The sequence below is a fragment of the Pogona vitticeps genome, chromosome 9 (genome assembly GCF_051106095.1).
Source record: "Pogona vitticeps strain Pit_001003342236 chromosome 9, PviZW2.1, whole genome shotgun sequence".
Lineage (NCBI taxonomy): Eukaryota > Metazoa > Chordata > Lepidosauria > Squamata > Agamidae > Pogona > Pogona vitticeps.
Window position 1 is genome coordinate 18,797,711 of NC_135791.1, and position 107,406 is coordinate 18,905,116.

The 107,406-nt window shown below is 45.0% G+C and overlaps 4 protein-coding genes across 15 annotated transcripts in view; 1 reads left to right on the forward strand and 3 right to left on the reverse strand.

Moving 5' to 3' along the window:
• Positions 1-3,131: 3,131 nt before the first annotated feature.
• On the reverse strand, positions 3,132-42,065 carry LOC110089096 (retroviral integration site protein Fli-1 homolog). 3 transcript variants are annotated; one of them, XM_020811910.3, is made up of 9 exons: positions 41,911-42,065; positions 18,721-18,929; positions 14,291-14,445; positions 13,586-13,789; positions 12,379-12,462; positions 11,599-11,664; positions 9,414-9,473; positions 6,283-6,333; positions 3,132-5,630 (listed from the first exon to the last, which is right to left on the reverse strand). In XM_020811910.3, exons 1-9 carry the CDS (start codon positions 41,926-41,928, stop codon positions 5,116-5,118), a joined length of 1,362 nt encoding a protein of 453 aa, XP_020667569.3. In that variant the 5' UTR covers positions 41,929-42,065; the 3' UTR covers positions 3,132-5,115. The 3 variants fall into 3 exon arrangements, with proteins under 3 accessions (XP_020667569.3, XP_020667568.3, XP_020667567.3); XM_020811909.3 differs by having other exon boundaries at positions 6,283-6,330; positions 14,291-14,448; XM_020811908.3 differs by having other exon boundaries at positions 14,291-14,448.
• A 6,419-nt stretch (positions 42,066-48,484) lies between these two features.
• Positions 48,485-59,892, forward strand: ETV2 (ETS variant transcription factor 2). 2 transcript variants are annotated; one of them, XM_020811897.3, is made up of 9 exons: positions 48,485-48,769; positions 48,918-49,015; positions 50,087-50,171; positions 52,419-52,598; positions 53,978-54,058; positions 54,624-54,797; positions 56,108-56,296; positions 57,312-57,430; positions 58,837-59,892. In XM_020811897.3, the coding sequence occupies exons 2-9, from the start codon at positions 48,998-49,000 to the stop codon at positions 59,011-59,013; spliced, it is 1,023 nt and encodes a 340-aa protein (XP_020667556.3). In that variant the 5' UTR covers positions 48,485-48,769; positions 48,918-48,997; the 3' UTR covers positions 59,014-59,892. The 2 variants fall into 2 exon arrangements, with proteins under 2 accessions (XP_020667556.3, XP_072835573.2); XM_072979472.2 differs by lacking the exons at positions 48,485-48,769; positions 48,918-49,015 and adding an exon at positions 49,097-49,193.
• A 1,310-nt stretch (positions 59,893-61,202) lies between these two features.
• On the reverse strand, positions 61,203-81,719 carry HAUS5 (HAUS augmin like complex subunit 5). The gene is made up of 19 exons (XM_072979471.2): positions 81,544-81,719; positions 80,161-80,223; positions 78,786-78,818; positions 77,830-77,854; positions 76,862-76,994; positions 76,024-76,183; positions 74,194-74,269; positions 73,925-74,004; positions 72,930-72,984; positions 71,872-71,999; positions 71,358-71,436; positions 69,672-69,817; positions 68,074-68,236; positions 67,035-67,115; positions 65,656-65,801; positions 64,882-64,996; positions 63,893-64,031; positions 62,929-63,061; positions 61,203-61,642 (listed from the first exon to the last, which is right to left on the reverse strand). Exons 1-19 carry the CDS (start codon positions 81,645-81,647, stop codon positions 61,510-61,512), a joined length of 1,992 nt encoding a protein of 663 aa, XP_072835572.2. The 5' UTR covers positions 81,648-81,719; the 3' UTR covers positions 61,203-61,509.
• A 9,452-nt stretch (positions 81,720-91,171) lies between these two features.
• Positions 91,172-107,406, reverse strand: part of MAG (myelin associated glycoprotein) — a 69,993-nt gene continuing 53,758 nt past the window's right edge. For 4 of the 9 annotated variants that reach the window (XM_020811888.3, XM_078380261.1, XM_078380260.1 and 1 more), the window contains 7 exons: positions 107,030-107,326; positions 105,330-105,587; positions 103,232-103,492; positions 102,373-102,660; positions 100,933-101,029; positions 97,862-97,961; positions 91,172-92,210 (listed from right to left, as the gene is read on the reverse strand). In XM_020811888.3, coding sequence (XP_020667547.3) covers positions 92,064-92,210; positions 97,862-97,961; positions 100,933-101,029; positions 102,373-102,660; positions 103,232-103,492; positions 105,330-105,587; positions 107,030-107,326 — 1,448 coding nt within the window. In that variant the 3' untranslated portion in view covers positions 91,172-92,063. Of the gene's footprint in view, positions 92,211-94,503; positions 94,528-96,191; positions 96,234-97,861; positions 97,962-100,932; positions 101,030-102,372; positions 102,661-103,231; positions 103,493-105,329; positions 105,588-107,029; positions 107,327-107,406 lie in introns of all 9 variants that reach the window. The other 5 variants (XM_072979598.2, XM_078380263.1, XM_078380265.1 and 2 more) reach the window with 2 other exon arrangements.

Genomic DNA, 107,406 nt, shown 5'->3' on the forward strand with positions numbered 1-107,406 from the left:
TACTTGCTTCTTATCTCTGGTGTAGGCAACATTAAACTCTGTTTCCTAGTTACTTGGTATAAGACAATAGCCTACATCCTGTATGTTTCTTAGAAGTTTAATAGGGTTCCCTAGTGAGAAAAATCAGTCATCGCAGACAGGTTTGAAAGACAAGATGTTTATCTGTTTCTGCAATTCAGTGCTGTACAATCAATCAATCTAGTATTTGATCAGGTATAGATCATTCACGGCACCCCATGGGCTTACATGATTGGCATGCCTCCTTATCAATTTTGATAAATATTTCTCAACATTATCTGCCATGTGTGAGGCAGCCTTCCCCATCTGGCACCCTCCATTTGTTCTTAATTTGTACCCTGCACCCCCACCCCTGAGGTGTACTCATCAACATCAGCCAGTGTGGCTCATTGGCCCATCTTGGCTAAGGTCAAGGAATACAGTACAGTGGTGCCTCGCTTAATGATGTTAATTGGTTCCCCAAAAAATATTGCTATGGGAAAACATCGCTAAGCGAAACATCATTTCCCATAGGAATGCATTGAAAACCGGTTAATCCGTTCCAATGGGGGGAGAAAAAAATTCACCAAAATTAACGAAGACTCAGAACAAAGCCAAATTAAGTTTGCACAGGTTTTGCAAGGTGCATTAACGATCCCAAGCATTTAAAACCGTTTTTGAACATTTTAAGACACACTTAAAATTGCAAAAACGGACATTGTTAAGTGAAACAGGGGGACCTAAACTGTCATCGCTAAGCAAGGCAAGGTCCCGAACATCGCTATGCAAAATTTCCCTATAGGAAACATCGCTAAACGGAGCGCAAAATTGCTCAAAAAAACCCATCGCTAAGCGAATACATCGTTAAACGAGGCAATCGCTAAGTGAGGCATCACTGTAATGGCATTGGGATTCTGCAGAAATGGTTTTGTGGCTGGATAGCTTTAGTGAGCTAGATATCTGGCTGCAGGGCCAGAGGTTAAGAGTGCAGTCCCTCAGTGTGTGTCTCCGAAGAGCAGCATGTGTGGCCTTGGGCACGCTGCACAGCCCCAGGATGTCCCCAGAAGAAGGGAATGGGCAAACACTTCGGAGTGTTTTCCACCTGGAAAACCATGGAAAGAGTTGTCAATTGACAGCACAGAATTATTATTAGAAATGGTTTCAAATAGTAAATATGTGAAGAAATAAGGGATAGGTTTTGCTTATCCGTTGAACCTATCCCTTATACCTGTACTGTGATATCTTAATTTCACCTCTAGCCTCCTTTAAAGGTGTGTTGTAAGGATGAGTGAAGTGATGGATGTGAAGTGCATGCATGACTTCGTCTCCTTCCTTCCAGCTATGACATGGCCCTAACCCTATATCAAATCCAGACAGCTTCGTCTTTTAAACTACAGTTTGAATTTTATTACACAGAAGACTAGTTACAGAACGACCAAATTCTACAAAATAAAAAGTGTGTCCCGTGGAGGAAGGGGTATTCAAAAGAATGGGTAGGGTCCACAATTTGATGTTTAAGTCCATTTTGATCTCTCTGTCCACTTGCCCAGATTGCAGACGGAATTCTGTTTCTGTTCTAGTGGAGATGAGAAAACTGCAGGGAAAAACACACACACGAAACCCTCTGCCCCGATCGACCTTTCTGGGTGTGTGCCATTTCAGTGCAAAGGGCTAGAAGAAACATGTTCTTAAAAAGAAAACAGACCAACAAAAGATAGTATCTACTGTACACATGTTGACCTATTTTGGTCCAACCCCCAGAGCCGGGCAGGTGTGAATGAATCACAGATAAGGATTATACCCCAGCCCCTGGAGGGGTGAAGTGTTGCCTACCCTTGCTTAATGTAGGGGGTAAGGCAACTCCTAGAGGTTGAGATGGGTTGTACCCTCAGTCCCCCATTTAAAAATTTTAATTTCAAGGCCCCTCGATGGAAGTGTAATTTCAGCACATCTCTTCAGCCGCGTTTATAGTCTTCAGAACTACATTTTTGCAAACCCAGGTATGACCAAATAATGGCTTGGAGACATACCTGTTTTTCCCCCTTTTCCCGCTCACCTGGCCTGTTTTCAAACGAATGTAACCTGAAAATTCTTATGGTTTTGAAGGGGGAAAAAGCCGCCCCCCCCGGCCAGCTTAAAAAAGTCCAGTAGGTGGAAATGTAGCAAAGCTGCCCCTCAGAAAGCCAAGGAGCCTTTCAGAAGTAGAAGGGAAAAAATGGGAGGGGGTTATCCTGTCTCCAACCTACTGTAAATGTGGTTCAGGTGCTTACTTAAGTCTCATCTACATCCCAGACTAATGCAAGCTTAACAATCATGTTCAAGGATAACATGGATTCTTTGTGGGTGGTGGGTAGAAAGATGTAGAGCTTAGGGCTAGATGGTTTGGTGCATGACGCTGATGCCCCTCCCTGCGATAACCCCACACGACATCTCTCCAGACAGCTGTGAGAATCCTGGGAAGAAATAATGCAATCGCATGCTAGGATAGCCAAGCATTTCTCCTATCTGCGGACGGTAGGGCCGATTGTATCACTAGACGAGTATGAGAGGGAATGGTTAATTAACTGGAATAGGGGGGAAAATACCCTTTAAGATTTTGTTATGGCCTCCACAAGGAAAAATAATAATGCAATATGTGCACGTCGTCGAAAGAGGCTGGAAAATACCCCATGCTAGAGCCTTGCTGGATAGCTCAGTGAGTTAAATATTTGGCTGCAGAGTTAGAGGTTGCAGGTTCGATTCCCCGCTGTGCCTCCTGAGAGAAAAGTCAGCCTGTGTGCCCTTGGGCAAGCTGCACAATCTCAGGATAGCCCCTGGAGAAGGGAGTGGTGAACCACTTCTGAGTATTGGAAACCCTGAAAAAGGTTGCCATAAAGGCAGAACTGAGTTGAAGCCACATCCTCCTCTTCCTCCTCCTCCTCCTCGCCTTGAACTCTAGTTATTATCTCTAGTAATTGTGCTTAGAGGCTTAGAGTTGCAGGGCTGAAAAACAGATATAACAGCTACTGGTACAGTAACTAGCACTGGAGATAAATCAAACACCCTTCGTAGCCGTTAAGAGTGAATTCTTTATCTCCACTGTGAACCCAGCATCTTTGACTTAGATGTGCACATAGAGGCAACGCAAGTGCTGGTTTGTTTGTTTTTTGGTTCATTTGCTCTCTCTCATCCTTCAGGCCAGGCGAGTGCCTCATACAATTTATTTGTTAAACTGCACATGGGCATTTATAGGTTCTTCTTCATGGCCTCTGTGAAATCACACTAATGGGTTAAATCTGCGCATGCGCAGAGGCCTCGGAATATTCTAGAGCTTAAAGTTACACTTTTGGCTCCGCCCCCTAGGACCTCATGGTCCGCCTGCCCTAAAAGTTAGCTCAGTTTCATTTTTTCGCTGCTGCAGTTAGGTCTAGCTAGAGCTCCGTGAATTCATTGGAAATCATTTGAGAATTTCTCTTCTTTTTGGCTCCGTTTCATGAACATTTTTTCCTTAGGTTTTACAAACCGGACTCCACTAAGGGAGCAAAAGCAATAGTGGTGAATGTGGCATGGATGCTGGCCAATAGGCACTTATCAAATTGTGGCACCCCCCCTTCCTTCCAAAGCACTGCAAATATTCCTTTAAAGATAGCAACCATGCCATTTTGAACCACCCCCATCCCCAGCAAGCCTGAAATTGGTAGGATCCGTCGCTGCACCAAACGCTGTGAAACGCGGTGGAATTTGTTGTTAACAAGATCAACCGGAGCTGCCATTATTTTCTGTGTGCTGTGTCTCTCCCCCCAAGACCGCTTAACACTTAATATTTTTTTTTTACTGCTGGATCAGGAACTGTTAGAGATTGGTCACAATAGTGAAGGACTGCTATATGTGCTGTAAAAAAATGAGGGAGCAGGCCCCTTAATGCACATTTGAAACATACATGGGGATTGGAACTAAAAAAAACTGAGGAAACTGCCCAAAATGCAATGTTTCCAGGAAGGTCAAGGGATGCATAACACCACACGTAGACCTTTTCTGCAGCCTGTGGCAGCCCCCCCTTTCTTCTTCCTCTTTCTATTGGGAAAAAAATGAATTGTTCGTTGGCTGAATGGAGCAAAAAGCACAATTTGTTTTGGTGGGGGATGAGGACAAGTTTAGTTTCTTTCTCCCCTCCCCCACCAGAAATAAGGTTCTGGTCACGTCCATTTTTTGTCAAGAGGGAAAGGGTTAGCAGAGAGTCCGTGAAGGTGCCTCATGACTGGGCCTTCCAAGCTCACTTGCTGTCTTCAGGTACGGCAGTGGACTCTGGACACCTCCACTTCCCCAAAGTTGAAGAAAGCTTCAAAAAGCAAATCAAGCTGCTTATATACCACCCAATGGTGCTTCAAGCACTCTCTGGGCCGTTTACAAGTTAATTACTGCCCCAACAGCGAGCTGACTACTCATTTTACCAACCTCAGAAGGATGGAAGGCTGAGTGAACCTCGAGCCGGCTACCTGGGATTGAACCCCAGGTCGTGAGCACAGTTTTGGCTGCAGCGCAGCAGTTTAACCGCTGCGCAAGAGCTAATTGAGTTGGACCAAGGGAAGGGGTGTGTGGAGGGACTGGAGGTAGAGCCACATTGTCTTTTGCCACACAGAAAGAGAGACTAAACAAGCAACTCCCTGATACTAAGACAGGGGTTCCCAACCTTGAGTCCCCAGATGTTCTTGGATTACCATTCCCAAAAATCCTGGCCAGCACAGCGAGTGGTGAAGGCTTCTGGGAATTGTAGTCTAAGACCATCTTGAGGGCCCAAAGTTGGGAATCCCTGTACTAAAAGATACCAGCACAAGGATACCAAGCATCTCTACATCTCCTGGAATGGCTCGTCCCTCCCATCTTGTGCAAGGAATTAAAGATCTCGTGAAAATAGGGGAGCCGGTTGGCTGAGAGGTTCGAGCTGAATCCAGGGATAAATGAGAACAACAGATGGCTTTATGGAAGAGTGAAAAGGACAGGAAAGGGTTTCCCCTATGACTCGCCACAGTCACGATGGCTATCACCTTCTTGTGTCTTTAAGCTGACTGGATTCTGGGGGGACTTGTGGATGTTTGAGTGAGTAGCAGAAGTTCAGGGGGTCTCCAAAACACCCAGAGACTAATAGAAGGAACTCAAATGGCTGCTGGCCTGTCTTGGCATGTTGGCATTGGGGTAGATGTTCCCACTGCTGGAATTCCAGTAAGGAGAGGGGCTCCCAAAGAAGCCGGCCGAGGAAGCAGGCATCTGCGTGGTGTGGCCCAGGCCGAAGCCCACCTTCTGCTGGTGATAGGGGGGAAGATAAGGCAGGTCCGTGTGGTGGTACTTGTAAAGGGCAGGATCCCCCGGCTGACCCTGCTGGGCTTGGTTGATGCCTTGGAAGTCGAACTTGTAGGCGTAGCGCTTGCCGTGGACTTTGGTCATGATGCTCTTGTCGTAGTAGTAGCGCAGCGCCCGGCTCAGCTTGTCGTAGTTCATGTTGGGCTTACTCTTGCGCTCGCCCCACCGCCGCGCTACTTCGTCGGGATCCGTCATCTTGAACTCGCCGTTCGTCCCCTCCCAGGTGATGCAGTTGGCATTGCTGCTGTCCGACAGCAGCTCCAGGAGGAACTGCCACAGCTGGATCTGGCCACTGCCTGCCAGGGAGACAAGAGATGGGTTAGCAGCCCTTTGCTCCTTGCCAGGCCAATGTATCTGACATTTCCTCCAGACTTGTTTTGCTGCCAGAAAGGAGGTGGGTGGAGAAAGGGGGTGGGTGGGAAGCCTGTTTTTTTATGATGCTCTTCAGCAATTGGATGGACCTGAAAAGGCAGGTCAAACTGTAAATGTGAATGCTTTTTTCCAACTTTGTATTCCAAATGTTTTGAGTCAACAACTCCCAGGATCCTTGACTACTGGCCCTGCTGCCTGGGAACTCTGGGAAATGTAGTCCAACAACATCCTTTGCAAATCAGCCTTTCCAAACCTGGCGCTCCCATATGTGTTGGGCCACAACCCCCGGTGAGCTGAGGACTTCCGGGAGTCACAAATCCAACCCATTGGGTGCCATCAGGTTGGATGGGGTCACTGCAGGTCACAGCTTGACTTGCTACATCAGTTGGAGGGCTTTACCACCGTCTGTTTGCTGCATTCCACTCACCTTCTAGCTTTGAAATAGCAGCAGGTCAGGCAAAAATCCAACAGGTTAAGCTCCCCCTTGCCATCGCTTTGTGAAAAGACGGGGCATACCCTTCCAAATCCTACTATGTCTACCCACAGCTTCCCAGAAGATCAGAAATTTGGACCCACCTGGGTTTGCCAAGCGGCTGCTAGTGGGTCCCAGCACTTGATATGGATCTGCTGCAAACAAAAGGAGAATCAGCAAGAGGGCAGAGTCAAGAAAGGTTCTCTTCCCCATCCGCCTCTCCCCATCACCTGCCATGCCTCAGTGTATTTGGAGCCTGTCTCTTGCCTAAATTGGGCTAAGGTGATACACCTACATTCAGGGCTATACTAGTTCAGAGATTGCTTCTAAGGCTCAATGGATGAATTTGACTCTAAATGGAAACAAATCTCTGCACAAAAGAGACAGATCACAGGTGGAAGGCTAGGTCAGAATCCTGACATTTATCTTCACAGAGAAACATATATGCACACAGAGTACAGTAAGACCTCTATATCCGTGAGACTGGTATCCACATTTCACTTATCCACAATCTGAAAATTGATTGATTGATTGATTGATTGATTGATTGATTGATTGATTGATTGATTGATTGATTGATTGATTTGATTTGATTTGATTTGATTTGATTTGATTTATACCCCGCCTATCTGGACTACCAGACCACTCTAGGCGGCTTCCAATTCAAAATCAGACAATAAAACACAGGTAAGTACATGACAATTCAATAATAGCTACAATGAAAAAAAGAATAGGGAAAAGTAAGAAAAAAAATCAAGGTAAGTCAGAAATACATATTTCCATGGTGTGATTACCAGACTTGGCCAATAGAGGGAACCAGAGACCATGCTATGTACAGGAATCATTATTATCCGAGGTTTTTAGCATCCACAAGGGCAGCTTGGAACCAAGACCTCATGGATGAAGCAGTCCTAGTGTGTGTGTGTGTGTGTGTGTGTGTGTGTGTGTGTGTGTGTGTGTGTGTGTGTGCGCGCGCACACACACACACATTCTAAAAGGAAGAGTATTCAGAAATAAGAATCCAGACTTCCAAACCAAGCACAGGTGGGTACAAAGTAACAAAACACAGCTCGCCATTTTAGAAAGGATAAAACCTAACCACTGGAGAGTCGTCACATTCTTGTAGATATTGTTGTAGATAGGGAGCTGAGTTCAAAACACCATCTTGGTAGGGTTGATTAATTATTTCATTTACTAAATGTATTTTAAATAGCTTTTTCCCCACCAGCACTTTTATAGAAATGTACTTTTGACACTTGCCAAAAATCTTTTCCTGGACACAGTGGCTAAAATCCTGAGCTCAGCGTAGCAAATCACACTAGAGTAGGCCCACTGAATCAATGGTGATTTGGCGAGTCATCTCCTCTGTTCATTCCATTGAATCAAATGGACCTGCTCTAACTATGACTTCCAGCACTAAAGTAAATCACAGAGTAGGTCCCTTTGGAATCAATGGAACTAAGCATCAGGATTTGGGCCGGTGAAATCAAAACTCCTATTCTGGTAGGCCGTGGGTCCTGCTTTACAGGGGAGAAACCTGTCTTTGGACAGCCGTCCAACACCAGTCTTTTGATGGAAGCCATCCCATCCGAGGGCTTTTCCTGTACGAATGGTTTAAATAAAAAGAAACATAAGGGAGCGGAAGCAGCAACCTTGAAGCTGGCTATGCGCATGAAGCAGCACTAGGAGAGAAGATAGAATGGGCACAGAAGCCAGCTGGACAGAGTCGGCCCCTGTCTGAGGAAGTGTGTGGTATTTCTATTTAAATACAGTGGTGCCTCGCTTAATGAGCGACCGTATGGAGGATTTTCACAGAACGGTGAGTTTTAAGCCCATAGGAACGCATTAAACGGGGTTTAATGCACTCCTATGGGCTTTTTCTTTTCACATAGCGACGGATCCGTATAGCGACGATTTTGGCTGCACGGATTATTGTCGCTATGCGGGGCACCACTGTAATAGTAATCTTTTCTAAAGCTGGCTGAAGAGCACAGTGGTTTAGGGATCTGGCTGTGGAGTTGCAAGTTCCCCTGTTCCTCCAGGGAGAAGAGCCAACCTGGGTGGCCTTGGGCAAGCTGCAGCGTCCCAGGGCACCCCAGAAAAAGAGAACGATAAACTGAGTATTCTCTACTTGGAAAACCCTGAAAAAGAGTCATCATTAGTCAGAACTGACTTGACATTATTGACTTGACAAGCCTTTGAGAATACATTGACTTGACATTATTATTATTATTATAAGTCAGCCATGTGCTGAAGCACAAAAGAAGGGGAAAGTCATGGCCAAACAGAGTGTGAGGTTGGGAAAGTTGTTTATTATTATTATTATTATTATTATTATTATTATTATTATTATTATTATTATTATTATTATTATTATTATTATTATTATTATTATTATTATTATTATTATTATTATTATTATTATCATCATCATCATCATCATCATCATCATCATCATCATCATCATCATCATCCCCACCACCACCACCACCACCACCACCATCATTCTTTGAATGTACATCTATCTGTGCATATATATTGACCTCGGAATGTATGCAAACTGATCTCCACTTTTTGATATTGTATTTCTCCTTTTTTGAAAACAGAGCCATCCTAGCCCAGCATCTTCCCACCATCTCCAGAAGCAAAATCTGTTTCTTAAGATTTTCATGTAAATATGTTTACGACCATCATTCCATAAAGCCCATATTTCTTTTTTAAAAAACAGAATGGGAGTCTGATTAGGAGCAAACACATGAAAAACCAAACCCACCGTACAGTCTGCTCTTCTTTCCATAATATGGGAGTGGGCAAAGGGTGGCTTCCAGATGTTCTTGCACTACAATGCCCAGCATTCCTCAACTCTTCTGCTAGCAGCTCATGAGAGCTACAGCCTAGAAGGGACTTTGCCTGTCCTTCTTTAATAACTTGATCTCCCAAAGTTGTGGGTGGAGATGGAGACAGCAGCAACTCCAAAGGTTTAGCATGCAGTTAAAGCAAGGGTGGACATAAAGCAGCCTTCATCTGTTCCAAGACTACAACACCCAGCATTCATCCTTACTGGCTATGCTGGTTAGGTTGGATGGGAGTTGGGACCCAAAAGCTGCATTTATTGAAACGGCATAGGAACAGAGGCTGTTTTCTCATTTTTAATTTTTTTTTTATTTTTAAAAAGCATGCAGCTCTAAGGCATCTCTACTAGAAATGCTAGTTTGTTGCGGGTGTACAATGGTACCTGGTGCAACACGTGTAGAATCTGGAGTCCGCCCCACTCCTGCGTTCTGCGGCAGGGAACCTGAAAGGGGGAAGAGAAGAAATGAGAGCCTTAAAGAAGGCACAACACGAAGATGTTCGTGGAGGAAAACTGGATCCATTCACCGGAAGTGCCACTGTTTCCTTTGACAGATAGGAAGGGTCCATCCAGAAAAGGGGAGCTGTCAAATCTGCTCTGGCCCTGCCCTGCCCTTAGGCAGAAAGGGTCAACGGCGTCAGGCACTGGGAGGCAGCCCCCCAGGTGTTGGGAGAGGGAAGTAGAGGGAACCCCAAAGCTTTCCCTGCACACCCTAAGCCAGCCGCCTGTCTTGGGAAACACAAACCAACAAGTACGTAGTTCTGTAGCATGTGCTTTCTTTGGCTTAAGCTTTTCTGGGTCGTAGACCCACCCCTTCTGATGCAAAAGTGGGCTACGGGCCCTGAAAACTTTCGCCAGGTCAGGCTCCTAAGTCACAAGACACACTGTTTTTTTAAATGCAACAGATTTAATACAGTTATCCAGCTATTTCTGAGATGCTATGACTTGTCAGTCTTTAGCATAAATCAACTGCTAGTCCAGTACAGTTTTGTACATAGAGCAGAAGTGGGTGTCCTCTCGTCCTTCTCCTTATGCGGCAAAATATTTTGTGACAGACTTTGCCTATCGTCTGGTATCTGTTTTCCATGTCAGCCGCAAAGATTTATTTTATTTTATTTAAAATATTGTTACCCTAGCTTTCTCCTGAAAAAAAGGTCTCAAGGCACTTTACCTCGTGAAAAGCCACAATATTTAAAAGCAAAAGCAGCAAGTGTACAAATATTTGAAAAGAATTAAATAAATACTATACTAAAAATGGTAAAATGGAATCGGTACTAAAAGCAACAAGGCACAATTCATTTAAAAACAAAAAACCAAACAGAAAAACTCCTCAGACAGCCAGTTGCCAAGGAAAAAGCCTGCGTGAAAGGGAAGGTCTTTGTCTGCTTGCAGGATAGCCAAGATGGGGCCAGCCTGGCCCTTTGGGTGTGTGTGTATGTGTGAAGTTCCTGAGTCTGGGAGCAGCAGCAGAGAAGGTCCTCTCCACCAAGCACAGCTGTGAAGGCAGTGAGACCAAGAGAAAGGCCTCACCTGATTATCTCAACAACCTAAGTCGTGCTTGAAGGAAATAGCTCTGTCCTCCTTCTGCTTTTCAGCAACTTATGGACTGGTATGAAAGAAAGGAAGGACAAGATTCCCTGGAAAAGACCCTGATGTTGGGAAAGTGTGAAGGCAAGAGGAGAAGGGAATGACAGAGGACGAGATGGTTGGACAGTCTCATCAAAGGGACCAACATGAATTTGGCCCAACTCCGGGAGGCAGTGGAAGACAGGAGGGCCTGCCATGCTCTGGTCCATGGGGTCACGAAGAGTCGGGCACAACTTAACGACTAAACAACAACAGCGAAAGGAAGGACATGTGATACTTTTATTAGACCACTGAAAAATCCACTAAAAAAATGGCTAGTTTCCGACCTATGCTAGTTTTCATCAACCCTATATTGTGGATAGTGCAGGGGAAAAGTCCATGTTTTCCCCCCTGCACTAATGGGAACCTTTTCTGGCCACGTAGAAATCTGTTGCAAAAGAAGGCGATGGGGAAGAGGGAGAAGCTGGATTTCTGGCATCCCTTCGTTCGGTGAGCTGGGAGAGAGAATCGAACAGTCAGGGTGGAAACGGAAACCTTCGGACTGGGGTTCGCAGCCTGCCTTTTGGAACTCACTTTTACGAAACAGGCGTGGCGTGGACATCTGGCATGATTTCGGGGAGGACCCTGGATTGTTGTTTTTTCTTCTTCTTCTGCACTACCCATAATGAATGGGTCCACCACTTGATGAAGACCGGTATAGATTGAAAGCTAGCTTTTTCTTGGAGTGCTCTAATAAAGGTATCACCTGCCCTTGCTCTTGTACTGGGTAAGGACCACGTGGCTTTATTTGTTGGTATCGACGGATATTCTAGCAGTAGCTTGCAGCCATTATTAGTGGCCCCTGATAGATGCCCTCCCTTGCTATTTACAGATCTAGGGACGTGCCTTCAAAGAACACAGAAAAACAGAAACTTTGGCATTTATTCCTGCACAGTTGGCGGTAGAGAAACTCTTCCCCACGGTGCACATCAACAAACGCTACCTTTGGGAGTTGCGCTGATAGGGCTGCCGCCCCAGCTGCTCCGACGGATCTCCTCATATGAAGATTCTGCAAGAAGACGTCCCCGTTAGGCAGAGACACAGGTTTTGGGTCAAAGTATAACAGCTATAGCAAAGATGAGAAGCCCAGTCTTGGAAAATAAAGGGAGGCAGCGGCATATTTTATGAATATTCTTCACAGCTACTTGGGTTGAACGGTACAGAAATGGAAGATCTATTTGCTTCCCCAGGAACTGAATAATTAAAGGCCGTGGAAGGCAGCTGCTGTACCATGCTCAAAAGGAAGCCATTAGAGACAGAAGCTGCCAGGGAGAACATCAAATCTTTTCCATGCACTGTAGAAGTAGATCCACTCCACCCCCAAGAAGAGGAGGACTGATCAAGCCAATAACCAGGCCTTGTAGTTAGCTCTCTGTAGCTTGCTCTCTAGTAACAGTGTCCAGTAGGATCACTGTATCCGCGGATCAGTATCCACGATTTCACATATCCGTGGCCTGAAAATATAAAAAGAATATATATACTGTATATTTCCAAGATGTATTACCTGAACTAGCCACTAGAAGGAACCAGACCCTACAGTGTTTGCTATTATCTGCAGTTTCCGCCATCCACAAGAGAGCTTGGAACCAATCCCCTGCAGACATTGCAGTCTTACTGTATTACAGTTGCAAGACATTGTTCCTATTCCATCCACAACTATCCTATTTGTTGTCATCATTATCTCCTTTGCTTAAAGGGCAATAGATTTCTATGGTTAACTTACCGGATTTGACCTGGACTCTTGGAGGGGGTGGCGGAGGTTGCTGGGTAATGACGGGTGCAGGTGGATAAGTAAAAGTAGGGCTGCCTGTGCAGGACGGGAAACAAGCCAACAAATAACGGTGGTTAGCAGGCTTTCCACTAGACCAAAACGTGCAAACAGAACGTTAACTGAATGCATCAATGTTAAAATCCTTACTTTCACATTAAATGAGGGGACAAGCCAAATGAGCCATCCACACATTTCACACATTTTAGCATCAAGATATTTTTTAAACATTTGTTGCATTCCTCCCATTTAATATGAAAGCAACTGTTGTAACATTAACGTGTAAAACTGAATCCATTATTTTCAAGGCTTGCACAAGCTCCCCCGTAGATCCTTGGGAAAAGGACACGTCAGCAGCAACCTCCTCCAGTTCCACCTTCCGAAGCCCACCAGACTGGCAGCTGGCAATGGGGACTGAACCCGGCAACCTGGCCCCTCCCTAAAGAGTTAAATTGGCAACCTCATCTCATCAACGCTGGTTGACACGCGGTGGCGCTCCAGAGTTTCAGTTAGCAGTTTCTGCAGCCTGGAGATACCAACAACTCAACGTGGGACCTTCTAGAGCAGTGGTTCCCAACCTTGGGTCCCCAAAGGTTCTTGGACTAAAACTCCAAGAAGCTTTCACCACTAGCTGCGCTGAACAGGATTTCTGGGAGTTGCGGTCCAAACCCAAGGTTGGGAACCACTGTTCGAGAAGGAACAGCCTCTGCTGTTCCACTAAGCTACAGCAGGTTGGAGAGTCATCCTTTAAAGCAAACGGGCCACCAGCCCAGCTATGCCACCCTGCCTACCTCTTTACCAAAGGCAGAAAGCCTTTATACGTATGAAAGTCTTCCTGTTCCTGGAGGTGTTTCCATATTCCAGTGTATCTACATGAATATCCATATTTGACCTGGCTTCTCTATGTATCAGTTGCTGTGTCTTCCCTCTCCCCTTTACCCAACCACAATGGCCTCAAGACATCATTTGCTATAGCCCCATCCCATACACATCATACAGCAGAGAAGATGATCACCTCTCTGTGACATCACAGGTGTCCCATATACTAATATGACACCCATATGATACCTATATGCATATACTTTGAGATCGCGACAGTCTACCTTCTCCAGATGTCCCAAGATGGAGCCACCCCGCCCCGCCAGCCTCCTGTTGGACTTACTCTGGCGCAGATAAGAGAGGTGAGACAGCAGGATGTCTGCATTGTAGGACGAGGTGAGCCTCAAGAAACCTTCCTTGCCGAGTTTACACAACTCCTTGCCATCTATATGCTGGAAGAGGCTGGTTTCGACATCAAGGAGGCCATACTCTTTCACCGCCCAGTCCAGCCACTGGCGGACGTGTTCATGGGTCCATACACTGGGATCTGTTGGAAAGATATGGGTAACGAGGGTTGGGACTGAGCCACTCAGAACGGACACTGAACGAAGCATAAGGCACCTGCACCTGGAGAAATCAATGATGGCAGCAATTTCGAAAGCTATAGTAGAACAGGGTCCGGAAAAACTCCCCAAGTGACATGTGGGCTATTGATAAGATGATGCGGAAAGTAAGCCCCCAATAGCAGAAACTGCTGCATTTGCTGGGTGCTTTACCATCCTATTTTTTAACTTTCTGATTTGAGGTTGCCCACTTACCTGGCTAGATAGATTTTTATCTGCATTCCAGGTCGATTTTCCTTCATTACCTTTTCTGTTCTGGGCCCCCTCCCTCCCTTGTGATGTCTGTCACTGTTCAGGTTTTGAACATGAAATCCTGAATAATATGCTGCTGCTGGCCTGCCAACCGTGCACACCCATTTATGGACATTGGTGAGAGCACCCGGAAGAAATGGAAGGAGAGAAGGACCCCACCATCTTCTACTGACCTGCCGGGACTATGACCCTCTTCTCTTCGCTAGGAGGATTGGCAGGCGGGCTGCTGCGTTGGTTGTTGTATCCGCTGGAATAGGATACCTGGGACGGGTCGACTGTTCCTCCCGCTTTGTTCCTCTGGGTGACGCTACAGTCCACAGGGGATTGTCTGCTGGAGGAGAAGACACAGGAGCCTTAGGAGATCCTCAGGTAATGTATTGTCACTCAGGACCAGGAGCTCAATCTGTCTGAACTCCATATCCTCCCAGTATTTCAAAAATAAATACACATTTGCAAGACCATTCGCTACTGGATCACAACACAACGGGCTGCCCTAGGAGACTGTGTCAACACATTTTACCACCTAAGGCGAAGTTGCAAGGAGTTATCCACCCTCAGAAAACAATAGACATGTTGTCCAAAGAATGGACAGAGAAAAGGCTGGTTTGAATAAAATCCAGTGTATGCTAATATATACTTGTTACGTACCGTCAAGTTGAACCCAATTTACAGTGATCCTAATGGCGCTTTCAAGGTAAGTGAGATATATAAGGAGTGGTTTTACCAGTTCCACTCTCAAGGTTCCATGACTGAGTGGGGATTTGAACCCTGTTCTCCCTAATCTTTCATTCTGTCCACTACACTACTCTGGGTATCCAATTTATATTTACAGGTGTAAAATTAGAGATATTTTATATATTTTAAACAGAATTGCAATACAAGGCTGATACCAGGCAATCTGTGTGCTTGCTAAGTCTACTGTCCAGGTTCTCGCCGTGGTTGGACAACTTCAATGACCTTCATTGTTCTCTTGATGGCTCTTTATCAGCCCTACAGGAATTGGACAGCCCTTTCAAAAGATGGCTCTTCTCTCTGAAACAGGCCATGTTGCCGTTCTGCTATTCATCTAGATGTAGGTCCTCAAGGCCAGCCAAGTTGCTTTGGCTGAATAACCTCAAGCACCCTCTTCTGACAGCAAAAAATATAGTAACAACATTAGCAGCTCACAATTTGCCATCCTTTCACTCCAAATCTGCTGGTTGAGTTTGTAGCCATCTCAATCTGCCTAATGGTAAGGCCAGCCCCAGTTGTTTTAAATCATATCATAGTTCATATTACAGTGGAGTCTTGACTTGAGAACTTAATCCGTATTGGAAGGCGGTTCTCAAGTCAAAAAGTCTGTAAGTCAAGTCTCCATTGACCTACAGTGCATTGAAAACCGATTAATCCCGTAACAGGCTGTTTTTGTTCCATTTTTTTCTGGTCTGTAAGTCAAATCTCAGTCTGCAAGTCAAACCTAAATTTTGCGGCCAGAGAAGACTGTAACTCAAAAAGTCTGTAAGTCAAGCTGTCTGTAAGTCAAGGGTCCACTGTAGCTACAGTTGTTTGTGTAGAGAAGGTAAGGCATGTCCTTGTTAATCAGAAACTGAAGCAAAATCTGCCCATCTCCTCCTTTCAGATGTGTTGGAGAGGAGGGTGGAAGGAATGTGTACCTCTGGGGGTGGGGAAGAGAGAGAGAGAGATTAGGTCACAGGGCTTCTTCTGAGCATGATACCTCACAGTTTATAGTGATGTCTGAATTCTGCCACGGATTCTGCCACTGACAGGCTGTGAAGTCACATCTCCCTTGTGGTGACCTAATAAGGCTACACCGATAAGAAAGCTGAGGGGAAAAACCAATTCGTTTGAAATGTGATGCTGCCAGAAAGACAAAAAAGTGAGTCCTAGATCAAATCGAGTTTGACCTTTCTCTGGAAGCACAAATAACAAAACGGAGGCTGTCCTACATAATGAGAAGACAGGATTATCTGGAAAAAAACAATAATGTTGACAAAGGTGGAAGGTAACAGGAAAGAGGAAGACCAAATACAAGGTGGAAGAAATCACAGGTTTGTAAGAGCTGAACAGGGCTGTTGAGGAGAGGATGTTCTGGAGATAGTTCGTTCACGGAGTCACCGTACGTCAGGAGTGACTTGACAGCATACAGCCATCACAACAACAAGGCTTTAAAGATATGTGAGAGTCTTAAGGAGAAAGTACGCAAGGCACTTAAAGAGTACCCCCAGAACACATACACAAGAAATAAACTCCCTCTATAAATATATTTATGGACATTTGTCAAGGGGAAACTTTACTATAAATATACCCCTTATCCAGGTTCTCCATTAATTGATTTCTGTCCATACTCCAGGATCAACTCACACACGAAGGTTTCCCAGTGGATCCCCAATGGTGGATAAAATCAGATCAGATCAAGTTTAATACGGTCATAGACCAATATCCAAACGCACACGTAAATGTAAAATTCATATATAAAAGCATATACTAAGTTAAAAAGCAGTGGCATAGATCCACAATGGTGGATCTATTCTCCCAGTAAATTCATTCCTCCCTATTTTTCTGGATGTTCCCTTCAGGTGTGATGGGCTACACACCCACCCACCCAATAATAGACACGGTTAATACAAAGTTTGGCTTATTCAAGTTTAGGAAGCCTGAAGCACTCTGACCCCTGTGCACTAGGTGCCCGTTCGTTGATGCAAGGATACTCATGCTCTCTGCTGAGTTGAGGGGAAATGAGCAATTTCCTTGCGGGTTTGCAAGATTGGCCACAAACTTGAGCAGAGAATGTGATCTACAACCCATTACAAGCATTAGGTGAAAAAGCAAGAAGGGGGGTTGCCTCTAAACAGCACCAGCTCCAGAGGGGGCCCCCTCCCTATAGCATAATCAGGGAAGGGCTGCATCACGCCTCTGCCTGTCCATCTCTGATGTTCTGGCCATTGCCCTTTAAGAAGGATGCCAACAGGCTGGAGCAAGTCCAGCAGATGGTAGCAAGGATGGTCAGGGGACTGGAAAGCAAGCCCTGGGAGGTAAGACTGAAAGAACTCAGCATGTTTAACCTTGAGAAAAGAAGACCGAGGGGAGATCTGATAGTACTTTTCATATACTTGAAAGGCAGTCCTACAGAGAAGGGACAGGATCTGTTCTCAACTATCTCAGAATGCAGGACACATCATAATAGACTCAAACTATAGGAAGCAAGATTTCGGCTGAATGTCAGGAAAAACATGTGGTGCCTTGCTTAACGGGTGCCCCGTTTAACGACGAATCCGCATAGCGACAAACATTGCGATGTTTCTAATGGGAAAAAATTGCTTTGCGATGATCGGTAAGCTGTTCTGCTTACCAATTTTCGCATAACGATGATTTCCCAACAGCTGATCGGCGGTTCCAAAATGGCCGCTGGGTTAAAAAAATGGCTGCTCGCTGTGTTTTTGCCCGGATTCCTCGCTTACTGGGCAGTGAAAATGGCCGCCGTATGGAGGATTTTCGCATAAAGGTGAGATTTTTGCCCATAGGAACGCATTAAACGGGTTTTAATGCATCCCTATGGGCTTTTTATTTTCGCATAGCGACGAATCCGTATAGCAACGATTTTTGCTGCACGGATTATCGTCTCTATGTGGGGCACCACTGTATTAGGGCAATAAAACAATGGAACCAACTACCCCAAGAGGTGATGAGCACTCCAATGCTGGAGACATTGAAGAGAAAATTGGACAGCCATTTGTCAGATCTGCTTTGATTTGGATTCCTGCATAAAGCAGTAGGTTGGACTCAATGGCCTTAGAGGCCCCTTCCAACTCTAGCCATGATCATCATGGCTAGCCATGATCTCTAGCCATGATCATCATGGCTAACAAGCTTGATGGGCCTGTTTGCTCCAGTTCCCAGGCTGCCAGCCGACCAGGGAAAATAGCCTTCTTTGCTCTCATGTCTTTAGCAAGTGCTTCAGCTGTGGAGTGTTGGGAGGCATAGCTTTTCGCACACTGGAGGGAGAAAGAAGATGGCTGGCTGATGTTTATGCTTGCTCCATGCCTGTGCATCCTGATGCAATTAGAGGTACAGGAGCAAGGGCAGCCAAATCAGTTGGCATCCATAGATAGAAGACAATGAGAAAATTAGAGAGGAATGTTATAGAGACATAGTACAAACTCTTAGATATAATAGATTTCTGCCACAGTGGTCAATCTGTCTTCTCTACATCATCCAGGTTTCCCTTTACATGACGTGACAAAGAAAAAAGAGGTGGCTACCTATATTTCAGTCTCATAAGCTCTGGAGCTCTCAAAGAAGAAGAAATAGAAATCAACCATATATCTTTCAAAGGGGACTAGGAATCATTTTTCTGGTTGCAAAGGTGTCGGCGTTTCCAAAATATGCCCAGATCCACCCATTGCCTTCATCTTGCTTATTCCCTTCACATCTTCTGCAACAGTCGTTGGGTCCCCAGATGTCCTTGGACTAAAATGCCCAGAAGCATTCATCACTAGCTGTACTGGCAAGGGCTACTGGGAGTTGTAGTCCAAGAACATCTGGGCACCCAAGGTTGGAGACAACTGTCCTACAACATCTGCCCAAACCTAGACCATCTGCTGACCTGTTGGAGCAGTTGACTTGTTCATTCTCTTGTTTCACCACGTGGACCCTGTTAGTAGTGGCCTGCGTTGGCCACTGGGGTTCCTCCAGACCGATGTCTTCCTTGCCACCATAGTCATCCACCGAGGGCAGCTCTGTCTTCAGCAGGTGTGGGGTGGTGAAGGATGGGTCAAATATAGACTGGTCTTCGCTCACAACTGACAGCGCTTCCTGGAGGTGGAAGAGGGGAGAAAAAGAAAAGAAAAGCAATTATATTGACTGGTAAGCGAAAAGGGAAGAAAATAAGAAGAGATGAGCTGGACCAGCCTAGAGTGCCATCTAACCTGACTTCCTGTTTTGTACAACATCAGCTTTGAGATTTCCTTGGAGCCCATATACAACACGTGAAGGCAGCAGGCTGCCAAACTGCACGTGTGAAACAGGGAATCGTGTTTGTTTCTACGCCTGAAAAGAGTTATCTGGCCATGTCTACAGAGATTGTTGTTAAAGCCACCAAGCAGAACTTGGAAACATTATTCTCTGAGGCTGAATTTCTCTGAATGTTCCAGCCAGTGTGGCCATTGGACATGGTGGCTGATGGATTCTGATAGATGTAGTCCAAACTTAATTTTTTTAAGTTCTGCCAGCTAGTGCAATGTAGACGTTTGACTACGTCACTGAGATTTGGGAGATCCAGGGTCACTTTAGACTCGGCCATGAAGCTCTCTGGATGACCTCCAGCCAGTCACTCTCTCCCAATCTGACAGAGCTGTTGTGAAGCCAAAATAGGAATGTCCCCAAGTTCTCCCCATCTTTGACAGAACAGGAACATGCTCCATCCTGCCCTAGGACCCCCCATTTTCATGCAAAACAACTCAGAAGGTATATTTGGGATACGCTGTGGAAAACTAAACTGGCCCGTCTGCTTAAATTGCATTCATAAAACATTTTTATTCAGTTTATCAAAGTTGCCAGTTCTTCCATTGGCCACGGTTCCTTTCCGTTTACTGCAGCCTGATACACACAGATCTGCAGGTGAACCTTCTCTCAGGCATGGGGAGAAATGTGATCATCTGCTAATCCTTTCGTTGCTCTTAATGGTCCAGCAACAGAGGCTGACTACAAAAAACGAACCAGAGCGATTTAGGGACCTGGCTGTGGAGTCAAAGGTTGGGAGTTCAGTTCCCCACTGTGTCTCCTGCAAGGACAGCCAACCTGTGTAACCCTGGGCAAGCTGAATCATCCCAGGGTGCCCCGAGAAGAAGGGAATGATCAACCACTTCTTAGTATTTGCTACCTGAAAATCTTTGAAAAGGGCCATCATAATTTAGAATTGACTTGATGGCACGTACGTAGCTATATAGTGTAGTGAGTAAAGAATGTCAGACTAGGAGTGGAAGACCCAGGTTCAAATCTCTGCTCAGCTGTGAAGTTCACTAGGTGACTTTGGACAAGTCACAGAGAACCTAACTTTCAAGACTATTATGGAGTAAAAAATGGAGGTTGATAGGACACCCTGTATTCTTATCCTGTATTCCATGAAAGATGTTTATTTGTTGTCTTAAAGTATAGTAACACTAATAACCCAAGTTCCGCTCACCAACCCAACAATAAAATACAACATTAAAAGAGCACTTAAAGAAGCCAAGAAAAAATAGAAACCTCAGACAAACAACAGAGGAACAAAATGCACACAATCCTCTAGGAAAACAAAGCCATTACAGTAAATTAGTTTTCAATGCTGCCACAGATGAAAGAGTTTTAACAACGTGCCTGGAGTCAAACAATGGGATGACTTAACAGGCCTCCCTTGGGAACCCAGTTGCCATTTCTTGCAGGTTTTCAAACAATTTGCGATTTTCCCACTTTTCTGGGAAAGAACCAACTCTGTTACTCAAAGCAGAAGAAATCCAAGTGGTGTCCGCCAGTGGCAAGGAAATATGATAATAAATTAAAAGATGAGCATGCTGCCATTCAACTCTATTCCAGAATTCGCCGCCTGAGTCCAGTGACGCTCCCACTGCCTTTTGAGTAGGGCCAGTCTCTCGGAAGGAAAAGAAATGGAACATCAAATTCTAAGAAACACAAAGCAATTTTTTTTTAAGTGTACGTTGCAACCAGAACATCCTAGCAAGTTCCAAGGGGGTTCTGTTTAGTTCTTTCAAAGACAGTCACACAGGTCACGCAAGAAGAAACACCACAATGCTTAGGGATGCCATCCCCTTGCCTTGCTCAACAATGGAATTCTTGGGCACTGACGCAAGCCACGCTCCCTCCCTCCAGGTCAGGAAACAGAGGGAGGGGGCTATTCGCAACGGGTGCTGGAGCTAGGAAGTCTGGACGCGGAAGACTTCCAGTCCCCTCCGGATTAGGGATCAAGAGTCCAGGAGGGACATGTCGGAGGCGTCAAAAGCAAATTTGGGGGCAAGGTCTTTGCTACCATACTGGTGAAACTCGAGGTTGGCTCATTGCAGGAAGATGATGGAGGAGGCTCTGAAGGGGCAGTCGGACAGCTGCAAAGGCACACACCGCATCAAATAGGAAAGAGTCACTTAAACAGGAGCCACCTCCCTTCAATCTTGTCAGGGAAGCACGCCATCCTGCCCCCCCCCCAAAAAAAACGTAGAGCCACACCAGTTGGGCCAAAAAGGTCTGGGATCAGGGAGGGCTGGAGTGCATTTCCCAGCATGTTGTGTGATTGCAGGGGAAGAGATCACATTGGACGGGTCCAAAGCAGTTCAAATGACCTTCTGTTTCTCTGTGTGACCACTCCCCTAGTATGCAAAAGCCATAATGGTTCCATGCCGAGCCCACCTGCTTTGTGTTTTCTTCTGCCCCAGAGAAGAGCAATGGAAGGCAATATGTATCCGTGCTCAACGCAAGTGGGTTTGCACCATTCTAGCTGTGATTTTTTTTTTTGCACACTTTAGATATTGGCAGCCTGGATCCAAGACCTGGTTGCCCTGCCTTTGTGATGGCTTTGTACCACATTTGCCACCTATACTTCCTAACTAGACACTGACTACACTTCCCAGTCTACATCTGCCTTTTTGAAGACATTTGCTTGGCCAGAGTCAATGAAACTTGTCTTAAACTTGGCCTAAATAAAGGCAACCACCACCTCCTTAGTACTTGCCCATCAAACTGTCATTAGAGAAATTGTAGGCAGAGTGCGGTCCTCTTGGACCATAACTCCCAGCATTCCTCTCTGTTGATAACACTGAATAGGCTGCTGAGCATTGTAGTCCGGCAACATCTGGAGGAGCACATTCTGACCACAGTAGGATTAAAGATGTAGAATCAGGGGTATCTTCAATGCTGGCTACCCTCTAGCCCCCCAAGCTTGGAGGTCAAGGATGGAAGATGAAGGAAATGTAAGTTTTACAACCCAAACCAGCTGAAATTCCTTCTTCTTCTGCATCTGTGGATCTCAGACTTCATCCTTCCAGAAAGTTTGACTTTGGCTTTCATGAACTCCAACCTGTGTGGCCAACGGTCAGTGATTCTGGGAGATGAAGCCCAGAACAGGAGCTCCACCTATTTCTTCATCTGGCCACCCTGTCCCATCAACCATAGATGGTACCTCAGTCAGCTACTGAAGAGGCAGGACCAACTCTGCTTTTCTCACATGCCTGTACAAAAAAAACTGGGTGAGGGTTACAGGCAGGATTCAAAGTGGATGTGTGCCAGCTGGAACACCAGTTCTTGACTTGGCCAGTATTTGCACATAGGACTGATCCTGTCATTAGACAAAGTGAGGCCTTGGCCACAAGAGTCAGACAACAAATGCTGTGGAGGCTGCAATGGTTGTTAGGTCTCTTATTTATGGTAGGACAGGAGAGATGGAGCATGTCTAGATTCGGTTGCCAGCTCACTGGGCTCCAATGGGTGGAAACTGCCAAAAGTGAGGGGATGCGTCTGGTCTGTCTCAGGTAGCAAAAATAGATCTGGTCAGAGGCTGATAAACCAGTTCTGAGTACTGTACACCTAGAAAACTTTGGAAAGGATTGCCACAAGTCAGGATTGACCTGACAGCACATCATGATCCTTAAGAGGTAAACGAAGAAATCTGTTTGAGATATTGGAAGCAGTAAAACAAAACAGTTTCCTATATTATTACTGTTGTTTTTATTTTATTATATTGTTTTTACTTTTACCTATTACTGTTAGCCGCCCAGAGTAGACTTCGGTCTAGATGGGCAGGGTATAAATAAATAAATAAATAAATAAATAAATAAATAAATAAATAAATAAATAAATAAATAAATTTCCCCCAATTTGTGCTGCCTATGCTCAAAGATGTTGGGGTTTTTTGCAACATCGCATGCTGCCTTTAGTAGGTTTGGCTTGGAGGGACCTTTCCTGGCATGGGTGACTATCAATCTATCCAGCACTAACCAAGTATTTTTTCCCAGCCTCGGAATTGAAAGAGGCCTACCTCTCTGCTCATTGCTTTCCCCATCTCTCTAGGATCTATTGAAGTCTGTTGCTGGAAGCAGTTAAGTCTGTTTGTCCGTTTGCTGTTTGATCTGTCCGGTTGTAAGTCATGAAACCTTTGGATTCTTTCTCATTCTAATATCTCACAGTTAATTATTGAAACTGTAAATGCCAGTTAATGAGAAAAGGGGGTGGTCTACTCTGGGAAACTTGAAGCTATTCTGTTCTGTGAATCCTTGCACTTCTGCTACGCAGGGATTAAAATGGAAATGAAAATTCAAAGACTCTGTAACAAAAGACATCTTGATAAAAGGTGGACCCAAGATATTGTGGAAGTCGAGACAAGAGTAGCAAAATACCACAAACCAAATTTAAGGTGTGTCATACTCCAAGCTATGGGCCAGATATATTAGTACAAGAGGCAGAAAATATTTCAGGGACCTCTTCACTCTGTCTCAAACAGTACAAATACAGCAACAAATAAAAGAAAGGAATGACCTGTTGTTTTTAATTTTACCTAAACTCTGCCTACAATGGCTACCTCACTCTGACGTTGGTAGCACTCCTTCTCCATTCCAATGCTCTGTGGTTTCAAAACCCAATTTCTAACCTCAGATACTGTTTGGCAGCAGAGTCCCAGCATCTGGCGCCTTGTCTCCTTGCCCTCCGATGTAAGGGTGCTGCAAAACCACCTCATGCATCGAAAGCAGAAGTCTCTGGAGCCCTGAGCCGGCATTTCTGCAGCCAGCACGGGTAGAAGATGCTATCATCCACTGCAAAGATTCCCACAGCAGAGGGAAGAGCTGTGGTTTGTTTCTTTTGGGGGGGGGGCATTCTGCACCCAAGCTTGAGTTCCTCTGCTTGAATAAGCAGGGCCTGTAAGGCTGGGAAGATGACAAGATTGAAGCGAATCAGATTGGCAACAAAATGTTGCAGCGCCAGAAGCCAAATCTACTTTGAATCTATTTTATGCTAGTAGCCTTACCCTTCTCATGCATACTGCTGTCTTCAAACTGCTGGAGTTTTAAAAACTTTGCATGCTGCCTGGAGAAGATTTTACATGCCTTTCTGGGCTCAGGAGGATCAATCTCAGGGGATCATTCCTATGAGCCCTGGTTACACTAGTGTCAATCTATCCAGCACTCTTCAGGGCTTCTTCCCTCTCTAGAGTCTGTTTCTGAAAGCAGTTGTGTTTGTCAGTTTGCTGTTTGATCTGTTCAATCGAAAGTAATGAAACCTTTTATTATTTCTCCTACTAATGTCTCAGGGTGAGTTATTGAGACTGTAGTTGCCAGTGGATGAAGAAAAGGGGTGGACTACTCTAGAAAACGTGAAGCTATTCTACCTTGTAAATCCCTGTACTTCTGATTTACAGAATTTAAACAGAAATTCAACACTCTGCAATACAAACGTAACCCTAGTTTTCTGTGTGCCTCTCCCATGCAGCATTGCATGGTCATGGAGCATCCTTAGTCTGTATCATGTTGGAGCAGAGAACAAATGCATACACTAAGTGATCTTCATTAGGACAAGAGAGTCAAATAAGCCAGGTGTTCTCCCTAGTGACTTTTCTGGATCTACAAACAGAGTGCTATTCCTATGGGTCTCTTTCTTCCTCCTCCTTTTCCCCCCACAACCCCTTCCTTCTGTTTCTTTCGCCACCATTTTAGTTAGAAAAATGTTTGCTCGGTCCCGACACAGAGAAATGAGGGACGGTGTTGTCCAGCAAGGTCCGCGGGGCTGCATGCACGCTGCTAAGCCCAGAGATAAAAAGGGTTGGATCCCCTGCATTGCATAAAAGGGTCCATGCGAGGAACGAGCTGCCCGTCGCCTGATGCCCATGTGACCGACACGCAGTTCTGAAGCCAAGTGGGCTCAGGAGGGTGTGGGCCCTTCAAACAGCAAAGGAGAAGTTACTGGGAAATAGAACAACAGGCTGGATGTGAGCCAGATTTCTGTCCGGGATAATCTCTCCAGCAGAAACACAGCCGTTCAAGGGCTAAGAGGCATGTTACATGAGTCACTGGGCTTGCCTTGATGGCCAGATTTCTTCTTTTTATCAGTAGCTGGCCAGCCTGGGAAGCTGATCTACTGTGGGATCCTGGTGTTAGGACTTGAGGGAGGGGGGAATCTAACTCTTTGCCTCTTCCCCAGAGTAACCCGGTTCTCGATCAGGGCCCCTGAGCACCTGCATGTTAAGACCCAAAAAAGTTAAACAGTCTATGTGGAGACAGTGAATATAGAGAAATTTCTCTTCTGGACCAGGAGCATTCTGGGAATATGAGTTAGACCAAAGGAGGAACACATTCTTCCCCATGATGCTGGCAGGATGCAGTGATGTCCACTAGCATCAGCATAAAGCACTCCTTGTTAAAAGCAACAACAACAAAACAACCACTATGGGATTTCTGGAGGGTGTGGCCATTTTTCTAGATATGACTGAAGCCTCCATGGATATAAGCAGTATATCAGATTCTGAGGACTAGGATTTACCTTTCCAGTGAGATGTTAAAGGAGACAAAACAGGAGACCTTTTGTCATTTTTAAAAAACACACACACATCTGAATAGTTTGAAAGGTTGCCTTTTGAAATATGACCTTCAGGGTGGAAGACGAGAGGGTGGCAGAGAATGTTAAAGACCTCAAAAAGTCTGGGTTCTGAGTGCCAGCAATGTGCCAGCATGAGTGCAAAAGTGTCTCAAACCAGATGTGGGGAAAGGGTGGCCCCCCTGGACTGCCGGACTATTATCTATCCGTCTACAGATGTCGCCCACCAGTTGTGTAAAGAGTGGGTCTCACTTCTGAGCAATCATGCCCAAGACTCTTTCTTGGTCTGTTTTAAAGCACTTGTAGTTCAGATACGTCCAGCTGAGACACAGGTTGCTAAATTCATAGCTCCGTCACCTCTTATATGTTTTAATACTTTGATTTCTGGTTCATTTTTAAGTATTAATGATTACATACAAGGCTAGGGTTGCCAGATACACGGGTACCGAAAGGAGGACATAGAAAGACAAAAAGGAGGACAAAGGAGGACATATTGAATGTTTCATTTGAATCGTTCCAGATTAAACCCACAATCAATACAATTTTATTACAATAGCTGCCAATAGATGTCTCTTAGTAAACCGACCAAGAAACAGTCATGTTAAAAATTAAAAATAAATTCAATGGAGGCTTTTATATTTCAAAATACTGGGGGTGGGCAAGCAGGTGGGGGTGGGGAAAGCCAGGGCGAAGGGGGTCCTTCAACCTCTCCCCCTCCCATCCAAAACTATAACATAAAATATACAAAAGCCTGACATTTTAAAGGTTTTTATCTTTGTCTGCCTGACATCCGGCAACCCTATACAAGGCCCTAAACAGTTTAGGCCCTCGATACATGGCGGAACGCTTCCTCCCACCTAGATTTATTTATTTATTTATTTATTTATTTTATTTCTATCCCGCCTATCTGGTCTTATTCGACCACTCTAGGCGGCTAGATCTATTCGTATCGCCCGTTCTAGTCAGGAGGGGCGACTGAGGAGCCTAATGCCGAGGGAGGCCCGGAAAGAAAAAAACAAGACACGGGGCCTTCTCGGTTTTGGCCCCCTAGCTGGGCATTTTAAAAAACTAACTTAAGATCTGGTTATTCAGAAGGCTTTCCCTCCGGGCACTCTTTAATTTTCTTTTTATTCTCTCCATCTTGAATTACTATCTATGTGTTGTTAACTGCTAATTTATTTCTGTTGTTTTACTTTGTGTTCTGTGAGCCGCCCAGAGTAGACTATGTCTAGATGGGCGGCATACAAGTTCAATAAATAAATAAATAAATAAATAAATAAATAAATAAATAAATAAATAAATAAATAAATAAATAAATAAATAAATAAATAAATTTTTTGCCTTCAAAGGTTTATTGCTCGGCAATCACTGATTATTAGCTGCCTTGAACATTCTTACTGACTGGAAAGCAGGGATAGGAAAAAGAAAGATTAAATCAATTTTAGTATTGAACACCTCAGCAGTAATCTGGTGCTGTAGGAACAGCACTTAAGCCATTTCAAATCAGTAGTCTTACATGCACCCATCCCTCCTTCAATTGAGGGCTCTTGGTTTGTTTTTTTAATGATTCTTCCATTTTAAATAGCATCCTTAATTGGGAATTTCTGCAGGAAATTCAGATTTGGAAATTACAGGTGGCAGCTGCAAGGGAAATGGTTCAGAGGTTCCTTCCAGCTAAAAAGACAGAAACTCTGGTGCCAAATGGAGCTTTTTAAATCGTATCTGTTTGGTGTTGAATTACTCAGAAGTCTAAAGTTAGTAATGGTGCTCTTGTTTCTACAGATAAGTGGGTAATTGGTATAAGGTGAAAGACACTAAAGCTGTGGTCCCCAACCTTGGGCCTCCAGATGTTCTTGGACTTCAACTCCCAGAAATCCTAGCCAGCAGAGATGGTGGTGAGGGCTTCTGGGAGTTCTAGTCCAAGAACATCTGGAGGCCCAAGGTTGAGGACCACTGCACTAAAGCACAGGTTCCCATCCTTGGGTCCCCAGATATTCTTGGACTAAACCTTGACCACTACGTAACTGTGCTGGCCAGGATTTCTAGGAGTTGTAGTCCAAGAACATCTGGGGACCCAAGGCTGGGAAGCACTGCTAGAAGCTCATGGATCAAGCCAAAAAAGGGGGACACGTGCTTTCCCACCTCTGCTTAGTCCTTTTTAATCATGAGAACTTAAGAAAGTCAATGTTCTTTTTGAACTACAACTTCCAGCATCTTTCAGCCAGTAAGCTGGGTTTTCTCAGCTGTATATATATATTTAAAAAACCCTGCAATGTTTCTGAGCTTTATGTACACACAAACACAGTTTGTTTTGTTTACTGTTTCATAGATACTGTATGTGTTCTTTTTGGAAAGAAACTTCCAGACCTCTTTAAGCAGGAGGGGTATGTTCTCGCTGAGCTCTTTGGAGGCAATTTTTCTTTTGTTTTGACTACAGGCACTTTGTTAACATGTTTCAAGACTGTGCTGTGTTTGGTTTTCCAGTGTTATAGCTGTATATGTTATTACTTCTAATTGTTTTGTCTTTTGTATCTTGTTTCTTAACCTGCAACTCGAGGAGGAGGAATATGCCACGCCAAAATACAGCAGGTGGTTATAGGAAGCTATTAAATTCATTTCATCCTGCATCCAGTTTATTCTTCCATTGATACCTTTTGGGTTTTTGGTGTGGTCTCCCGGGCCCATCTGTTGCCACTCTGGACTTCAGCTAGCCATTGAATCCTCATCTAGGATACACCATTGATCTCTCTCTTCCTCCCAAAACAGTTAGTGCATTTGAGGTACCCAGTTCCCACTGGGACTGTTCCCCATCCCCTTAGAGATTTGCTTCCTTAAGAGATGGTATAATTCTACCTGAGCACAGGTAGTATTATGGCTTGTAAAGACCAGCACTCAAATAAATCAGTCTGCTATGAATGCATAATATGTGACTGATACTGTATACAAGCAATCAAATAAATAGACGGCTGGATAGCTCAGTGGTTTAAGCATCTGGGAGTTCGAATCCCCCTGTGACTCCTTGGCAGGGGCTAGACTCAACCATCCATGGGGTCCCTTCCAGCTCTGCAGTTCTAAGATCACAGAGTATAGTTGCAAACAGATCCAAACTATGCTTCTCTTTTCCCTTTGCTGCTCCCTTCTCACAAAGCTGCTTCAGAGAAACTCCAGGTTTAGTTTTTAGTAGTGGTGCCTCGCTTAACGACGTATCTTCTTTTCCTTTTCCTTTTCACGAAGCTCCTTCACATTCTGCCCTAATGTAGGGTTGGTAGGAGAGCACACCCAGTGCTCTGGGAACTAGTGCCAGGATGATGTGCTTGATAGAACTGGAACAAGCAACTTGTTACCCTGCACATGTTGTTTGACTACAGGGCCCATCAGCCCCAAGTGATCTAGCCAATGATAAGGCATTAAGGAATTGGCAGACGAAATATATCCAGAAGATTATTGGGATAGCGCATCAGCTCAGGGTTAAAACTCCTCCTCAGTTAAGGAGCTCACGGAGTGATCTTGGGCCAGTCCCTGTCTCTTGACTTATCACTTGTCTGGAGAGTTCAGAGGACAAAAGGAGGAGAGAGGTATCAAACATGCAGCTTTCAGTTCCTGGGAAGATAGCAGGATAGCTCGTAACAAATAGAAAGAGAATTGTCTTTCTGAAATAGCAGTGAGTTTTCCAAGACAGCAAAAATATTAGGTGAGCTATCGCTTAAACCTTCAGTGTTTTATCACCAAATAGTGTTGATTTAAGGATTACCTGGAGGAAAAACTAAATTACGATGACTCTGAGCAGATTATAACAGATTTGGCTATCAGATCTCCTCTTATCAAATTCTGTGATGAGCGTTCAAGATTCTTGAGCACATGAGTCTGTATCTGAATGGAAATTTCCACTTAAATAGATGCTTGATTTTAAACAAAATCCAATTGCTACACTCCTAGCTAAGATCCATGGAGGATAGAGATAATCATAATTAGATTGGAAAGTACATTAATGTTACAGACAGGTGATCGAAGCAGTTGCTGAAATAAGTCTTTAAAGTGACCGTGTCCTGAAGTCCTGGAAACCAATCACCAGAGTAAAGCAGGTTACTTTGCAAATCCCAGAAGGTGAGGAAAACTAGTTAAGGATTTTCTTCTTCTAATGCACGCTCCAGAAGGTAAGAAAAACTCCTGCTGTGACACTCAGATGCTTGTTTTAGTTAAGGATTTTCCTCTTCTAGTGGTGGGACATCTCTAACATCCGTTTTTGATCTTAATCAGTTAGTGATTAAGTCAACACTTGCATAAATCCCATTGATTGAATGAGTCTACTCTAGCTGGGACTAGCAGCTCAGTTCAGGTCATTGTACCCTTAAAAACAAAGGGAAAGGCTATTTTGTTGTCGTAGCTGCTGAGACTGTTAGATAAGATTGAGGAAGTAAAATAGGAGGTGCTTCACAGTTTATCGCCAAAAACTGAAAGTGAAACAAGTTCACCAACTGCTCAGTAGGTACAGTATACTGACTGATGAAAGAGGAATGAGAAATTGAAGAACAGGGGGCATGGGATGCGGACTGTCTTGAACAAAAGCATTCTATGCTGCAACATTTTGTTGCAGCCCCAACGATGAAGTGCCATGCCTTACAATTCAGAGCAACAGACACAACAGTGCAAAGCAACATACTGCTAAGCAAGCCAATGGATCCAGGTTTTTTTTGTGTGCTATGGAAAACTTTGCATGCTTTTTGCCTCCCATCAAAGTTTCTGTCAAAGGGCACAGAAGCAGGCAGGGCGGTGTTGTTGTTTCTGTCCCAGCCATTGGCAAAGTGCCCAGCCCACATGGCAAAAACAGAAGAAGCTGAAAGTGAGGGAATTTGGTGCAACACGTCACCTACAAAATGCCATTTTCTCTGGAATCAGGGCGGTTCCTCTACCTTTAAAACAGAGCATCAGACAGAGATTGAGGGGGTAAAATTGTTTCCAGGCAGTTTATCTCCATGCCAAGAATGGGTTCCCATATTAAGTTTCTGCTTTTCTTCAGATAAAACTTGAGCTGCAGCCATTCTTGTGTGGGTAATCACTGAAGTTTTTTTTTCCTGCCTAAAACATACCTAGCTGACGGAGTAGTTTCTAATCAGAGCAAAAGTGGACAATGATTAGAAGCCAATATTGGAGAAATTTTGAGTGGGGTGGATAAATCCCAGCAGCTCCCAGCCACCAAGAGGTGGCCGAGCTACCTGGAGGCTTCAGCAACTTGTTGGTTAAAAAAGTAGCAACTCCAACCTCTGGTTCAAAGCAGGATGATCACAGAAGGTCTAGTTCTTCCTCCCCTCCCCTTGGCACTCCTATGGACTCTATAGCAGGACTTGGAGTAGCAAAGAAAAGCAGAAAAAGGGGTGGCCCCAGTGTCCCACCTGATGTGGATGTCTCTGTTTGTCTCTGTGCCAGATTCACGGTGCTGGTTCTGACATGCAATCCCCTCAGCCGTTTGGGACCTCGATACCCATCTCTCTCAAAGAACAGCTACCCCTTTCACTTGGTCCTCCCGGGCTCGCGCCGGAGGGTGGCCACACTGAGAGAGGTGAGAAGATCTAGCGGGAAATCGTTCCTCTCGGCAGCGTTGACTCTATCCCTGTCGAATGGACTTCCATTGGGGGTATGCCAGGACCCTTCTCTCTAAACTTTCAGGAAAATGGTCAACGCCGTGCTCTACAGAGCGGCTTTTAACAACATCCTCCCTTGAGGTGAATTTGTGACCTGTAATTCATGTGGGGTTTTTTTTGGGGGGGGTTGTTTGTTTGTTTTGATTCAGTTATATTTTGACTTGATTTGTTGGGGTAGGGGTTGGTGGGATTAATATGCATATATTTTTACATTTCTTCTGAAAACTACCCAGAGCATTTATTTATTTATTTATTTATTTATTTATTTATTTATTTATTTATTTATTTATTTATTTATTTATTTATTTATTTATTTATTTATTTATTTATTTATTTATTTATTTATTTATTTATTTATTTATTGGACTTATATACCGCCCCATAGCGCTACAAGCACTCTCTGGGCTGTTTACAATTTTTAATTACACAGGCTACACATTGCCCGCCCCCCCAGCAAGCTGGGTACTCATTTTACCGACCTCGGAAGGATGGAAGGCTGAGTCAACCTTGAGCCGGCTACCTGGGATTTGAACCCCAGGTCGTGAGCACAGTTTTGGCTGCAGTACAGCGTTTTAACCACTGTGCCACAAGGCTCTAGAGTAGTGGCTTCTGTTATGTCTATTGATAGAGAAGGCTTGTAAATAATATAAATGAATACTGCTGGGTTTCTTTAATCTATAAAGTGCTAAATGGCTTGGGTCCAAGCTATCTCAAGGACTGCATCTCTCTTTATGAGCCTGCTGGGGCATTAAGATCATCAGGCGAGGGCTTTCTCTTGGCCCCACCACCTTCACAAGTGCATCAGATGGGGATACAGGATCAAGCCTTCTCTGTCACTGCACCCAGACTCTGGAACTCCCTCCCACAGGAGGCCACGCTTGCCCCATTTTTGTTGACCATCCTCAATGAGGCAAAGACCTTTGTCTTCAGGCAAACTTTCCCTTAATGACTGGGACAGCTTGAATCCTCTCAAGGTGGTGTGTACAGCTCCCTTTTCCTGCTTTGACTCCTCAGAAAAACCCAGGCTTACTGGCTGTGAGTAGCCCCAGGGCATCCAGTGAGCTTCACGGCTAGATGATCGTTTGAAGAGACAGCCAGATGGGGCTGGACCAGATCAAGTGGCAGCTGGTGTCCACTGTGGTTGGAGAAGCATATGGACCGAATGTTGGGCTCCAGGGATGTGCCATGATGTGCAAGCTACTGCCAATTGAGTGGTGCTGGTGGTGGGCCGTTAACAATTCCCTCCCCGACCCAGGCCTCCATTGCACTCATCCTATCCTGCTTTTCACCTTAAGATGACCAGTATAGGGTGGGTTTCTATTTTTCTTTTGGCCTCGACAACTCCACCTTCCAGGAGAATGCAATCTGCTGTCAGCAGATCTGAAGGAGCCTTGGGACACAGCGGTTAAAACTGTAGGACTGCAGTCAAGACTCTGCTCACCACCTGAGTTCAATCCCTACAGGCTCAAGTAGCCGGCTCAAGGTTGACTCAGCCTTCTAACCTTCCGAGGTCAGTAAACTGAGCATCCGGCTTGCTGGGGTTGGGATGGGGTTGCATAATTAATTACAGTGGTGCCTCACAAGACGATTTTAATTCGTTCCGCGGTTAATGTTGTCTTGCGAAAAGTTCATCTTGTGAAACGCGTTTTCCCATAGGGATGCATTGGAATCTAATTAATGCATTTCTATGGGCAAAAAAATAATAATAATCAGAACAAAGTCAATTTGTTGACTTTGTCAATTTGTAAATTTGGTTTACGAAGGGTTTGTTAAGTGCTCTTTAAAGCCATACATATTGTGTAGATGATTTCAAAAATTTAAATCAGAAACCTTTAACTTTTTAAACATAATAGAAAAACATTTAAAAATCAGCAAACATGAGGCAGGAACAAAAAATGGAAAACATTCGTGTTGCGTAGCACGGCCATAAGAACATTTGTCTTGCGAGTTTTTTGTCCTGCGAGGCATTTGTCTTGCGAGGCGCCCACTGTAAATGGTAAGCCATCCCGCAAGTGTTTCAAGCACTATCGGACAGTATATAAGCAGCAGACTTTTCCCTTCTTTTAGTATTTTTGCTTTCCTTTGCTTTCCATTAACAGATGGCTTCTTTAGCAGTTGCCAAGCCCAAGAAAAAGATCTTAATTCAGAATAACTGTGAGGCTTGGCTAGTGGAAGACAGCCACAAGCAAAAGGAGAGAGAGAGCAGATAAGCTAGCAATTCTGGCCTTTTGTGGAAAACAGAAAGACACCAGTATTTTCAGGCATTCCTGATCTAGTATCTGTTAGGTAGTTTTCACTACAACTCCCAGCAGCCTTAGCCAGTACGGCCAGTGGTCAGGAATTATGGGATATACAGTTCAGATCATCTGGAGGGCATCAGGAAGGGAAGGGCTGTATCATGTTTCAGCCCTTCGATCCTGCGAAGGCATTCTGTGTCTGTTTTTGTCAGTGGGTACTCTATTCGGGGTCTGGCTGGAGCGATTCCTATAGGCATGGAGGGGTGGCTTTAAGGGAGATTGCTCCCAATTAAATGGCTCTTTCCAGAGCGATTGGATCCTTTCTCACTGTTTGATAATGTGCTGAGATGTTGGTTTCAGAAACTAGAGTGGAAGACTTTCAAATGGGTATCGCTAGATCTCCGTTACAGGATCAGCCCTCCCATTAGGCCCTTGGCTGGAGGGTGTGTGTGTGCAGAAATTCTGGGGAGTTGGGCACTACAGGATAGCGTAGCTTTGAATTTTTCATTAAAAAGCCTTAGGTTAAATACATTTCTGCGATAGATCATTAGTAGAATTTAGGATTTCTCAAGAAAAAAATGATTGTGCTTTTAAAATCTAAAATAACTTGAAGTTTTAATGTTTATTTTTCATTTCAGATTGCAAACTGATTTTTTATTTGGTTTGGTCTTGTTACGACGGCTGGATGATGTCAAAGGACAGGTGGGGAGGTGTGTAGCTTCCTCAAAAGTTAAAAAAGCAGGAATGGTGAAAAAAAAGTTTAGGAAATGCTACTTTAGGCCTTGCTCTCAGTCCCACTATCTCTACAGGTGTATATGATGGGGACCCAGGAGAGGGCCTTCTCTGTTACTTCTCTCAGACTCTGGAACTCCCTCCCACTGGAGGCCAGCCTGACCCCATCTTTGTGCATCCATCAGCAAGCAGGCAAAGACCTTTCTCTTCAGGCAAACTTTCCCTCGGTGACTGGCTATCTCTGAGTTGGGTTTTTAAGTGGATTGGTGTGCCTTGTTGCTTTGAACGTGTTTTTTATTTTGTTCACCAATTTTAATATAATATTTGTGTCATTCTTTTAAAATATTTGTATACGTACTATTTTTAGCTTTTAAATATTTTTAATGGCGTACGCTGCCCTGGGTCCTTTTTAAAGAAGAAAGGTGGTTAGAAATATTTTAAACAAACGAAATACACGAGGCACAGCGAGCTAGCTACCTTGGACAACTACTTTGGGACCTCATTGAATTCATGGTTGTTTTATTCCCGCTACCAAGGAAAGGGGAAAGTGTTTGGGGTGGATGGGTTCTGCATCCTATGCCAGATTTATAGTGTGAACGGAATGTCGTTGTTGTTTAGTCGTTTAGTCGTGTCCGACTCTTCATGACCCCATGGACCAGAGCACGCCAGGCCCTCCTGTCTTCCACGGCCTCCCGGAGTTGGGTCAAATTCATGCTGGTTGCTTCGCAGACACTGTCCAGCCATCTCGTCCTCTGTCGTTCCCTTCTCTTCTTGCCTTCACACTTTCCCAGCATCAGGGTCTTTTCCAAGGAGTCTTCTCCTCTCATGAGATGGCCAAAGGATTGGGGCCTCAGCTTCAGGATCTGTCCTTCCAGTGAGCACTCAGGATTGATTTCCTTTAGAATTGATAGGTTTGTTCTCCTTGCAGTCCAGGGGACTCTCAAGAGCTTCCTCCAGCACCACAATTCAAAAGCACCAATTCTTCGGTGGTCAGCTTTCTTTATGGTCCAGCTCTCACTTCCATACATCACGACAGGAAAAACCATAGCTTTGACTATTCGGACTTTTGTTGGCAAGATGATGTCTCTGCTTTTCAAGATGCTGTCAAGATTTGTCATCGCTTTCCTCCCAAGAAGCAGGCGTCTTTTAATTTCGTGGCTGCTGTCTCCATCTGCAGTGATCATGGAGCCCAGGAAAATAAAATGGAATGTACTTCAACTTAAAAGTGGCAGGGCAGGGGAAGGGATTGATAGAATTTGCTAGGAAAGGGGTGGGGGGGATGCACTCTGCTGATTTCTGCAGAAGGAGTAAATTGTTAAGAAACTCCCTGTGCAAGAAAAGCGTTTGAACAGAGAGAATAACTAGGAAGTAAACAGTGATGCTTGGAGTTGCCATTTCTCCAGCTTGCTTTGGTGGGTAGGAATTGGGGGGGGGGGACACACCATTCTAGTTGCCAAGTTGGGGTAAGTCTCATTTTCTGGACTATAATACCCAGAATTGCCACTCAGCACAGGAGCATTCTGGGTATTGTAGTCCTAAAACAAACCTTTCCCCAACTCTGTGACTGGCCTTTCCATTGAATGACACCATGCTTTCTAAGGGCTCCTCCTGCTCCTGGATTTAGGCCAGGAGGAAGTTGGCCTTCGGTTTCGTAGCAACGGTGACATATTTACCAACTTCCCTACAAGTCATATTTTTAGGTGTATTTCAGTTTGAATCTCAGGCTAAGCTTGTTCCAAGGGCTTGGGACCCGTTGTGTGATAGTCTGGAGGCAAGCAAATAGCGTGATGTTGGCGCTGCAGTGGTTTTAAACAATTATGTGAATTTTTATAGAAACCTGTTCATCCACTCTTCACCAACCCAACACTGAAGATCGCAACAAGAGAGGAAAAGAACAGAAAAGTTGTAGAAATGAAGGTTGGGATTCGGGAATGGCAAACTGAGTTCTGTTTCTACACAATTTCATCTCAGGGCTTAAGATGTTACCTTTGAAATGATTTATCTTTGCAGTTTAGATCACTGTACAAAAAAGAGACCACAAAAGATGTCCTGAGAGAGTTGCTGCTGGACTTTTTTTTCTCCCCTCCCTACAAGCATTTCCTACTCTTGGTACATGTGGTACATACAACGCAGGGGCCTCTATTTGTCTAGCATCCAGTTTGGGCTGCTCGCATTGTTCCTGCTTTCGCTACCTGATTTTAAGTTGCAAACCCTTGCAAAGCAAACGGTGTTTGCAACCATTACTTTAAAAGATAGCCCCACAGGAGCAAGAGAGTAAGACACTGAGACTGGACACGGAGTTCAGCTTTGCCAGGAAACTGGGAAGGTTCATGTCTTACAAGCTGTTGTTGCTGTTTCTATTCCCTGCCCTCTGTGTACAAGCAAAGCAACAGAAGAGCATGGGGAAGGCGCCTTGACAGGTAACGTGGATTGGGCCCAGAGAGAATGGTGAGCAGCTAAGTGATAAGGAGGGAGGGAGCAGACGTAGGGGAAAAAGGGATCTGCCTTGGTGAGATCTTCTGACCCAAAACTTGATGCCAAGATCAAAAGTGGAGGTGATTTATGTGAAGTGCTGGTGCATTTTTTTATTTGTTTGCTTGCTTGCTTGCTTGCTTGCTTATTTATTCTTTTTCTCCTTTCTCCTTAAGAAGGACCCAAGGTAGCTTCCATCATTAAAAGACAATATTTAAAGCTAAAAGCAGTAAGGATAGAAATACTAAAAAGGATCAAACTTACAAATACCACACGAGAAGTCAGTAAACAAAAGCAACACCAAAACATATGAAAAGGAGCGAAGCACAACCATCTGTTTACAAACTGCACTCTGGCAGTCAACCATTCAAGGAAAGCTTGCTTGAAGAGCAAGGTCTTCTGCCTGATTGTGGAAGGGGAGAGCAAAGATAGAACCAGCCTGGCCTCCTGTGGGAGGGAGTTCCAAAGTCTGCGGGCATCCACAACCAAGGCCTTCTCCCCTGTCCCCACCAAACGGGCCTGTGAGCTTGGTGAATCTCAGAGAGAGAGAGAGGTGTCTCCAGAGTAGGCACATCATCGGAGACGTGGTCTTTGAGTTAGCTTGGACCCAATTTGTTTATAGAGTTTTATAGGTTATAATTGGCACTTTGAAGCATGCCTAGGAAAGGACCAGAAGATACGCAGAAATGTGAGAAACACTTCCCAAAGTATAGGAAAGTGTGTAGAGGGCTTGGAGCCATGCAACCAACACGAAGGGCAATCTGATTCGTCTTGCTCCAAACATGAGGCAGCCTGGCTGATGTGACATGGGGGGGAGCGGCGAGGTGGGGGGCACGCTAGGCGCTGGCAGCGATTGTTGCAGCTCGAGAGATGCTTGGTGGGACAGCGAACACAGGAAGCTGAGGCAGGAAGTCTGAGGCCACACAGCCGGAAGCCTCTGTTGTTTGCTGATAAGGGCTGCTTGATGGGGAGTTTGAGGCTCAGCCCTAGCCCTGCGAGGGCGGTGGGCTTTAAATAGCTCCCCCAACTTCTGTCATGAAGGACGGGGAGGAGGGGAAGGCTGGAGAGGGCGACTGGTGAAGAATGGGGACATGACTTCCTGTTTGGCCACTTGGAATCCCATGTATTGGGGACGAAGTAATCAGTCCGTTCCAGACCTCCAAGCGTCAGCTATTGTTTCCCTTTTTATCTAGAAAATGTACACACATACAGAGAGATTACAACAATAGCAAGACGAGGGACAGCAGGAAAGACCTGCTGGAGGAATCTCTCTGAAATATAAAATGGGGGCTCAATAAAAACAAGCCTGAAGCATACAATAGGGAGAAGCTATCTAAATTGTACATCTAGGCCAAGGGGCTTGCTCGGTGGCCCTCGCTATGTTTGGACTAAAGGTCCGTAATCATCTTATTTCCTGGCCAAGGGACTGGTCAGGAAAGGGATCTTGTTGTTGTATACCGTTCAGTGAAAAAATATATATATATTGACTCAGGATCTGGCTGCTGTGAAAAGCACAGATTCCATGGTGGGGATCATCAGGAAATGAGAATAAAGCTGCCTGTACAAGACAGGTGAGACTATATAACTGGAATAACGTATGTTTTGGTCATCATCCTTATGAAAGGGTATTATAGAGATGGAACACACAAAGAAGAGGGAAAGCAGAATGATCCGGGGAGAATCCTCTCTAAGGAAAGGTTACAAAGTTGAAGCCTTGTTTAAAAAAAAGACAATAAAGAAGTGGGACATGCATATAAAATGCATGGTGGGTGATTCAGAAGCCATGGCATGAACCTCTTATCTATCGTGCATGACAGGTTTTTGCTTGGATATGCAGAGTCTCTCTTTTACAACTTAGTATTTAAATATTTGTTTTTCAAAGGTCTTCAGAATTCTTCATTCTTCCCTTCCTCCCTTCCCTCTCTTTGATTTTCCTCGAACAGGGATATAATGCAAGAGCATTATCTTCTGAATTCCTGTGCAATTCCCTACAAGATAGCCATTGACTTGGATGGTTTCAAAACATAATAATGGAAATTTGTGGAGTGTAACAGAACCATTGCCAGCCAGTTGGGAGCACCCGGGACAATCTTCTGTGTCTCCCACCAGTTCTGGCCTGATGCATGGGCATTAGCCCTCCCTCTACGCCCCCCCCCCCAAATAAAAACGGAAGAAAAAGAGAAACGTAATGCTAAAGTCATAAAGATTTCAGTGGCCTCAAAATGTTGAGTTGCAAAGTCCCAGTTGCTCCACCTTAAGCCCTGGAAGGTAAAGTTCTCAACAACTAACAATCCTGGGGCCCTGGAAGCACTTACACGAGGGTGTTGCCATGCTTATTTCCTGCTTCTGGGTTTTCCAAAGTGGGAACTGAAAGCTGGACTTGATAAGCCTTTGACCTGACCCAGTAGAGCTCTTCCTATTCTTTGTACAATCATTAACACACAAAGAGTAATATGTTTTAACCACTCAGAGGAAAACTTTAGGCCCATCCTGACACATTAAAAGAGGATTATTATACCTGTCCTTATCAGTACTGCTCTCCCAGAAGCCAACGAAGGGCTAATGATTCCAGATCTAGGAAAGATTACAGTACTCGTTTGGACTACAACTCCCAGAATCCCCTTGCCAGCATGTTTGCAACATTAAAAAAAATCATACTACTGTATTCGATATAAACTCATCTGTCTAATCTACCATTCTAGGCGGTCAAATTTTTACTTTCTGGAATGATTCCTCTTTTTATCAACTGCAGTTAGAGGTTTAACAAGACAAATAAAGTCATCAGTCACCTCACCACATAGGGAGAAAGCTTCTCCTGCTGGACTTCTGCCTGTCACATTCAAGCACACATTAATAACATCAGCAAACTCTTAAACATTGGGTCTCCAGATGTTTTGGTCTGCAGCTCTGATAATATGTTACTATTGGCCAGGATGGGGTGGTGTTGGTGGGAGTTGAAGTAATAAACATCTGGAGGCCCAAAGCTTCCCTACTTTGGGAAAACAACCACCCACCAATCAAGTAGACCAAACAAGAGACTTTTCTTTTTTTGCCAAGAGTATTATTTATGGAATTCACTGTGGAAGTTGCCCAGTCTGCCTGAACACCTTAAAAAGGGGACTGCAAATCGAGGACAGATGTATTGATGGCTATTGGAAAGAGCAAAGCAACATGGACTGGCTACATGTTAGGCATTGCCGTGCCATGTTGAAAGGAATACCAACAAACAGAGAACTATCATGGGGCAGAATTATTGTCTGATGGACCGCCATGAGCTAACAAGAAGCTGGGCTAACCATATGCTCTTTGGTCTAATCCAGAAGGACTGTTCCCCAAAAGTGCTCCATCAAAAACAACGGTATGTTTTCTCGATCACTTTGAAATTAGTTTGTCACATTTAGTTCTTGGCATATATGCTCTGAAGGCTAAGCTTTTCTTCATGGCCTTCTGTCTCTTGCATATTAACACATTCTTCCTGAACCTGGTGTCTCGCAGACCTATTGAATGACATCTCCCATGCTGGCTGAGGATGATGGAAGCTGCAGCCCCATATACTGGAAGGCACATAGCCAGAGAAGTTTGTCTTAGGAGGTGATCTTGCTTAGCAATTTCTGCATACTAAAAATTCATCTATAGGGCTATTAAAGGCACAGCGGTAGTGGGTAAGGCCATTTATCTGATCAGTTGCCAACCGTACAGAAAATTATTTTTAAAAGGCTTCCTAAGTGTTATTTCTTGAAACAAAATAATTGTGTCTGTCCTCAGAGAAATACAAGAACCGATAGCTGTACCTTAGCTAGCTAGAGAGCAGCCTTATCAAACATTGCCAGAAAATTCATCATAAAAATAGAACTTGATGTCACTATTGTGGTAAAGAAGCCAGACTGGACATGCAGAATAACACTGTATCTAAAATTATGCCTGTTCCAGAGGATATAATAGAGCAGACATTAAAAGAAGTGCGATTCAGGATTTTATGGACGGCAGAGGAGAAAGAAGACACTCATTTAACTTGGAAAGATTGTGGAGGAGAATTAAGCGTTTCTTCAAATAGTCCCAAGAACAGTCAAGAAGGCCAAAGGCACTGTGCAGGCTTGCTTGGGACCCCATGGCAGTTTCCTAGGAATGGGGCGGATTTAGCCTCTCCATGGAGCTGGTCTCAACCGAGAACAGCTTTGTACTGTATTATATTTCTAAAAGCTACACTAGGCCAGCTCAAGTTAACACATCACTCCAAGCACTGATTCTGCTTCCCCACTGCCTATGGAGACGGGAACACAAAACCCCAAATGATTATGCATAATGACACAGATCTATTTTTCTCTGTGTGCATTTCTTTACGGTAAGGCTGTGGAGTAGGGCGAGCCAGAAACGTTTATCGCAATCAATCTGAAAGGATTAACACACACAAGCAAAACAAAATCAAAGCAAAACTCCATCCATTTCTCCAAACAAATTCTATATGGTTTAGAGTCGAAGGGGATTTGTTGACTAGCCAAGTTCAAAAAGCCTAGGGCTTCTGTCTACTTCAGTAGCTAGTTGAAAACCCTATTGAGAAACATTGGATGCCAGGAAAATAACAACAACCATAGGAAAAGTCATGCAGGATAAATCACAATTAAAATTGCAACAATAACAGCGGCTAAAACCTGAAAGGGAAAAACGAACTGACCTCTTGTGGCGGAGAATCTCTCCACTTTTTGGGGAGAATTTCCTGTGTCGCCAGTATTTTGCATCCATCTCTGAAATTTGAGGGTGTGGTAAGTCTCTATAGGAACGTTCTGCTCCCTGAGGGAGAGGGGTCTCTGCATCCATCATGGTGGGGATCCTAGTTACTTGTCAGTCCTTTTGGTCGGTCAGACTCTAGTGGAAGGGGCTCTTGACTTCAGATCTGAAGGCGTCTCTTGTGGTGGTTTGGTTTGGGTTTTTTAAGCTGAGAGACATCAACCGCCACGAAAGGGAAGGAAGAGGAAATTTTTTTGTACCAAAAGGAAAGAGCGGAGGGGGGCCCTGTTTCTGGAGCTGGGTGTGTATGAGAGAGAGAGAGAGAGAGGAACTGAACCAGCGACCAACACAGTGCAAGCTTGAGACAGAGAGAGAGAGAATGGGCTGAGCCCACAAAGCTGCAGGAACATCTCCAGAACTTACCTTGATGGAGCAATCCATCGCACGCGTCTACCTGTCGCTTTCCGGACTAGACCTCCATGGGCACTTTGCTGAGTTGCATTAGCAGGGGCTGTTCTTGCACGGGGGGCCGGATGAACGAGGCTTGTGTGTGTGTGCGTGTGTGTGTGTGTGTATGTGTGTCTAATTTTGGGAAGTGAAGTCACACAAACCGCTGAGGCTGGTTTCCTATTGGTGTGACCAAGCCTGCATGCTCCGAAACTTTAAAAAAAAATAGCATCGTTGGTTTGCAAGTGGCTTTTCTCTCCCTCTCTTCATATTGCCAACAGGGATAAGAAGTGAGGAGATCTTTAGATGAAAAGAGACATGGAGATTAATACAGAACTTTAGCAAGACAGTCACAGATTAGCAAGAAAAAATATTACTTGTTTTTTCTCCTAAGGCCATTTCGTATGAGTTTCAAGGCCATTTAGAAAATGTGATTGATAATCTTTACAGCTCTTCATGCAGGATCAAGAATGCTACTCTTGATTGTAAATCACAATCACCCAGAGTTTGGAAAAGTTACTTTTTTTGGAATACAATGTCTAGTGGAAAAGCAATCTGGTGAAATCTGGGAAATACAGTCCAAACACGAAATTTTTATAAGCTCTGAATGCACATCCTAGCCCTCTTCACCTTTAGACGTTGATTCAAACATGGCCATGTCTGTCAGCATGGTGCCTTCTTAATATAAGAGTGTGAACTCCCAGGAGAAGCAGAGCGATGTGCTTCTGGAAATAACTTTTCACCTAAGTAGTTTTGGAGTCCAGTTCCCCTTGACAGGAGCTAAACTTGTTGGTCCATAGGGTTCCTTCCAGCTCTACTGTTTGATGATGATGTTGATGATTGTTTTTAGTGTTTTTATCTTCATTTCTGTTTTTTAATGTATTTATTGTAAACCGCCCAGAGTAGTGGCTCAACACTCATGGGAGCAGCATATAAATTGATTGATTGATTGATTGAATGAATGAATGAATGAATGAATCAATGAATGAATGAATCAATGAATGAATGAATAAATAAATAAATAAATAAATAAATAAATAAATAAATAAATAAATAAATAAATAAGTGTTTTAAATTGCCCACATGTATATCAACAGCAATAATAACTAGCCATTTGTAAACTAATGTTTGTAAACTAATGTTTATAAATAGTTGCAAAAATAATGTATGTTTGTGTTTTTTCCCCTAACACTTAAAAAGCAAACGAACTTCAGCACATGTTTGTATGTTATTTTTAATGTACATTAGAATCTGGAGATGTAGCTGCTTTAAGCAGAATTATCTAATAGCCTGTTATTAGATCTGGCTGTTAGAATGATCTAATAGCTAGATATATCTATGGATAGATCTGGTCTCGGACATACAGATATTATTTGCTGTAGCTCATTGCCTTGCCTACTTCAGAGATGTGGACCTCTCTTCTGAGTAGCATGGCACTAGTCAATCATCAGAAAGACTACAATAGCTCCCAGAAGTCAACAGCCCACATACAGTTGCCATGCTTTAGGTATCAGCCTCCAGACTCAAATTTGGGGTCTGTTCTCCAGGTTTATGTTTTGGACCTGAAATCTCAGGGAATGGAATGCTGACAATCTTCATTCTTGTGGCTTCAGGACACACCATTTAGACATGTAAAGAAGCATCCTTGTCTTCTTCGTTTCCTTTAATGCATTAGAAGTTGCTACAGTGGACCCTCGACTTACAGACGGCTCGACTTACAGACTTTTCGAGTTGCAGACTTCTCTGGCTGCAAAATTTAGATTCGACTTGCAGCCAGAGAATCGACTTACAGACCAGAAAAAAACCAAAATGGAATAAAAATAGAATAAAAACCACTGGTTATGGGATTAATCAGTTTTCAATGCATTGTAGGTCAATGGAGATTCGACCTACAGATTTTTCGACTTGCAGCCACCATTCCAATACGGATTAATTCCTTAAGTAGAGGGTCCACTGTACTACTATAATACCTAGTTGCATTTTCCACACATTGGTCTTTAAAGTAATCAGTGAGCCTCAACCTTGTCTGCCGGTTACACGCTGTTGTGTGATTGTAGTTCTGTGACATCACAAGGACCTTGCCCAGGTCTCAAGCTTTTGTCACAAGATTGGGTGAGGGATTGTGAGTATTGTAGTCCAGAAACGTAACCGTACTAAGAGTGTGATCACACAGGGAAATAGATTGCAATCCGGGTTGCTTGCAGAGGGTCCTGCCTCACTGTGCCTTAGTGGCAGGACTGGCACATTGCACAAAATGCTGCTTGACTCTCAACATGGAACTGCAGCTGATCCAATAGAGGGGGCAATTTGTTGTATTTATTTTAATATTTTCCAAACTGCTATCTTTTTAGAATAGCTTGCCACAACGTTATCAGTGAAAAGCAAAAACGCAGTGCTCAGACAAGCCATCTAAAAATACAAAAGGAAAAAAGCAGACTTCTGCCAGGGCAAATTGGGTGGGTGAAAATGTATTAGAAAAAAAGGATAGATAAAAGTAAAAATGATATAATAAAATAAGTAATAATATAGTTCAAGATGAGAAAAATAATCAGGTGATGACAGGAGGAAAAGCCTGCCTAAAGAGCCAGGTCTTACGTTTGCTCTTAAAAACAGCCAGTGAGGGAGCCAGAGAGATCTCTGGAGGCAGAGTGTTCCGAAGGAAAGGGGCCATTGCCAAGAAGTCCCAGTTTCTTGTTCTTTCTCTCCGGGCCTCCCTCGGCATTAGGCCCCTCAGCCTCCTGTCCTGGCTAGAACGAATGATTCGGGTAGATCTAGCTGGAAGGAGATGTTCCGCTAGATGTTGAGGTTCTAAACCGTTTAGGTCTTTATATGTCAGCATTAACACTTTGAAATCAATGCGGAAAGGAATGGGCAGCCAATGCAAAGCAGCCAGAGTGGGGGAAATATATAATGATATTTTCTCGTCCCACTGAGAAGTCTGGCCACCACATTCTGCACCATTTAAAGCTTCCGCATCAATCTCAAAGGTAGCCCCACATAGCGCGCATTACAGTAGTCTAATCTCGAGACTACAGATACATGGACCAGAGTGGTGAGCGCCCCAACATCAAGATAGGGACACCGCTGGGCAATCCGCCAAAGATGGAAATAGGCGGAATGGACCATTGACGCCACATGGGTTTCCGTGGTAAGCGCTGGATCTAGATGGACCCCCCAAGCTGCAAACCTCACTCTTCGTGGTGAGAGCCACTCCCCCAAAGAGAAAGAGTTCCCCAAACCACCAATGGTGGGGCCACCCATCCTCAGGACCTCCGTCTTGTCCGGGTTCAGCCTCAGTCCATTCTCCTGCATCCATCGCGGTACGGCCTCCAGGCAGTGCATAGATATAAAATGATTAAATCTACGACAGAGATGCAAAATGGAGGCTCTCCCGTGCTAACGAGCTGCTACTCACCATTAACCTCTCCTGGCTAAGGCTGATGAGACATGGAGTTCAGGACACAGATTCTCTAATCATGTAACCTGACGTATTTTAGTCTCAAATTCACTCAGTAAAGAGCAAACTTCATGGAAATCATCATCATCTTAGAACTTCAGACCTGGAAAGGATCCTACGGATCATTGACTCCAGCCCTTGTTAAGGAGGCACAGTGAGGAATTTAACTCTCTCAACCTCTGCCTTCACAGCCAGAGACGTAAACCACTGAGCTATCCAGCAGTCAATGGGACTGCCTAAGTAGCCATGTATTAGATGCTGCTGTAAATTGCTTTCTTATTTCAGTCCAGGTAAAGCGGGACATGACACAGAGGAATAAATGGTATCTCCTGACTCATCCATCCCAAGAAGACACAGAGCCAGGTAAGTTATTTTGGCATGTGAACAACAACAACAACAATAACGTTCCTTTCCTCCATCTTTTCTTTACATATGTGTTGAGTTATTCTTCAGCAGTCAATGCAGTGAGCTTACTCTAGCTGAGATTAGCTGTAGGAGGTTGACCTGCAAAATTAACCATTTGCTTCTTTTCCAAGCTGCCTCAAATCTTTCCCCTAAGGCAGCTGCCACACCTTTCCAACCGGTTGCTGTGCCTGAATGCGCCTTGTGTGTGGAAGTGCATCCACATCACTGCAAAAGGAAGAGAATAGGAATCACCCTTCTGCACGGGAGGGCATATGATGCCCGGAACAGAATTTGGAGAAGCTATTTTGTCTGCAATTCCCGGAATGCCTCTCATCCAAATGGCCAGCAGCTGAGGCTGGCCACGAGACCCTGAGAATTATAGTCCAAAAATCAGGTTCTCTTCTAAGCTGAGTTCACTGCTGATGCAGAACGAAGAGGCTCCTGTCGTTGGAGACCTGCTTCTGGAGAGTGCGTACAAGGAGATTGCTCAGCTTTTCGGCTCAGTCATAGAAAAATATCTGCCTTGCCGCTGAAAGAGTCCTGCTCTTTTCTTTCTACTCAGCTCAGTTGCACCTGGGTTGCGCTTTGCGGAGAAGCTTGGGGCCCTGCGGTTTCCGGGCTGTGTTGTTCATTTCTTGCCTCAGTGCTAGGGCCGTTGCACAATCTCACAATGTTCTTTCAGGCTGATGTACCCAGGCCGAGGGAAGGGGCTGAGCCTGGAAAGAGGGAGTGAGGGCTTTTTAAAGCATTCTGTCTCCTCTCCCTTTTGAGTGGACCTCCAAGACTTCTGTGCTGATCAGTAGGGCAGTTAACAGAAAGATGCTGTGGAGTTGGGAAGGCTGTACATCCACATTTCAACCTGTAAGCATGGGATAAAGGTTTGGAGATGGTGGGAAGCAGGTCTCCAGTGGTCCCATCTAGGGCAGCGGTTCCCAACCCTGGGTCCCCAGATGTTCTTGGCCTACAACTCCCAGAAATTCTGGCCAGCATAGCTAGTGGTGAAGGCTTCTGGGAGTTATAGTCCAAGAACATCTGGAGACCCAAGGTTGGGAACCACTGATCTCGGATGAATCAAGCAGTGGGGCTCCAGCTGAGGAGGGGCAGCAACAGCTCTTGGGACGGGAGATTTTCTTGTGCTTTCTTCCCCAATCTGAAGCCCTTTCAACATCTGTGGGTTTGTGGTTTAAGGCTGTTTAAGTACAAGGGGGCTGGTCTAGAAAGTTGTGAAATGGACCCTACAATTAGTTACACTCCTGGGTCCTTCTTGAGGTGATCTAATTGGCAAGCTCAGGAAAAATCCCGTTCTCTATTATCAACAGAGAGACCTGTGTTGGTTGGTCATACAATAAAAAGAGGTGCAACATCCTAGGTTTGAATCCCGCTTTGCTGCTTCCCGACAATGTTTCCCTTATGTCATTTCTTCTCACAGCTTGGGAAAGTTCCTCTTTTGGGGGGCTAGGGGTTGTGGAATTCCTTAGGCCAGCGTGCCCGTTTCTCAGACGGGCTGAGGGGTGGTGATCTGAGCTTGTAGTCCCCAAAAGTAGCTTTTACAGGTTCTTTTCTTTGGTTGAGAGGGAGACGTTTATTGGTTGGCATTAAGGAGGATTTCCGGATATTTCTCTTGGAATGCAGCCCCCACTGCCAAAAGTTAACATCTTTCATGCTTCTCTAAATGAAAACAGGCAAACCCCTTTTCTGTTAAAAAGATAATTTATTAAAAAGCAGTGAATTGGGTCCCCGCATTTCCCTCTTGTTCGACCCTTCTGCCTTTCCCTTTCTACTGCCTTATCCTCCCTCCATGCTAATGTCTCGATACACCTTTTCCCCCTACATATTAGCATGTTCAACTCTATGCATTACATTTGGGGGGCATGATCCAAGTGGCAAAGCCACATTTAACCACTCTGAGATGAGGAAGCCTGATGTGATCAGGAGCCTTCACCACTGCCAGATTACTGAATCTCCCATCCTGGGGCTGCGCATAACGATGTGCAGTCTATTCCAACTTATAGTCACCCTTTCCAGAGTTTTCAAGGCTCCATAAGTGGCAGGGCCGGCATCAGCCAGCCACACATAGTCCGGGGTGGCCTTGGCTGACTCCTCTCCCAGGAAGCACCGCGGGGGACTTGAACTTGCAGCCGCACGCTCGGCAGCCAGGCGTTCCAATGCACTGCCTGATACCAGCTCAAACACTGAGATAGAGCCAGCCTGCATTCTACCAACTTCTCTTTTCTATAAGGAAGGAACCTCAGCCTTTCACCGAAGGAGAGAGACCATGTGGGGTAACTGCAGAATATTTTCTATTCAAAAATGGGTGCTCAGCCATTGTTTTATTTATTTCCTCTTCCCGGTAAATATCAGAAAGGTCCTAAAGGTAACTTGAAACATTATCTGTACCTGGGAAAAACAAAATCTGAATGCCTGCAGTTTCCTGGTACAGATCCTGATTTTCCTCTTTCTTTCTCCTATATTTACTTTTGTATTTTGGGGTCAGAAGTTTGCTTTTCTTTCCTGGGGACCAAAACCTCTGAGGTCAACCCCGTGGCCCTTCAAGATCAGGCAGTCTAAAGGCTACAGATCCTAACTGGCAGGCAAAGAAAACAGGTCCCCCCCCCCCCCGTTTTCACTTCTTCTGTTTTGCAGGCTTTGCCCAGGGCTGGCCCCTCCGAGGAAGTCGTGGTGTCTCCTTTCAAGATTTATTAGGGTTAGGGAGAACGGCCTGCCCAGGAGATGTTGCTGGCTGGGGAGACACTCCCTTGAGATAAACAGCCAGCCCTGTTTCCTCTCACGACCCGCTTGCCAACTCTGAAATCCAGGCACCTGGCCTCCTCGCTAGGATGGCCGAGTCGTGACACACACACACATCAGGAGGGTCTGATGATGAGGAAGCCCTCCCCCCCCTTTGTTTTCCTCCAACAAACTTAGAAAAAGTCACGAAACTGCTTATTCAGCCAATAGGAGTCCAGAGGAATGGTGGGTATGTATATGGGGGCTAAGGCAGATGGCAGTTGCTGTTCTATCTGGCAAGGGGGGAGAGTGACCAGCAGCCCTTTCGGAAAGCGAAGGAGCAAAATCCCTCTGGATAAAGAGAGGTGCATGTTTGCCTTTTCTGGTTTCACAGGCTGAGCGGAGGGTCTGTGGAACGGTGTGCTGTCCAAGACCCCCCCCCTTCCCCAGCATCTCTTGGACAGCTGCTACAGGATGCAACATCACAAAGAGGTGAGTAGCAGCCAAGTGGGTGGATGTGCGGGGGTGTTAGAGTTTAGAAAAGCTGCAGTTCCGAGCACCACGCCTGGAATGCTTCTTCCAACAGCATCCTGGGAGCGGCTGTTCCCCGAAAATCACTTCTTCCAACCTGTGGTTTAGATGGGTTGCCAGATCAGGTTGATGCCCATGGGTAAGCGAGAAGCCCTCGATCAGTGCACCGAGGAGTGATTAAGCACATCCTCTGTAGGTTCCAGGTTCAAAGCGCCAATAGTCTGATTCTCTTAACGTTTTGATTTTTTTTTTCTAAGTTTACGTTAATTTCACATAGGTCCACAGTTTTAAATTGTGCAATGCTCTGAGAGGAAGAAAGAAAACTGCAAGACATGATAATAATAGCATAATAACCATGTGCTCTCAAGTCAGTTCTGGGGTATGGTGATCCTTTTCAGGATTTTCCAGGTAGAGATACTCAGAAATGGCTTACCCTCCCCTTCTTCTGGGGTCACTTTTGAGACTGTGCAGCTTGTCCAAGGCCACACAGGCTGGATTTTCTCCCTGGAGGCACAGCGGGGAATTGAACTCCCAGCCTATGGCTCTGAAATCAAATAGCTAACCCTTAAGCTCTCCAGCCATCATTCAAGACCTGATAGCTGCAGGAAAAGAGCAGAACCATAGCATTGCAGTGTTGGAAAGGCACTGCAAAGGTCATTTAGTCTAACCCTCCATTCAGTGTTGGAATCTTGCAGCACAGAACCACAGGACAGGGATCAAGTATTCTTCCAAATCTCCACCTCTGTCCAAAATACAGAGCCACTTAGTGGACTTGACAGACTTGTTGCATTCTTGCAGAGTAAGCTCATGTTGCAGGATAAGATCGTGGACTGAAGCTTGCTACTCCGGCCTGAGGAGTCCTTGACCTTCCAGAAGGTTTAGACTTCACCTCCCGGGCTGGCTTGGGTTTTTGGGAGCTGAAGTCCAAACTGCCTGCAGATGCAAAGATTGGGACCCACCGCTTTTGATCCCGTGCTGGCTGCTCTTGGAGCAGGGAGTGAATTCCCCGGGAACATCTCTTTTCACCCTTAGGTTATGTACATGGATTCTTGGCAGAAGTGTTTGATGGAGCCGTCCCTGCAAATGGTACCTGCTGGAGCAGAGACAGATATACCAGGTAAGGAGTTCTCTTTAAATACTTTTCTGAATGGGGTGTGGGTGGGAGGACACAATCCTGTGCCTTTAGGCTACCTTTTAGCAGTTTAGACAGAGTTTCATTTTGCAAACCCATTTGATCTGTTTTTAATCAAACCTTGGCTGTTTTTTTTTTTTTTTTTTTTTTTGCTTTGTTTTGGTCGTTGGTTTTAGTTTTGCACGTCTGTCATTGGAATTGCAACATTTCTTTTGGCTTTTCAAAAGAAAAGGAAATACAATGTTGAATGTTATCTTTCGCATGAACTGTATTCCTGATGCTGCTTTTCAAGGGTCTTTAGCATCTCTGGGGAGAACGCTAAGTTAGTAATACTTAGCAAATTAAACCAAGTGCGCAGAATATGCTGAGTAAATCAAATGGGTAAATGAAGCAAATAGAATTAACAGTAAAACAGAACAAACGTGAGGCAATCCTGATGATGATGACTTGCCCCAATTAGTGCAAGTCAGAATTCTATCTTACAATTTTGGCATCCAGGCAAAATACCCTAGACCGGAATGAGAAAAAAGAACGGTCAGAGATGGTTGTGAATAGAACACGTGTCACAGGAAATGAAACACTTCCCAAAATATTTACAGGCAGGTACACATAGGTATACATGCTTCTTGTGTACACTCCCATTGCCTAGCTGGCCTGTTAGAAGGGTGGTTTAGGGAGCAGAAGGTGGCCGGTTTGAGAGGCCACGAGGAAGGGAATTCTAGTTCATGTGGACAGCCTCTGCAGACAGCAGAGACCTCTTTTTTTAAAATACTTGTTCTCCTCCATGTGTTTTGGGTGAGAAAATCAGAGATACAGGAGGGGTGGGACTTTAGTGTGCTTCCTAAATGCATGGTGAATGTGCCCAAATATACATGCCAGTCTAGGGCTTTGCTGTTGAATGTGTTCAAGAAAAATGATTTCGGGGTAGGAAGGGACCCCAGTACAGGCTTCTTAGACACACAGGTCTGCTGGCAGGCATCTTTTCTGCAGAGAAAAAACAGCAAGAAGTATTTGGGTGAGAGAAAGAGGAAGGAAGGGAAGCCCATGAATACCAGTCTAGTACACCAATCCCAAAAAGGCAAGAGGGATGTGCCATATGCGTCCTCTCTTCCAACACTGTCTCCAGTTAAAGGGGATTGGGTAACAGGTGATAGGAAGGGCATCTGCCCTAGAAATGGCTTTTCGAAGCAGATCAACTTTTCCCAACCTAATGTCCTGTTGGCTGAAGTTGGTGGGAGGTGCATCTGATATGTCTAAAGACCACAAGGTCAGGGAAGGCTGGAGTTGGTGACACCAGGAGGAATGGCCGGTGTTGGTGAGAGGGGAGGGCAGGAGACACAACAGTCAACTGTGGTTCTTTTCGTCCATCTTTTCTTCACATATGTGTTGACTTACAGTACAGAATTATTCAGCAGTCAATGCAGTGAGGCTACTCTAGCTGAGATTAGCTGTAGGAGGTTGGCCTGCAAAATTAACCATTGGCTTCTTTTCCAAGCTGCCTCAAATCTTTCCCCTAAGGCAGCTGCCACATCTTTCCAACCTGTTGCTGTGCCTGAATGCGCCTTGTGTGTGGAAGTGCATCCACATCACTGCAAAAGGAAGGGAATAGGAATCACCCTTCTGCACAGGAGGGCGTATGATGCCCGGAACAGAATTTGGAGAAGCTATTTTGTCTGCAATTCCTGGAATGCCTCTCATCCAAATGGCCAGTGGCTGGGGCTGGCCACGAGACCCTGAGAATTATAGTCCAAAAATCAGGTTCTCTTCTAAGCTGAGTTCACTGCTGATGCAGAACGAAGAGGCTCCTGTCGTTGGAGACCTGCTAAGCGTGGCAGGTAGAGACTGGGGCAAAAAGAGGGATCCATGCCTTACAGAGAGAGGGGCACTTTCACACCGGGACAGGCAGGCAGCTGTTTGCCTACGCACAGGAGGAAGCGTGGCATTGAGGAGTGGGCTAGCTGGGAGCAAGAGGGGCATTGACCTATTTATCACACCATCCCTGGTGGGTAGCAAGAACTGGTAGGCTAACCTGGCATACGGCATGTTCTTGGTGTTGCTTTGTCCTTCTCTTGACCTCTCAAGTGGGCTTTCAGGACGACCTGAAAGCCTGATGGATCCATGGAGTGAATCTACCCACAAGGCACCCCTCTAGCCCAGGCTGCTGTCAAAATACTGGTTTCCAAATGAAAGCATGACTCGAGGGCCTTCCTTTCTGTTCTCCCCTTTGCCAAGACTACATAGAAGACAGCAGGAACACGATCCACCAGGAAGACTTCAGCGCTGCCGACTGGTGGTTGCTTCCAGAAAACGAGACGGATCAGCAACTGACGGGCTGGACAGACCGGAGTTACCTGGCTGAGCTTGAAGGGCTTGAGAAGGACATGCCCTTCCCTCCTGCAATGGGCTTCAAAGGTAAAAGACAGGTCTCGTTGGCAACAGTGGGGTGGGATGACGGGATCATTCTGTCAAATGGAGACAAAGGGGAAGGAGATGCACGGCTGTCCCCATTAGTTCTGGTGCAAGCCCGATTCTGCCAGGATCCTTTCTCTGGAAGGAGGGAAGCTGCCTATTCCATCAGTCCTACTGGGAGAGTGGATTCCTCATGCCCCTCCTCTCCCCAAATGGTTTCTCAGGCAGATATTACAGTGGAAACAGTAGAACTGCTAGGTAGCTCAGTGGCTTAGGTCTCTGGCTGAGGAGCCAGAGGTTGGGAGTTCGATTCCCCCGCTGGGGAATCCTTGACAGGGGCTGGACTTGATGATCTATAGGATCCCCTTTGAGCTCTACAGTTCTAAGATAATAATGATGAAGACTGAATACTAAAAAGCGGTGCCAGAATTTGCTTTCCCTCCCCCTTTGCAACTTTTACCCTCACCCATTTTATTTTCATCTGTGTGATTTATTTTCCTAGTAAAACCAGAATTCATAGGATTCTAATTGCGAAACCTTCCGTTAGCAGACATATCACTTCATTCTCTCTCCACACACACACACCTCAGCCCGTCTTCCGTGTTAATTCTGGTCACTGCTATTATTCCCACAACATGTGGGAGAGAAATGGATTTCTACCCCTACCCCCAAGCGATAGTATATTGTTGTGGGTGCTTCCTAGCTGTAATCTGAAGTATTTGAGGGCATCACGGCCTTGGATTGGAGTGAAGAACCATTGGCTTTAAAAAAGACCTGCTCTCAGGGGAAATTCCGGTGTGGGTTTATACATACAGTTCAATACAGATGCCTGCATTCTAGGGCTCACCTTCGAGATATGACTTTGGGAACTGTCACGACAAGGGCCTCTGCTTTAAAATTTACTTTCCTATCAATTGTGTATTTTTATATTGTCAGGTTGTGAGTAGATTGTCAGGTTGTGAGGCAGGGACTGGCTTGTTTTCTTACATCCCAGCTGCAAATCACTTTGGGGCTGAAACATACAATTAAAAAAAAGGAAGAAAAGGAATAAAAGTCTGAATTGTTAATCCAAACTAGAGTAGCCCCATTGAATCATACTCAATAGGAACCCCATGGATCCAGTGGGTTGGTTCTAGTAGATACAACAATCGGATTGGGGGCTCTTCCATCCCAACTGCAAATGGATTTACCTAGGTTCCCCAAATATTCTACAACTCCCAGAAATCCTGGCCAGTGGAGCTAGTGGTGAAGGCTTCTGGGAGTTTTAGTCCAAGAACATCTGGGGAACCCAAAGTGGGAGCCATTGACCTAGAACAATCCTTGATGAAATGATATGCCTGATCTTTAAATTTATTTATATATATAACTTTCTTTTATTTTAGGCTTCTCTGAAAACACCAGTACTATAGTGGAATTGACACAGGCCTCTGGCTGCCTGGATTATGAGGAACAATACAACAGGGGTAAGTTTGACTGTTGTGTTAAAGAAAAGAAAGGTTGAGCGGGACAAGGGAATCTTTGTCCCTATGCATGTTTTCGATTACTACAATCCTTGATGTTGGTTTCGGAAGTTGAAGTGCAACACATCTGGACTTTCAGGCGCCCCATCTCTGCCTTAGAAGATTCACTGTTCTTTTTAACAAATAGTTTTGGACATGTGAGATGAGATCAGATTGGTACAAACCACAACTCCCACCAGCTTTCGCCCAGCATGGTAAAGCAGTTGTGGGTGCCGAAGTCCAAAACAATGAAAGGGATGACGGTGACTTCCATTCCTTGAGTTTTAAAGATACACGAAGCACCCATCTTTGGGTCCTAAGTAGGTCTAGACTGGGTCAATGGCTGGATGAAGGACTGCTAGGGAAACCCCTGTAGGTCATCTTGGCTTTCATGACGGAATAAAAATGGGGTATAAATGTATCTCAACAAATCTACACATCAAACGTTTATTCTGTTTTAGTTGCTAATTTTGTATTTGCATTTGTTCAGTGAAATTATTATTATTATTTTTGCTTCTGCTACCTCCAGGTTCTAGCTTTGTCCTCCAGCAAGAGCATGTCCCCACGGGCATGGAGGCCTCTTGCTATCCTGCCCTTACGGTCCCTCCACCATCTTCTTCCCCTTTACACTTTTGGCCCCTTGAAGAACACCTCTCCCCCCTTCAGCCTCTCCTTAGAGGTCAACAAGAGAGCCAAGAGAACGGTAAGAACTTAGGAAAATAGCCTTCATCAAGTCTGGCTCCCCATTAGCAGTGGGCAGAAGATATGGTGGTTACTGAATGATCCTGGCCTTAGGGCAGCCTCCCCACGCCGGAGTTGACGGGAGCTGCAATCCAACACACCCAGAGGATAACAAGTTGCAAGAGGCTGCCCTAAAGTTCAAGGCTGTCTTATGTTTACCTTGTTTGTGGGGCTCGGCAGTAACAGGTGGGAGACAGGATAGTGGACTTGACAATCCTGTTCTGACTTTCCAAAGCAATTCTGGTTTGTGAGCACGGATGATGTACCATGCAAAGCGTAATAAGCCTGTTTCCACATTTTATGCACATTCATATTTTCGGATTGTCATTGAATGTGCAGTCGTGCCTCGCTTTACGATTGTCCCGCATTACGACGAAACCGCATTATGACGATCTTTTTGCGATTGCAATTGCAATCGCAAAATGATGGTCTGAATAGGGGTTTTTCACTTTGCGATGATTGGTTCCCTGCTTCGGGAACCGATTCTTCTCAAAACGAAGATTTTCGGACAGCTGATCGGTGGTTTCAAAATAGCCGCTGGGTAAATAAAATGGCTCCCTGTTGTTTTCTGGGACAGATTCCTCACTGCATAGGCACCAAAAATGGCCGCCTTATGGAGGATCTTCTCTGGATGGTCAGTTTCCAGCCCACTGGAACGCATTGAAGGGCTTTCAATGCGTTTCAATGGGCTTTTTATTTTTGCATTACGACGTTTTCGTTCTACAGCGATTTCGCTGGAATGAATTAACATCGTAATGTGAGGCACCACTGTGTTAGGGCTTCTGTCTTGTACCAGACCAAACTATCCAGCTCTCTAGCCCAGGACTGCTGACTCAAGATCAACAGTAGCCCTCCTGAGTCTCCAGCTGCTGCCTGAATGAATCTTTTTAATTGGAGATGCCAGAGGCTAGATCCTTGTCCATGAAGAAGTGTTTTAACCATTGTGCTTTGCTCCCCCAGTTGCTACTGCTGCTGATGATGATGATCAGAGAAGAGCCAATATGCTGATTCAGAGTCTTGAAAAACCTAGTCTGTTCAACCTCTCACAAACCTCTAAGACAGGAGCTGGTCAAATTGGGCTCACCAGATGTTAGACTGCAATTCCCAGCATACCCAACAATGTTCTGCATTGACTAGGATTGCTGGGAGTAGCAGTCCAACATCTGGAAAGCTACACCTGGCCTATTTTTATTTTAAGATTGTCTGATATTACACATCAGTTGTCAAGGGTACTTCCATAATCATGTTTGTGAACCATTGTTCTCTTCCTAGATCAAGTCTTTTTGAGAAGCACAACATCCTGTAAGTGGGGAAAACCTGAAGCAGCTGCCTTCAGTCAACCCAGCACGTCAGACGGTGACTCATGTCGCTGTGAAGTTCCTGTCAGCAGCCGGAGAAAACGGGAATTAAGGCACTGGTCGCGAGCCACCTCCACCAACATATCCCATAGGGATCGGACAGGTAATGCTGTTTAAGCGACTGAGGATGGACTGGGAGGGACACAAGGAATGTTTGAAGTGTTGATGGTAGCTTTCCAAACTGAACAAGTTGGAATCATATGTCGCTTTTAAAAAAATGAAATCAGTGGCACTTGAAGATGAACAAATTTATTTCACATGTGAAATTTTGTGGATCATGATTTGCTTCCTGAGAACCACAAAATCTCACACATGAAATAAAGGGGTGGGTTTTCAATGTGTCATAACTGAACTATCAGTACAATTTTTGTTGTTGTTATACATGCTGAAACTGACTCATATGAATCAACGTCTGGGACCAGATTCCTTCATTGTCTACTTCCAAATTCAGAGATAGCGAGCCATTAAATTCAGAGGACCGTCTCTCTGTCCTGTCACTAGCAGAAATTAAACAGGTAGATGGTAAAAGGCAGGGACTTCTTGGTGATTGTTCCTAAGTGGGAAAAAAAGCCACTCCCTTGCTTTGGCCTTCAAGCATCTCAATGGCAGCTTTGTTACAACAGGGGCGATAGGCCTATATTATTTTTACAGATATACCACTGAGTATATGATTGTATTGGTCACTGGGTTATGAAAACCAAATCTTTTTTAAAGAGGCAAGCTTTGTTACAACAGGCTTTTTGTATATGATCGTAAGAAACAGAAAAGCAGCCATTTAAAATACGTTAATCAGGTTTTGAAGGCGCAACTGGTTTTTGCTTCTACTTTTTATCATTAAAAAATATTATGAGTGGCTATGGATGATACCTAGAAACAGCAGTATATAAATAATACAAAGCTGAAGGGGGGGGGGGAGGGACACACACCACATCCTTCGTTTCAGCTTTGATGTGTTAGGGCTGTCTGGGGTTTCTTATCCGGGAGTGGCGCGTTCTGTGTATATTTTCAAAAGCTGCTGCGTTCTGGTTTGGCATTCTGATTGCTCCCAGATCTCAGCACCATTTAAATACTGCTTCCCCCCCCCCAAAAAAATCCCCGGATCTTCTCATTCCGGCTAGGTTCTGGACCCATCCAGCTGTGGCGTTTTCTGCTCGAACTGCTGCAGGACGGTTCATGCCAGGCCTTCATCCGCTGGACAGGGAATGACTGGGAATTTAAACTCTGTGACCCTCATGAGGTAAGGTCCCCATTCCCCTGCAGTTTTGATATTCCAAGGGCTGGACTTGGTCCCTGTTCATAGGGCTGGATTTCCTTTCGTGTGCCTAGAAGTTTAGTACTGTATTTTCGGCCAAATTACCTTGACCAGTACTTCCCACAATATTAACGTGTAGGTTGTAACACAAACGATCTGTTGGACTTTGTACTACTTTGGATTGTGCAATGCAGTTTTGTTGCTCAAAAAAACTGCCAACTTGCACTAAGAAATTGCATTTTAGGGCAAATTGGTGTATAAATGCATCCCTTTGAGGATACATTTATACACCAATTTGCCCTAAAATGCAATATTGTGGGAAATATTGGTCAAGGTAGTTCTGCTTTACCTCTGAATACATTTGGGATCTTCTGCGTGCTCCAGTAAAGTTTGTGTACCTTGCAGTGGCCAATGGCAATTAATCAATGAAGTGGAGGGGCACAACTGTTGTGCAATCTGTCATATGATCTGGCATGTAACTGCCCCCCCCCCCGGTTCTTTGTCCATTAGATGCAATTAGACTGATCTCTCCATTCCTATATATCTGTGAATAGAAGGTGTTGGGAAACAGTACTGAAATCCTGTTGTTCGTAGCTATGCCAGTGGAAAGCTCTCACATCACCCCTTCTCTCTGATGGGTTTTCTGACTCGCAAATCCATTTTGTTGTGTGGGAGGAAAAAATCTTCCATTAGATAAACGCCACCACCAACCAGATTATGTTATCAGAAGGTGCAGAATTTCAGCCATGAAAGACTTCTTCCTACTGTTCTGTAGCTCCCACTTGATGAAAAGGATTATTCACGAATCAACAAAAGCCATGAGAGAGAAGTGGGGTGTGTGTGTGTCTCATTCCACAAATCTCCCTCTGCTAGTGATGTCATCAACCTTCTGCAGACATAACTACATCAACAGGATTTCAACCATACCTTGCTGGTGATTTTCCCAGAAGAAAGGGCCACTGCGAGAATAACATGCTAATCTAGATAGACTTTTCTGACTCTGCAGTGCTCCTCTAAGAATATATACAATATAATACAATATGTGAAATAACCCAGAGCAGCAGGTGTTCAGTCTAACTTTTGTGAAAAACGATGGAAAAGTTGCTTTTTTTGAGACTACAACTCAAAATATTCCTGTCAACCTGGCCACTTTTCCAAGCTCTGCTCTGCAGCCATTTCTCATGACTTACAACAATGAAGAATTGCAAAGCACAACTGTGATCAATATTGGCTTTGCAACCGTGTTTATAATATTGGTCAAAGAGACAGACCTCCCCATTTAGGATCCAGAAAAATAGAATAAAAGGGGCCCTGATTACAGTTATAAGGGAGCACAGGTGCTGCCTGTAAAGACCTGCCTCTTTCTCCCCATCCTTCTCAACTCCTTCTAGGTGGCACGGCGCTGGGGCAAGAGAAAGAACAAGCCCCGCATGACCTACGAGAAACTGAGTCGAGGACTGCGCTATTACTATCACAAGAACATCATTCACAAGACCAGCGGTCAGCGGTATGTGTACCGCTTTGTCCGGGACATCCAGGGTGAATTGAGTGAGAAGCCACAAAGCTAGGGAACGTGAGCATCCATGCAAAAGGACATCCATGCAAAAGAAGAAATAAGTAGCTCTTCTGGGGGACTCCTTCTAGGTCCCTTTAGCTTTGATTAATAACAAAGCGGACAACTTGAATGACATGCAGAATGCTACCTGGTTCCAAGGGATCGTGCACGTCAAGGCACTGTTTGCAGACACATGCCAACTCCAGCAGGTCCTGTAGAGTGGCGATCTGCTGTTATCTTCCCACTTGTGTGCAAGGAAATAAAATTACACAACCCAGCAAGATTTGGTTATAAATAAAATACCTGGATATTTGAGTATCAATATATTTTGGTAAGTATAATTTCTAGGATTTATAGATGCAATTAGTTCTTTCTCCTGTTTGTTCTTCCCGTAGGCATTTCAAGAATGTAACTAGGGATGGGCATGGATCAGAAAAACTGTGATTCATTTTGATTCGTGATTTGTCTTGACGAATCAATTTTTTTAAACTTAGAAACCCTATAAAACGGCCCTACAACCACCTAGAGACACCAAAATTTCAGGGAAGCTTCCCCCGATACCTCTCTACAAGCCCTGCAAGTTTGATTAAGTTTGGTTTTCCGATGTCCAAGTTATACACCCACAAGGAGGCCCCCATCCCTAATTGTAAAACCTCTGGCAGGCGCTTGTAAAGGGTTCTGGGAATTTCTACCCAAAAGTAACTTCTTTAGCTCCTTCTTTCTTTCCTATGCAATAGGCTTTAAATACTTTTTTTAAAAAAACTGTATTTTTCACTCCTTTCATTAAAAATGATGAGCCGGCTTTCAAATTGTCATTGCTATTTTAAACTGTAATTTTACTGTATCAATCTAGATTAGAAACTGTTTCATAATACAATTTTTTTTAGATGCAGTGTGGTTGATGAATAATCCTGAACATAACTCATCTTAGGAAAACTGGTATTTTGAAAGGTGGCACATGAATTCCTAATAAAATAAAAAGCATTACGTGCATAAATAGGCTTAAAAATAAGCCACTCCCCCCCCAAGGTAAAATATTTAAGACTTGGTTGAACTACTCAGAACCCTTATCTTGTTCCCATACACACAGTATTCGGGCTGCATTCTTGAAAAAAGTATGCAACAGGTTAGTACGTTTTCACATACATTAATTTCAAGCCTAAACAAAGCTATGAGTAGGTTTGGAAACTTGCATATGATTGAAGACTGCAAGGGTGCTCTTAAAAATTGCACTTCTACAATGTTTCAGCTGGCAACCCTACATCCTAGAATGAGCTTTGCTCAACTCAGTAGTGTCATTATTTCTTCCTAGATACCAGATTATTTAAAACAGAAGTTTTGGATTATTTCTCCCTGCTTTAGTTGCTTAAAAAAAGAAGAAGAAGAAAGTCTTTTGTAAACTAGGTTTAGATGTCATGATACTGTAAGTAAGGGCACCCACAGGTAAGCAAGGGATTTTTGTGACTACATATTCCGTAATTCTCCATTCTGGGAGTGCCATCTACGGACATATAAATGTGGGTCATCCGGGAGCCAGGCCCAAGATGGAAGGCTTTGTGTCCCAGCTAGGCCTAGCTCTCTGCTCAGAAAGGACGCTCCCACTTAGCTTTCTTTTCTGAACAGGAAGCTAGGCCTAGGTGGGCCTCCGTGCCTTCCAGCGTAGGCCTTTCTCCCAAGTGAGCCAAATTTCCATGGCTGTCTGTCAGGTATAACCCTCAGAATGGTGAGTTATGGGATCTGTATTCTAAGAAAACCTGGTCCCTAGCAAGAAATCAGCAATACTGAGTCATGCTAGCTTTGCAAAGAAGATCAGTCCTTATTTCTCAATAAGATGACAGACTCTGGTGTTTTACAACACGTGGCAACATTAGCACCAGTGAGCGGAATGGAATACCTTAAGCCTTCCATATGTTTTGGACGCCAGTTCCCAGAAGCCCCAACTAGCACGGCCAGTTGTAAGAGATTATGAGATTTGGAGTCCAAAACGTCCAGAGGGCCCATCGTGCCACACCCTCTTAGAGAAAAGGCTGGGGAGGAAGTATGAACGTCTGCTCGACCCCAGCTCAGAAGATCCTGAATGAAACTCCTCCTAATTGTGGGACAGGAGAGGCCATTTCGGCATTACCTTTTTGCAATAAATAATTTTAAAAACTGGATCCAGTTTTCATGGCTGGATTTTAAAACGGCATGAGCCAGCCCAAATAAGTTTAAAGTGGTGCCTTTGAATTTATTTTGGAAACCCAGAAGAGGTGAAAAAAAAAAAAAGACCCACAACCTGCTTAGCAATTGTACCTTCAGCACTATTTCCCCCAAGGAGGGACAGAAAACCACCTCTTGCATTAAATTCAGTGACAATTCCACCCCTAAGGGGTTGCAGTGGAACGAAACACATAACTGAACCAACGGGCACAATCCATGCCTCGGTTCATGAAAGGGGCACCGTCGGCCTTAGAAAGAAACCGCCACGTAGGCTGTTGTGGGGGCCCCCACCCCTGCTCGTGGGCCGTTTTCAGGTCCAGCTGTGTTGCTTCTGCCGCTGCTGCGACGTCTTGGCTGCCAAGGTCCAGCGCTCCAGCCACTGTTGCAAGGTGAAGCCATGGCGGCGCTCGCCCGGGAGCACAAACTGTCCTGGTTGTTCCCACCTAGAAAGAGAAAGCGGGGATGGCTCATCAGCAACTGGGACGGAGCCATAGTGACCAAGGGCTCTCCAGGCACAACAAAAATTCTCTACCCGACACAACCCTTTGGTCTTACAAATACCTCCTCTCCTGAGCGGTTTTCAAAGTCTTCAGTGTTTCCCCAGAAACATATACTTACCTGTGCACACATAGGCACAGGTAATGAGACCTAAAACTAGCTGGATATCTCAGTGGTTTAAAGATCTGGCTGTGGAGCCAGAGGTTGTGAATTCTATTCCCCACTGTGCCTCCCTAGGGAAAGAGCCAGCCTGGGTGGCCTTGGGCCAGCGGCATCGTCCCAGGACACCCTTCCAGAAGAAGGGAAGGGTCAACCGGTTCTGAGTATTCTCTTCCTGGAAAATCCTGGATGATGATGATGATAAATTCTCATGTTATTGAGAACTAAACAACACTTCAGTCAAAGTTTTTCTGGATCCATTTGAGAGGTGCAATTAATTTTACATATAAAAAGAGTGGTAAAAGTATGCCCACAGAATAAGGCAAAAGCAACTATATTGCTTAAATATTTGTTTATAAATCACGCTGATAAAAAGTTCGGGTACACACGCACGCATGCACGCACACGCGCTGACCAGGCTTGGTCTTGTATAAACCCTGGTTTTCTAGTGCTTGATATGTAAACTGCTTAAGATGTCTGACTTTACTAATTCATTGTCCTGATGATGTGCCTACCCAGCTTTTTTCCTTCTGCCGGAAGACACAGTTGTGTCTGACACAAGACCTGTCCTGCGACCCTTAAACAAGCTGGCCACCATCAAATACGGAGATGCTAGTTTTAGGTACTAAGGCCAATAGCTGTGTATTGGCGGCACGTGGCTCTTTCCTTTGCCTCAGCCAGATTCCTCACAACCCCATGAAGCAAGCTACGAATACATAACACTCCCTATGCTGAGACAAATCATTGCCACACTTCTGGACTGGCAGCAGCTTTTCACGGTCCCAAGCCTTGGCCTTTCCTAGCCCTACCTGGAGATCTCTAGTATCTCCTGGAGGTCTCTCATCCAAGTCTTGACCAGGCCCGACCCTACTTAGCTTCTAAAATCAGACAAGACTGGAGTGTCGAAAGAGCAGGATGGTGGCAAGTGGGCCAATATTATCCAGCAAGATTCACAGTTGAGCAGAGAAGTGAAACCAGCGTCTTCCCCGCCAGGGTCTCTCGGCTGTGGCTTGGACACTGTGACCCGTGACACAACGCTGTCTCTCCTCCCGGCTGTCTGCCCTCCACTCACCATGCATCCACAATGGCCTGCACCTCCTGCCATCGCTCTATACGGCAGCGGCACTGATCGGTCACCCTCTGAATCCGAGGCAGGAGCTCACGGGCCTGCTCTTGATCGTGGGCCTTCACTTCTCGCACCAGGGCTGAGGAGGAGGGGAAAAGGCCAGCTTATTCATGGTACACAGTCAAATCGAAGTCAAATCAGATATTATGGAAAACGTCTACGACCCATGATTAGTTTCATCTGAGTTTCTCCAAAATACTAACGTGTACTTGCAAATTAAGCCCATATTTACCTTTCCAATAAGTTAAGATAAACATCCCAATCACATAACAAAGTTCAAGAGGCAGAGAGGAGTGAAAGCCTGTACAGTGGTCCCCAACCTTGGGCCTCCCGATGTTCTTGGACTACAACTCCCAGAAGCCTTCACCACCAGCTCTGCTGGCCAGGATTTCTGGGAGTTTATTTTATTTATTTAACTTATATGCCGCCCACACTACCCGAAGGTCTCTGGGCAGCTTACAGCATTTAAAATACAATAAAAAGGCAAAATAAAAGGGCAAAATAATTGAAATGCAATTAAAATATATATTCTAAAAATTGCCATCAGACCTACAGCTGATATTATTTCAGTTAAAAGCCATTTGGAACAGGAAGGTTTTGATCTGCCGCCGAAATGTCATCAGCATCGGCGCCAGACGAATCTCAGTCGGGAAGGCATTCCATAGTCTGGGGGCAGATGCCGAAAAGGCCCTTTCTCTACAAGCCATCCCTCTTATCTCCTTAAGGGACGGCTCTTTCAAAAGGGCCCCCTGGTTAGATCTTAACTGCCGGGTAGGTTCATATGGAAGGAGGCGGTCCTTCAGGTATCCAGGGCCCAAGCTGTTTAGAGATGAAGTCCAAGAACATCTGGAGGCCCAAGGTTGGGGAACACTGCTGTAAGGCATAAATGGGAGAGAGAGAGTCGACTCGCCTTGCACATCGGGTTCTGGAGCCTCCTCCAGCTGGTGCTGCAGATTCTCCAAAGCCCTCTGTTTGGAACTGAGCTGGGCACATAGGAAAAGAAGCTTTTTCTTCAGGTCGGCCATGTGGGGGAGGAGCTGCTCAGGACCCTGGAAGGGAGCAGGGAGAGGAGACATTTGAAGGGGAAGGACAGTTCCGTTACATCGACATGGCCACGTCAGCCCCTCCAGATGTTGCGGTGTACAACTCCACCTAGCGAGGCTAATATAACTCAGTATGGCAACATCAAGATGTCTAGAAACCCAAAGGCTCTCCACTTTGATCTTCACCTTTTAACACCTGAAAGCGACCTAATGGCAGTTGCCTGAAATGACAGGGAAATGGGAAGTGGACTTAACAAGCAAAAGCCAGTTCAGGCCACGTTTCATCTAAGATGGGCAAATGGGTGGATCTCCAGATAGCGGGGATTGCTGCGCCCATCATGGCCTATCGGCTCTCTTGACTAAAAGTGACGAGAACAACCGCCCACTGCCACCTGCTACCCATTCCTGGTCTATTCTCTCCTGCAGGCCCTTTCTAGGAGGGGCTGGTGAAGAGGGTCCTGCTGTATCTTCTACCCCTGATCTGCTAAAATGGGAGAATCACCAGCTGCCTTGAGACCCTAAACTGTGGGATCATAAATTATGAATAAATTAAATAAATTATGACTAAATTAAAAATAAATACGTAACTGACAGGGATGGTGGGTAGTATCTTCTGCACACACAGAACGTGGAGAAGCTACCCATTTGGAAAACAACCAGAATCCCTGGCCAGCATGGCCACTGGGGGTGGTGGTGGTGGTGGTTCAGGCAGTCCTGGAAGTTACATTCCAAAAAAACACAATTTTCCCCAAGTTCTGCATGAGGGAGCCGTGTTCCTTTACTGATTTGCAATGGATTTCAATCTGATTCATTTTCTTCCACCTAGTTTCCCTAGATCTATCAGGGAGGCACAGACCTTGTAAAGCGGGAAAGCAGCTCCACTGCAGACGTTGAGGAAGGCCCTGTATTCTGCTGGGGCTGTACGGCTCAAGCGGTGGATGGAAAGCTCGTGAGCAGGGAGGTACCGAGACCTGGAAGAGAAAGCAAGCCGCGTCGGCTGTCTTTTTCCCTGCTGGTGTCTTCAAATCAATGTTGAATGGGAAAGACTGAGCACAACAGGTAGGGAAAAGTCACTCATGACACACGCATTCCTCTGATCAAAATAAAGTGGGCGTTTCTCACTTAACACAAAAAGGCCTTACACCTAAGCAATGCAATTTCTGCAGAGAGAAGTCATGTTCCAGGACCAGCATAAATCACAAGCACTGACTTCCTCTGTGTACCCTTTCTGCCATGATGAACGGCTGGATAGCTCCGTGATTAAGTGAGGTTGGGAGTTCGATTCCCCACTGGGCCTCCCTGACAGGAGCTGGATTCGAGGATCCGTGGTGTTCCTTCCAGCTCTGCAGTTCTGTGATGATGACGACATGATTATTATTTGCATGAGTTTGCCTAGTTCGTCTTGGTTTTCCTCACGCCAGGATAGCCAAGCCCTTAGCCTACAAATACACTGGCTGTTCTTTCCCTTACCGGCTTCTCACATTTCAGGACCTGAAAATGCGGACACATGCCAACACAGCTTGCTTGTCAAAAAATATGCTCCTCAGGAACCTGAACTGTCATACACAAACCACGATGTGTTCTAGCTTCCCCAAACCCCAAAATGGCTCAACCATCGGGAGAACCTTACCCGGGGAGCTCACGGCGCAGCAGGCAGGGCAAAGAGACAGTTTTGAGCTGCTGAACCTCGCGGTCCACCCTGTTGCGCAGCGGCTGCGTCTCCAGTTCCACCTGTTCCGCCTGCGGCAGCAGTTTCTTCTCTATAAATTCCTGGATCTGAGAGAGAGAGAGAGAGAGAGAGAGATCACCAGCGTGATCACAAAGATACCATATAGGCACAGATTCTGTTTTAGGATGTACAAAGCAGCCATCCCAACACCATCATTTTAACAAAAAGGACAAGGTTCTAGTCCTCACTGTTTCACAACTCTCATTAAGTTAACAAAAACCCTGGCAGGAGGCTTGTTGCATAGGTGTGAAGCTACTTAATTGTCTTTTTACAAGAGTAACTACTGGCCTATCCCTACCACTCTGGTGGCAGGAAATGACGAGGAATTAAAGAACCTCTTAATGAGGCTGAAAGAGGAGAACGCAAAAATGGTCTGAAGCTCAACATCAAAAAAAGAAGATCATGGCCACTGGTCCCATCACCACCTGGCAAATAGAAGGGGAAGATATGGAGGCAGTGACAGATTTTACTTTCTTGGGCTCCATGATCATTGCAGATGGTTACAGCAGCCACGAATTTAAAAGACCCCTGCTTCTTGGGAGGAAAGTGATGAGAAACCTTGACAGCATCTTAGAAAGCAGAGACATCACCTTGCCGACAAAAGTCCGCATAGTCAAAGCAATGGTTTTTCCAGTAACGATGTATGGAAGTGAGAGCTGGACCATAAAGAAGGCTGACCGCCAAAGAATTGATGCTTTTGAATTGTGGTACTGGAAGAGACTCTTGAGAGTCTCCTGGACTGCAAGGAGAACAAACCTATCGATTCTAAAAGAAATCAACCATTCCAGAGTCCTCTGATGCATTCACTCCTATTATGATGAGAAAAGTACATTTGCAAATTCAGAAGCAATACATGTGACTCACTCACTCCTCATGAGTCACTGCAAGACTGATTCCTATTCCAGCGGCATCACTATGCAAGCAATTTTGCTCTTGCCCAGTAGAGGGAAGCATCAGTTCTCAATTTTTCCCCTCCAAACATCTAATTCAGTTTCTGGATGGTTCAACCAAAGTACTACAAGCGATTACAGTGGTACCTCGGTTTATCAACGGAAATCCATTGAAAACAATGCCTCAGTTTACGTTTTTTTCTGTTTACAAAGAAAGTTTCCCCGGGATGCTACCAACTCATTGAAGCGACCAACATGAATTTGACCCAACTCCGGGAGGCAGTGGAAGGCCTGGCGTGCTCTGGTCCATGGGGTCACAAAGAGTCGGACATGACTTAATGACTGAACAAGAACAACGCCTCCATCAAATTAATAAAGCAAACACCTCACCTCAGCCTGGTCCTTACGAAGCTGGGACTTAAGATAAGAGGTTCCCTTGATGAGCACCCGAATATGTTGCTGCTTCTCATTCTGCAAGAAGGACAGCAAAAAAGTGAACGACAGATTTGAAATATCAGGCAACAATAAAAGAAAAAGGAAGAAGATAAAATTGTTGTGGCACCTTAAAGACTATCTGCTATATTTTAATGTGAGCTTCTGGGGATGAGTCCACTTCCTCAGACATATGTTTGGACTTGTCTATGAGGAAGTGGATTTGTCCAGGAAAGATCACATTAAAATACAGGCACTCCTCGCAATCTACGTCTTTAATGACCACTCAGGTTTATGACCCTCGTGAATGTTTCCTTGCGTATTCCCATACCCTTCTCGATGCATGTGATTTATCATCCTTGTATACCGCATTACTGCTCTTCACTTAACGACCAATTTGTTTAACGACCTAGTCGTAGGGATGGAACTCCGTCATCAAGTGAGGAGCACATGTATAGCAGTTCGTCTTTAATGTTTTTATGCCACAACGTTTTGCCTTCTTCATTTTTCATTTTTCATCTGCCTGATGTGCTAGCACAGACTAACACGGCTTCCTCTTCTGAACGGGGGACCTTCAGAGACCATCAAGTCCAGCCCCTGAGCTCAGCACAAGGACCTTGCCCACCAAGCATCCCTAACAGAGAGCCGTTCAGCCCCTGAGTGAGGATTAAAGAAACAAGTGTCAGTGCCATGATTTCTACTTATAATTCTAGTTTATACAGGCCTTTTTAAGGAGAATGGTGGGGCAAAACCATTTTAAATCAATGAATAAACAGGTTCATTTCAACTGTGCTCTGATTTTTAGCTTCACCCCTAGACAGAATTGCAGAACTGCCCCACGAAACCATGACTCAGCGAGGATTTGAATGCAGGCCTGTCTCCCGGATTGACTCAGCCACTGGCTGCCCTTTGACCCTACCGCCCTGCTCTCCCTGGGACCCAACAGGCACTGTAAACATCTCACGGCTCGCGGCCTCCTTTTCAAGCAAGCGCTCACCACCAGGCGGCGGAAGTCCATGACGCGCCGGCGTTTGGCCTCCAAGTCCTGCCGTTCCACTTGCTTCGTCCTCACCGCTTCTTCCAGTTCTCGGCAGCCATCCAGCAGCCCGTCCCGGTATTCCCGGAGCCTCACCGCCCGGAGCTCCAGCTCAAACACAGCTCTGGGTTGAAGGGACGGAACAAGGTCAGCCGGGGCAGAGAGGAGAGGAAGAGAAATCCTCCCAGCTCTGTGTGAATGTACCCCTTGCACAGAAGCACAGTTTATTTCCTTATTCACAAACATGTATTTATTTAGTTATTTTCTTTGTTTGTTTCTCCGCCTTTCCCCTTAAAAAGAATCCAAGGTGGCCTACATCAAAGGCATCATTAAAGCTAAACACAGTAAGTGTACAAATACTAAAAAGGATTAAACAAATACCACTGAGAAGTTGTAAACACAAACAATACTAAAAACACACTTAAAGCAGTAAGGCATAACCAATCCTTTTAAAAAATCCCACTCAGGCAGCCAGACACCAAGGGAAAGCTTGCTGGAAGAGAAAGGTCTTCATCTGCTTGTGGAAGGAGAACAAAGATGGGGCCAGCCTGGCCTCCAGTGGGAGGGAGTTCCAAAGTCTCAGAGCAGCCACAGAGAAGGCTTTCTCCCGTGTCCCCACCAAATGCACCTGTGAAGGGGGTGGAAGGGAGAGAACGGCCTCTCCTGATGATCTTAACACCCAAGCAGGCAAATACATGGAAGACGCGGTCCTTGAGACAGTTTGGAGAAAAGTCATTGAGGGCTTTATAGGTTAGAACCAGCACTTTTGAGTTATGCCCAGTGAAATTGCTGTGACAGGGACGTGGGGGTGGGGTTATGTGATCCCTGTGACTAGCTCCAGTCAGCAATCCGGCTCCTGCGTTTGGGACCTGCTGAAGTTTCTGGACCCTATCCAGAGGCACCGTGGATCAAAGTACAGTGGTGCCTCACTTGACGACGTTAATTCGTTCCACCGAAATCGTTGTAGAGCAAAAATGTCATCAAGCAAAATTAAAAAACCCCATTGAAATGCAATGAAAACTGTTCAGTGCGTTCCAATGGGCGAAATACATGCTCATCCAGCAAAGATCCTCCATACGGCAGCCACTTTCTGGTGCCTGTAATGCAAGGAATCCATCCCTAACACAGTGGGGAGCCATTTCCTACAGCCGGAGGCCATTTTGAAACCTGACGATCAGCTGTTTGCTGATCGTCGTAAAGCAAAAAATCGGTCCCCAAAACAGGGAACCGATCAACGTTAAGCGAAATTCCCCCATCTAAACATTGTTTTGCGATCGCAAAAACTTCAGCGTTAAGCGGATTCGTCATCAAGTGGGTTAATTGTCCAGCGGGGCACCCCTGTAATCCAGTCAGGCTGTAACTAAGGCATGTGCGAGATCAGACCTCTCCAGGAATGGACACAGCTGATGCATTAGTTTTAATTGTGCAAACGCACTCCTGGCCACCACTGAGACCCTTGAGTCTGATGGCTACCAGTTGGAGAAAAGCTGCTCTAAAATGACCCGTGCATTTCCCTTAGCTTGTCAGCAGGGAAAGATGAATTACCCCAGCCCTCTCACCTGGCCAGGATGGAGTGCTCAGAGCCATCAGATAGCAGACGATGCACGTCCTGGACAACTGCTTCCAACTGAGCTAAAAGCTTCCTCTCCTGAGCCTGGAGAGGGATCTGTTGGATGCAGAGCATCTCACATTTGCTCCAGCCCTCCTGCCACCAGGAGAGAAAAAAGAGAGAAGTCACACCATGAGTCCATTTCCCCTCCTTTGACACCATAAAGCCAGCAGGAAGATCTTCTAGTACTGATATTTCTCACCCCCATTTTGTCACCCCGTGTAACACTAGACAGACCAGCCATGTGTACCCATGAATTTAGTTGCGGGAGAAAAGGATGCAGATTCTTAATAATTTTCCCCTTTCACTCAACAGTTGATAGCCAGGCTCAGAGAAACATCTGGGCTCAGAAGGGCCACATGATCCGGCCTGCTATTTTTTGAGCGCTGAGCGGACAAGGAATTTTCTCCTGTGCTGCCAAATGTTTATGGCACAGTAAACACAAAATCCCCCATAATTTCATTTGAAAATAAAGGCATACAGCGAATCCTGCTACATGGCAATACATATGCCCCTCACCTGCACTGTTTTGAAGGACACTTAGCAACCCACCCCCTCCAAAGCTAGTGTGTCGGACGAAAAAAAGAAAAGGTTGGTATGTCAGACCAACTTCTTTTTCTGCCTTTGGCATACTAAAATATGGAGGATGTAGCCAGCAACAGGTCTGCAAAACATGCCTGCGTACACCCTGGAGTGGTCCACCCTTGCTCTCAAGTCCCCTGGGCAGAGAGGCCTTTGACAACTGGAAGATTTTCAACATGCACACTGCTGGCTTTGAAAACCCCACTAGGATTCATTCATTTAAGCCATAATTTTATTTATTTACAGCACTTTTATCCTGCCTTTCTCCTAAAAAAAGACCAAAGGTGGCTTACATCATTAAAAAAAACACTATTAAAACAGTAAATTATTCAAATATATTAAAACATTAATATTACTGTATATTAAAAATGTTAGGTAAACACATGATTAAAAACATATTTAGAAGCAACGAAATATGGACCATCTTATTTATTGTCTTCTAAACACTCAGTGACTAAGGAAAAGCTTGCCTGAAGAGAAACAGGATGTTCCTTGCCAGTGGTCGGATGAATTACTGTATTTTTCCATGTATAAGAACCCCCCTTTTCAAACCGAAAATTAAGAAATCTAAGTGGGGCTTAGCAAAAAGGGGGAAAGGGATCAAAGTACTCCCACAACTGCATGATCCTTTTGATCCCTTTCCCCCTTATACAGCCATGGGATTGCTTTGATTCTTCCCTCCTCCTTTTGTTAAGCCCCATGGGACTTAGCAAGCAGAGGGGAAAGTAGGGATCAAAGCAATCCTGCAGAGCTTTGATCCCTGCTTTCCTTTTGCTAAGGATTAGCAAGTGGAAGAGAAAGCAGGGATCAAAGCCCTGCAGGAACAATTTGATCCCTGCTTTCCCCTCCACTTGTTTATTTCTCTCCTCAGCTTAGTCAAAAATTTTAGACAAAAGTATAGTCTTATACACAGAAAATACAGTACTTACAAATCGGCCCCTTTATTTATTTATTTATTAAATTTCTCTCCCGCCAATCTAGACCAAACGTCTACTCTACAGTTTTATCTTCTATCTATTCCTAACTATAGTCAGTCACTAGCTGTCAGCCTTACCTGGATCAGGTGTCGGACAGAAGGAAGGTCATCCATATGGTCTGAGACATCTTCTAGGTGGCCACTGTGCAAACGGAACCTGCAGATGGGGACAGGATGGCAAGAACTAAAGACACCCCCACCATCATGTCATTGGTACATCCGCGGCTGGTTCTGGTTTCAGGGGTCCTCTGATGGGGGCAGCACCTCCTCTGGAGGCAGATGGTAGTGCATTTTTCAAGAGAGCTGGGTGTCTCAGAGCCACTTAATGTTCCCCATAATCCTCTGGGGCAACATTACATATGGAGATCTCTATTGAGGCGTTTGTGAGAAGTGAAAATGGTAGCCAGCCTTCTGTGGAGCCCTGGACAAGAAAGAGCGAGCCAAATCAGGCAGTGGACCGCCCTGGCGTATCTAGAAACCTGGAAGTTGTCTGAAGAGGCTTGAAGTTATTCTGGCCAGCCATGGAGAAAAGAGGCTGATCGCAGAAATGCATACAGTAGAACACTCCACTCCCAGATAAAAAAAGGCCTACTTGAGTGCTTCCACATCTTGGGGGATGTTGAGACTGTCGGAGAGCTCCTGCAGCTGCTGGGCGCTTTGGAGGGCCAGGTGCTCCAAGGCCGAAAGGATGTGCGCAGGTGGATGGGAGGCTGCGAGTTTCTGCAAGATACAAAAGGACAGAAGAGAAACTTTTGCTCACCCTTCCCTGCTTCCCAGCAGTTTGGAGGGTAACTTTCTCAACTCGATTTCTCATCGGCCATAAAAAAAAATGGATTCATTTGAACTGTGATGATGGAGGAGAGCTTTGTGGATGCCCTGGACTGCCAGAAAGATGGAACAAGTGGGTCCTTGATCAAATTAAGCCCGAACTATCTTTGGAGGCAAAAACGTTGAAGCTGAGGTTGTCCTATTTTGGGGCACATCCTGAAAAGGCAGGGTTCTCTGGCCAAAGAGAGACAAGCAAGGCAGTGGCAGAGCACTTGGGCAGCATGTCGATTTTCCTCCCATTCAGTCCCCAGCTTCTCCAGTAAAAGATATACCAGGGAGCAAGTGGGTGATGGGAAGTCTTTACCTAAGACCGTTCAAAGCCATTGAAAAATAAAGAACCACAAGCAGGGCCAAGATGGACACAGAACTTGGAAAGGGGTGTGTTTTGAACTACATCTTGCAGAACCTTTCAGCCTGCGTGGCTCCTGACGTAGTAGAAAGCAGCTGTTCCTGGTCTTATGGTTAGAGGCTACTCAGGACAGGATTAGGGTGCCTTTAACAGCAGCAACTTAAAAAAATTCCACCACTGCAGAGTGAAATGCTCTGGCATACGATTTAAGAACCTTTTGACCTCCAGATGTTTCTCCCTACAACCACCCAATATCCCAAAAGGCATGGCCAATGGTAAGGGATATTTGAGAATGGTAGTCCCAAATATCAAGAGCAGTGGCTCCCACCCTTGGGTCTCCAGATGTTCTCGGACTACACCTCCCAGAAATTCTGGCCAGCACAGCTCGTGGTGAAGGCTTCTGGGAGTTTTAGTCCAAGAACATCTGGGCACCCAAGGTTGGGGACCACCGATCTAGAGGGCCAAAGACTTACCTCCACAACGCTCAGCCAGTGCTGGTAGGAACTGTTCATCTCCTCATCCACCCCACTGCAGAAGGACACAGAGGAAGGGGAGTTAGAAAAGGGAGGGGAGACCAGCAGAGAACATGGAGAATTCCCCTATTTTTTTTTTTTGGCCTAGAATTTCAAGGTCCCCAAAACACTCCCAGGTAATCCAAAACCAATAATGCTTCCAGCCTCTCAATCGTGTTGAACCTTTGCATATCCTCTTAAAGGGAAACATTTGCAGGAAACAAACTGTGGTGAAATCAGTCATCTGGCATTCTACTGATGTTCACGGAAGGTTTGCGTAACGTTCCTCGGCCAATTGACAGTGTGCGATATGGTCAAAAGGTAAGTGTCCCCTTCCTTTCTCATGGATGGATGGATGGATGGATGGATGGATGGATGGATGGATGGACAGAAGAGGCAGACTGGGTGAATAAAGGACTGGAGGAGGAGGAAGAGGTGGAGAGAGAAGACGTGGGAGTGTGAGGCTTGAATAAACAGAAAAGTGGATGAAGGAAAGCGATAGTTGTAGGATGGAGGCTGAAAGGGAGGATGAGAAGGGTGTTGGGGAAGAGTGCCAACCAGGAACCCTCTGTTCCTCCAGCCTTGCCAGGGCATCCCCAGAATTCGTCAACAAAAATAAATAGCATGGTGTTTGGTTCCTTCTAGTGGCCAGTTCTGATAAATACATGGTGAAAATGCACATTTTTAGGTTTTAATACATTCAGACCACGGATAAGTGAAACCGTGGATACGGGATCCTGCTGTAAATGTAAAAAGCTGATTCTCATTCCAGCTTTTAAAGGTTCCAAAATTCTAATCAGCATAATATATGTAAGGAAAGAGGGGAATGGAGGATTGTCAGCCCAGGAGGATGGCAGGCAAGGAGGAAACTCCAATGGCAGGAGCCCTGAGGGCTTGTTACAAAAGCAGGTTCAAACTCGTGGCACAGAAAGAAACCGTGGATGGCGTGATCTTACAGAAAGTTCCCAGATACGCTGTGCTCGAAGAGGGTCTTGAGAAACTGGAAGCGGAGCTGACTGGCTTCCCGGACGTCTCGCTGAGGAGAAAAACAGAAACAGGACACGGAACTTTGACTAAAGAGGGAGATGCTGAGGGAGACCCAGTGGGGATTTGAACTCCCCATCTCCGGCTTCGCAGAGCTAAACCTCTGCACTATTCAGCAGTTCTAATACAAGTTTCAGAAGCCACTCTGCCCTTTGCCTGCTAACAATCCACCAGCTCTCACCAGAACCTCCGGCTCCAAAGTGGGGAAACCAGATTCAGAGGCTTTCCTGCCAAACACCACAGCTGTCCGGGCCTTCCTGAGGAGAGAACACAAGACGAGGGCATTGTCACGAGGGTGCGGGGAACTCCTCTTCAAAGTGTCTGTTGGTCCTCTGCCTCCCACACACACCAGACTATTTAACACAGAGATGGGACACACGTGGGACTCCGCGTGTTGTCTGAACACAACTCCCCCAGTTTCTTGCCATGGAATATGTGGGGTGGGACAGAGGAGAGACACAGGCCAGAACATCTGGCAGATCAAATACTCTCCACCTCTGATTCTATATACTGTCAAAGAAGCAAGACTCAGGCGTTCTGGAACGGTTCAGTGCAGGGCCACTGTCCCTCCCTTAGTTATATTCTGTTCTGATGACTGTCATGCACTCTGTGGAGGATAGCCCTCTGATTGGAGCCAGACTGTTGGGGAGCTTTATTTACAGTCTCATATGCTACCTGTAGGGACGTGGTGGCGCTGCAGGTTAAACCGCAGAAGCCTTTGTGTGCTGCAGGGTCAGAAGACCTGCAGTCGTAAGATCGAATCCACGCGAGGGAGTGAGCTCCCGTCGCTTTGTCCCAGCTCCTCACCAACCTAGCAATCCGAAAGCATGCAAATGTGAGTAGATAAATAGGGACCACCTCGGTGGGGAGGTAAACAGAGTTCCGGGTCTAAGTCACGCTGGCCACATGACAACGGAAACTATCTTCGGACAAATGCTGGCTCTACGGCTTGGAAACGGGGATGAGCGCCGCCCCCTAGAGTTGGACACGACTGGGACTAAATGTCAAGGGGAATCTTTACCTTTACCTATGCTATCTGTGGTATGAGTGATTGGGGGGACTTTTCTGGACTGGGATGATTGTCTATCGATCCAGCCGTAACCAATTGTTCCTTCCAGCTTTTGAGAAAGTCCTGCCTTTCTACTGAGTATTCTACCCCTCTCTTTGTCATTTGGAAGCAGTTTTTTGTTTACTGTTGATCTGTTTGGTTGCTTGCTAACACGTGTGCAGTAAAGAAAGCAGTATATACAAGTCAAGCAACTGTAAGTAAAGCAACTTCTTTCAGAGACTTTTGGTGCCAGTAAATGAGAAAGACGTGAACTCTGGAGAATTTTTAGCTATTCTACTCTGTGGACCTCTGTACTTCTGCCAGGAAACAAAAAGAGAATTTTACTAGAAATGCACAACTGTGGAACACAGACAACAGACAGTAGACAACTTGCTTGTTATAACTCTTCTGCCTGCTACCACTTCGTTTCTGGGCAGAGCTTAAAATACTGGTTAAAATTTAGTTCGCAGGCTCTGTAACATCTTTTCATGAGAATCTAGGTTTCTCCTCCCTCTTCTACCGTCGGCAGGTAAAACCGTCTTCCAATTTTAAAAAAAATTCCAAATGGCTTTATTAGCTCTGGCGAAAGAGTTTCAATCCAATCTATGCCATACTTTAAAAACAACTGATAAGTATGAAAACATTTTTAATTCTGCTGTTTTAACATCAGAGACCACTTCATTTCATTTTAGTCCCATCACCCTTTGACTGTTTCATTGACACCTTTTTCTTAGCAATACATTTTCATCTGTTTCTGTTTTAATCTGCTTGTGAACGGCCTTGGGTTCTAATTCAGGGGGAAAGAGATCATTCGAATAAACAAACAATTCCCTTTGCCACACTGCGGAACAAGGGCAAGGAAACCCACGGGGGCACCCCTTGTCCCATAAAATGGACGTATTCTGCCCCCTCCCAGGGGGAGCCCCACAAGGAAGGGCAAGAGCCTGGATCCTGGGGGGGTACCTCTCCATTTCTTCCAGTTGCTCCAGACGTCCCTTCACTTGCAGAGTTCTGGCACGCAACTGTTGGCGCTCCGAGGCCACCCGGGCAGAGTACGCCTTGAGAAGCAAGCTGCGGCGCTTGGCATCGCAGATCATCTCCTGGGAGGTCTCCAGGGTCACCTCTGAAAAACCAGATGGGGAGGAGGAGACAAGACCCAGAGTCCATCATCAGCTGGGCTTTGGGAGTGCTGGATCAGTGCCTTCTGCTATCTTCGCTGCTAACTGCACCTCTGGGAACCAGGAACTGGGCAGGTCAGATCTTTCGGTCCCATCCCTTGCCCTGGCCTTTCTCCCCTCCAACAGCAGAACTGCCCTTTCTCCAACTAGTGACATTTGGCTCTTCTTGCCCAAGGAACACAGAATGGTAAAGTAAAAGGAAAGCGTACTGCTTTGTAGGCCGCCCCACAGCACTTAAAAGCACTCCCTGCATGATTGACTCTTTTAACTATGTAGGCTACGCATTGCACACACACACACACCCTCCACGAGCTGGGTACTCATTTTACAGACTTCAGAAGGATAGAAGGTTGAGTCAATCTAGAGCTGGCTACCTGAGACCATTGGGACTGAACTCAGGTCATGAGCAGAGTCTTGACTGCAGTACTGCAGTTCAACCACTGTGCCACGAGGCTCCTCAGTGTTATAATAATAAAAGAAAAGCATTACCCCAAACATAAACAAATAAATAAATGGGGGGGGCTTAACAGGGCTCTCTCAACAGCTGGCTGGTTGACTGTTCAAGAGCCAAGGGCCCACATTTCATCATCTGCACCCCTTTCCTCCCAACGTCCTTGGCTCACCGTCTGCCACAAGCTCCCGCTGTGCAGACTCGATCTGCAGGTCGATCTGTTGCAGCTCCTCCCGCAGGCGGGCAATGCCCTGGACCAGCTGCTTGCGGCGTTCCTTCTCCGATTCGGAGCTGCCAGGATTGCCCTGGGGAGGGGGGGGAAAATGAAAACACAGAACGCCATCATGAACTCTGCCTGGCTCTTTGGTGCCCTAATTTTGCTCCTCTAACCTCATAACAATTCCTCTCTGCCTGCCTTGTTCTAAAAGCTTTTCGCCCTTTTAAAGCGGATAGTTTTACATATGCCTCTTCCAGGTGCTTGAGACTTCCGCTCCCAGCAGCCCGACTTCACACAGCGAAAGGCAAGGAGTTATGGGAACCGTTGTCCAGATGATCTTTAAAAGCCAAAGCCTCCCCCTCCCCAGCCCTCTTTTAAGGGCTCCTAGGCTATGAGAGATCTAGCACAGCTCAGTGGGTTGGACTGCCAGGTTGAAGAGATAAAGTTCGAGGGCATGGAGTCCCACTGTGTCTCTGGGGAAAGGGACCACCAAGATGACCCACAGCAACGGTGGCTCTGAGGGGGTTACACACCCTGCCACGTCTGTTGCATGACCCCAGAGCATCACCTGGAGAACAGACTGGTAAACATTTCAGAGGACTTCATTCCAGTGGCCTGTCCAGCATTAGTGGACTTTAGTTCCTATCATTCCCCACCCACCCCCATCACTGGGAAGTGCAGCTAAGTACTTAAGGACGATGGGTCTCAAGAGTCCAGCAACAGCTGGAAAAACACAGGTTATTCGCCCCTCACCTTGGAAACGATAATACTAATCTTAGAACTGTTGAGCTGGAAGGGACCCTATGGATCCCATAGGTCCAGCCCCTGTCAAAGGGAGCCTAACGTCTGGCTCCTCAGTCGGATACCTAAACCACCGTTAATTATGACTACAAGCACATCCGTACATTTTTTCCGCCCCTCACCTTGGCCTCCTCCATCTGCTGATACCTGCACAAGGAAAATCGGTTAAGGAAACGATTCCTCAACTTTCTTGAGCCAGTGCTATGGACTTCTTGACCTGATGGGCTGAGATATGTTGATCAGTCAGGTTAGCCTACCTCACAGGGTTGTCGGGGAGGGGGGGTCACATGTTGTCATAGAATATCATGTGCCCAGGCAACAGCCCTAAGCACCAGAGAAATAACTACCTGATGGTACAGTTTTGCTCCACACTGAGGTGCGATGGGTTGGGATGAGGATAACAGAAAGACCGTATCCTCTCCTATGGTCTTTTCCATCCACTATGTTCACCTCTGGAGGATTTGCTACATCTCCCATCACTTTCGGAAGCAGAATAAGGAAGGGTGATGCTTCTCTACAGCAGCACATATGCTGTGGAGCTCATTCCCCAGAGAGATTCAATCAGCTTCCTCTCTTTTGATCCGAACTGCTTTTGTTCCACCAAGATTTTATTGTGGATTCAAATTACATCTCCCAGTTTTTTCTATACAATTGTCTCTTTCTGCTTTAGGCTTTATTTTATAAAGCTGCTCTTAGTCCCTTGAATTTGTTTTTATTCTACTTCATGTCTTTACACGACTGCTTTTGTTACGCTACTCTGAATTTGTACACCAAGAAGATCAAAATATACATGTCTTAATTAATAACAAACTGGAAAGTTTCATTGGTGGAATTTTATTTGCCATACCACTGTGGCAGTGAGGGAGAGGGAGTGATTCTTAGCAGTGAGAATGATGCCTGCCCAATTCTACCCACAGAAAAAGAGCAGTTCAATCCTATCCAAAGTTTAAATATTGCTTCCTCCTAAGTGTATCCAGATGTGGCTTAGATGTACTCTTGTCTTTATTCCATTCCTTGGCTATGGCAGTTCAGTTAAAAAGCTTTCCAAAGAAACAGCACTCGAACCAGAAAAGGATACCAGAGCACATTTCCACGAATCTTCTTCACATTTCTGAAAACAGATGCAAGAAAAACATCCACATCATATACCATATTTTTCTGTGTATAAGACGCCCCCATGTATAAGACACCCCCACTTTTCTAACCCAAAATTAAGAAATCTAAGTGGGGCTTAGCAAATATAGGGTAAAAAGGATCAAAGTGCTGCAGGATAGCTTTGATCCCTGCTTTCTCCCTTTGTGCTAAGCCCAGCATGGCTTAGCAAAAGGAGGGGGAAAGGGATCAAAGCAATTCCACAACTGCACAATAATTTTGATCCCTTTCCCCCTTATACAGCCATGGGATTGCTTTGATCCTTCCCTCCTCCCTTTGCTAAGCCCTATGGTACTTAGTGAGCAGAGGGGAAAGCAGGGATCAAAGCAGTCCTGCAGCACTTTGATCCCTGCTTTCCTTTTCTTAGGCTTAGCAAGTGGAGGGGAAAGCAGGGATCAAAGCCCTGCAGGATCACTTTGATCCCTGCTTTCCCCTCCACTTGTTTTTTCTCCTCAGCTTACTTCCGTGTATAAGACGACCCTCAATTTTTAGTCTAAAGATTTTAGACAAAAGTATAGTCTTATACACAGAAAAATACAATACAGTACTAGACTTGAAAGGGAATATGAACACTTCTCACATAAGAAAGCAGTTCACCTGTAAATCAAAGGAGCCTTGTGGCACAGGATTTAAACTGCAGTATTGCTGCCAAAACTCTGCTCACAACTCAAGTTTAATGCCAGGTAGCTGGATTGAGATTCATTCAACCTTCCATCCTTCTGAGGTTAGCAAACTGAGTATCCAGCTTGCTGAGGAGAGCAATGTGTAGCCTGCATGACTAGATTGTAAATAGCCCAGAAAATGCTTTAAGTGCTATGGGGCGGTATATAAGCAGCACATTTCAAAGGTGGGGAGTTTGTTTCAGCTCAAAGACCAGTTTCATGTTCTCTAAGTTAAGCTGGGCCAATGTATGTGCAATTTTAGGGATGGGTGAGGCTAAGACAAAATGTCAGCCTCTTCTAGCCTGAAGTTCTTACTGGCAATAATTAAGCGTCAAGACAGGTATTTTAACTTTTTAAAATAGGGAGAAAAAAACACATGCAATGTCCAAGAAGGTGTCAAGAGAAGGGAGAGATGTTGCTGGCTAGGGCAATCTAGAGGGTTAGATTAGGACTGGGGAGGTGCAGGTAGAGTCAATCCCACAGCCTATGGGTTTCTAAACATGACCCTGTAATTATCTCTTTTCTATCAGCTGAACTGCAGAACTCCTAGCGAGTAGCCTCCCGAAAAGAACACCCACTCAAATTCTGATCTAAAATCTTTTGATAGTTCCCCTGATCATCAGCCTTCCCTATTCTTACCGCTGGTGATGAACATGTCGGATGACGTAGTTCCAGATTTCAGCACACTGACCCGAGCACATCCTGAAAGGGAACGAAAGCAAAAATTCAGCAGACTGAAAAGGAAGAAAGCAAACAACTACCTTGCTAGCATACAAAATAAATTGCCACCATCCATGCTGCGCAAGCAGGTCCTGCAACAAAAAGCTGCAGCACAGTATATACTCCAGGACTGCTGCCCCACAGCAGCCAGCATCGCTTGCCCACTGAACACATTCAGTCCCTTGGGAGAGTTTCTTCTGTGAGATTGTCCCTGAAGATTTATTTGAATGTATAGAATGCTTTCCCTCTTTCTGGCTGAATAGCTCAGCAGTTAGGTAACCAGGCTGCAGAGTCAGAGGTTGTGAGTTCGATTCCCCACTATGCCTCCTTGACAGGGGCTGGATGCGATGGGCTCCCTTCCACCTCTGCAGTTCTAAGATTATCATCAACATTATTACTGTCCACCCAAAACCGTTCTGTCTCCCTATTCACAGCTGGGGACAACAGAACTAAACCGAATCCTCATTTCAGTCGATCAGTTACCACAGGGAACAGATATCAAGCATAACTCATATTTCCCGCATTTAAAAAACAAACATCATCAAAGAACTCTTGACAATAATTACAACCACAATTTTTAATTGACAGCGCAATCTGGCCATGAATCACTGTTCATTCTGAAACGGATCCCATTTATCCGTCCTCCTTATTACAGAGGATGGAGGCAACGAGTTGGACCCTTTGGGTTTCAATACCCCAGATGTGTGGCCAGGATCCAGGCCCCAGGGCTACTTACCCATTTGAAGACAACGTTCCCTAGACACTAAACACATCAAGCGCAAGGTCGCTTATTGCACTAGCTTGCCTTGGGTTCTTTTAAGGAGAAAGGCAGGGAGGGGGGAAATATTTTAAATAAATAAATAATTATTCTCACGCCAAGGCACTCTGCAAACGCTCAGAGATACCCTTTTTATACTGGTTTATTGCACCACCTTGCCTTGAGTTCTTTTAAGGAGAAAGGCAGGGAGGGGGGAAAATATTTTAAATAAATAAATAAATAATTATTCCCAAGCCAAGGCACTCTGCAAACGCTCAGAGATACCCTTTTTATACTGGCTATCACATTTATTCTATAAAAAATATAGTTACTCCGCAGACGAGGGGAACGCCCCCAATTCTAAACCACGTTCCTCAGAGACGTTACACAGCCCAGACTTAACAGAGCTTGAATTATTTCTATTTATTCCAAGGGCACAACAGGGCGCAGAGCCCTCTGCACATGGCCAGAGGTCCTCTTTGGCATTCCATAGGCACGGGGAGGCAGGGCAGGGCAGGGCGGGGGGCCCGGCTCCTCCAACCTACCGTCGGGCGGCGCTCTCGGAGGGGATCTTGCTGAGCGGCAGCTTCATCTCCTCGGCCGCCCAGCGCCGGAGCTCCTGGGCCAGCGACGCCCCTTTGCGCTCCATCTTCCCCGGACCGCGGACCCCACCTCCGAAGTCGAACTCCGGCGCCTTTCCCGACTTCGCCCCGCCCTTCCGCAAGGCACGCCGGGAGAGGTAGTTCCTTGACGCAGAGCTTGCTGGGAGATAACGGTCCAGCAAAGCCCGCTGGGATTTGTAGTTTTTCTCTAGGCTGGGGACAGGGCATAAAAAAAAAAAAGAAAGACAGAAGGGGGAGAGTTCGTTCGTGTGTATTTACATAGATCACCAACTATGAACTGATGTCTTTTAATCCTTAACAGATTTATCTCTTTTTTTTTGGGGGGGGGGGAGGAGGAAGCATGGATAATCAGGGGCAGCAGGAGAGCATGTAAGGAGGCCCACAAGTACATGCAAAGGCAGAATGTTGGACTCTCCTGTAATTCTGTGGATGAGTCAGAGTAACTGCACCATAAAAGCTTTTATCAGAAGCACACGAAGGTGCTGTTGACATTTACAGGGTGGCAATGACTGACCTGAGACATTTTGCAGCCTGAAGGATGGGCTCCCTTCTCATACCATGTATAAAACCAGGGGGGGATCAACAGCTGGATTTTTCTTTTGCATCGCTCAGAGACTCCAAAGGCTTGCTGCCACTTCCCGACATCTGCCACCGGCAGCAACCACCTCCCTCCACCAAAGGGTAGTCGTTGTTAAGTCATGTCCGACTCTTCGTGACCCCATGGACCAGAGCACGCCAGGCCCTCCTGTCTTCCACTGCCTCCCGGAGTTGTGTCAAATTCATGTTGGTCGCTTTGATGACACTGTCCAACCATCTCATCCTCTGTCGTCCCCTTCTCCTCCTGCCTCCACACTTTCCCAACATCAAGGTCTTTTCCTCTTCTCATGAGAGGGCCAAAGGATTGGAGCCTCAGCTTCAGGATCTGTCGTTCCAGTGAGCACTCAGGGTTGATTTCCTTCAAAATGGATAGGTTTGTTCTCCTTGCAGTCCAGGGGACTCTTAAGAGCCTCCTCCAGCACCACAATTCAAAAGCGTCAATTCTTCAGCGGTTGGCCATCTTTATGGTCCAGCTCTCGCTTCCATACATCGCTAATGGAAACACCATAGCTTTGACTCTGCGGACCTTTGTTTGCAAGGTGATGTCTCTGCTTTTTAAGATGCTGTCAAGGTTTGTCATCGCTTTCCTCCCAAGAAGCAAGCATCTTTTAATTTCATGGCTGCTGTCTCCATCTGCAGTGATCATGGTAGGGTAGGGCTGGCCCTATTTAATGCCATCCAGCATATTCTTTCCCAGAAGAGGATACATGGAGATGCAGCTTTTTGTTCATGGTGGTGTGTTATTCCTAACCTCTTTATGCCTTGGCAAATAATGTGCTGGTTTGTTTATATCCCACCCATCTGGTCTTGCGACCACTCTAGGCGGCCCTTTGGGGGGCCCCAGAACATTTGAGGGGGGGCACACACCACCTTCTAAGGTTTGTTATGTGACTTACACAATCCTGATTCAGCCTATGTTTCTTTCATATTGTGTTTGTGGCTGTGTGGCCCAAAAAAGGTTAAGAATGGCTTTGTCCATGTCTCTATGGGCTCACAGAGCAGCCCCGCCTATCTCTGTGTTTGGTTCCAGTTACCAAAGATTCTTGGGGAGTGGCACCCCTTTTATTTGACACAAGCTTCCATAAACCAAAGATCATGTGTGTCCGATCAGATGCTTGGAGCGTTCTCTCAGCGGGTGTTTTAATGCCTGCTGACCCCACTGAAGCAATTCCCACACAGTTTCTTCCACCCATTAACCCACCGGAGGATATGTCTGATAGTTCGTACACTAAAGTGATTCGCACGGATCAGGCTCAAGAAGGCTGCAGTGCCTGGGCGCATATGCTGAAAGAAACGTACAGTATTCGTCTTTAAGGTGCCGCAGGATTGTCTGTGGTGGAATATGATTTCACCGGTGTGCTCTCTTGTGACAGACAGAGAATAAACACATTTCCCCAGTTTTGGCTTCTCTACACTGGTTACCTGTTGCATCCTGGGTCAGAGTCAAGGTTTTGATGATTTCTTTTACGGTTTGAGATCACGTTACCTGCTGGAGCATCTTTTCCCAGTGTCATTTACCTGCTCATCTAGGTCCTCCCAGGCAATGACCCGCTGGGTAATCACTCCGAGGGAGGCCAGGAAATCACCGGCCAGAAATAGGGCATTCTTTGCTGTGGCATCAACACTCTGGAACCAGCTCCTGGTGGAGCTGCGCTTGGCTGCCTCTCTTCCCACATTTAGAACAGTCCTGAAAATACTGCTGTATAAAGTGGCCTTTCTAGGCAATCCTGTCTGATGTGTTTTTCTTGCTGCTTTGTTTATTATGTGCCTCATATGCCCCAGAGGGAGACCACAGCCGCGATACAAGGATATCTGCAAGCGGGATCTGAAGGCCTTAGGAATGGACCTCAACAGATGGGAAACCTTGACCTCCAGCGTTCAGCCTGGAGTCAGGCGATGCATCATGCCTGCTCCCAATTTGAAGAGACACTTGTTCAGCAGGCCGAGGCAAAGAAGCAGTCCCAAAACCAGAAAAATCAGGGAGCTGGACAGGGGACAGATTGGATTTGTTTTTAGTGTGGAAGGTATGGTCACTCTCGAATTGGCCTCCTCAGCCACACTAGATGGTGTTCCAAAAGCCATTCAGAGCATGTTACCATAGTCTCTCGAGACTGAAGGATGCCTAATCAAATCACGTGTCACATTTTAGCTTGTAATTTATGCCTCTTAGAGTTTTCTGTTTGGATGTTGTTCACTTGTTTTGTCTAGTTTATGTCTGTTGTGTTTTATCCTGCTGTAAACCGCCCAGAGTATTGCATTGATCTAATGGGGCAGTATATAAATCTATGGATTAATAAATCTATGAACCAGGGGACATCCAGCACTCAAACTGAGTGTTGGGAGAGTGAGAATGGACAAAATAAAATATTTCTTTACCCAGTGTGTTGTTAGTCAGTGGAACTCTTTGCCACAGGATGTGGTGATGGCATCTGGCCTAGATGCCTTTCAAAGGGGATTGGACAGATTTCTGGAGGAAGCATCCATTGCAGGTTACAAGCCATGATGATGTATAATCTCCAGGCTTAAAAGGAAGGTACCCCAAAATGCCAGATGCAGGAGAGGAGGGGTATCAGGAGACAGGTATCTAGTTGTCTCGTGTGCTCCCAGAGGCATCTGGTGGGGCCACGGTGAGATATAGGAAGCTGGATTAGATGGGCCCTTGGCCTGATCCAGCAGGGCTCTTCTTATGTGAACGAACGAACGGATTAATGAATGAGCGACAGTATCTGATTCTCAAAGCGCTACTATAAGAAGTCAGCAAGACCATGGGTGGATTTGTAAAAGACTTGTTTATTTCTTTCAGAATATAAAGTCAGATGGGTTAAAATAATTAAACGCTCACTGGCTCGTGGGACCAAAGATGGACAAAAGCCCAGCATTTTCCAAAGATTAATATTGCCAACCTGATAGGTGGGCATGATGATCTGTGTTTACTTGACTGCACCATCCGTCGAGAGATCACTGACGTTTATATCTTATCTGACATTCGTTCACACACAGGATTATCTCCACTCCACTCATACACCCACCCACCCGCGCACACACACACATAGGGAAGAAAGTACTTAACAAAGTTAGACAGCAAATTGTGGCTTTTTAAAAATTAACCTATCTACCCCTCGCCCCTATTTACAATCAAGGAAACATTGTTTAGGAAATCCAGACAAACAGCTGACGGATAAATAAATGGTAACCTGAAATGGGTCCCTCCCATTTCTCTTTTTACTCAGCTTTTGTTTGTTGTCAAAGACAGAGAAATCACACACAAACACACACACACAGAGAGTGGGCATGACTGTTACATTGACTACAATGAAGCCAAAACAAAACTGGGCCATGAACCTTTGAAATGCAATGAAGCGTATTCATTTGAAAGTTGATAATTTAGCCTAAGATTGTATTTGAAATATGCATTCAGTCTGAATCAATTCAAATGTGATAGGAGGGGGGAGCACATATTATGTGCAGAATGCATGTTTTAGTGCTTCCCAGAATAAAAACAAATTAAAATATTTGCATTTGGAAATGTAGCACATAAGGGTAAAACCCTCCTTCTTTGCATGCTATCTTTCTAGATGCAGGCTTTTATCACATGGGGATATATTGAATAATAGCTTCCTCCACCTGCAGTCATAATGGGTTTTAGCCTCAAAAGACGGTATAATTTGCTTTTTATCAGTCTTAGAGTATTAGAGTGCTTCTCAAACCACAGCTCTCAGTGTCTCTTATATATACCAATTAAAAATTGAATATTTAGAATCTTTGTACCATTGGCTTCTTTCTCTTCCTCAAGAAGACAAAAGTCTCAATAATTATAAGTACTTGGCAAAGCATGCATTTGGAAGGTCAGTGCTGAGAGGTTTATTATTTGATTTTCAAAACTGAATTTTGTTGGTGATGAAGACAAGTTTTTAGAATTTGCGGAGGAACTGAGATTTCATGAAGAACTTTCAACTCTGCACTGTGCAAGTTCAGTGGTAGACAGATTTTGTACACAAAGTCCCAAATAATTTTGGCCCTTCCAGTGGAAAGTTAAGAGGATTAAAAAAAAAAAAAGATTTTTTGCTGGAACAGGAGAATGGCTGTGAGATGAGGCAGAAACAGACATTGTAGATGATCGGGCATTGGAAGATGGAATTCCTTGACCCCAAGCACAGCAAGAGTGTTCACGCCTTGTTTGCAAATTTAGCTTGCTTTGTTTTGTGAATGGTCTTTAGGACCTAAATTTAGGTCTTTAGGACCAAATTTTATACCATCCTGGCCTGATGAAGGGTTCTGGAGAATGTGAAAGCTTGCCTTGCTTATAGCTTGCTTTAGCGATCCAGTAAAATAGAGGTATTACTTAACTCAGACCTTTGTATCTGTATAGGGAATCACATGGCTAGTTTTTTTTAAAAAAATTAAATTGCCTAGACTAGAGATCACGGCAACGAATGTGTCTACTGTCAGCCCTAAGAGTAGACATGGAAAACATCAGACACTAGACGGATCTGACTCATAGTAATGCCATGCTGATTATCCGCTTTGAAATCTGGATACGAAGACTTTCAAAGACCAAAATGCAAATGTAACCTTTGGGGAGCACAGGAGAGATCTCACTCTCTCCTGCCCACATATTCAGTCCCCAAAACTGTGTATGTAACAACCTGATCGGAAATGTTTCCTGTTCTGATGCACTTAAGTTGTCTTGCACAAGGGAAAGGTTGGGGAGGAACGGTAGTAGGTATATGGTCATGCATGTGCAATGGAAGGATTGCTGAAACCTAGCCAAAGCCCTCAAGACAGATTTCTTCCTACAACCCCCCCCCCCCCGGGAGTTAAGCTGCTTTTTAAGAAGCTGAGATCCTAGCCTGCCTGGATTTTATAAAGTGGATGAAAAAGGAATTGGGGGGGGGGGGCGAAGTATTCCTTAAAATATCTACTAGTACTTCTCTCTTCACAGTCAATTGCCACCTGAAGCAAAGTGCCAGCTGGCATTTTATGATGAGAGCATCTCCCTTTCAGAGCTTAAAAAAATATAATAACCAAAACTCCCATGTTGGATGGGGGATTCTGGGATTTGTAGTCCAAAAAAAAAAAATTAACAATGCCAAATTTGTCTTGTTAGGCTAGCCAGTGCTCCATTTGTCTGTGGCTTGGCCGGCTGTATTGCAGGGGTAGCAAATATATGGCCTTCCAGAGACTGCAACTCCCATCAGCTTAGTATAGCCAAAAGAAAGAGAGGGTGGACATTGCAGCTCAGCATCTGGAATAGCAATCATCCCCCAACCCTGTTATTACTATTTCAAAAACCATGACATGAAACAGACCCTTAAAGAAAACTTGCGATCCTAAGCCGTTTTTGTTGCCCTCGTTTGCCTTCAGAGTCATTGCAAGTCTTCTGCAGTTTTATCTTCACATCACTTATTTGCAATGTTGTTCTAGCTCAGCCCTCCTTATCACCTAATTTGTTTACTTCCTTGTGAACCTGCAGCCCTCCGGATGATGATGAATTGCAACCCATTATTCCTGACTCCAGGATGAGCTGGCTGAGACTAAGTTACACCCCCCCCACACACACACACACCAGTATGCTGGAGGCAATGGGCTTTTAAAACAGGTTGTTACAGGCAATAGCTGTCTATCTTTCCTGCCTTTCTCTGCTTCAAATACAGAGCATGACTTTAAAAAAACTACACTTCCTTTTCAATATATAGATCATAATGTAAGTTTGCATGGAATGTTACAGATTAATTTTGTTAGGCGTTTGGAATCCGATAAGAGCAATGAGCTTATGCTGCGATCAGGTGCAGTGGCGCCTTGCTAGACAGTCACCCTGCATGACAGTTTTTTCGCCAGACATTGGCTTTTTGCGATCGCTATAGCGATTTGCAAAACAGTGATTCCTATGGGGGAATTTTGCTGGACAACGTTTGGTCCCTGCTTCGCAAACCGATTTTCGCTAGACGATGATTTTGACAGCTCCCTCCGCGTTTGCAAACAGGTGTTTTCGGGACCTAAGCTTCGCAAGACAGCAATGTAAACAACTGATCGGCGGTTCGCAAAGCGGCTTTCCTATGGCCGATCTTCGCTAGACGACGATTATTCCCCATTGGAATGCATTAAACAGGTTTCAATGCATTCCAATGGGGAAATGCTTTTCACTAGACAATGATTTCGCTAAACAGTGATTTCAGTGGAACGGATTATCATCATCTAGCAAGGCACCACTGTGGTTGCAAAGGGAAACACCTAAATCACATGGGAAGGGGGTTGCTTTAATGAAGCGATCTCTTTAAAGTGACTCTTCTTTGTCTCCAAAGGTAGAGGCAAAAGATTCAGCCTGGGCGCAAAGCGGGGTCAGGCTGGAGGGCATTTCCCCGTGTGTAGTGTGATTGCTGGGACATAGATTGCACCACCAGATCACTCCACAAGTGGTCCAAATTGCCATCTATTTCCTGTGTGATCCCACCCTTAGCTATAATGGTTGGGGAGAAATGCCATGTCCTTTCATCCTAGTGTCCCTCTGACTTAACACATGGTTTGCTTTAGAAATTCACACTCGATCTAAGAAACAACAGGTTTGGGACGATGCACGCAGTGCTGCTGTCCGGGACATTTCTTTGCCCTGTTAGAAATCAACCTCATCCGACAGGGGAGTGCCTCTTCCCCCCCCCCCCAGCTTCATTTCTTCCAACCCAACAGCATTTATTTTTCTTTTCTAACCTTTTTATGAATCTGTGTGATTTGAGCAGCGGAATACAACATTTTCTTATACAGTACAGAGGATAAATCTGTGCAGATGAGGAGCAGCCTTCATTTTGAAAATGAAACAAGGAGATTGATTTTCTTGGTAGGGCCTGCAACAAGAAAGATGGGATCCTTTCAAGGAGCTGTCCCCCCCCCCTTTTCTTCTTAACGTGAAGAAACAGAAGTGAAAACATTTCCAGTCTTGATTTCGTAAGCAGTGAAATGGTCAACTTGCGGATGCTGTTGGACTCTTAACATCCCGTCTACCTTGTGTTGGCTGAGACTGGTAGGAATTGAAGTCTAAGATCACGGCTTCTCATTCCTGCCTCAGACCTACCCTCTTCATGGTATGCTATGTTTAAAAAAAACAGAAAAGAAGCTGGCAGCGCAATTAACTGTAACTTTTGCTCGCTTAAGAACATTGATGGATCTCTCTCGGTGAGTCCTCCCTGTTGCCCTTTTCTTTAAGCTATCATTGATACGTGATGTCACTGCATGATTAGCTACTGGATGTTCAAGAATCCTGTTCTGAAAAAACAAAACCTTAATGTAAGAGAGAACCAGCTGAACCAGCTCAGTAGTTTAGGGATCTGGCTGTGGAGACAGAAGGTGGGAGTTTGATTCCCCACTGGGGCCTCCTGGGAAAAGAGCCAGCCAGGGTAGCCTTGGGCAAGCTGCTAAGTCTCAGGACATCCCCCAGCAGAAGGTCTCTACCAGGAAAACTCTGAACAGGTCGCCACAAGTCAGAGTTGACTTGATGGGATATGAGGATGATTAAGAGATACATGAGGTCATCAACACTTTGAATGTGTTTTGGTGTTGCTTATGCTTTTTTTTTTTGCATTGTATTCATTGATCCTTTTAGTATTGTAGACTCATTGTTCCTAACTTAAATATGGTCTTTTCATTGTTGTAAGCTCTTGGGTCCTTTTTAAGAAGAAAGGTGGGTTAAAAATATTTTAAATAAATACATAAACCATCTTTAATGGAAACAAAGATTTCTCTGAGCGTAGAGGTGCTCTTGCTTGCACATAGGATGATATACTGCCAGCAAATTAGGCTCTGAAGCACCACCATCGTCAACCAGAAGCCTTCAAAAATAATTGCCCAGCCACCTCGCCTATCTGTGAGACCAGGTTACAAACTGTGAGCTTGCTGTGAAAAATTGGGATGAGGTGATGATGGAATAATATTTGCTGGATTCTTTTTAATCTGGTTTATGGAAGGCTCTGGGTGTGATCGGAGGGTGATAGAGGATTATGTCTGATCCTGCTAGAAAGGGTTGCTTCATGGAGAGCAGTCTCTGCTAAAGTGACCCTTCTGTGTATACAGGAATTGCTGAACCCCAGTTCCAAAAACAGTTACCCCTACTGCTGGACTAAAAAGGTCCAAATTGGACACTGAATGGGTTCAGGCTGGCTTGTGATCTTTGTACGTCACACTGACCCTGCCACAATATGCTAATAGCTTTCTGTTAGGACCAACTAAAATGGCATAGCATCATAAACATTTTAGTGTTCTCTAGAAGTCTTCACATGGGGTCCAGAGTTCTGGAGAACTCACTAGATTGAGCATGACTTCTTGACCTTCTTGTTATGGTGTTGCATTTTCCCTCTAACTTTCTATTAGTTTTCCAAACTAAAGATTCGATTAGATTTGCTAAGCAAAGGCGAGGACTTTAACATCGTCACACCTGGCTCCAGAAGATTGTGACCATCAGCTAGCATTGTTGATTGGCTTGACGGTTCCTCTGGGTGGTTTCACCTTTGCCACTGCATTCAAAGGTAACAGGGAGATGGTTGATGTTAATATGCCCCTGGTCAGGTTGCTGTTTTCATAGGGTTGAGTAAGCCAAGTAAAAAGAAGGCTCTTTATACCAACCCATTTACCTTCTGAAAAGCATGCCACTGGCAGAGGTCGTGCTTCAAAAAGTGATGCAAGACCGAACGGATGGTTGAATTGGGCAAGTGCTATAGCGCTGCATTGAGTTCCGGATCATTTTGGTGCAGCTCCAGATGCTTTCACAAGTGACATTTGTGACCTCATAAACATGTCACTTGTGAACGCTGCTGGTTTGGTATGGAAATGGACCCTACCTTCTAGGCAATGTAAACTGGCCATCTCTTTTACAGACATGAGAATGATCAAAACTGGTTTAAGCATCAGTGCTCACAGAGCTTGAGGCTGTAGAAAAAAGAAAGACAATGAAGCTGCCCCCCGCAGCTCACTTTTCTCCATTTAATTTGGTATTTTTAGACTCACAAAGACTCCCTAGATGTTTTGGAGGATTAGGGTGGTAAGGAACTGTTCTGGTTTGTATGTAAATAAATGACATGCCACATCTACCCAGTTTCCTTCTCCCCACCCTTAAATAAAGACATTGGTCTACTGGAGCTACCAAGTGTTTCATTCTCAGAATTTAGTGTCTGCTAAAAGCTGTATCTAGAATGTGGAACAGCCATTTTGACCCCAAGGGGCCAGATCTACCACTTGTGTTAATTGTCCTCTGTTGTGCCAATACTGGGTGATGTCGGCTGGAGGATTCTGGGAGCTGTATCCAGAAAAGGAAGTTTTCTGGGTTCTTGGGGGACAGGATCTGATCCATTCACATGCACACAGAGAAAAGCCACCCCGTTGTGGGATTCTACAGAAGGCATACCTAAGATCACTCCGTTTCCTTGAGATTCTGTAATTTCATTATCATGATGATAATCTAGAAGGGTTTCCCAGGGGTATACAGCATTACAAACACAGATGGCACTCAACATCCTGCAGATCATCCATCCACCATTGTAAAAGTGGAGCAAAACAACCTTTTAAAAATGCTGTAACCATCCTGATCCAGCAGAGGAAATAATGGTTTGGAACTAATGCAGAACAATCTATTCTGCCTTAGAGTGATCCTCGGTATGGCATCCAGGGGGGAGTGGGGTTTAAAGTAGAACTGCAAAGTGTGAGCATCAGGACAACAAAAGCATATGGTAGGGGTGGGTCCTCTCAGATGGGCTGAGCTGGGCAACCGGCCCACTGGCAGGGCTAAGGGGTTCAATAGAGTAGAATGTTTCCAAAGGGTGGAGGTCCGTGGAAGCTGCCATAGTTGTGTGTGGGGAAAGGCCTCACTTGACTCGAATCTCAGCGTATTCAGCCAGCTCCTCCGTCAGGGTGTAGCTGTCCTTGGTGGACAGTTTGGTGAAGTCTATGTTGGCGTAGTCAATGCCCAGGTCCTCGCGCTTGGTCAAGAGTCGCTTGTCACCACGACCATACTGCAGAGGTGAGGAAGGAGAGGAAAGAGCGAGTTAATGCAGGCCTGGATGAAACCTTGAAGACGACAAAGTCACTATGGCAAGGATCAAGACTCGGGGCCTTGCCCTCTAAAGTGTGAACATGTGGCTTTCCAGAGGGAGCCAGACTGCACCTCCCACAAGCCCTAACTCATATCACCATTGGTGTAGAGCAATGATTCCCAACCTTGGGTTGTATTATACTCCCAGAAGCCTTCACCACGAGCTGTACTGGCCAGGATGACTGGGAATTGTTATCCAAGAATATCTGGGGACCCAAGGTTGGGAACCATTGGTGTAGAGCTTCACAGGTACAGTATTATAATCCAATCCCATCTGAGGGGAGGGTCACAAGTTGCCCACCCCTCAGCACACAGTAAGCCAGAAATGAGGGACGCTATGGAAATAAATGGGCAAGCATCTTTTCTGCCTGGTGCAAAAATAGGAAACCTCTATGTTCTTTTGAAATTAAGGACATCAGGGGAAATTCTTGCATTTTCAGGTGAAATGCTACGCAGCGCTGCCTAATGAGATAGACTTTTTGGGCTGCTGGGGGTCTTTTTAAGACCATGGGCCATGGGAAATATGGGTATTGATGGCTACTAAATCATCATGATGGCTATATCTTATTTCCAAGGTCCATCCTAGCATGCCTGAAATAAATCTGTTAGATTTAAAAGTGTCACAAAACTGTTTGTTGTTATATGCTCTGTTTCCTTGTTGCTGGAGAACATGAGAGGAGTTGTAAGGTTGTCCCCATATGCTTGGAGTCTTTTCTGCAGGATTTGGCTAGCTATTCGGGGGCAGGATGCTCGACAAAACCCAACAAAACTTTTCTCATGTTCTTATGTCCAGAGTCTAACACAGCTAACTTCACCACTACCTAAACAATAAAGTGAAGGAAATATATATATTTTTGGACCATAATTCTCAGAATCTCCCCGTTGGGACTAGTACTGTTAAAAAAAGTAATTTTTCAGAATTTTCTAGACAGGCATTGCCAGTTAGTGTTGACGTACTGAGCTAGGTGGGCTCCAGTCTGGTTCGGTACGTGACCTCTCCATTTGTTAAAACAGAAATTCAACCTATGTAGGTTTTAAATTCTAGAGAATGAATAGCTGCGAATCAAATCTATCTAGTCATATTACTGTGACCCCATCGGTCATTTGGTTCCACTCAGTCAGTGGGGCAATCTTTATAAAAGAGATGTGATGGTAAAGATTCCGTTTAGAAAGAGAACACGATGAACAAGAGAGCAACGTCCGTTCCCTTGGAATAGGGTTATGTTCCTTATCCCTTTGATTTAGGGCACGGAAGAGGTTGTCTCTGGAACAACCAGCTCTGATCTGTGGATCCTTGTGGAAGATATGGAAGGAGGGGGCTGTCTTGAGATGTTTCCCGAGAGATCTACATTACAGAGATTTACGGGAGGACTTTATTTTCTGATCTCTCTCTTGTAGCATCCAGTTCGGTCTGCGTTTCTGTTGTTGCTGTTCTTGTTGTTGTTTGATTTTAAATCTTCTCAACATTTACTGTGTTTTCAGTATTCATTTGGGAAGCAGCTCTATAGAACCAATAGAATGGTGTGCTGCCATATATGCCGAAATACGGAATGATGCAGGAGTGAAGGAAATGCAGACTAGATCGGCTCAGATTCAGCTGCCTGGATGCAGGGCCAGCCCTCCCGTAAGGTGAGTCAGATATCTCAGGTAGCTGATGCTCAAAAATAGATGGTAATCTCAGCTCCGTCCCCATGGAGAGCATTTGTTCTTCGTTAATTACCAGGTTCTGCATTGAGGCTGTTGATATTTTCCCCACCATCCACATATCATTCCACTGATCTCTCTTCTTACTATGCCTTTTCCCATTATTTTCTGCTGATTTTTGTTCCCCTTGAAAGCAGGTTGTATTTTTAGCATTGCTTTGTACGGCAGTGGCATAGCGCTAAAGCACTTTCCACTATAAGCATGAATGCATTAGCTCTTTAAATGTATTTGTCTCAATGCACTCTCTTTTATTTTTCCATATACACTTCTCTCATTCTGAGCAGCCATGTCCCTGGATTAATTATGCCGTATATGTTTCATCTTTTATTTTTGAAGAAGACCATATCTGTCAGAGTCACCATTATGGGGGTGGTGGAAGAAATAGTCAGTTAAGGCTGAGCAGTACCAAACTGATAGACATGCACATGACTAACTAGCCCAATAAGGCTAGCTCAGAAGATATTTTTTAAATTTAAGTTTCAGAGATTGGATCTTAAATTGCCAGTTACCTTATCTTAAAAGCAACTTCCTTCCTGCAGCAGTGGAATGAATGAACATATTGATTGATTAATGTGGATTTCCCCCCCTGATAACTGACACAGAAGCTGCTTTGCTTAATTTCTTCATCAACTCATGAGGCTCCCGGGGAGTTTGATTCCCCACTGTACCCTCCCCCCCGAAAAGGGCTGGATTCGATGACCCATAGGACCACTTCCAGCTCTGCAGTTCTAAGATTATTATTATTCCTTTGAGAAACAATCCACAGCATTTTAATATGTAATTAAAAGCAATGTCTCACGTTTGCGTGACTTGGGTACAAAAATTGACATTGTCAATGCTAGACAGACAGTGGGAGAGAGTCATTGCCACAGTGGAGGTACACATAGCTGCAAGCAGCGCCATTTTCAAATAACGGACGTGGGAAATGCCAAAAACACATAACAACCAAACAACCATTGAAGCGTCATGCACTGCAAACCCCCGCCATCAGAATGGACACGAAGCCTAAAGTGTGCCTGGCCGAGTCAATATTTATTTCTCATTATCTACCCCCAACAGTAATATTGGTCTAAAGCGAGTTGCCTAGCTTTAAATATTCACCCAACCACCCCAGTTGCTACTCAAATTTGGCTGCATGATTTTCTGGGGGGTATTTTGAAACAGCCTTGGGGGCAACATTTAGAATGGAAGCAATAAATTAGGCCCAAAACTCAGGTAATTTTTTGTCTGTGTCTAGAGAAGGCATGCTGAGGAAATGCACAAAAAGCAATTGTACATGCCTGCCTTGAAGAGATTTTCGGAATTCAAGGCTGCTTTAGCTTTCCTAGCTTGTTTGGCTTTCTGGTTCGGAGTTCGATTCTCCACTGTGTCTCCTGAGAGCAGATTCAGCCTGTGTGGCCTTGGGCAAGCTGCACAGTCCCAGGGCACCTCAAGAAGAAGGGAATGGAAAGCCACCTCTGAGTAACCTCTACCTGGAAAACCCTTCCTGGAAAGGGCCGCCATAAGTCAGAACTGACATGATGGCACACAATTTATTATTATTATTATTATTATTATTATTATTATTATTATTATTATTATTATTATTATTATTATTATTATTATTATTATAGTCATACACCTAGTTCTATGATTGTCTGCCATAGGTGAGAGAATGATATTGACTTAACAGCACATTGTTATTATTAAAAAATACCAGACACAAGTCAATCAGAATTATAAAAACTTTGACTGATATTATATACAAAAAACCTAAGTATCTGTTAAGTATGCTGTTCCTAATATTGCTGTTTTTTGTAGCTCTGATGGGGGGTCACATTATTATTATTATTATTATTATTATTATTATTATTATTATTATTATTATTATTATTATTATTATTATTATTATTATTATTATTATTATTATTATTATTATTATTATTATCTTTTCCAAGACCAGCATGCTCTGCTGGTTTGCTTTTTCCCCTTGTGTCCTCCTGAAATGTGCTCGAATTTCTCTACGTCTATTGCAGAGATACCACTGTTAAGTCTTCAGTGTTTCTAAGAGGAACAAAACCTGGTCGAAGATGCCAGATTTCTTACTATCCATCGAAGGCAGGAAGAGCATGAAATGGGAGAATTCCTGAGTTCCAGACACCATGTACACAAACAGAGAGAGGACAATGTTACACATGGACAGGAAGTCCATACTTACCTGCCGGGGTCAGTGGCTCTCCAGGGAGCAGATCTCTTTAGACTATTAGAAAAGGAAGAGCAGTCACTCACGCGTGACCCAAATGGAGGAGGGCCACCTTGTTTGAACAATTCAGAACCGTGTAGAAGAGCCAGGAGTCAATGTGATGAAGGGCAAGGACACTTTGATTACCAGGGACAATCACTTCCGATACTATTTCCCTGCTTCCTGATTTCTTTTCAGCTGAGACTCAAATCTTCACAGCGGTGTGTGAGGTGAGGAAGCAAGGGATTTTCCCATAAAAAGTGTTTAGCTGGGAGTTATACACTTTTATTGTAAGGCAAAGTATTTGGGGAGTGTTTTTGCATTTTGGATGGGTAATCAAGATCCATTAGCATTTTAAAAAACTTGCTTCAGGGTGAGACATGGGCAAAACTTCCATATAGAGCTGAGATGGTTGAGGAAGGGAGAGAAAGAGAGAGAGAAAAATTTTGCCCATCTCTGCCCCTGTTGCAGCTGAAAAAAGCTAGAATCACTTGATAAGGATAGAGGCAGCTGCCTACAATTCTGGTTGTTCCTTGAGAACAAGGAAGTATCATGATGAGCACCTTCAGAATTCACTTCTCCATTGATGAGCACATCCTGTTTAATTGCTTCCCAAACTGAGCCAGCCTGATGGCATATAAGTATCTATCAACCTTCTTCTATATATATAGCCTTCAAGAGTTAGGTTTGAGGAAGAAGGTTGATAGATACTTCTAAGCACCCTTCCAGCCAAGAACTCTGCCCATAACTCTCTTTTGAGTGAACCTGGCAGCCAAAATCTACCCCCCCCCCCAATTCTAATCTTCATTCTCTTTTACAATCAGCCAATCAAACTCAGAAACAAAACAAAGCAAAAACAGCAAATGATTGTTGCAAGCCCCATGCTAACCTCCAGCCACTCAATTTGGCATCTTCCCCAACCTAGGCTCCCCATGCTGAAAATTTAACTCAGTGAGAACAAGGATGTGTTTGCGATTGGTTTTTCCAGCATGTGAGTAGCTTTTCCAGCTATTGTGGACCTCTAGCCCATAAACCACCTATTAACCTTCCATAGACTACTAATATTAGTGTCTTTGTGGTCATATGAAGTGAGACTCCCCTTTGGAAAAGGGGGGTCATCATGAGGTCCACGTCCAATACCTATTGTCTCCCACATGATTCTTCTTGCCACCTGCTTGTCCACTTCTTTTCAAGAGAGCAGAAAGCTTGTCCAACTCAGAACAATACGGAATATATCCAAGGGGCTGAACATAAGGGGGATTCAGCGCCTTTAACAGGTCTGTTAAATTTCAAACTAAAACCCACCACGGATTCACCATCCTGTAAGATGAGAATTACCAGCCTTCAGAGCTCTCTCTTTCTAAGGCAATAATGGGGAAGGTATGGCCCCCCCGATGTTGTTGACCTGCAAGTTCCATCAGTCCTAACTAGTCTAGTTTAAAGAATCCATCATGGTGAACATCTGGAGGATGCCCGTTGCAACCCACTCATTCTGTAGGAGGCTAGAATCCTTTGGACTCAAAGGGAGAAGATAATAAATAGATGATGAAGAAAAGGATATTCACATGCTCAGGATATGGCTGCCCCTAAAACATCTTCCCCAAAATCTAGAACTGGGAACTTATTCTGCCTTTTGTTGTCAGTACCTCTGATTTCTCCAGGTTGCCCGGACCCTTGTAGTCTCCACTGAAGACAACGGGAGGGTTTTCTGTTTGCATGAAGCTGGAGCTTTCATTCATGTTTTTCCTGGGAATTAAAAAAAAGGATGGTAAAGACTTACACTGGGGAATTCTGCTCATATTTACAACCAACCTGTCCAGTTTGGTTACCAAACTACTCTTAATATTTGTTTATTTGTTTATTTGTTTATTTGTTTATTTGTTTATTTATTTATTTATTTATTTATTCATTCATTCATTCATTCATTCATTCATTCATTCCACCCAATTAGTGGCAGAGAAGGCCTGGCTTCGAGTGGCAGATTTTTGGGTCTCCCTCGGGGTCACTACCCACAACATCCCAGTGTATGAGGCATGGATGGGATGGGTAGACATCTTGAGAGAGAGGTGCTTAGACAGGTAGCAAGGCCCTTAACCTTTAAGAGCTTTAAAGGTTAACATAAGCACTTTGAACTTGGCCCTGAAGCATAGAGGTAGCCAGTGCAGACACCCCAGGAGAGGTGAAATATGATCGAATTGTGAAATATGACCAAGCCTAGCTGCTGTGTCCTGCACTTGCTGAACTGCCATCAAACTGCCCATTGTAGAAAGTGTTGCAGTAGTCTATTCCCAAGATTTTGAGTGCATGGACCAATGTTTTTAGGGACTTCCCATTGAGATAGGGGCGAAGGTGTGCCTCAGATGGTAAAAGGCAGACCTGCCATGGCTGAGATCTGATTTTTCCACCAAGAGAGCTGGATCCAGAAGCATACCCAGATTTCACACCTAACCCTTCGGGGGAAAGTGGCCCCAATGGACACCTGATCAGTCAGGGGTTACCCAGCCTTTGTCTTGTCAGGATTCAACTTCAACCTGTCAGCCCTCATCCAGTCCACCACAGTGGCCAGGTAGAACTCTAGAGTTTACCCAGCTTCTATGGCTGAGGAGGAGAGAGAGAGCTGAGTGTCATCAGCCTACTGATGACAGCGAACTCCCAAACTCCAGATGACCTATCCCAGTGGTCTCATATAGATGTCGAACAGCATGAGGGAGAAGATCGACCCCTGTGGGGCACCCCATTGCAGTACCCACAGGGACAAAACAACCTCCCACCAGCTGGACATTTTGGGACTGACCCTGAAGGAAGGAGGGGAGCCAGCATAAAGCTGAACTTCCAATCCCCAATCCCAACCACTAGCCCAGGAGGAGACGGTGGTCGACAGTATCAAAGGCCACTGAGAGATCCAGGAGAACCAACAGGGTCACCCTCCCCTGTCGGCCTGCTGAAAAAGATAATTATTTAATAAATATTTTTATTGCATTTTTCCTACTTTTCTATCTGTTGTAACCAGAGTGATTTATTACAATATGTTCCATTCATTTCATCTTGTCTTATACTCTCTAACATAATATTAATCTAATCTATTCTACTTAAATTGGTGTAGATTTCATCCAGGTATAAAGAGGTTCCCATTTATTATTATCCAGTCTGTCATTTAGTGTATCTGTCAAAATATCCATTTCTGCTAATTCCAAAATCTTCTCAATAAATCCCTTCTTTGTCGGCACCTTTGTAGTCTTCCACTTGCTGGCATATAGAATTCTAGCTGTAGTTATCAGATGTAAGGTCAAGCAAGTCTTTTTTTTTTTTAAAGTGTAGCTGGTAATATATTCAATAAGAAAATTTCTGGTGTCAAAGCAATTTTAACCCCTAAATTTTTCTCAGTCAATGATAGTGAAAAAGATAATTGAGCAGTGCAACCAAAGCTGTCTCAGTCCAATGGTGTAGCCTAAATCCTGACTGAAATGGATCAAAACTATTGGTGTCATCCAAGAATATTTGCGACTGACCAGCTACTTTTTTAAATGCAGAGGGACACCTGATGCAGCATGATGAGATTCTGATTTGCAAGTATGATTGATTAGTAAATAGACAGTGATTATTTAACAGACTGATGAAATAACAACAAACCTTGATAAGCATGCATTCATATTCAAGATGTGATTTCCATTTAGCGCCTTCAGCTAAATTCTGGTCGTTTGCCACCTCCAGACAGCCATGTTACCGCTTACAAATCCTTAATGATTTTCTGCTTGCAAATATTTTCTTGAATAATTTCATCCCAAATTAGTCATGAGCAAATTCTTTCAGATTAGGGTTCCCCTCATGAAATGGTTATTAACTCAGTGGTTGCAATGGGACGGCAATAATTCCAAATGCAATTTGTTCCGTTTAATTGGATTGTGGGCTGCTGGGCTTTCAAATTCCAAGAGGAGCAAAGACAATTTGGTTCCTTTATCTGTTTGTTCGTTAAGCAAAAAAATATTCTCAATTCTGTATCTCCTTAGCTGAGCTGGCAATGAAACTGGGGGGGGGGGGTATTTCGCTTATGGGCTACACAGTATTTACACGGTGGGTTCTCTGCATAGTCTTGGATTGGGGTTCAGTTCAGAGACCACAAGTAGCTACAACTGAGGCACCTTAGCCACTCAAGAGACAAGAGATGGGATGGGGACGATGCACCCCTTGGTCCGCATAGGGCCCCTCAGGAATATTTCTGTGGTCTCAGAGCACCTAGAGTCTCCCCCACAGCCAAAAATATTTTTTTTCTGGTCAGGAAACTGAACACTGCTTCTCCGGGAGGGAGATTTCTCCCATGAAATGCTCCTTTTCAGCCCTCCCACACCTTGCGTTGCCCTCAAAAGCATTTAGTAGAAAACAGAAAAGGACCTGTTTTGATATTGCTGGAAGGGCGAGCATGGCCCACGCCAGGGATCCACAGTGTATGTGGGAAACGGGGCCGGTGTCGCCTCTGAACACTGTGAAGTTGCTTATCCCAATATATGGACAGAGGTGGAGGAACAAAGCATATCAGTCTTGCCTCTAAGGATCTGAGGTAGGGAAATGAAACTCTACTTTTGAACACAAAGGCCAACAAAGAAAGAATTTACAGAGGCTGGTTTTTATAAATCTGAGCTAGATTTCTTACAGCTGAAAGGAGGGGAGGATGACAGTAGCAGGACTTGAGTCCATATCCCACCTTCAACTCTATACTTACTTTTTTCTGGTCTGGCTGACGTAACACACCACAGCTATGAGGACAGCAAAAGCTACCACTGCTCCGACAGGGCCCACTTTTGCCCACATCAGACTGTCTGGAAAAGAAAAAGATGCACATACCAGGAGGCAGTTAAGTTGCTGCAACCTCAACAGAGAGGAAAACATGAAAAGACTAGATGGGAAACCCTGGTAACATCCAGTTGCCCCATCCCTTCAGTCTATTTAGCTGGGAAGAGTTGGCCACCTGCTGTTTTCAAAAGACATCTCTACCTGCCTGTGTGGAGGCAGAAGATTCAGCCTCACCTGAGGCAGAGAGGGAGCCCAATATTTTGACAGCCTATTTCATGGAACTATGCCATTGGACAAGACTTCCACAGCCATTTAATGGACCCCTCTGTTGAGGACCTGTCTGTGGCAGAAGGTTCCACGCACAATCTTCAGCATCTCAGATAGCCTTGGGCAAAAAAATCCTACAGTGGACCCTCGACTTACAGAGGGCTCGACTTACAGACTTTTCGAGTTACAGACTTCTCTGGCTGCAAAATTTAGGTTTGACTTGCAGCCGGATAATCGACCTACAGACCAGAAAAAAACCAAAATGGAACAAAAATGGCCGGTTACAGGATTAATTGGTTTTCAATGCATTGTAGGTCAATGAAGACTAGACCTACAGACTTTTTGACCTGCAGCCACTGTTCCAATACGGATTAATTCCGTAAGTAGAGGGTCCACTGTACCTGAAATCCTGGACCAGCTGATTCAGTCAATACTGGGCTTGAGGGATCAATGGCCTGGCTCGGCAACTGATTGGTTCTGACATCTCTAACATATAAAGCAAAGCAAAGCGTGCTGCTTATATACCGCCCCATAGCGCTTCAAGCACTCTCTGGGCGGTTTACGAGTTAATTATGCAGGTTACACATTGCCCCCCCCCCAGCAAGCTGGGCACTCATTTTACCGACCTCAGAAGGATAGAAGGCTGAGTCAACCTTGAGCCGCTACCTGGGATTTGAACCCCAGGTTGTGAGCACAGTTTGGGCTGCAGTAAAGTGGTTTAACCATTGCGCCACGATGCTCCTAGATTGCTGGCAGGTAGTCATCTAGCCTCTGCTTCTCTTGCTGTAGGAGAATCCGCTACCTTCCAAGACATTCTGTTCTGTTTTCAAACAGCTTACACCATGAAGAATGTTTTCCTAATATTTTATCACCCTCCAGCCCCCACCTTGCAATTTGAAACCCGGTAGTTCAAATCTTAACTTCTGGAGTGTGTAGAACCCAATTTTCTCCATCGTCCTTCAGTGGTTCCCAACTTTGGATCCCCAGATGTTCTTGGACTGCAATCCCGAGAAATCCTGGCCAGAACATCTGGGGACCTAAGTGTGGGAACCACTGCTATTGAGGAACACCGGGCGGAACAACCGCCTGTAGGGACTCTCACTGGAATGGTGGAACTGCAGTTGCTGATTCTTCGTGCCGTAGAGGTTCTTGGCTGAGCAGACAATGAAGAGCTGGGAGTCCACCTCCCTCTGAACCGTCAGGATGCTGGTGACAATGTAGCCCATTTTCTGCGAGTACACAAATTCCCGATCAGTCTCGTTAACGGTCACGTTGCGGGTGGGCAGCTCAAACGTGATCACAGCCTCTGGGTTGGATTTGGCTGCGCAGATGCATTTCACGGTGTCCCGAGCAGCAGTGCATTTGGAATCAGCAAGGATAAGAGGGGCAACTGCACAGAGAAAGAGAAAGACAGACAGACAGAAGCTGAGATGCAACAATGGACCAGTCCAGCTTTGCTTGGCCATGTTGTGTTCTCTTTGTGGAAGCCAGGAGCGACCAACGTGTAGTCCTCCAGATGTGACTGGACAACAGCTCCCATCAGCCCTTGTGAAGTGGATCTCAGACTTTGGCCTTGGCCTTCTTAGGTTTTGGACTTCAGTTCTCAGATGCCCAGATGGGCTGGACAATTATGAAGAATAATGGAAGTTGAAGTTCAGCCACCAAAGACCTATCCCTTCCACACTTTGATTGAGATGGCCAACTGGAAGGCTTCAAAAAGCCAAGAAGCAAGGCGTGAAGGCAATAGGCCCTACAGAGTTGCTAGGAGAGGACAAGAGTCCTTTATTATAATCATTCCCAACTATTAGCCAGTTAGATATTTTAGAAGCCACACTGGCTGGAACATCTGGGAATGGGAGATGGCACATTGTATGTAGTGAGAAGCACACACCTGCATTCGTATTGTCACTTCCCATGCTAGAGACCCCAAACACTAATGGTTCCCAAAGCCAGGCACTCACATTCAATGGTGAGATTGAAGGCTGTGCTGCTTTGGCCAAACTGATTCTCCGCTGTGCACCAATATTCCCCATCATCCTCATGAGTCACAGAGTCAAACTCCAATGCCACCTGGTTCTGGTAGACCCCCATGGCTACGGCCTTCTTATCCTTGAAGATAGTGATCGTGGGCTCCGGGTTGCTCTGCGAGCTGCAAAGGATGGTCACCGGCTCTCCCTCGATGGCCACCACAGATGTGTTCACAACGGGTTTCCAAGGAGCATCTGTTGGGGGGGACAAAACCAAGAGGGTCCTGCATCGTCTGCCAAACAGCAATGCTGAAAAGATGGTCTTAAATGTAAAGTACCATCGATATATCTCTGTTATCCTGTTTTGGAAAGAAGGAAAACCCATCTCTGGTAGAATCGGGACCTCAAATCCAGAACTCTTCCAGTGGTGTTCTTAAAAGGGAGTATCATAATGTATATAAAGGTAAAGGTTCCCCTTGACAATTTTTGTCCAGTCGTGTCCGACTCTAGGGGGCGGTGCTCATCCCCGTTTCCAAGCCGTAGAGCCAGTGTTTTGTCCGAAGACAATCTTCCATGGTCACGTGGCCAGTGTGACTTAGACACGGAAAGCTGTTACCTTCCCACCGAGGTGGTCCCTATTGATCTACTTGCATTTGCATGCTTTCGAACCGCTAGGTTGGCGGGAGCTGGGACGAGCGACGGGCGCTCACTCCGTCGCGTGGATTCGATCTTACGACTGCTTGGTCTTCTGACCCTGCAGCACAGGCTTCTGCGGTTTAACCCGCAGCAGCACCACGTGCCTGGATAATGTATATGGTATCCACAAAATCCCAAAGTGATAACATAAGGAACTGTCTTAATCTGGGTGAGACAATAAGCATCTCTCATCTACTGCAGTGAACCTCTGTTCTGCCAAGGGTAATATTTCCTTCAGGTGTAATCTGTCAAGAAGGGCACATGGCAAAGGGGAAGGGCAAAACTGGGTGCAGCCAGACCTGGGACTATCACCCCCTCTTGTTTCTGATACCATCTTCTCTCTCTCTCCCTTCATGCCCTCCTATCCTGGCAAAATCAGAGATAAGTGGAATCAAAATCCAAAGCAGATAGACTCAGAGCCAAAACAAATGGAATTCAATCCCTCAGGCCTCCATTCTAAACTTTTCATGGAGTGGAATCAATGCCTTGCCAAGTCCTTCAAGGGCAACTTCCCCCCAGCTGCCTCTCCCATATACCTGAGCTCTTGGACTACAACTTCTATAATCCCCAACCATGATAATGAAGGTTGTAGTCCAAACACATGTGGAGGGTAGCAAGTTGGGGAAGGCTGACCTTGTCCATGATTGCCTCTACCCGGAGCTTCGAAACGCTCCAACTGTGAGCTACAACTCCCAGTCTCCTGCCCCCCACCCTACCCCAGTTGGAAGTTCAAAAAAGGTGATTTGCCCAAACTCACTGTGAACGTTCCTAAACAGATCAGAGGTGATGGGAGGAAAACCAAGACAGCAACTGCTCTCAATTCTATTAAGTATATCCAAGGAAGGCTGTATTGCCCCAATGATTCTTATGATGTTGAGATCACATAAAATCAGAGTTTCCCATTTGAATTGAGAGAATTTGGATGACAGAAGGTCCAAATAAGGGTGTTATGAAGATGGTGAGGATACTCTGAGTTTTAGTCTGAATTTTGAAAGAAAGACCCAAAGTGCCAAACCTATTTTAGGGTTAGGATTCAGAGTCTTGGACAGCAAACTAATACTCAGAGTAGATTAATTGCTTCATGAAATCAGAGCCAACAGCCTCTGCTGGGTCCAAGATTTAAACAGGTAAGGAGTCAAATACCTACAAATAAATGTCTCAAGCCCCTGGTTTGAGCTCTCATCACAACACAATAGTAAACGGACTCTTAGAACAGTTCTTCCCAATGTTGGGTCCCCAGATGTTCTTGGACTACAACTCCCAGGAATCCTGGCCAGCACAGCTAGTGGTGAAGGCTTTTGGGAGTTTTAGTCCAAGAACATCTGGGGACCCATGGTTGGGAACCATTGTCTTAGAATAAGAAATATCCCATAGGGTTCAGACAAAAGCTACTCACACAACACGGACAAAGCCAGAGAATGGTTGTCTCTCCCGTAGATGTTCTCAGCCACACAGGTGTAGATGCTGTCTTCTAGATGGGTGACATTGTCTAGATACAGGGTGAGGTTATTTGCCAAATCCTCGTGGAGAACCTCATCTTCTCGGAGCCATGAAATCAGGGCCATAGGGCTACTGTCCACATAGCAAATCAGGACAACCTGTGAACCATGGATGACCTCAACCGAGGAGTTCACCTGCACGATACGGGGTGGGACTGCAGAGGAGAGCCAAAGACATTGATTGCCCTTAGTTACTTGTTCTTCTTCTAATTCTAATCTAGCAAACACAATTGCATTTCCATATGGTTGTTTTTAAGAAGCAGAAAACAAACTCAGAAGTACGAGGATGATAGGAGATGAGAGACAACTTAACAATCTTGTGCGTCACTCCTGCACTTTTTTTCATCCCTTCAAGTCATACACCGAGCTGTCTGGATAGCCCATTGGTTTTAGCACCTGGCTGCCGAACCAGAGGTTGGGAGTTCAATTCCCCCCTGGTGCCTCCTGCAAGTGGAGCCAGCCTGGGTGGCTTTGGGCAAGCTGCACAGTCCCAGGTCGCCCCCTAGAGGAAGGGAGAGGTAAACCACTTCTGTGTATTCTCTACTACCTACAAAACCTATTAAGTCAGAATTGACTTGATGGCACACTATGATGATGATGATGATGATGATGATGATGATTATGATTATCATCATTATTATCATCATTATCATTATCATTATCATTATCATTATCATTATCATTATTATTATCATTATCATTATCATCATCATCATCATCAAAGTCATACACCTAATTGTATGATTGTCTGCCGTAAGTGAGAGAATGACATTGATTGGCAGAAGGAGAAAATCAATGATGAAAGAGTTATTCCTCCCTTTTTCCTGGCTCCATTCACATTTCTTGCCCCCCTGACAGGTCCTTTTCTTTAAAAATGCCAAACACAAAACCTGTTAGAGATCTGGTACACATTACACACTGCAGTATGTCATGCCTGTTTTGGTCTACCATCCCATAGGTATGTCCTAGTTATAGGACGTTTCTAGGTAGATACGTGTACGCTCTGGGGGCACATTTGAGAAGGGTTGCTTTCTAAGGTAGAAAAATGTAATTTCCAAAAGACACTGGTGTATTTTAAAAAATGGTCAGGAAGGAAAATATAATGAAAGCCTCCCTTCTTGTATGGAACAGGAACCAACTAAATGAAACCACAGCCAAGGTTTCTGATTTTCTAGCCACACTGAACAGGAAGCAATTGTGGAGCTAGAAGAGGTAGGACGGAAGCTTCTAATTTAAGTTGCAAGGGACCTTTCTTTAGTCCCTATAAAGGGATATTGCCCATTAGAATGGACACTACAAGATACCATAGCAGTTTATTAGACTCCGAATCACAGAATCATAGAAAAAAATGGAGTTCGAAGGGGCCTACAAGGCCATCAAGCCCAACCCCCCTGAACAATGCAGGATGGGACAACTGTTTAATTTTGTTTCTACCTGATTGCAGAAAACCAATGCCCCAGCAGCACATAAGTTCTGGTGGCAGAAAAAAAGATTTTCTCCCCATAGGCAGAAGGTGGGGTTGTGCTATTCAATGACAAAGCAACATCAAGTCCTCCACAGTTTCCAGTCCACGGCCACTCAGCAACACATAACTCACATTTTACATCCAGGGTAGAGACGCTGTCAAACTCAAAAGTGGTGTTGGCATAGGAGACTTTGCAGCCCACCTCGCGCCCGTGGTTCTCACGGGACGGCAGGAACTTGAGCAGGGAGACGAGGGACCAGGTGCTGCTCTCTTCTTCCACTTGAGCATAGACGGAATGCTCTGCCAGAGCCCCGTGGTTCATCCATGTGACAATGGGTTTCATGTTGGGGCAGTTGTCAGGCACGACACACCGCAGTTCTGCCTCGGTCCCTTCCACTATTTCCGGAGGGCTCTCAATGGTGGGTTTGTCTTAAGGAGGTTGGAAAGAGACAGAGATGAGGCAAAAAAAATGGAGAGCTTCACCACCCTCGTCTAATTAGTGCAAGGTT

Excerpts from the sequence above, each read along its gene's own strand:
- LOC110089096 (XM_020811908.3), bottom strand. Across the intron at positions 11,665-12,378 it reads AAGAGTCCAGGTCAAATCCG|AATCTTCATATGAGGAGATC; the intron begins GTAAGTTAACCA and ends GTCTTCTTGCAG. Across the intron at positions 5,631-6,282 it reads CAGCCGCTTGGCAAACCCAG|GCAGTGGCCAGATCCAGCTG; the intron begins GTGGGTCCAAAT and ends TCTCCCTGGCAG.
- ETV2 (XM_020811897.3), top strand. Across the intron at positions 50,172-52,418 it reads AGCAGAGACAGATATACCAG|ACTACATAGAAGACAGCAGG; the intron begins GTAAGGAGTTCT and ends CCCTTTGCCAAG. Across the intron at positions 54,059-54,623 it reads TGAGGAACAATACAACAGGG|GTTCTAGCTTTGTCCTCCAG; the intron begins GTAAGTTTGACT and ends TGCTACCTCCAG.
- HAUS5 (XM_072979471.2), bottom strand. The coding sequence starts at position 81,647 with ATGGAGCGCAAAGGGGCGTCGCTGGCCCAGGAGCTCCGGCGCTGGGCG. Across the intron at positions 65,802-67,034 it reads TTCGTAAGGACCAGGCTGAG|ATCCAGGAATTTATAGAGAA; the intron begins GTGAGGTGTTTG and ends TCTCTCTCTCAG. Across the intron at positions 64,997-65,655 it reads CTGCGCCGTGAGCTCCCCGG|GTCTCGGTACCTCCCTGCTC; the intron begins GTAAGGTTCTCC and ends TTTCTCTTCCAG.